The sequence below is a fragment of the Dipodomys spectabilis genome, unplaced genomic scaffold (assembly GCF_019054845.1).
Source record: "Dipodomys spectabilis isolate Male_0828 unplaced genomic scaffold, ASM1905484v1 ptg000067l, whole genome shotgun sequence".
Lineage (NCBI taxonomy): Eukaryota > Metazoa > Chordata > Mammalia > Rodentia > Heteromyidae > Dipodomys > Dipodomys spectabilis.
Window position 1 is genome coordinate 7,847,242 of NW_024870744.1, and position 129,840 is coordinate 7,977,081.

The following is a 129,840-nucleotide window of genomic DNA, read 5'->3' on the forward strand; positions in this document are numbered from 1 at the left end:
AAAAAAGCTAGAAGTGGTGCTGTGGCTCAAGTGGTAGAGCCCTAGCCTTGAGCTGAAGAGCTGAGGGACAGCGCCCAGGCCCAGAGTTCAGGCCCTACGACTGGACCCCCCCCCCAAAAAAAAGAGGAGCAGAGGAGGAGGCTGGCCTCCCGGGAGCAGGTGTGACATCAGAGATGGAGGAGGCAGACAGGCAGATGGGCCTGGCCTACCATTAGGATGGGACCCCTAGGGAATCCCCAGGAACTGGAGGGCCGAGGGGCCTGGAGAGCCGTGGGTGGACTGCAGGGCTGACCCCCCACACACACACAGACGCAGCGGCCCTGTGAGCCTGGACAAGTCAGCAGGGCACATTGTGGTCTCAGATCTAAGATGGGCACTGCAGCATCTGCCAGCAGCTGTGCACTGGGCTGGCCGCGGCGGTCCAGGCCACTGCAGCCCGTGCCCACTGGCATCTGTGCATCCAGCTGCTGTTCCTTCCGGCCATTCTGAGGGTCCACCTATGGAGGACTCGGGGGAGAGACCGTATGTCCTTAGCGGGTGTGGCCTGGGGCTGGCCTCCCGTGGCCTCCCAGCCTTTGCACGTGTGGAAGGCATGCTGGCCTGTGACAGCATGGCTCAGAGGTCTCAGGATGCGCGGGCTAACCTCTCTCCAAGGGGCACCTGGAAGCCTGTGGCATCTTGAGCCGCTGTGCAAGAAGGTGCAGCACTGGGCATGGGGGCAAGGTTGGGGCCTTCTGGTGGCCTTACTGGGCACCAGCTGCTGGGACCACAGGGCCCGTGCAGCCTTGGGACGCGGGAGAGGGTTCTCGCTTCACACTCAGGCACAGACACCCCTGAGCTGCCCTGGTACCCCTAACTCTTAAAGGACACGGTCAGGCCTGGAAAGGGTCCCTCCTGCTGAGGGGACACCCCATTTCCCCAAAACTGTCACTTGGAGAGAGCCCCAACCAAGCTCTGGTGGCCTCTGGAGTGTCTTATGCCCAGGCTGGCATGGCCCAGGGTCCTAAAAGGAGCCCTTGTGGGGCCACTGAGGGGTCACCACCACGACCCCTCCCACCCTGGAGGTCATAACCTTGGGGACTCAGTGCTCACAGAAGCAGAGGCACTGACCTTGAGACAGATCAATGCCCAGGCTCCGACAGAGCCACTTAGCCCCGCCCTCAGGACAGGGATCCCATTTAAGCCTGCAAAGAGCTGCAGACTCTGGAGCCACTGGGGGGGGGGGGCAGAGGGTGCTGCCAGACCTAGAGGGAGCACTGGCGCGAGGAGCAGCTGTGAGATGTGCGGGCAGGCGAGTGGGCACCGAGGCTCCTGCTTTTGGAGCTGAGAGTCTGGGGGACCTGGAGGGGCCTCGGCCGCTGGTGTGTGGTAGGACAGGTGATCAGTGAGTGCAGCCCAGGGTTGAGCTGCGGGGCAGAGGGTGGGGGGCAGGGGGGACTGCTCTGTGGATGCAGGGTTGAGAGATCAGGGTGGGTGAAGGAGGTCCCCAGGGATCTCCAGAGCCAGGAATCTGCTGGGGTAGATGCAGTTCAGAGGTGGACAGGAGTAGAGCCCCAGCTTGAGGGGTGGACCCTCTTCTTGGTCACCTGAACGGAGCCAGGTCCCTGGTATTGCATCTCAAGGATGGACCAGAGCTGGGGGAGGGTGCAGGATGAAGCAGCGGGGTCACTGCTGGACACACCCAGGCGCCCAGCTCCAGGAGCCCTCAGGAGAGCCAGAGAGAGGGCCCAAGAGCAGCAGCATGGGGTCCGGTGGGTCCCGGGGAGGGGAGCTGCCCATCTCCTCAGGAAGAGGGGCACCACACGGGCTGTCCGCCTGCCCAGCGGCCCAGCAGCTGCGGCGGCTCTGGCTTCACAGCTGTTGTGTGCAGAATGCAGCTAGTCTGTGCTGCGGTCAGCACACAACACCCCTCAGCACTTCCCACTCACTGGGCTCCAAGCCCAGTGCTCAGCTGTCCCCACCGCAGGGAGGCTGGGGGTGTCTTGAGCAATGGACATCTGTCTTTGTGTTTTTGCAGGTCATCTTTCTACATGAGACTGTGACTTTAATGATATGCCCAGCCTCCTAGGGCACTGGGCAAGGTGTCCTGGGGTGGGGGGGGCTCCAGGGTGGAAGGGACCACTGCTGTATCCTAATTAAAGCAACCCTCTTGGCTGTCTAAAAGGACAGATCTTTCCTGCCAGCACAGGCAACTCCTCTACCCTGTCCCAGGAACCTGTCCTACAAGTTTATTCTTTCCTTGTCTCCACCCGGCACCCATCTAGCCTGTGTGGTGCAGGATGCTTTCTCATCCTGGTGGATTTGGAGGCTGGCTGCTGGGTCCTGGTGGTTATCATGTCACAGAAGAGCTCCAGCGCCCCCTGTGGGCTCCCTGCTCTTTCTCTCCCCACCCTCTCCCTACTTGCTTCCCCCCAGTGGGTGGCATCTCTCTCGGTGGACGGTGGACAGTGGACGGCAGTTTGTTCACCTGTAGAAGCATTTAGGATCCTTTCCTCAACATCCTTGGAGATTTTGCCTCGTTCTTGGCTGAAGACTGCAAGATAAGGTCCTTTCTCTTTTATGCAGACTCCAGAGTGCCAGCCCACCAAGGGTGGGGGACAGGTGGCTGGGCTGGGTGGGTAACGAGGCTCAAGAAGGAGAGAGAACACATAAGTTCCCTCACTGCTCCCCTTCCCACCAGCCAGGAGACCGCCGTCCCGCCAAGATGCTGTGGTCAGCACTACATTGCCCTGGGTTAGTTCCAGCAGTTTCTATCATAGACAGACTCTTTGCACCCCTGTTCCATCCTCGGGCCCAGCCAAGGGCTTTGCAGTGTGGTGCGTGCTGCAGTTCCTTTCCTGTGGCCGCAACATGGTTACACATCTGGGCTGACCACTGGTAAGATGAGCCGCTTCTCCCCGTCGACCCTCCTGCCCATTCCTGATCATCTGTTCTTCAGTATGAATTGATGAAACAGACTCTGAGAAAATAAAGCTATGCCGTGTCACTTCCCCACCCTCCCTCAGTACTGGAGACAGAGCCAGGGCCTTGTGTATGTAGGTCCGTGCTCTTCCACTCAAGCACACAGCTGGCCTGGTGTGCTCTTGCCTGCAGGTGATTGGCTGTGCCTGATGGTTGTGCTCTTGCCTGCAGCTGATTGGCTGTGCCTGATGGTTGTGCTCTTGCCTGCAGCTGATTGGCTGTGCCTGTTGGTTGTGCTCTTGCCTGCAGCTGATTGGCTGTGCCTGTTGGTTGTGCTCTTCCTGCAGCTGATTGGCTGTGCCTGTTGGTTGTGCTCTTGCCTGCAGTTGACTGTGCCTGCTGGTTGGAGGATGGGCTGCTGGGCCTTCAGGAACCCGGCCACAGGGAAACCCCACGATCCCCAGACCTGGGGGCTGTAGCCAACCCTAGGGGTGCTTTTCCCCCCAACTGCCCTGGCTCCTTGTACCCCTTGCTCTTGGTTTGTGGGTGCCCCAGGCTTGGCCACTGTATCTGGCCTAATAATTCTTCATTTGATTCCTCCTGGGATTCCACATAAACGATTAAGCCAACCTCGAACCCAGCCCCCACTTCTTCCTTTCCGGTTCTGCCACTCTTTCTTCCGCTGTGGTGCCTGCCCCTGGGGGGGTCAGAGGATGAGGACCAGGGGGACGGTCTGGTCCCCACGAGAGCTCTCCTCTGCAGTGACCATGGGGCGGACTCAGGGGGGTGTCTGGGAAGCTCCTGCTTCGGTGCTGGTGGCCTCCTGGCTGGGTGCTCCAGGATTCTGTGCCACCATGAGGCAGGTCAGGGTGCCCAGGGAGGGAATCACCCAACTGGAACCCATGTACCAGGACTGGGCCATGCCCAGCCATGGGGCCCTGGGCTGTCCTATCCCTGTCCCTGCTGCCTCAGACATGCCGGCTGGCCGGGGCAGGAGGGAAGAGTGCCCTGTCCTCTTGGCCCTGCCTGCAAGGGACAGCGGATCCCACACACTGAACTCCACACCTTGTTCTGAAGGTGCCAGGCAGGTAGGTACCTTCCTTAAGCCACAAAAGTGTTGAACTCTTGTGGAAATGGCTGTTTCTCAGAAGTCAGAACCATAGCAGGTGCGATCTCGGGGTCCCGGGCTTCCCCTTGGGTCACATGGGGAGGAGCAAGAAGGGGACTGGGAGATGTAGCCCTAGGGCCTGGTTGCAGGGCCAGAGCCATGTGTTACTCTACTTGGTCACCTCCCTGGGGATGCCTCCCCCTCACGTGCCTGGACGTGCTCTGCGACCTGCCCCTGGCCCAGCACGCCTCACCAAGCCTCACTACGCAGGAAGCAGCAATTCCATCACGTCCCTCCCCCAGTGGGCACCTTTCCAAGAGGCCCTGGCGCCCCTGGCCTCTGTCCCATACAATAAACAGTCCTGGGGGGGGGGGGGATCTGCTGAGGGAACGAGGCCGATGCCAGAGGGGAGAAAACCCGACCTACACAGAAGACGGGGCAGCACAAGAAAGGGGCAAAACCAAGAAAACACAGCCCCAGCCCGCAACCCCATGGCTTCCCACCTGCCGCTACCTCCCGTGGCCCTGCCAGCTTGTGGCCAAGGAAAACATCAGCCACTCTGATGCAATCAGGAAAATATTGTTTTTCAAATGCTGCCAGATTCCCAAGGTTGGATGTGTGACCTGATAGACAAGGGGCAGGGGCGCCTGCCACTGGCAGCCACAGCTTAGGCACCCAGGACAGGCGCCCATACCTGCCCACCTGCTGCTCACCTGCAGTTAGGGGCTCGGGACAGTTTGTGGGCTCAAGGAAGGTGTACCCTTCCTGAGTGGAGTGGGGTGAGGAGGGTCCTGGGTCTGGTGCCCAGATGAGTGGCCTTGCAGCCTAGACAGCAGCACCTTCCAGGAAGGGTCTGGTCAGCACATCTGTGCACCTGCCACTCACCCTCCCTGCCCTTCTCTGCCCTGCTGCCTGTCACACAGGAACGGGCCTGGACAGGACAGAGAACTCCCTGCCCCTCCATTCTCCCTTGGAGGGAGGGCCCAGTAAGCGGACCCTGAGTCCATCCAGGGGAAGAAAAACAAGCTTCCCTTCCCGGCTTTTTGTTTTCAGAAGAGCCTGACGGGCATTGCTCAGGCGGGGTGTAAGGCTGTGGCCTCAGGGGATTGTACCCTGGGCTGTTGGAAGGAAGCAATGAGGGAGGCCGAGGCGGGGGCCAGAGGCACAAGGAAGGGGCCGCAGCCTCCCTCCCAGGGCCATGCTGGGGCCCCAGAGGCCCATCAGGCCACTGCATTCTTGGATGGAAAGTGCTGTCGGGGCCTCTGCCGGGCTGGAGCTCTGCCGTCCGCTGGTGTGGAAGGCTAAGAGGATATAGTGGTGGCCAGGGGCTGTTCCCGCCCCCACTGGAGGCTGAGGATGGGGAGCTGACCTGGATGCTGCATGTGGTGACACACAGGTGGAGATGGAGACAGGAAAGGTGAAAGACCGGAAGACCAATTGTTGGCCACAAAGGGCTGCGAGGTGCCCGGGCTGCCCCCAACCCTGCTCTGACACTGCCAGTGTCTGTGATCCAGTGACGCCCACAGCAAGCTCTGGGTGAGCCCAGAGTCCTGATGCATGGCCGGCAGCGTGAGTGCCAGACGCCAGGCAGCACCCGCCCCCACACAGGACCTGAGTCCCAGGGGCTGCATACAAGGCCCACCTCCCCTGGGCAGCAGTGGAGGGTCTGAGAGGAAGGCCTGGGGGCTGGCGTGCTTGCTCTGGATCCTAAAGGGAGGCTGGGCCACAGGAGGACTGGCAGGGCCTGCCCCAGGGCCTGTGGCTGAGCTGGGGAGCAGCTCGGACAAGACCCGCCCCCTGTCCCTTCCCCACATACCTGCTCAGGTGTCCTGCCCCACCAGGCTCCGCCCCCAGAACAGACGCCCCGCCCCGCGCCGCCAGGCCCCGCCCACGATCCGATGCCCTACAGCCGCGAGTGAGTCCCCGCCCCCGCGCAGATGTCCCACCCCGCCCCGCCAGGCACCGCCCCCAGAACAGAAGCCCCGCCCCGGGCCGCCAGACCCCGCCCCCATCCCGTGCCCTACAGCCGCGAGGCCCCGCCCCGCGCACGTGTCCCGCCTCGGGCCGCCAGGCGCCGCCTCGGGACCCGCCCCCTCCGGTGTCCCGCCCCCCGGGGTCGCGGAGGCCGGGCTCCGCGCGTCCGGCGGGGCGAGGGGCTGCGCGCGTCCGGCGGGGACGCGGCGGCTGAGCGGGCGCCGCGTGTACCCGCAGGCGGCCCTGCGCCGGAGACGGCGGCCGCGGGTTCGCGCTCCCGGACACCGTCGCCCCAAGATGAGCGACCTGGACACCGAGGTGCTGCCGCTGCCGCCGCGGTACCGCTTCCGGGACCTGCTTCTGGGCGACCAGCCCTTCCCGAACGACGACAGGTAGGCGGGCGGGGGCCGGGGCCGGGGGCGCGCGCCGCGAGCGCGGGAGGGGGTAGCCGGGGACGGCGGGCCGGGGCGCGGGCGGGGGCCGGGGCCGGGGGCCGGGGCCGGGGGCGCGGGCGGGGGCGCGGGCGGGGGCCGGGGCCGGGGGCGCGGGCGGGGGCGCGGGCGGGGGCCGGGGCCGGGGGCGCGGTGGGGGGTCCCGGGGACGACGGGCCGGGGCGCGGGCGGGGGCCGGGGCCGGGGGCGCGGGCGGGGGCGCGGGCGGGGGCCGGGGCCGGGGGCGCGGTGGAGGGTCCCGGGGACGACGGGCCGGGGCGCGGGCGCGGGCGGGGGCCGGGGCCGGGGGCGCGGTGGGGGGTCCCGGGGACGACGGGCCGGGGCGCGGGCGCGGGCGGGGGCCGGGGCCGGGGGCGCGGTGGGGGGTCCCGGGGACGACGGGCCGGGGCGCGGGCGCGGGCGGGGGCCGGGGCCGGGGGCGCGGTGGGGGGTCCCGGGGACGACGGGCCGGGGCCGGGGCCGGCGGCCGCCGGGGCTGCGCTGTCCGCGGTGCTGAGCTCCGCGCGCCGCCGCCGCGCCCTTCAACTTTCCCCGCTGCCCGGCGCCCGGAGTTTCGGGGCGCCGCCGACAGGGGCGCGCGGCTGGGCCTCCCGGAGGCCGGCGGGGGTCCCCGCCTCCCGGCGCGCAGCCGCGGCTCCGCTGGCCTGGGGCGAAGCCGGGCCGGGCGCGGGCGGCCGGGCCTTGCGGCGGGGCCGGCCGAGCCCTCGGGACCCCGGACAGCCGGCGGCGGGCCCGGGGCAGGGGGGGGGGGTCGCTCTGCCTCCTCCCCAAATAGCTGTCCTGGGTAAACACCCCGCCGGGGCCGGGAGGGGGCGGCCCTGCCCGCGCCAGGGCTCGCGCCAGAGCTGGGGCGCTGGACCCGCGTGCCCTTCAAGTGTCTGCCACTCTCTCGGGACACGCGCACGCGTGCGCACGCACCCCGCACAGGCACGCGCACACACCTGGGCCTGGGCTGCACGTTCCTGCCGAGGTGCCCTATTCAAGTGGACGCCTACATCACCGGCGGCTCCGGGAGCGGCTGCTGGCCGGAAACCGTGCGTGCGAGTGGGGCCGTGTGCAGGCCTGCGTGTGCCCAGCCCGCGTGCTGAGCAGCGGGGCCGAGGGGGCGGATTCCCAAGCCTCCATCCAATGAGAGCCCAGGAGCCAGAGTCCTGCAGAGACTCTTAAACTTGGTGATCTCTGTCTGTTGAACTAAGTGCTGTCACAATAAATAAAGCCACCTGTGGAGGAGATTCGTGCAGAGAGGTGGCCCCGGGGTCTGTGGCTGGGTGGGGACTCTCTCACCCTCCCTGACCCACAGAAGCAAGCGCTGGGCACCAGAAACCCCAGAACCAGCTCCCCGTGGGCCAGCTCAGCCAGGACTTAGTTCTAGAAAGCAGCAACTTTACAAGGTTATTCCAGTGAAGGTAGAAAACAGTGTCTGTCTCCCCAGTGGTGCTGGGGTCTTCGGGTAACAGGCAAACGCCAGCCACCGTAGTGATGAGATTGTAATGCCCCAAGCTTTCATTTCCAGAAGTAGATGGCAGGGGCTCTCTGCCAGCCATAGGGGGCCCCGCAGCTCGGTGCTGCAAAGTGCCCAGGCTCAGGAAGTGGGTAGGAAGCTACCATTGATTAAATTCATCAGAGTCCTGGAGCTGCCATCGAATTAGAGTCCTAGAGCTGCCATTGAATTCACCGCAGAGTCCTAGAGCTGCCACTGAATTCATTGGAGTCCTAGAGTTGTGTGTGGTTTACTTTGAGTAAAAGTACCACTGGTGACACTGTATATCACCAACAGCTCTGCCAGGTCCTTCCTCTCCACTGTCTCATACCACAGCATAGGTGTCACCCTGAAAGGAAGCCCCTACACTTTGGGAACGAATTTTCTAGTTTTCTCAAATAGCCTCTCTCTCTGGTGGTTGCTGGGCTATGAGCTGCAGGATAGCTGAGTCTGAGTCTGTCCGTGTCTCTTTCAAGACCATACACTCTAGAATGTCTCCTTCAGCCCCCCCCCCCCCCAATCCTGTCAAGGGCAAGTGGAACCAGGGAATAAGACCCCGCCCTGCAGGAGCCTGAGGTTCCAAGCTTTGTCTGTAATGACCTGGGACTCAGAGCCTGGACCCCCAGCTGAGGGTCAGGAGGGTAATGACCTGGGACTCAGGGCCTGGACCCCCAGCTGAGGGTCAGGAGGGTAATGACCTGGGACTCAGGGCCTGGACCCCCAGCTGAGGGTCAGGAGGGTAATGACCTGGGACTCAGGGCCTGGGCCCCTGCTCACAGTCCCTCCTCTGCTCCTGGCCCTGGCCTGAGGCCCTCTGCCACTGCACTCGAGGGGCCTCATCTGTTCTCTCCTCAGCCTCCTCCTCCACCCCCCTCAGCATCGCTGATTCCCAGAGTGAAGGATGAGGCGGGGGCACTTCCGTCTGGCCTGCCAGGGCCTCTCCCAAGTGTGCCAGTGGCCCGGGCAGCAATGCCAAGAGGGGCTGGGGATCTAGGCCCGTGCCGCTCCGGGCCTGAGAGGGTCTAGAAGAGCCGGGCCCCACCTGCAGCTGTGGCAGGTTGGCTCCTGTAAGCCATCCAGGGCCTCCATGGAGTGGTGGCAGCAGGGGGTAGGCTGGTGTTCTGGGACAGAGTAGCACAGATCCCCCCAGGACTTGCTAGTCTCTCAGCCAAGGGGCCATCGGAGGGAGGTGTGAGCCTGCTTGCTGTCTCCTCCCCTGGAGGAGGGCCCCAGCACCCAGTCCAGGGCAGGGCATTGTAAACTCAGCACAGAGCTGCCCTCCCCCCCCCCCTCCCCCCGCTTCAAGGCAGGCTCCATGGGACAGTTGGGGGAGCTGCATCCCGCTTCTGGCGGGCTGTGGGCGGGTGGAGGGCTGTACTTCCTGTTTTCCAGGAGAATGAAGCCACTTGAAGTGAGTCAACAGGCCTCAGTGGCCTTGGGGGAGAGGAGCTCACCTCCCACGAGGGCAGCCGGGGCCAGGCTGCCAAGGCTGGCCTCTCCTGGGGGACCCAGCATACCACGGAGCCCATGGGAGTCAAGAAGAGAGCCTGCCCCTTCAGGGGGCTCATGCAGCCCTGGGTAGATAGACCCTCACGAGTCAGGCCCTGTCCTGGGGTCTCCCCCAGGCAGCAGCCAGGCAAGCCACTTGGGGCCCCTACCCTTCTCAGACATGCCACTGCCCCGTGCCCCAGAGCCCTCGGAGCAGCTTCAAGGGGCCCTGGCCTCTCTCGCAGGAGCTGCCCCTCCTTGCCTCCTGAGAACCTCCAGCAGCACAGTGCTGGGAGCTTCAGACTTGGGGGTCAGCAGCCGCCCAAAGGGCCATATTGATGAGGCAGCAGAGCTGGACCAAGGCAGCACCTGGGTCATGGCTGCTTCTTAGAACCCTGTTCCTGGTCTGCAGTATGGAGCTAAGGCTCCGCCCCGCCCCCGGTGCTGAGGCTCAAGAAAGAGGGAGAGCTGAGCGCTGGTGGCTCACACCTGTCATCCCAGCTACTCAGGATGCTGAGATCTGAGGATCTCGGTTCAAAGCTAGCCTGGACAGGAAAGTCTGTGAGACTCTTAGCTCCAATAAACCACTAGAAAACTAGAAGTGGTGCTGTGGCTCAGGTGGTAGACCGCTCACCTTGAGTTGAAGAGCTGAGGGACAGCACCCAGGCCCAGAGTTCAGGCCCACAACTGACCAAAAAAAAAAAAAAAGGAAGTAGAGGCCTGTGTGTGTTGGGGTGGGAGGGATGGGGGGAGATGGGGTGGGGGAGGATGGGGTCTGCCACAGGTTCATCCTCCACAAGGGGCAGGACCAAGCCAAACCAGGCTTAGAAGAGCTGCTGGTGGGGAGATGGCCCTAGCAGATGGCCACCTCCTGGCCTATTGTCCAAGGCTAAGGCCCCAGGCACTGGCGCCATGGGCAGAGTGGGGAACCCTTCTGCACAGAGGCCAGGAAAGTGTCGGAAGTGCTGGGCTGTATTGCTGGGCTCTAGGCAGGTGAGAGGTCTACCCCAGCAACCCCATGTGCTGTCCAGGCTGTGGGAGCCCCGGAGGCTGGGGGGAGGTGTCTCCATAGGTGGGGAAGGCCCCAGGAGCCCTGAGTGGAGGCACCAGAGCCGGTGTTTGGATGTGAACAGGGCCCCAAGGACCCCATCCCAGCGGCCCGAGCTCCTCTGAGAGGAAATGGAACCCACTCACTTCCCCAGAGCCATCCCAGCCAGTGAGATGTGGGAGACAGAGCCAGGAGGGCCAGGGCCAGGGCCAGCAGCCCCACCTTGGGGACGATGCTGTGGGCGCGAGGAGGAGCAGGCCATCCCCAAGAGGCCCCAGGACCCGGCACATGGCACCGCTGGCCTCCTGCCCACTGTCCAGCTGGGGGAACGGAAGTAGGTCAGGCCGTCCCAGGAGGGCCAATCCCGGCCCCTCTGGAGAAGGAAGGAGCGCCAGGCTCCACACTGTAGAAGCGGTGGGGCGTCTCGAGGGTCAGTCCACTCTCAGAGCCACTCACTTACAAGTGTTAATAACTGAACAGTAGCAGCACTGGGCTGGGAGCACGACTCAGCAGGCCATAGTTGGGTGTGGAGAGAAACTTCTTTAGAATCATCCCTGGCTGACTGCCAAGTGCCTGGATGGCCAGGAGCTCATTACTGCCCTTCCCACCCACCCACACGCCTGCCCGCACGCCATGCTCACCACCCTGGCCTCTCCCCAGCCCGCACCAGAATGGGGAGCCTGTGGCCTTCGTTAGGGGAGCTCTGCCTGGGCTCCGCCTCCGCCGATGGGCCTGTCTGTTAGACACAGTCTGGGCTCAGAACCAGCCCCAGGTGCCCAAAGGCTGTCCGAGCAGCAGGTGTTATGAAGGAACACCACGGACGCTCCTGCAGGGGGCCCACAGGCACAGTGGGCATGGGATAGGCCACACCTGCCACACTCCCCTGCCTTGGACTCTGGTGGGGCCCCACATGGCCCCTGGCTCCCCGTAGGAGACACGGCCATCCCTCATGGCCAAGGCTTTGACATGGGAGACTGGCAGCAGGGAAGATCTGTGCAGCCGGCCGGGTCCAGGGCTGGGGGTAGGGTGTGGGGTGTTGCTCACAGCTGGCAGGAGGGCCCGGGTGAGCAGTGATAGTTTTAGGGGGCAGTGGGGGCGCAAGATGGAGGCAGGGGCTGCTGGGGTGCAGGCGGAGGCAGGTGAGGAAGGGTGGGAGGATGGGGTCTGAGAAGCGTGCCCTCCCGGACTGGGGAGGAGGGCAGGAGAAGCCCTGTTGCACTGGAGGCCTGGGTTGGCTGGCTGGCTGGAGCCTCACACGGGCAGGCTTTGCGTGGACCCATGGGGTGTGAGCTGAAGCTGTCCCAGCAGAGGGGAGCGCGGTGGGTGACGACGTGTGCCACCCGTGCCCACCAGGCTCCAGGGTGGGAGTGGAAGCCGAGCAGGCTGGGCTGGCGCTGGAGTGGGCTGTTTGTCCCTGCCCCTGGCCTTTGTCATGCCGGAGCCACTCAGCTCCCAGAAGTGTCAGGCGGCGCAGCCTTCCCAGGATGTTATATTTAAAGCTTTGCCTGGGGCCTGTCCTGGACTCCGTGCTAGCCTGACAGGCGGAGCTGGACTGGCAGTTCTGTGTGGTCACCCCAGGGAGACTGGGGCTGGGTGAGCCACAGCGCTGCCCCTGCCTTTCTCCTCATCCACAGGGGCCGGAACCTGCCTAGCACCACATCCTCTTGCTTCAGAGGCTGCAGATGGCCGAGAAAGTAGATTTGGTCCAGGCTGGGAGGTGCTCTGGTTGGGGCAGGCCCAGCTGCAAGGACCAGGGAGCTCAGCCTGCTGTCCCTCTCTGACACCGTCTTTGTGCCCCTGGCATGGGGAAGCGGGGATTTGAGGGGGAGGCCAGGGCTGTGTCTGAAGGTTCTGTCCTGGCCTACGTGTCCACAGGTGTCCGGAGAGTGTGATATGGGTCACTGTCCAGTCCAGAGCTGATTCAAGGCTGGGCTGTCCTCCAGCATCCTGGGGTGCCTGGGAGCCGGGCCTGAGAAGTCCCCGAGTCAGGGTGGGGGACGGAGAGGCTGTGTGACCCTCTGGTGGATGTGTAGCCCCAGGGCACGCCCCACTTCTGCTGTCTGGCGGCCTGCGTGTGGGCTTGGCCATCTCTCCGCCCCAGGAGGTCTGCGTCGGCAGGACCCACACTGGAGGGTAAAGGGCAAATGGATGAAACACAGTCAGTGAGAAGTGTGGGTAGGGGTGGGCGTCAGCGGGGGAGGGCAGGTCGTTGTTTGCTGGGGCTGTGAGCACTACACGGTGCCTGGGGACTCAAATCCCAGCCTCTCAGCGGGGCAGCTGCCTCCACCTGGCTCTGCATGGTGAGCCATCAGCGATGCATGCTTCTGCCATGAGAAGTGGCTCTGACTCTCCAACGCCCACACTAAGGACACTTGGAAATGCCCTGAGAAAACCAAACCCAGCATCCTGAGGAGCTGTGTCCCTCATCCTGTCCCCTGAGTTCACATGGCGGGGCACAGTGCTTTGTCCCCTAAGCCCACACCCCAGGGACTCTCACGCAGGACTCCAAAGCGGATTCCTTCTGGATTACCATAGAATGGAGCCCTGGCGTCCAGTGAGACAGTGAGGGGCAGCCGCTGCTGAGCCTCGAGGCTGGGTATGGGGCAGTACCTTGCCCAGGTGCCCGCAGCGTATGCATGCAGCACCCCGGGCTCCTCCATTGGAACACGAAGACGTCATGCTCACGATCGGCCTGCGCGGGCTCCACCGCAGACCGCCTCAGAGGACGGCCCCCGCGGCTCTCACCAGCTGGGGCTGAGGCCCAGAGCAAGAGCTGGCAGCCGGGGGTCCTGGCGCCTGCGGCCACACCCACAGGGAAAGACTGCGCTCGGGATTCTTCCCATCCCGACTTCCCACACACGCCCACTGGGAGTCAGGGCTTCCGTGTGTGGGTGTGGGGAGGACGCAGGTGAGCCCACAGCAACCCAGGGACGGCTGGGGAGCCCGCAGGCGCCTCCCCGCGGCTGTGCACACTTTGGTCTAACTTCCTCGACCTTCACCTGTTCCATCCAGTTCCGCACCTCCGCCTGCTGCGCACCACAGCAGTCATCAGAAGCCCCAGCACTCGGGGACCGAGGCCATCGCCAGCAAGGTACCAGGCTCTGCGGCGGGCCTCGCCCAGACCACGGGGCTGGGGCCTGCAGGCTGGACAGCAGCGGTCCCGCTGGCCCCATTGTGGACCTCTGGATTCCAGAAGTGGAGGAAATCAGAGCCCTGTTGTTCCAAGGCACCAGTTGGTCATGGTGTTCCCAGAGTCTCAGAGGAAGGCCGGCCGGGGAGCCGCAAACGCTGTTTCCAACATAGGGTTTCCAGCGCCGGGCGCTCAGGCCGCCGCCGCCACCCTTGTTGGGAGCCAGCTCAGGAGCCAGCGGCCGCTGATGGACCCCGTCCTGGGGCTGCGCTGCCCTCCTGAATGGCAGGTGGAAATGCTGGAAGAAAGGCCCCCCCCATGTCCATGGCGGCCAAGTGGGGAGGAGAAGCCACTGTCCTGCTGGACAAGGTCAGTAAGAACAGCCTCCCACCGCCGCCGGCCACCAGCGGGAGCAGTGGGGGAGCGCCCCCTCAGGCAGGCCGAGGGGCTGCACCTTCCACCATCACCTCCAGGAGGGCACTGGAAGGAGGCCATTCTGCAGCCAAGGGGAGCCCTGCTCCTTGAGTCCCCAGGGCCTACCAGAGAGTGGGAGCTGACTTGGGATGGAGGGGGGGGACAGGAAGAGCCAGGAAGGTGTCCAGGCCTGGGGGGCAGGCTGAGGACAAGCCTGGGACTCTTTACAGTTCTGTGCTCAGCTGGGAAGCCATGTGCCAGCCAGTCCAGGACAGACCGAAGCTTTTCACTGGGCCTCCACCCCAGGGAAGAGCACCACGTCCAGGGAGGCCCTCAGGAAAAAGCTGCCGGGGAAGGCTACAGGGTAAAGGTCCGGGGCCAGAAGCTGCTCTCTAGCCTCTGTCGCCCAGGGCACGGGGCACAGCCTGGGCCCTAGGCAAATCCTGGCTCTACCTCTTCCCCTCCTCCATTCTGAGCCCCAGTGGCTCCTCCAGCCCATATGTGCCAGCTCACTGCACAGCAAGGAGAAGCTTCCTGGCGTTCCCAAGGGGAGACTGGACACCAGGAGGAAGCCCAGCCCTGCCTCTCACCCAGGGGCCTCACTAATTGCTCTCCTCTCTCCTTATTGTGCCACGGCCTCTTCTAGAGCGACTGGCCAGGCAGAGCCTGTGTCCCCTTCTGGAGGCCAGGGGACCCTGGCAGTGGCTGTGATGCACTCAGAGAGCAGTGTGTCATCAGGCAGGCAGCACCCCAACCCCCACACCCACACCAAAGACAGCTCCACCTTCGCAGCGTCCCTCCCTACTCCCAAGGCCCCTGCGTGGACACCCCCAGGGAGCTGTGGGGCCTGCCTGGATCCTTCCCGGGTCACTGAGCAGTCGCTCTCAGGCACTAGCCGTGTCCCAGTCGCTGGGGCGTGGGACTGTGTGGACCCGTGGACTCAGTGAGGAGTCCTGGATGGTAAGAGTCTCTGCAGGCCCAGCACGCAGTCACCAGTGTCTGTGTTTGGCAGAGGGCCCAGGATGCCACAGGCAGTAGAGCAAATCTGTGACCGACTGGCAGAACACCCTTGGCAGGTGGGATGAATTGTGGGTTTGTTGCTGTTGTTGTTTGCCGGTCCTGGGGCTTGAACTCAGGGCCTGGGCACTGTCCTTTTGTCTATTGCTCAGGGCTAGCACTCTACTACTTCAGACACAGCGCCTCTTCTCGCTTTTTCTGTGTATGGGATAATGAGGAATGGAACCCAGGGCTTCATGCATGCTAGGCAGGCACTCTGCCACTGAGCCACCTTCCCAGCCCAAGTGGAATGAGTTTTGACCTTAGATTTTTTGGGTGTTACAGGGCCCTCTAACAGGGAGGCAGGGAGACAGAAGAGCTAGAGTGGAGATGTGATACAGGAAGCAGAAGCACCAAGCTAAGGAAGGAGTAGGTGCTGGCAGCCAACCAGGACAGCCCCTGTGCTCCCTGGAGCCCGGGGAAGAAGCACCTCAGGACGGTGCTATGCCTATGCTTTGTCTCCGTCACTGAACTGGTGGTAATTGGTCACAGCCCGAGGAGCACAGGAGCCATGTTTGAGCGCTGTCCTCTCCCATGCTGTCGTCCTCACCTTGGCCAATAGGGGCCCTTCCAGCTGACCCCTGGGCCCTTCGACGTGACTCCATTTCTCTTTGCTGCTTCCTTGATCTCTGGGAAACTGGATTGCCTGTGCCCTGGGTCTTCTCTGCCGGGTATCTGCCTTCCAGGAACTCCTTCCGCTGGGGATGGAGTGAGGTTCACAATACTGGCTCAGAGTCTTTATTTTGGATCTCAGTACCTTGCACACCCCCTGTGTTTGCTAATTATATTGTTCTTTTTACTTCACCAAGGTTTAAAATGGTTGCAATCTGTTCCATAACCAGACTTTGCATAATTATCTAACACTTGCTGCAAAGCCGAGTACTCTGGCTTCCCGCTGACCACACACGCATTCACCGAGCCGTCTCTGTCCCCGAGCCTTGTCCATCCCCGAGCTCCCTCCTGTTTGAGTGGGCTACATTCACCATTGAGGCGTTTCCCCCAAGAAGAGCATCTGTGCACTTGAGACGTCTCCCCGTGTCTATGTGCGTGGACGATACCTGGGCTGGGTATAATAGTCCCGTCACACTTTCTGTTTCTCAGTGTTGGATCTGACTGGGACAGTCATCCACGGGTGCTCGCTCAAGCCCATCCAGAGCCAGCCAGCTCTGCTCCTGACAGTGATGCCGCCTTCATCTGCTGTCCCCAGAAAGTTCTTTCTTTGGCTCAAGTTCACTGGACTAGGAAGGGCCAGTATCTGAGCAGAGTCGATCCTGCCATTATTTTCCCAAAACCCAGCACACAGTTCTTCCTTTGCTTTGGCAGTATATTCCTAAATGCTTTCGGAAGCATTTAAGTATTTAAAGTATTGAAGTATCCGTATTTAAAATACTTAGAGACCTCGAGGCCATTACCCAGGGGCCCAGAGGGCCCATCAGGAAGCGCATCCACCCTTTCTCCATGCTGGGATTAGAGTCTGCCTCCATGCTGTGGTCAGAGTTGTGTCTAGGTCAGCAATTTGATTTTCAGGGTGTCTTCTGATTGGATTCACTTAGTCATAAAGGGGATGATTTCTGGGCTCCCGGGAGGGTTAGCCTGTCTCCCAGTGTACCTGGTCTGAGATGAACACACTTATCTAGGTTCTGAGCACTGCTTTTATTGAACATCCTGCTCATTAGGGGAAGTTCCTTCTGCCCTGGGGTTGTTTGCTGACAGCTTGGTTCTCTGTCTTTGGAGTCCATATTCCCGCCCCCCCCTCATCTTGCTTCCCTTCCTCCTTTTCTTTAACTACTTATTTCATCCATAATAGAATGCAGAGAACAGCATGTGTACCTTTTAACTGTCTTCAAATGTACATTCAGTGCATCAGACACATCCAGTGTTGTGCACCATCTTCCTTCCCAACCTGACACTGTCCCTGTTAAATGCTGCCCTCCTCTCTCCCCACCCCGCCACCCTCTGCCCCCAGCACAGACCCCTGACTTCCTGCCTTGGTAGATTTGGTGTCTCTGGAGACCGAAGTAGAATCCCGCAGGACTTCTCCTTCTGGCTCAGTTCTCAGCCTCTAGGCCCACTGCTGCTGGAGCAGGTGTCAGACTTTTCCTCCTGCCTGCGGCTGAGCCCCACTCCCCGCTGTGGGGGACGTTGCCCGTGCCCCCACCCAGCCTGGACACTGCGGGTCTTCTGCCCTTGGCCACTGTGCCGCGTGTCCCAGGCTTTCCTGGCACACCTGCCCTTGCACCTGTGGCCATTGCACCACCCAGCCCCGCGGTTCTCAACCCACCTCAGCTGGGGCTGGGGGAGCTACCTCACCTCACCTGGGGGAGGGGCCCTCAACACCCCACCTGGGGGGAGGGGGACTCAACACCCCACCTGGGGGGAGGGGCCCTCAACACCCCACCTGAGGGGAGGGGCCCTCAACACCCCAGCTGGGGGGAGGGGCCCTCAACACCCCAGCTGGGGGGAGGGGCCCTCAACACCCCAGCTGGGGGGAGGGGCCCTCAACACCCCAGCTGGGGGGAGGGGCCCTCAACACCCTACCTGGGGGGAGGGGGCCCTCAACACCCCACCTGAGGGGCAGGGGGCCCTCAACACCCCACCTGAGGGGCAGGGGGCCCTCAACACCCCACCTGGGGGGAGGGGCCCTCAACACCCCACCTGGGGGGAGGGGGCCCTCAACACCCCACCTGGGGGGAGGGGGCCTCAACACCCCACCTGAGGGGAGGGTGCCTCAACACCCCACCTGAGGGGAGGGGGCCCTCAACACCCCACCTGGGGGGAGGGGGCCCTCAACACCCCAGCTGGGGGGCAGGGGGCCCTCAACACCCCACCTGGGGGGAGGGGCCCTCAACACCCCACCTGGGGGGAGGGGGCCCTCAACACCCCACCTGAGGGGAGGGGGCCCTCAACACCCCACCTGAGGGGAGGGGCCCTCAACACCCCACCTGAGGGGAGGGGGCCCTCAACACCCCAGCTGGGGGGGAGGGGCCCTCAACACCCCAGCTGGGGGGGAGGGTGCCTCAACACCCCAGCTGGGGGGAGGGGCCCTCAACACCCCAGCTGGGGGGAGGGGCCCTCAACACCCCAGCTGGGGGGGAGGGGCCCTCAACACCCCACCTGGGGGGAGGGGCCCTCAACACCCCAGCTGGGGGGGAGGGGCCCTGGGGCGGGCCTGGGCTGGCAGGTGAGCAGAGCCGCCCCGCCGGGCTGCCCTCCCCTCCCTCGCTTGGCCCGCCCGGTCCGCGGGCGCCCTCCCCGTCCCGACCGTACCACTGCGGCGGCGCGGCGGTGGTTGCGCCCGGCGCCGCCCCCGCCCGGCTCCCGCAGGATGGCGCGGGCCAAGCTGCCGCGCTCGCCGTCCGAGGGCAAGGCGGGCCCGGGGGGCGCCCCGGCCGGCGCGTCGGCCCCCGAGGAGCCGCACGGCCTCAGCCCCCTGCTGCCGGCCCGCGGCGGGGGCTCGGTGGGCAGCGACGTGGGCCAGAGGTAGGGGCGCGGGGCCGCGGCGGGGGGCTGCGCGGGGCCGCGGCGGGGGGCTGCGCGGGGCCGCGGCGGGGGGCTGCGCGGGCGCTCCGCCCGCCCCGGGGCCGGGCCTCCTCCTGGCCCCGCCGGCCCCGCCGGCCCCGGGCGCCGGGCCGCTGCCCGCCCAGCGCCGGCCCCGGGGCCTGGGAGCCGCGGGCGGCGCGCTCCGCTCGGGCCGCGGGGAGGCGGGCGCGGCCCAGGCATGGGGGCTTGCACGGCAAACTCTGGCTGAGGGGCAGTCAGGGCTCAGGCTCCAGCGGGGAGGCCCTGGGGGGAGCCCCGGGGCCCAGGGCTGACCCCGGAGGGAGCCCAGGGCGCATGGCCCTGGCACAGCACGGGTGTCACGGTGAGCGGGCGGCAGAGTTCCCGGCGCTCCTGCCTGTGCCTGAGTGGGGGTGGGGGTGTGAATCACTCCTGGACGGTCGGCTCCGCTCGAGGCTTGCGCTTGGGAGAGAAGAGGCCCACCAGGGCGGAGAGCAGGGCGCAGGGCCGGGCAGGAGGCGTTGGTGGAGCATTCCAGGCAGGGGTAGCCAGGGCCAGAGCTGGGGTGTGGGGGTGAAGGGCCAGGGTCAAGGTGCTGAGGGTTGGCAGGGACAGGGCTGACAGATGGTTAGACCAAGGGCCTGGGGTGCCTCTCCCTCCCCGACTCCTTGGCCACTCCCCGCACCTGCCCACCGGCTCCTGCTTGTCGCTGTCCCTGTGCGGAAGGCTGCTGCCAGCATGCTCCCATTTGCCGGAAGAGACTGTTGAGGGCCTGCTCACAGCTGGTGGACAGCTCGGGACAGGAGGGCCCTGGAGGACTGTTCCTCGTCCTCCCTCTTCCTGGGTACGGTGCGGCCAGGGGTCCTGGAAGCTCTGCTGGGGGCCAGCCTGGCTCCTGAGGCCTGGCTGTGCTTCCTAGGTGGCATGGGCGCCTGCAGTGCAGCCTGAGAGCCCCGGCCACTTCCCCCAGGAAGTCCACCATGCTCACCCTGCTCCTGCCCCCGCCCCATGGGCCACAAGCTGTATTGCTGGTTCTCTCCATCCCCAGCGGAGTCCTGGCCAGCCCCCCGTCCCCTATTTGAGGGCACAGAAGGGAGCTGCTGCAGAGCTAGACTCAGGCAGCACCTGCCTACAGCCGCAGCACCAGCTGTTGCTCTGAAGATGAGCCCCAGGAGCCCTGCCCGCCCAGCAGGAGAGCATTTGGTGGGTTTGTGCCTGAGGAACTCAGGTGTGGTGGAATTTCTGGGTGAGGCCCAGGTAGGGAGGCGAGTGTCTGCGGAGGGACGGACGGCTAGTCCTGCTACTTGCATCTTGAATCCCTGGCTGCCCACCATGCCCTGGACCAGGAGGCCCGGCCCTCCTTCCTGACCCCAGGAGCGGAGCCTCGAGTGAGCAGTTTGCCTGCCCCATGCATATCCTTGGTGGGGACGTGCCCTGGCCCGCATGCCCCCCCCCCACCTCATTAACACAGCCCCATCCAGCCTGGGCAACCTGAGCACCTTCCCCAGGGTGCTTCTCCTGCTTCCCTGAGGTCAGGGCTTAGAAAGGATGGGAGGGACCCATTCCAGGCAGCTTTCGAGCTCAGGAGTACAGTAGGGGAGAGGTTGGGCCACTTAGTGAATTTTTGTCCAGGTTGGACACTGGGACTCCTTCTGGCTGCCCCAATACCTTTGGGCTTAGATGGGGCCTCCAGGCCCATCCTGGACCAGCCGTGCAGTGAGGGGCAGGAAACGGAGGGAACCACAGCACTGCACTGGCAGCCGAGAGGGACAGCAGGGGGAGGGGAGCACGGAGGACAGTGTCCCCCCAGGCAAATGGTGGGAGACTCCAGAAGTCCCAGTGACGGTCACTTGTGTGCTGTGGAGAGCAGGTAGAGGGCGCTCGGGCAGAGGCGTCTGCTGCATTGTCCTCCCTGCCCTGCCCCTCAGGTCAGGCCTGAGGGTTTTGGCCTGGGAATGTAGGGGTCTTCCTGTCCATGCCAAGGAACCCGAGTCCTAATTGGATGGTGTGAGAGTTGACCAGGGCTGTGTGGCTGCGAGTCTTAGTTTTCCTGTGGCTTTGGAGACTGGATGAACCAGGCTAGGGAGTGGACAGGGGCCTCCTTGGCTGGCAGTGTCTCCGTGCGGTGTCCTGAGCGGTCCCTGCGAGCGCACACGTCACCCTGAGTTGAACCTTGTAAGGAACCTCTCTCCCAAGTGTCACAGCCTGGGTCCTGGTGGAACGGTCCAGTCTCTCCCAAATGCACGCTTCCCCTCACTGCGCTGAGGGGACCCCCGGAGACCTGGAGCAAGCAAGCTCCCTCTCCTGAGTGGAGAATGCGTCCAGCTTGCGGGACGGTGGGTGTGGGGACTGCAGAAAGAAGGGGACATAGGTCTGTCAGCCCAGAGGGGTTCCCAGAGGAGCTGCCTCCCCGCGCTCTGGGACAGAGTCTGCGCTTTCCCAGCACAGTTTTGCCCGCCCCCACCGGGACGCCTGTCTAGCTGCAGCTCTGCTAGCTGCAGAGGAACACCGGCTGTGTCCTGAGCCTTCCGCTGGCCGCTGCCTCCAGACTGCTAGGTGGAGCTGAGACTCCCCCACAGACCCAGTCTGCTCGGGTGCTGCCTCAGCTGTAGGCAGAGAACCCAGGCTGGGGCCTCATCTCACATCCCAGTCATGAGAGGCTGTGTGACTGGGGGAGGAGCCGCACGGCTCCTGGGTAGGATGCTCTGGTGGGAGCAGGCTTCCCTCTCCTCCCCGACCCTCTCCTTGCTCTGCTGCTTACCTGGCAGGGCGAGTCCCGGTGGGCTGCCTCCCCTTCACCGAGGCCTGCACAGGCTGCAAAGCTCCAGAGGCTGTGGGCCTTCCCAGGAGCACACCCTTGTCTGTTTGCCCGACAGGCCTGTGCCAACCTGAGCAGGGGGGTGGGAGGGAACCAGGTGGCCTTTCCTGGACATTCCAGAGGTGGTCTTGGGCAGAACACAGAGAGGCTTCACGGGCTGGTGAGGCCTCCACTCCCACCAGTGCTTGGAGGGTCTGTTGCATGCCGTCCTGCTGAGACCAAGGGGAGACCCTGGGCTTCTGTCCCAGGAAGCAAGGCTGCTGTATTCCCAGGCTGGAAGCCCCCTCCCTGGTCCAACTGCAGTGAGCCCCAGCCCTGCCAGGCTCCTGTAGACCCAGGGCCAAGTGTGGGCAGCGCTGATAGTCCTGAGAGCAATGTCAGTCAGAACACACAGGACCTGGCCGCTGCCACCCCCACCAGCACACTGCCCTCCAGGGCCTGTTGGAGCTGGGGTGGAGGGCTTGGTCTCCCAGAGTGCGCGGCTGAGCACGCAGACCTGCACCTCCTCCCTGCCAGCAGGCCTGGGGAAGACAGTGCTCGGCTCTGCCCCTTTGCTCAGTCTTCTGGAAAGTGTCTGCTTTGAGCCTTAAGAGAAGTTCTCTGAAGTGGAGCACAGACCCCCCCCCCCATCCCCACGCTGCCCGCCCTCCACATGGGCTGAGCCCCACGCTTTCCACATGGACTGGGCTTTGAGCCCATGCTGTCCACACGGGCCGGACCTCGAGCCCCACGCTGCTCCTACTCCACACGGACCAGGCCTCACGCTACCCACATGGGCTGGGCCTCAAGCCCCACGCTGCTCATCCTCCACACGGACCAGGCCTCACGCTGCCCACACGGGCTGGGCCTCAAGCCCCACACTGCCCGTCCTCCACATGGACCAGGCCTCACGCTGCCCACACGGGCTGGGCCTCAAGCCCCATGCTGCCTGTCCTCCACACAGGCCGGGCCTCTGGCTCCCACTAGTACAGGCCACACCAGTCTTGGTGTTAACTGCCCTCTGGCCAGCCTGGGAAAATGTGCAGCCCTGCTGATCAGGACTAGGCCGGTACAGGGTGCTCCTTGGCCCATAGGAAGTGGAGGGGTGGTCCCAAGCCCCTGGCCTGTGGGCCAGGCAGCGGCCTTGTAGAGGAGCAAGCCCAAGGCTGAGCTGCCCTGGCAGTTGCCCGGCTGCACGGCCCTGTGCAGGTGTAGTTTCTGCAGCCCTGCGAGCCTCGGTGACGAGAGCCGATGGGTGTTCCCGGGGGAGCATTGGGCATAGTGCTGGGTGGGGCGGGGCAGAGACTCCTGGGGCACCGCATCCTGCCCTCTTGGCCTGCATTTGTCACCCCACCTGACCAAGGTGTGGGGATGCATGTCAGACGGCTGTGCTGCTTCCATGAGCACCGAAGGACCGGCCTGCCTCCTGCGGCCCTGCATGCTGGGCTGCCTGCCCTGGCCCCGCCGCGGCACCCAGGGCCCCCGCGTCAGAGCGTGGGACTCTGCTGCCCTTGGATGCTGCCCCAAATCCTACCTGGTCTCAGGACCTAGCTGCTTGGCCTGCCCCTCGCCTTCTGTGATGTGTGGCTCTGTCCCCAGGCCTCAGGTGGAAGATTTCAGCCTGGACTCCTCTCTCTCTCAGTAAGTGCCTCTGGGGAGGGACTGTGTCTGCACACCTCCGGGGCCTGAGTCCCTCTGGAACAGTCCTTGCGGCCCAGCGCCACTGCCCTGCAGCTGGACAGGGCACGGCTCGCCTGGCGGCCTCCAGGGCTGCAATCAAACAGGGTGTGAGGGGCCCTGGAGCAGGAGCCCAGGCAGGACACGGCCCGCAGTGGAGCAACAGGATGGAAGCTACCTGAATGGGTGCCAGCATGCCGGGCCCCGGACCCCAGCCTCAGCCCTGCTTGGGGCCTTGGGAGGGCGGCCTGCCCCACTGTGAGCTCTGCACACTCTTCCACTAAGATTTAGGTCAAGTGGCAGGAGGTAGCCGGTGTCCCTGGGTGCTCACCCCACCACACTCCGGGGCTCGGCACGTGGTGTGTGCCGTGATCTCCAAGTGAGGCTCTCCTTTGTGCGTTATTAATTACCATCGCCAGCAGCGGCAACCACCATTCACAGGGCCTCTCTGGCTGCAGAGAGCTTCAGGCACCTGTCTGTCACTGTGGTTGGCCTTGTTAGTCTTCGAGAGCCGTGGGCTGTGGCTGGGGCCATGGTGGGGCCTTTCTTCTCATCTAGCACCCCACGACAGAGTGGGTGATGGTTAGAGCCAGCCACGTTGGCAGGGCTCTGCCCCACCCCAGGCAATTGGGGACATAGATCTTTGTGTGGCCTCCAGAGGCTCAGGGCCAGAGTGAGAAGGGCCTGAGGGGCTGTCTTTTGGGGGGACGGCCAGGCCAGGGCTATCTGCTAATCTGAGGAGTCAGTACCTTCCTCCTGGGCCACTCTGCACCCCCCCTCCCTGGTTCCTAGGCCCCATTCCCCTGCCTGCCCTGGCAGTGAGCTCCCTGGACAGAGCAGTCCGTCCTGGGTGCTAGCCGAGGGCAAGTGTGAGGAGCTAGGAGGGCCTGGGGCCCACCGCCCTTCCTGCTGGAGCCTCAGCATCCTGGGCAGGAGTCTGTTGAGGCCCATAGGTGAGGGGCTGGGGGCCGGGGGCCCACAGGTGAGGGGCCAGGGTCCACCCCAGCCAGCTCCCAGCAGTCAGTGCCTCGGGCCCAGTGTCTGGCCTCTAGGCCTCTGGGCTGGCCACAGGCTCTGCCAGGGCGCAGGACCACCCAGTCAGGGACCTGGCGGGGCTCTTAGCCTGGCTGGGCACTTGCTGCACAGAGCCCTGAGAAGCCTGGGCTCGGCCGCTGGAGGATGGCGGCCAGCACCCTGTGCCCTGCGCCCGCCCTCCAGGCACTCACAGAAGAGCCCCAAGCTGGGAAGCTCATTGTTAACTCCACTGTGGACGAAGCACCTGGCCTGCCCTTGGGAGGCCATTCTGTCATTGTTCCTGTTCCCCAGGGAGGGGGCCAGGTGGGGGCAGGACCTGCGTCTGGCCGCAGTCCCAGGACTCTGCTGCCTGCCAGGCCAACACAGGTCCAGGACCTCAGGAATTCAGGCCAGCCTGAGGGCGCCCAGAGTCTGGAAGGGGGGGCTGCCCGAGGGGGAGGGGGTGGTAGCTCAGAGCCCTTCCCCCCCCCCCCCCCCCCCCCCCCCGCTGCAGCCAACCGGCCTGACTCAACCTGGCGGGAGCCCCCCCCCCCCCCCCGCCCGCCCCTTTCCAATTCATTAAGGCAAGTCACACCTGCCCCCTTCCACACACTCCAGGGCCAAGTGGATAGTTTTCATGGACTTCTTGTGGCGGGGCTGGAGGAAGTGGCCGCCGCGGTTCATTAAACATTTAAGGTGAAGGAGTTTCATGAATTTCTCTGGCACTGCAGGGTTCCAACCTCGGGGAGGCAGAGCTGCGGCCTGTGGCTCCCCGCTGGCTGGTGGGAGGGTGCCTGGCCACCCCGCCTTCGGGGCTGGCCAGCCCGCTGTGAGCATCAGGCCAGGCAGGGCTAGTCCAGGTCGGCTGGCCTGACCCCACACTGGCTTGGCAGGGTCCTGTGGCTCTGTCCCCATCTGTGAAGCACAGTGGCTCACTGTGGCCGGGTCTCTGGCCATGGGGAGGGCACCAGGCAGAGGGAGAGGGTCGCTGCACAGAGCCAGACGTGGGTGTAGACGTGGGCTGGCGAGGTCTCAAGAGGGAAGCCAGGCACCAGCTCGAGAAGAAGGGCCTGGGAGGCGGCTGAGGCGGTGGTGAGCCGCTGGGGAGGGGTGGGCAGGAATACCCCAGGACATGATATCCAGCCCAACCTGCCCAGCGGGGAAGGAGAAGGGAGGCAGGGGATGTCTGGATCCCCAGTGTGTCCAGAACGCAGAGCTGGCTCTGACCTGGGGGAGGGGCAGCCATGGGTCCCGAACTGGAAGGGCAAGAGGGGCAGGGCAGGCCCCAGACCACAGACTGGGTGGGTTAAAAGACAAGGTTTGTTCCAGCTCAGTTATGCACCAAGCCCGTGATGGAGGAGTACAGGGCAGCTCCTGGCACCATACGGCAGAGGGAAATGCGTGCACACTCGTGCGTGAGCACACACGTGTACAACCCCACGCCGGCGCTGGCCGGGGTGGCAGGGCCAGTGTGGGGAGTCAAGGGGGGGCCTTGGTCAGTGGCAGTGGGCTGAGGCCTGGCTGGGGGAGGAGCCCCCTCCTCCCTGCCCCCCCTCCCCCCGGGTCTGCACTGTGGAGGAGGCCAACAAATAGGGAGGAGCTGTTCTTGGGCTCCAGTGTGCCTTAGGACCTGTGCTGGGAGGACTGCAGAGGAACTGACCCAGGCCTGGCCCTCACCTCCCCACCGAAGCCCCTGCCCTGCCTGTCCTTGACCTCTGCCCTGTCCCACCCGGCCTCCAACTCCTTCAGAGACTTCCTGGGGTCTCTCCCAGCTGGGGCTCCCTGCCCTGGGAGAGAAAGAGGGTGTGTGTGGCGCAGTGGGTATGAGAAGGGGGAGGAGGGGATGGGATGGAGTGGGGGTGGTGAGTGTGTGGTTGGGGTACACCAGCCCTAGCACTGAGCTGCCCTCCGGTCTAGGAGAGCCTCCCAGGATCGAGGGCTGCCCCGGGGATGGCCTGCACCAGGTCTGGTGCCCGTCCTCAGCGGGGAGGGCCTGGGCCCCGCACTCTTCCTGAGCTCTGTGACCCACGGAGCGGGTCTCCACCCCACAGCGGCGCACACAGAAAGGCCGCTAGGCACACAGTGGGCCCGCACCCTGTGCGTGCGTGCGTGCGTCACGCTCGGGAATGAAGACCGAACACCTTTGGGGACATTGGGCTGGCCAGACCCAGCTGGCAGTGACAGCTCATACAACTCACAGCCTGGGGCTCAGAGACCCCTGTCCCAGTGGACAGTGACAGGGGGGGAAAGAGGAAAACAGGACCTACCTCCACCTGCAGGGACCGAGGTGAGGCAGCCTGGGGAGGGGCCTCCGCTGCGGCCTCCAGAGGCTCCACGTCCACGTCCCGCACATCTGTCCTTGAGGCTGCAGGGCGTGGCGGGCTCAGAACACAGCTACTGGGGCCGCAGCCGCACAGTCCTCCGTTCACCATGGCCCACAGCCCCGCGGGAGGCACAGTCCTGTGTCTCCGGGGCTGGGGGGCCCTGGCTGCCGAGAAGGTGGGGGCCGGCAGCCTCAGGCATCCCGAGGCCAGGTTCAGAGGGCTGCGGGCAGGGCTGCCATGGCCAGGGCCCAAGGCTGTTGTGGACACAGACCGCTTAGATGCCAGTTGTGGGCAGCGCCTCTCGGGTCCCTCTGTCCTCTCCCTCCCTCCCACAGTTTGGGAGAAGGTGGACACCGGGGCCAGGGCGCCGCCAGCCCAGCACCGTGGCTCTCTCCTGCCCGCAGGGTCCAGGTGGAGTTCTATGTCAATGAGAACACCTTCAAGGAGAGGCTCAAGCTGTTCTTCATCAAAAACCAAAGATCCAGTGAGTGAGGGTCGGGGTGCTGCTGGGAAGGGCGGGTAGGGCAGGCACGAATGAGCCAGGGGCGTACTAGCCGTGTGACTGGAGCTGTGCTGCCCAGTGGTGGACACAGGGCAGGTCAGCTGGCTTCACGCTGCCCGAGAACAGTACATCTCCAGGAAGGCCACGTGGGGCCCACAGGTCCCTGCCCCAGCGCCGGACCCCGAGCTGGGCTGGCCTGAGCCATCCACCCTGCCTCTGCCGCTCCCCGCCCTTCCTGGCTTCAGCTCTGGCTGCCCTGTGCTCTCGGGGAGCTGGGAAGAGGGCGCTGAGCCTGAACCCTGGGTGTCAGCTCCCTAACCTGCTTCTGAGCACAGGAGCCGCCTCAGGAGTCCTGAGCCCCAGTTCTGTGGGGGGAAGTAAGTCCTGCTGAGGACCACCCGGGTTGTCCCTGGAGCACCTGTCCCCTCCCTCTCAGGGGTGGGGCCTCTGCTCGGACGCTCCTTCCCACTTCTACTCACAGGCCTGAGGATCCGGCTCTTCAACTTCTCCCTGAAGCTCCTCACCTGCCTGCTCTACATCGTCCGAGTCCTGCTGGACAACCCGGACCTGGGCATCGGATGGTGAGTGACCTAGGGTCAGGATGATGGGTGACCTGGGGTCAGTGTGGTGGGTGACCTTGTGTGACCAGGTCAGGGTGGTGAGTGACCTTGTGTGACCCGGGTCAGGGTGGTGGGTGATCTGGGGTCAGGATGATGGGTGACCTGGGGTCAGGGTGGTGGGTGACCTTGTGTGACCCGGGTCAGGGTGGTGGGTGACCCGGGGGGCAGCAGCCTGGGGGCGGAGCCCAGGGTCCATGGGCTGTCTGCTTATCTGTGTCCCACTGGTATTTACTGGGGGTCTGCGTACAAGACTGTGCTGGGCCCCAGGCAGGCCTTCAGGAGAGAGAGCTTTGGAGAGTCCTTCCTTCCTCAGTGTGACCCCACCCCATAGCTAGAGGTGCTCCCGGCACATGGCTCCCAGGTTCCTGCTGACTGCTCAGCCTGGGGAGGAGGAGGCCCGTCGTGGAGCTGTGAACATGGCTGCTCACAGGCCCAGAAGTCCCCACCCCGCTGGAGAGTCAGGTGCTGGCTCCTCCGAGTGGGGTCCTGTTCCCACAGTGAAGGCAAGGGAGGCCCCAGCGGCGGGAAGCAGGCCGCCCTGGCTCCGCGCCAGCTTCTGGAGGCTCTGCCCGCCCCTCTGGGGCCTGCGGCGTCCTCGTCCTGGGCTGATCTTCCACCGTGTGGGTGCGGTGCTGGGGCCGCTTTGTGGAGAGGGACCTGTTTCTGAGGCGTCCTGTGGGAGCCACCCAGGGAGGACTGGAACTAGTTCTTGGAAGTCTTCCCTGGTGCTCCGCTGCCCTTGTGCTGTGAGAGGTCAGCGTGTTTCCCAGCCCTGACCCTGTGCCACGCCCCTTCTCTCCACCGGAAGCCGCTGGCTTCCCTGTGCCCAAGATGCCTTCTGTGGCTCTGGCTCATCTCTGGGTGGACCACCTGCTCGGAGATACCTGCTCTGTGTCTCCCGTCTCCTGCTCGGCCTCTGTCCTGAGTTCTAGCTTCCGGTGAGCCTGGCCTCCCTGTGTCTCTGAGGACACCATCCCTGCCCCTCCCTTTCTTGTATTACCTCCTCTGGGGGACTGCTTTCTCCCAAGTACATGCTGGCCCAGTTCACACCAGTGGATTTCCACTTAGAGTGGGCTTAGATGCCATATAGGCCTGTCGTCCGGTCACCGTGTGGAGGGCTCCAAGTGCAGGTGTGCACTCTTGGAGCAAGGACCGCTGGGGTCCTGGGCACAGAGCCGGGAAGGAGGCCAGACCCTCGCACCTGGGCACAGACTTTGCTATTTCCTCCTTTTGTTTGCTACCCATTTTAGGGGGAGGTCTGGTGTCCCCTGTCTAGAGACCCTCACCACTGTTGAGAACAAACTTCCTACCTTTATCCCGCTCAGAGGAGAGCAGAATCTCAGGGTGGTCTGAGAAGGAGAAATGGGGGCTGGCTCTCAACCACCTCTTGGGTCCTTCTCAGCTCTGCACATCCCTGAGGAGTCTGGGCTTCCGCGTCCTCCTCCCCAGAGCCCACGTCCACTGTGTTCATTATCCCAAACTTAGCTCGGTGCCTGGATCAGGGGTGGTAGTGAGAAGGTGGGCGGGTGGGTAGGAAGATGATGGATGAATGGAGGGAGGGAAGGAGGGAGGGAGGTGTAGATGAGATGGTGAATGGATTCTGGATAAGAGGATGGGTCCATGGGTCTCAGATGAGATGAAGATGGACATGTGATTGGACAATGGATAGACAAGAAAGAGATAGGAATGGGTGAATATTGGGTAAGAAAACGGGAAGTGGGTACACAGAGGGGTGGAAGGATGGGAAACAACTCCAGTAAGGCTCAGGAGGGAAGTCAGCAGGAGAGAAGGGGAGAGGAGGGGAGGAGAGGAGAGGGAGGGGAAAGGAGAGGGAGGGGAGGGGCGGGGCGGGCTGCCCATCTCAGCTCTCAGGCTGGACTGGAGGTGGCTGTGGCCTAGGGCGAGCCATGGGGTCAGCCCTGACTTGCTGCCTGTCTCCCAGCTCTAGGCACTGGGCGGGTGCTTGCCCTCCTGGCTGTCCTTGGGGACGATTGTTGCTGTAGGACTTTAGGGCAAAGGCTTCCAGACTGTCTCGAGCGTCCTCCCCCCTTGCCCGAGGCAGCTCCGGCCTCCAGGAGGCCCTGACTGTCCAAGATTCTCTGTGGCTGAGCAGGGGCAGCCCTTCCCCCCGGGGGCTTGTCAGCACCACAGAACCCAACCCCCGCTAAGCTGAACATGCTGTCCAGCCAAGTGCTCCTGGCGTCTTCCTGCCCGGCCCCCCCCAGGCTAAGACCTCCCTGCAGGTCACTAGGGGGTGTGGGGGACGTGGGCTGAGTGCCCCTCCCATGTGCCCTGGGTTGGCACCGGAGGCGCTGTGGCCAGGCTGGCTCCATCTCTCCACAGCTGGGGCTGCACCAAGTACAACTACACCTACAATGGCTCTTCTTCTGAGTTCCATTGGTGAGTTCACACCTCGGCTCCCATCTGCCAGGCCATGTGGGGCCGGGCCAGGGCTGGGATAGGCAGACAGGAGACAGAAGGGGCACCCAGAGGCTTATACTGCCCAGCCTCCACCGGAGAGACACCAAGTTCGCTGTGGGCATGTTCAAGGGCACCGGACCAGGGCTGGGGTCAACGCTGGGACCCGGCCCTTCAGAGAATGATCAAGAACTATAGCAAATGTTGGTCCACTGGTCTCCACAGCTGCCCATGGGCCTCTGCTCCTTCCCACCCTGTGCAGCTGGGCTTGGGTAGAGGAATGCTGGTCGCCGCTGCTGTGCCCGCGGCTGACCCCTCTCTCCCCGCCAGGGCCCCCATCCTGTGGGTGGAGAGGAAGATGACCCTCTGGGTGATCCAGGTATGTGCCCAGCTGCCCCTCCTCCCCAGAGGCGGAGGCCCAGGGAGCAGACACGCTGACCCAGCTTGGTAAAGTGGGGGTCCAGGCTCAGAAACGTTTCCTAGAAAGTTCCCAGAGCCTGCACGGGTCTCTCAGGTCTCAGCCTTTCCTCCCTGCCTGCCCGCCCTGGCCGGCCCCTGCCCTGCCGCCTGCTAGCAAATCTTGGGACTGAACGCCACAGCTCCCCCGCACTAGAGGGGCCTCCGAGCCGCCCTGCAGCAGCCACAGACCTTGTGCAGCCTGGGAGTGCTGTGACCCCCCCCCCCCCCGCCCGCCCTCTCAAGTCCCCCCACGGCGCACCGCATCCTGCCTGCTTCTCTGGGGTCCACACTGGCGCTCTGCCGGGTCCTGGGACGGCAGCCGCTCTCACAGGCCGACACGAGGCAGCCGAAGGCCCGTCCCTCCCTCAGCACGCTCATCTTGGCTGTGGACCTGCTGACCCTTCCCGGGCAGGCCCTGTCCTCAGCCGCACCTCTACTCCAAGCCTGTCTCCACACAGGTGATTGTGGCCACCATTAGCTTTCTGGAGACCATGCTCCTCATTTACCTCAGCTACAAAGTAAGTCCTGTGGGAGGGGCCTGACCACCCGCCTCCCTGCCCACCCCCCTCCCCACCCTGCTCCCCCACCTCCCCTGGCCCCCACCTCCCCTCCCTCCCTGCTCCCTGGCCTCATAGGTGGGTCTTCTGCCCCTCCTGCCCTGCAGCCCCAGCCTCCCCCAGTCCTCCCCTCCCCTCTGCCACACCCTCCCCACACCTCCCTCCCTCCTCCTGTGCCTCCACTACACCCTCCCCACACCTTGCCCCGTCCTCCTCACCCCACTCTGAAGCCCCTTTGGCCTCCAGGGCAACATCTGGGAGCAGATCTTCCGTGTGTCCTTCATCCTGGAGATGATCAACACGCTGCCCTTCATCATCACGGTGGGTGAGCCCTGCGCCGGGGGGAGGGGTGTGGGGGGGAGGGGACCTGCCACCGCCAGCCAGGCCCTGACCCGCTCCCCTCACAGGTCTTCTGGCCGCCACTGCGGAACATGTTCATCCCCGTGTTTCTCAACTGCTGGCTGGCCAAGCATGCGCTGGAGAACATGATCGTAAGCCAGAGCCCACAGAGGCAGCGCGCCCGGCCCGGCCTGGGACCCGCACGGCATCTGCCAGTGCCGGTCCAGCCTTGAAGTTCTTTCCAGGAAGAGATTTTTTTGACCTGGAATAGAAATGGCTGGGGAGGGGAGGGGGGAGTACAGGCGTGATGGAGGATACAGATCATGCAGATCACAGGTCTGGGGCCACAAGAACCCAGGCCCCAGCAAGATCCCTCCGTGGTATGGCCAGACCCTCAGTTGCATGTGTAAGTGAGGTCCATCCCCCGAGTGAATGTCAGCAGCTGCCCCTCCCAGCCAGGACCTTGGCTTACCCCCTTCCTGACTCTGGCGTGACGCCCACCCCCAGGGAGGGGCCGGGCGAGGGGCCCCCCAGAGAGGAAGCTGAGACGGGTGAGCTGCCAGGCTGAGGCTGCCTGCGGCCTTACCTGAGGCCGGGAGCGGCCAGGCCGCTTGCTCTCCACCATGGCAGTCTGTTACCTGTTGACTCGGGGCGGGGTCCACAGCCCTGACCACTGACCACTGAGGCCGGGAGCGGCCAGGCCGCTTGCTCTCCACCATGGCAGTCTGTTGCCTGTGCCCGGGGCGGGGTCCACAGCCCTGACCACTGACCACTGCGTCCCCCCCGCAGAATGACTTCCACCGTGCCATCCTGCGGACACAGTCAGCCATGTTCAACCAGGTCCTCATCCTCTTCTGCACCCTGCTGTGCCTCGTCTTCACGGGGTGAGTGCTCTGCATGCCGAGCAGCCTCCGGGCAGGCTGGGGTGCCGAGCCGGCTGCCGCACCTCACTCCGGACTCTCATCCGGGAAGTCACGTGGGCCAAGCCCCTGGCTACAGGCCTCTGAGAGACTGAGTCCGGAACACCCTTAACACACCAGGAAGCCCTGAGCTTGTGTCTTGCTCCAGTGTGGGGACCAGCCCCTCCGGGGTGAGGTCCAGCGGGAGCGGAGGGGAAACAGCCAGGCTGAGGGAGAAATCACCGGAGCTGCCAGCGCCCTGCCCTGTGGGGGCCCTGGAGAGGCCTGGCTACCACCTCCCATTGCCCACAAAGCCGCGGGCAGGGAGGCGTGTGGAGGTCTCTTGCCTTCTTCCCCCCCAACACACAGACCTCAGGGAGATAGACAGGCTGTCAATGGTTAATGTGCTCTGTGACTCAGGGTGACTGTGCCCAGCTCCTTCCTGACAGCCCATGTGACCCTTGTCTGTTCACCCTGGGGGTGGGATGGGGTGAGCAACTGCTAGGCAGGTGTTGTGGGACCAGGGAGTGACCCCAGCCCAGTCCATCAGAGTCGGGCCTGGGAGGAGGCTGTATTGGATGGGGCGGGGTGGAGGAAAGGGCTCCTTGGCAGGGGAGGCTAAGTGCCATGAGGTTGGGGACACTCAGCATCCCACCCTGAGTCTGCATGTGGCTGAGCTGCTCTGCGCCTCATTTCTGTGGGTTTCCCAGGGTCTATGTACAGCTGCTGGGAAGTGGAGAAAGTTCAGAGGGCGAAGGAGGTGAACAGAATCCAAGGGTCTCGTGGGCCTGGCTCCAGGGTGGGCCTGGCCCAGGGCCTCTAGGACCATGGGGACGAGGGGTAGCACAACATCAGGCTGGAAATGGCTAGCAGGACCAGGAGCAGATGGACAGCCCCCACTCCTGGAGCCAGAGGCAGCTGAATGATGGCTCCTGACTCCAACTCCCAACCAGACCCAGTGTTGGGTCAAGCGTTCACCTGTGGGGAGATCATTGGCTTCAGCCCCAGACTTTCAGGCAGCCCCGCCCCTTCACCATACAGCTGCACCCTTACTGTGCAGCCCCACCCACCACCATGAAGCCCCACCCCTTGCCACACCCACCACCATGAAGCTCCACCCACCACGAAGCCATGCTGCAAGGCCACACCCACCCCCCCTCACCATGCCTACCACCGCGAAGCCACGCCCCTCACACACAGCCCCAACCCTGGACTTGCAGGACCTGTGGCATCCAGCACCTGGAGCGCGCAGGCGGGAATCTGAACCTGCTGACGTCCTTCTACTTTTGCATCGTCACCTTCTCCACGGTGGGCTATGGTGACGTGACCCCCAAGATATGGCCGTCCCAGCTCCTGGTGGTCATCATGATCTGCGTGGCCCTTGTGGTGCTTCCGCTGCAGGTGCGTCTTTGTCCACCCAGAGGCCTCTGAGCAGCGGGGCGGGGAGCTGTGAGGGCTGGCGGGGCGGCCACGCCCAGGGGCAGTGGGTCCCGCAGAGTGCTGAGTGGTGACAGGTGCTCACAGCCGGGGCGGTGCGCCTGGAGGGGGCATAGGCTTTCCCTCCGAGGAAGCAGAGGGCTCCTGGAGGCCCTCCTCCTGGACATGCACGGTGCCGAGGATGGGGTGGACAGCCCGTGCTTCCTGACCACAGCTGAGTACAGCAGCCGTTGCCAGGCCACAGGGCGCCCAGAGGGACCACTGCTGACCAAGCTCAGTGCCGGCCCCTTCCAACATCTCCATCTCCAGCCCCAGCCGCCAGCCCTCTTACTCTCCCCAGAGGAGCTGCCCGCTCCCCTGCCCCGTCCGGAGTTCAAGAGTAGTAGGCCTACCATGTGCCATGGCCTGTCAGTGCAGCTGGGCCGGCCTGCGTGGCCATGCCCTGGGCCTGGGCCTGTGCCCTGGGCCCCTGCCCTGTGCCTGTGCCTGTGCCCTGGGCCTCTGCCTCATCCTTAGGGGCCCAAGGCCCTCCCCTCCTGGTGTCCTTGGCAGAGGTGCAAGATGGCTGTTTCTCCCTCCACCTGATCCCAGGCAGCCGCGGAAAAGAAATGCAGAGTAGATTCCCTATACATAGCTGCAGGTGAGGCCTGCGGCTTCAGTTTGGGTGGGGAGAGTCTTGGGTTGCTTTTAATGATTATAGTGTGAGGCCAGCAGGCCCCAGGGTATTTGTGTGTGTGTGTGTGTGTGTGTGTGTGTGTGCCCGTGATAGTGGGTGTCAGGCCTGAGGTGAAGCCTTAGGACTGGGATGGTGGCTGATGTCTGTCAAGCACCTCTTTCTGGTTCAGGGCTGAGTACTGAGGCATTCACATGAGAGGCTAGATACAGAACACACCACCGACAGCAGCAGTGCTGAGGGCCACGGGACCCACGGCGGGCAGGGCGTCGTGTTCTGAGGATGGGGACACACGGCGGGCAGGGCGTCGTGTTCTGAGGATGGGGACCCACGGCGGGCAGGGCGTCGTGTTCTGAGGATGGGGACCCACGGCGGGCAGGGCGTCATGTTCTGAGGGCCAGGGACCCATATTCCTGAGCTGTCTCTTGTCCATGCTGCGGGTGCAGCACCATGGACAGCTCCCGGGTCCACGGCCCGCCCAGGACACCAGGCACCTCGCACCATGAAGGTGATACATAGTCAGGAATGGCTGTGTCTGAGAATTTCCTAACACGTCGTCAGTTGGCTGCAGTCAGTGTGGGGTGCTGTCACAGTGGCTGGCCGGTCCGCAGGCCAGGCTCCGGGCCCTCCTGAGGTGGGCAGGACCTGGACTCCCCACAGCTCCTGCTGTCCGACACACTGCCCGGCGGTCACTCACGTCAGACCGGTAGCCTGCACACCCTCTCTGGTCCCCGCACAGGTGGTCCTCCAGCCTCGGCTCAGGCCTCCAGTCCCGCCCCCTCACTCCCTTCCTGCTGGTGGCCTGCCCTGCTCTGCACGGGTCTGGTTCTCAAAGCCCTGCATTTCCATGGGACAGGGGCCTCCCTCCTGTCACTGCCATCTCAGGAGGTGCTCTGCCCCTGGCCTGGCCCCTGTGCTCACCTCTCTTTCTGCAGTTTGAGGAGCTCGTGTACCTCTGGATGGAGCGGCAGAAGTCTGGGGGCAACTACAGCCGCCACCGGGCGCAGACAGAGAAGCACGTGGTTCTGTGTGTGAGCTCCCTCAAGGTGGACCTCCTCATGGATTTCCTGAACGAGTTCTACGCCCATCCCCGGCTCCAGGTGAGGCCAGCGCGGACCCACCCGGGCCTCAGGTTCCCCCTGGCCCTGGGGTAGTCCGCCCCTCCCAGGACCGCCCCATGGCTGGCAGACTTCCGAAGTGCCACAGACCATAGGGTGGCAGTCCACACGCCAGGCATGATGGCAGGCCGCTTGGAGGCTCTGACCCCCATCCATCTGGCAGGACTACTACGTGGTCATCCTGTGCCCCACGGAGATGGACGTCCAGGTGCGCAGGGTCCTCCAGATCCCCCTGTGGTCTCAGCGGGTCATCTACCTCCAGGGCTCTGCTCTCAAGGACCAGGACCTCATGCGAGCCAAGTGAGTGCTGTCCAGAGCCGGCACCACCCAGCATGGGGCTGAGCAGGGCAGGCAGGGCCAGCAGGAAGGGACGGGGCGGGCTGGGCCTGGGCCCCCCTCGAGCCCCCACGCAGTTCCCCACACCCGGGTTCTGTCTCCCTCCCACATGGGGTCCACCCTTGGGGAGTTCCCCTCCCCTGCTCAGAATCTGGGAATGTTCCTTGTCAAGTTGAAGATGCTCAGAATAGACCAGGGGCGGAAGGGCTGGCTGCCGTGAGCTTGTGGGGAAAGTCACGAGGGCTGAGGGTGGATCTGTGAAGACAAGATGACAGAGTTACTTCAGGTGACAACAGTGCTGCTCCATGGAACTTTCCAGAATGTGCTAGTGCTCTCTTAGGGACTCTCACAAAACCCCTCCCCAGCACCCTTTCACTCTAGGAGCGTCCAGTGCCCTCAGCCAAGTGGCCTTGGCCACTCGGGGCCAAGGGCAGGCAGGACAGTGTGATCTCTGAGCCCACGCTGGGCTCAGATGGACACCGTGTCTCCTGTGGCTCTGTGCACAGCTGACACCTGCTGTGGGCAGCCCCAGACTGGGGGGTCCTAGCGGCATGCCGGCCTGAGGGGAGCTCCTCACACTCCGCAGGGCTGCTGCTGCTGCTGCCAGGCTCCTGGGAACCCAGGAGGGAGCTGGGTGTGCTTGCTCACTTCACCCCTGGCCGAGTGCACAGGGGTGGGGGAGGTGGGGCTGGAGGGTGGCGAGGTGGAGGGGTAGGCTTCGACCCTCCTAGCCTCCAATCGGGGCGGCAACAGAGTGCGGAAAAAAAACTATGGCTCAGAGCTTCTGCATACCATCCGCCCATGGCCTGGACCGGCCTGGCAGCCAGGGTGCCCTGCCCAAGGGGATGCTGGGATACCTGTTGGGGGCAGGCCGGACCAGGGCGCCCTGCCTGGCCCCTGCTCCCCTCTCCTGTCCTCCCCGGGAACCCTCCCCACCCACCACACACCCAGCAGTTGGTGCTTTGCAGGATGGACAATGGAGAGGCCTGCTTTATCCTGAGCAGTAGGAACGAGGTGGACCGCACCGCGGCGGTGAGTCCGGGGGGCGGGTGGCTGGACGGAGCTCCGCCCAGCCTGCAGATGCTCGCTCCTCGCGCAGGTGGAGCTGCAACACTGACCACCCTCCGCAGGACCACCAGACCATCCTGCGAGCCTGGGCCGTGAAGGACTTCGCCCCCAACTGCCCTCTCTATGTCCAGATCCTCAAGCCCGAGAACAAGTTTCACGTCAAGTTTGCTGGTGTGTCTGGGGGCCGTGGGGTATGGGGGTACAGTACAGGCTGGTGCGTCTGGGGATCATGGTGTATGGGGGTACAGTGCAGGCTGGTGTGTCTGGGGATTGTGGGGTATGGGGGTACAGTGCAGGCTGGTGTGTCTGGGGATTGTGGGGTATGGGGGTACAGTGCAGGCTGGTGTGTCTGGGGATTGTGGGGTATGGGGGTACAGTGCAGGCTGGTGTGTCTGGGGATTGTGGGGTATGGGGGTACAGTGCAGGCTGGTGTGTCTGGGGTTGTGGGGTATGGGGTTACAGTGCAGGCTGGTGTGTCTGGGGGTCATGGGGTATGGGGGTACAGTGCAGGCTGGTGTGTCTGGGGGTCATGGGGTATGGGGGTACAGTGTGCAGGCTGGTGTGTCTGGGGTTGTGGGGTATAGGGGTACAGTGCAGGCTACTGAGTCTGGGCATTGTAGGGTATGAAGTACAGTGTGCAGGCTGGTGTGTCTGGGGTTGTGGGGTGTAGGCTGTGGGGTAGCTGGGGCGCAGGGTGCAAGCTGGGGGTACTGTACAGCCATCCACACAAACACAGGTTCCCATGGGACAGCAGACCCTCCCTGCCACCACAGGGCCTCCCTGGGTCTACACCTGATACCAGGGCCCACAAGGGCTGGGGAGGGGGAGCAGGAGCACTGTCTGAGGAGCACCTCTATGGGCAGGACCCTACTGAGCACCTGAGGTGGGGCGGTCGGGGTAGGGGGCCCATGATGCCTACCTGGGGTCAAGTAAACAGGCCTCACGGCAGCCACGCGGGGAGCAGGGGAGCAGGCCCTCCCGGAAGCTCTTGGCTGAGCTTGAAGGTGGGGGCAGATGCTTCGTAGAGGCCCTTCGTGCTGGGAGTGAGTCCACAGGTGCTGAACTAGGTGGGTGAAGCGGAGTCTGCCGTGCAGAGCGGGCCAGGCACCGGGGGACAGTGCTGCGGGGGGAGGGGAGTGCCCTGACTCCGTGTCCTCAGACCATGTGACCCCTTGTCCCTCAAGACCATGTGGTCTGTGGGGCCCCGTGGGGGACCCTGACTCTGTGTCTCCTCAGACCACGTGGTGTGCGAGGAGGAGTGCAAGTACGCCATGCTGGCCCTTAACTGCATCTGCCCGGCCACGTCCACCCTCATCACCTTGCTGGTGCACACGTCCCGTGGCCAGTGAGTGTCCTGCCCGACCGCGTCACGCCCAGCCACACCCGGGAGACAAGCGGGGCCCGTGGGGCGGGGCGTCCACACAGCAGGCGGCGTCCGGCCCTGGGAGGGGCCGCGGGGGTCCCGGGGCCAGGCGGGAGGCGGCCCTGGCCGAGGGTGACGGGCCGCTCCCTTGCCCCACTGGCAGGGAAGGCCAGGAGTCGCCGGAGCAGTGGCAGCGGATGTACGGGCGCTGCTCGGGCAACGAGGTCTACCACATCCGCATGGGCGACAGCAAGTTCTTCCGGGAGTACCAGGGAAAGAGCTTCACCTATGCAGCCTTCCACGCCCACAAGAAGTAGGCGGAGGCCTAGGGGCCCCCACGCTTGCCCACCCCCTCACCTGGGTCCGGAGAGGGGGAGCTGGGGCTGGGGCTGGGGACCACGAGGACCATGGGGAGACAAGGGTCAGGAGCCTCTCTCGAGACCCTCTCCAGAGCTCCGAGGCCGGCCACGGGGTTCCGCGGGGTTCCCAGGGCCCTGCCCCCAGGTTGGGGTGGGGGAGCCTACTCAGGTGAGATCAGTGAGGAGTTAGGAGCGTGGGCTCCAGGAGGTACCTGGGCACGGGGGCCGCAAGTCGGGGAGGCGGCCGAGGCGCAAGGGGCCGGCCTGGACTCCTGTGGCCGTGTCTGCCAGGTACGGCGTGTGCCTCATTGGGCTGAAGCGAGAGGAAAACAAGAGCATCCTGCTGAACCCTGGGCCCAGGCACACCCTGGCCACCTCCGACACCTGCTTCTACATCAACATCACCAAGGAGGAGAACTCCGCCTTCATTTTCAAGCAGGAGGAGAAGCAGAAGAGGCGGGGCCTGGCGGGGCAGGCGCCCTATGAGGGACCGTCCCGCCTGCCCGTGCACAGCATTATCGCCTCCATGGGTGAGCCCCGGGCGGGCGGCTCCCGAGGGCGGTGGTCCGTCCTCAGTGCCACTGAGTGCCCAGGACTCCTGGGGTCTACTCAGCATCGCCACCCCTCTGCTTCTCGTCCTGGTGGGGAAACGGAGGCGCTGCAACGTACTGACATCCACCGCCACGCCTCTGGGGAACGGGAGCCCGGCCTCCGAGGCTGCCAGAGCTGCTGGCCCTGGACGCTGGGTACGGCAGGGTGGTCAGCCAGGCTCAACTGCTCTCTCCAGGGACGGTGGCTATGGACCTGCAGAACGCAGAGTGCCGGCCCTCGCAGGGCGGCGGCGGCGGCAGCAAGCTCGCGCTGCCCACGGAGAATGGCTCCGGCAGCAGGCGCCCCAGCATCGCTCCGGTCCTGGAGCTGGCAGACAGCTCGGCCTTGCTGCCCTGCGACCTGCTGAGCGACCAGTCGGAGGACGAGGTGACACCCTCGGAGGACGAGGGGCTCTCCGTGGTGGAGTGAGTGCTGGTGACCGGGGGGGGGAGGCTCTCGGTGGGGTGTCTGAGGGCCCTGACACGCGGATGCCAGAGCTGGCGCCTCCCGCCCCCTCGCACGGGTGTTGGGGCCAGGCATCTCCCCCACAACACATGCAGATGGAGCCGGGCACGCCCCAGCCCCCTGAAAGCCACCCAAGCAGCGCGCTGGCCAGGCCTGGCCTTGGGGTTGGCACCGCAGGGCTCTGACGGCAGCTGAAGCAGCAGCACGGGCACTGAGGCTGGGCCTTGTCCGCCTCAGCCCATGAGCGCCTGGCCAGCCGGGGTCGCAGCCCCCTCCACTTCACCATCACGGTGGAGCTGAGAAGAGACCCACAGCCATCCCGGGTCCACCTCGCAGCCAGTCAGCCCCTCTGCTTTCCACCACGTGTGGCCCACCAGGCTGGGGTGGGCACCCGGGGGGCCCTCTGAGATAGGCCTGCCACCCCGTCAGCCGGGCCTGCGGGCCATCCTAGTCTAGATCTGGGGCCAAATCTTACCAGGGCTGCGGCTCCAGGACACCCAGGCAGAGCACAGCCCGGCCCCAAAGCGGGGTCCCCGAAGGGGCCTAGAGGCAGAGCTAGGGCTGTGGCCTGTGCCGAGTGCTGTTGGGAGGGGGAGGCGACCGGTCTGTCTTCCCAGGGGAAGCACAGGGAAGGCCGGGGGGCCAGGGCACCCGCCCTCCCCAAGGCGAGGTCTTGAATGGTGTCCACACCCATGTACTTGCACGCATGTGTGCACGTGTGTGCTCACGGTGTTAATGTACTGTGCGGTGTCTTCCCTGGGGATGTGTGGGCCCAGGGCACAGGCCACGTTCCTGTGGCCAAAGGCTGACTGGGTGGTTCTGGGGCTTCCCAGCGAGGGGGCTCCTCTGCCCGCCTTCGGCATGCCTTGGCTGGGAAGCCGCAGCGAAAGACCCCTGGCCTTGGCCTTGGTGGGGGCCAAGTCCACTGCTACCCAGCGCCGGCTGTGCAGTCCCCTGCCCGGCCATGCTGAGAACCCCCTCTCCATCCAGGTACGTGAAGGGATACCCCCCAAACTCGCCCTACATTGGCAGCTCCCCCACTCTGTGCCACCTCCTGCCTGTCAAGGCTCCGTTCTGCTGCCTGCGGCTGGACAAGGTAAGTCCCTGTCACCCGCCATGCTCCGAGGCTTAGACACCAGCCCTGGGGCCCGCCACCACCACCACCTCCACCACCACCACCACCTCCACCACCTCCACCATCTCTACCATAACCACCACCTCTACCACCTCCACCACCACCTCCACCATCTCTACCATAACCACCACCTCTACCACCTCCACCACCACCTCCAACACAACCTTCACCTCCACCACCACCTCCACCTCCACCACAACCTCCACCACCTCCAACACAACCTTCACCTCCACCACCTCCACCACCACCTCCACCACCTCCACCTCCACCATCTCCACCACCTCCACCACCACCACCTCCACCACCTCTACCACCACCTCCACCATCTCTACCACCTCCACCACCACCTCCAACACAACCTTCACCTCCACCACCACCTCCACCATCTCTACCATAACCACCACCTCTACCACCTCTACCACCACCTCCACCATCTCTACCATAACCACCACCTCTACCACCTCCACCACCACCTCCAACACAACCTTCACCTCCACCACCACCTCCACCTCCACCACAACCTCCACCACCTCCAACACAACCTTCACCTCCACCACCTCCACCACTTCCACCACAACCTCCACCACCTCCACCTCCACCATCTCCACCACCTCCACCACCACCACCTCCACCACCTCTACCACCACCTCCACCATCTCTACCACCTCCACCACCACCTCCAACACAACCTTCACCTCCACCACCACCTCCACCTCCACCTCCACCACAACCTCCACCACCTCCACCACAACCTCCACCACCTCCACCACAACCTCCACCACCTCCACCTCCACCTCCACCACCTCCACCTCCACCTCCACCACCTCCACCATCTCTACCACCTCCACCATCTCTACCATAACCACCACCTCTACCACCTCCACCACCTCCACCACAACCTCCACCCCTACCACCTCCACCTCCACCACCTCCACCACCTCCACCTCCACCATCTCCACCACCTCCACCACCACCACCTCCACCATCTCTACCACCTCCACCACCTCCACCATCTCTACCACCTCCACCATCTCTACCATAACCACCACCTCTACCACCTCCACCACCACCTCCAACACAACTTCACCTCCACCACCACCTCTACTTCCACCTCCACCACAACCTCCACCTCCACCACCACCTCCACCTCCACCATCTCTACCATAACCACCACCTCTACCACCTCCACCACAACCAACACAACCTCCACCTCCACCACCTCCACCTCCACCACCTCCAACACCTCCACCTCCACCACCACCACCTCCACCATCTCTACCACCTCCACCACCTCCACCATCTCTACCACCTCCACCATCTCTACCATAACTACCACCTCTACCACCTCCACCACCTCTACCACCTCCACCACCTCTACCACCTCCACCACCACCTCCAACACAACCTTCACCTCCACCACCACCTCCACCACCTCCACCTCCACCACCTGCCTCTCTGCCCCGCTGCCCTCCCCACCCTGTGGCCCAGCCCCACCGCCCTGTCCCTCCCCAGGGTCAACTCACAGTCTTGTCTCCTCTGGATGTTTGTTTTATTTTTTCTGGACCTGATGCTTGAAATCTGGGCCTGGCATGGTCCGCAAGCTTCTTTTTGCTCAAGGCTAGTGCTCTACCTCTTGAGCCACAGCTCAGCATCCAGCTTTTTCTGTGATCAATTGGAGATTAGAGTCTCAGGGACTTTCCTACCCAGGCTGGCTTCAAAGCAGGATCCTGGATCTCAGCCTCCTGAGCAGTGAGGATGAAGGCGTGGCCGCTGTGTCAGGCCTTCCGTTTCCACAGCTTCTTGCCGTGCGAAGCCACACGTGCACGCAGCTCCCTGCATGGTGCACGCAGCTCCCTGCATGGCGCAGGCCTGCGCAGCCCTGCCGCTGCCACCGCCGGCGCCGCCCTGGCCTCTGTGGGGCCCGTGGCCGCCGGTCGTCCAGCCCCGCTGCCGCCGCCACCCTGGCCTCTGCGGGGCCCGTGGCCGCCGGTCGTCAGCCCCGCCCGCTCCTCGTGTGGGCAGGACGGCGGCCAGCATGGGCCCTGTGTCTCCTCAGGGCTGCAAACACAACAGCTACGAAGACGCCAAGGCCTACGGGTTCAAGAACAAGCTCATCATCGTCTCTGCGGAGACGGCCGGCAACGGGCTGTACAACTTCATCGTGCCGCTGCGGGCCTACTACCGCTCCCGCAAGGAGCTCAACCCCATCGTGCTGCTGCTGGACAACAAGTGAGGGCGGGCCGGTCCCCGCGCAGCCCGCCGGTGCAGCCCTCTGGCTGGCCTCCTCCTCCCCTGCGTCCTGCCCCTCCAGCGCTGCTGCTGCCAGCGCACCGTCTCCCTCCTCTCCTCCCACCTCGCCTCCCGCCCCGTTTGCCTCCCGCCCCTGCCACGCTGAGTCCCAGGGTGGGCCCAAGGAGCACTTCCCTCCCCAAGATCCCCCAGCTGCACAGCCGCTGGCTGGACTGAGCCAGGCCTGCCCCAGGACCAGACAAACCCCGGCCCCTCGGCCCCAGGGGCCCCCGGTCCCCTGGTCCTGGGGTCCCCTACTCTGCCCAGCCCCATCCCCCACCAAGGGCTTGGAGGTACAACCAGGGAACAGGCGGCCCTTCCAGGCCCGCTGTCCCCGCAGGCCTGACCACCACTTCCTGGAGGCCATCTGCTGCTTCCCCATGGTCTACTACATGGAGGGCTCCGTGGACAAGTAAGATGCTGGCTCCACGGCCACTGTGGCCGGGCTCCTCCAGGGACACTGCCTGGCCACATGGGGTGGGGGGAGGGGGGCAGGCAGGAGAGTCCTGCAGCCCCTCTCCGCCCCCATGCAGCCTGGACAGCCTGCTGCAGTGTGGCATCATCTACGCCGACAACCTGGTGGTGGTGGACAAGGAGAGCACCATGAGCGCCGAGGAGGACTACATGGCTGACGCCAAGACCATCGTCAACGTGCAGACCATGTTCCGGTGAGCACCCGGCCACCGCGCGGACCCGCACCGCACAGGCCCACCGCACTGCCACAGGGGTTCCCGAGGGCTCATGGCCGGGCCACAACCACAGGGCTCTCCTCAGGCCCCACCCTGGCCGCCTGGCCCCAGCCTCTTCTGTGGGTCCAGCCCCGGCCACTGCCCCACTCAGGCCCCCTCTCCCCCAGGCTCTTCCCCAGCCTTAGCATCACCACAGAGCTCACTCACCCTTCCAACATGAGGTTCATGCAGTTCCGCGCCAAGGATAGCTACTCTCTGGCCCTTTCCAAACTGGAAAAGGTGAGTTCCCCGCCCGGTGGCTGAGCCTTCACACAGAGCCTGGAGAGAACAGGAGGTGGGTGGGGTGGTGGCTGTGGATGCCAGAAGGCAGACCCGACCCGAGGCGAGCCTCCGTCGAGAGGCTAGGAGACGCCAGCAGGCCCGTTTTCCTGGGTGCCTGGGGTGTTAGCCGGTTGCAGGGCCACACCTGCGCTATCAAGAGGCCAGGGCATCTGGCGGCTCCGTGGTCAGTGCAGAGTAGGCATCTTGGTGGCATTGGCTTGTGGCCGCAGCCACTGGGTCCAAACACGGGACCCCAGCATGACACACGGTCACTCTACGATCAGCTGCTCACAGGTGGGGGCAGAGGGCGGGAGGAGAGGGGGTCCCGCCTGGAGTCACGGACAGATGGAGCAGCAGTGCGGGGCCGGCTCCTCCCCTTCCTGGAGCCTCCTGAGGGCTCCATGGAGGGCGAGGCTGGGTCGATGACTCTCGGGGCTCAGGGCCGTGATGGCGCTGGTCCTGGGTCGTGGTCCCTGCTGACCGTGGCCTCACCCAGTGCCTCCGTCAGGCCACTGAGCAGCTCTGCCCCTTCGAGTGCATGACCGGTGACTGGCGCGGCCGGGGCCGGGGGACAAGCTGGCGGTGGAGGAAAGCAAGCCCGTGGCCACTCCACGCGAATCTGGCCCACTCACTGTGCTTGAGCACTGCAAGCTCATCAGCCAGGGCGGAGAGAGGCTGGTTATCTGTGGGGCCGCCCAGAGAACACCAAGGGCCAGCGTCCGCGGGGGCACCTGGCACCGTGGTCCCCGGGACCAGTGCCCGGCCCCTTGCTGCGTGCGGGTGAGGCTCTGCCTGCCCGAGCCGGGTGCACAATGGGAGGGGCCCCCAGCCGCAGCCCTAGAGACTCCGAGACCAGGGTCCAAAGCCTGGCAGCAGCGCCGTGCCCGGGCCGCTGTGTGTGCACCTGTGATGGTGGGAGCCACGAGGACAGCTAGGGAAGCCAAGGCACACACACGTGTGACCTCAGGAAGCAGCCCTCCACCCGGGTCTGCGCCGCACGGCAGAGTTGAGGGCCCCAGGCCGGCCCATCCCCGGTGGAGACAGAGAGAGCGCAAAGCAGACTGCTGATGGCCTCTGCTCCCAGACAGGATGGGTCTGCAGTCACAGCCCCCCTCCCTCCACCCCCTTCCCCCCGTGGGTGCCAGGCCAGACAGGATGGGTCTGCAGTCACAGCCACCCTCCATGGGTGCCAGGCTGGACAGGATGGGTCTGCAGTCACAGCCCCCCCTCCCCCCCGCCCCCCGTGGTGCCAGGCCCGACAGGATGGGTCTGCAGTCACAGCCACCCCTGTGGGTGCCAGGTTGGCAGAGGTGCCTGGCTGAGGTGCCCAGGCCCCCCCCCCAGTTTCCCAACTGAACATACGTGGCCGTGGATCCCCCCTGGACCCTGCTCTCCCCAGCACGTCAGCCTCCCCGCGCTTTAAACAGAGAACAGGCAGCATGAAACTTTAAAGCAGAAATGCACGGGGGCCTGCTTTTACCAGAAATGCCCATCATCAGACATGTTCCACATCGAGAGAACCCTGAAAGGTACAGAGAAGGAAGTAAAAGCAAAGCCGTTGCCCCAAGTCCCCGAGGCCAGCGCTTCCCCACCCTCGGGAGCCTGGAAGGCTGAAGCGGCTCCGGGCCGGTGAGGGGCCGGGCCCACTCGTGCGGCACCTTCTGGGAGTGCCTTGGGGTTAACAGTAGAAACTGAAAGCTCCTTCTGGTGCCCAGACAAATGCCCTGAGAAGAGATACTAATGGCAAAACAACACATTGCATTTGTTAAAAATGCCAGGGAGCCGGCCATCGCTGGCCCCCACGCCAGCCCTACCCGTCAGCCTGAGGACGTCACCTGGGGTCGGCCTGGCCTGCACTGGGCCGGCTCTGCCCTCCTGGCCACCCCAGCCCTGCTGCCCCCTGGCCGTGGCTCCGGCTCAGGGCAGCCTGGGGTCCTTGGTCTCATCTCAGGGATAAGTTTGAAGCCCCCTTCCTCCCCGGACCCCTCCAACCCGTACTCTGAAGACGTCTCCCAAGAGAAAAGCTGTGGCCCTGTTCAAAGCCCAGGGGGAGTTCTGGAAACGGACTCACAAGCCAGCCCTTCCTCTCCTCCGGCTCTTGGACTGTTCTGGGTTCTGGTGTCCTGCCTGGCATTGCTCTGACGGTAGAGAAAGCACAGCCATTACCACGAGGCCTGCATGCGCAGCTGCGCTACGGCAAGTGTGATTCACCATTTGGACCGTCCGCACCTGCAGCTCAGACACGCTGTCCACGGAGCAGGGAAGCGCCACACACCCCCGGAGGACACAGTCAGAGCATCGTTTGCTGATTATGCTGCGTTCTCCTCCCTGAGCCCCGTGGAGGGGAGCGGCCGGGCCAGTCAGCGGCGCACTTTCAGAAGGCTCCTGATGGCTCGGTGCTGCCGGCCGCACTGCTGTGGCAGGGTGGCCTCAGGACCAGCTCCTGTGGGATGTGGCCCGTGGGAGGATGGCCCGGAAGACACCCGTGTCTGAATCCCAAGCTGCAGGTCTTTCCTCCCGGGTAGAAGGGTCCGCCGAGGGGATACGCTGAGGATCTTGAGGTGTGAGGGGGTCCCGCACTGCCCGCAGGGCCCTCATGAGGGAGAGGCAGGAGGGCCAGACATAGCAAGAGGCTGTGCTGCTGACTTTGAACATGGAGGAAGAGGCCACAGCTCAAGAACGGGGCACCCTGGGTGAGGGGACAGGCAGGAAAAACAGCGCCCAGAGCCTCCTGCGGGAGCAGGGCCTTGCTGGCCTGGACTTCAGCTCTGTAGCACATCAGGCTCCCAGCTTCCAGAGCCTTAGGAGACAAGATGCATCAGGGCGCAGGGCGGGCTGTCCACAGGAAGCCCAGGGCGGACCTGCGGTGTCTGGGTCCAAGGCTCTGGCGGGAAGAACAGGACAAGCAGTGTGACACAGCCCCACATCCCATAATATCCCTCACATCCCACTCTGTCCCTCACAACACAGGTCTAGGGAGGAGGAAGGGCTGAGGGCAGGACTCGCTGGTCAGGTGCTCCCTAGCACGGACCGTGCCCTGGGCCGTCCTCAGAGCTGACTGACAGAACAAGGACCAAGTGCCAGCTGTGGGGCTGGCGGTGGCCGAAGGTCAGTGTGTCACACGCTTGGAGCCTCTTCCCCTCCCAGTCTGGTCCAGGTGTGTGTGGGAGGCACCGCAGGGCAGCTGGTGCTCGCCCGTGTGTAGATGCTCACATACCATGTCCACGCGTGTGTCGGCCCGTTCCGCTGTGGCCCTCGGCTGCAGTCTCTGAGCAGTCCTCTCTTGCAGCGGGAGCGGGAGAACGGGTCCAACCTGGCGTTCATGTTCCGCCTGCCTTTCGCCGCCGGCCGCGTGTTCAGCATCAGCATGCTGGACACGCTGCTCTACCAGGTCAGTGGGGCTGGGAAGGAAGGCGGGCCCTGCCTGCGGTGCTCCTGCAGAGCCCCGCTTTCGCTGTGTGAGCACCATGCTCTGAAGGGCCCTCTCTGGTCCCAGTGCCCGGCCCTGGCTGTCCCAGGAGTCGCTGGCCCCACCGGCCTGGCAGCCATGAGCTCCACTTTGGACCTTTCTGTTCCGGCCCTTTGGCCTAATGCACTTGGCTGTGTGGATCCCGGACGCAGAGCCGGCGGCCCAGCCCGTCTGGCTGCTGGCATGACAGAGGCTGGGCCCAGAGGCTTTCTGGGCCGGGCAGAGACTGTGGGGCACACCCACCTCACCCTGGCTTTGCCCCCAGTCCTTCGTGAAGGACTACATGATCACCATCACCAGGCTGCTGCTGGGCCTCGACACCACCCCGGGCTCGGGCTACCTCTGCGCTGTAAGTGCCGTCGGGGGGGGGGGGGGACTGTGGGGCCTGGCACGGCCCTGCCAGGGGAACACAGCCTGGGGGGCACCGAGCAGCGTCCAGCAGCCTCCACCTGGCTCCCGACATTGCAGATGAAGATCACCGAGGATGACCTGTGGATCCGCACCTATGGCCGCCTCTTCCAGAAGCTCTGCTCCTCCAGCGCCGAGATCCCCATCGGCATCTACAGGACCCAGTGCCACGTCTTCTCCGAGGTGCGGGAGCCGGAGGGCACCGCCCTGTGCTCTGCCACCCTGCCTGGGGAAAGGGAGGGCACGGTGGCTCAGCCTTTGCTGGTCCCTCCCAGTCGCTGCGGGGCCCCATGCGAGTCCCTCCGGCTGGGGCAGTCACTTCCCAAGGGGACAGGCACGGGGCATCTGAGGGTGGCAGGAGGGTGCGGGCAAGCCCACACTGCCCCCTGCCCGCCCTGGGCTGAGGGGCCACGGCTTGTGGAGAGAGCCAGGTGGCCCCGGGACCCAGACGGCCTCGGTTTCCTTTGCAGCCCCATGAGCTCAGAGCCCAGGTGAGCACTGGGGAGCCCGCGTGGACTCTGCCTTACAGCACCTGCGCTTCCCGGACAGCTCCCGCCAGCCGCTGTCCGGGGGATGTGGGCAGGGGGCAGCTCAGAGGGCAGGCTGCGGAGGTGGAGAAACGGAGGATGGCATGACCACAGGGCCCGGCCTACCCCGGCCCGGCCTGGCCTGGCCCCAGCCCACAGCCCCACCACGCTCCATGCTGAAGGGTAACCCTGCAGCTGCCTGTCCTGTGGCCCCCACCACCCCGGGCCCCCTAGGTGCCCTGATGGGTCCTCACATGTTCCCAGCACCCCACGTGAGAGGCTCACTGAGCCGCGCTCGGCCAGCCGTGCCCCCTGCTCGCCCTGACCCTCATGGATGTAACTTGAAAGATCCCTGTGACCCATCCACAGATTGGGAAACTGAGGCACAGAGAGGCGGCCACCATCCTGAGATAAAGCCAGGGTATGCTGGGCTCAGAGGCCCAGCCAGCCCCACAAAAGGGAGGGCGCAGCCTCAGGCACAGCGCCCGGGGCAAGTCATAGGTCAGGCCGCCCGGGGCCCCAACATCTCCCACCCAGGCCACGGCCCACAGCACTGCCCCCCTGCCCAGTCCCAGATCTCGGTGAACATGGAGGACTGTGAGGACACGCAGGACACCAAGGGCCCCTGGGGCGTGCGGACCGGCGCGGGCGGTGGCAGCGTGCACGGCCGCCAGGCGGGCAGCGCCGACCCCGCCGAGCATCCGCTGCTGCGGCGCAAGAGCCTGCAGTGGGCGCGGAAGCTGAGCCGCCGGGGCAGCAGGCAGGCCGGGCCCGCGCCGGCCGCCGAGTGGACCAACCAGCAGCGGCTCAGCCTCTACCGGCGCTCGGAGCGCCAGGAGCTCTCGGAGCTGGTGAAGAACCGCATGAAGCACCTGGGGCTGCCCACCACGGGCTATGGTAAGGGCAGCGGCCACACGGGGCAGCGAGGGGCACGGCCTCCCGGCCCACTGTTGGTCTACCCTTCCCACACTACCTGGCCTCCATTGCAGGGCCAGGGCCGGGCAGCTGGGGCCTGGGGCTAGGGATGAGTAACTGCTGGCCAGGCCCGGGAGGGGCTGGGCAAACGGCTCACACCCCACGCCGGCGGCCTCGCCCGCACCTGTGACATGAGGGCAGGGCTGGGCCGGGCAGTGGGGAGGGGTACACAGGTCAACTCCACCCACCCTGTGGATGGGGCACAGGAGGGGCAGGGAGGCCCCACCCTGCCCAGCAGCCAGTGCGGGGCATCCTTTAGGGGGACGGTGAATGGCCTCACCACGACATTCCCCTCCCCTCCCCCGCATCCCTCTTGGCTGCCGTGTCCAGCCGTGTCTGCTGCCTCATGGATTCCTGCACTCCTCTCTCTCTCTCTCTCCCTCTCTCTCTCCTCCCCTTCCTCCTCCCCCCGTGCCTGTGTTGGGATGGTATGCATGTGACTTTGACCATGAGCACCCCAGCTGATGGAGGAGACGAGCTGCCCCCTCTCCCCTCTGGATGGGCTGCCTCGGCTGACCGGGCAGAGTGGCCTGAGCGCCCCGCTCCGGCTGCTGACCCCGCTTACCCTCGGGCATCTCAGCACCGCTGTGGCCCGGGCCTGCCGCTGCTGCCTGCTTCTCCTGGCCACCTGGCCCAGGCTCCCGGGCTGTGCCAGGTGCCAGCCGTGCGCACGTGTGTGGATGCTGGCCACGCACAGCAGTCCTCTGCTGAGGGGGAGCAAGGGGCTGGGGAGTGGAGCAGAGCGGCCACACCAGCCTGTCTACGCGTGGTCTGTGGGCGCGGCTGGGGTGGCAGGCCACTCTCCACATTCGGTGACCCCCAAGCACCCTGCCTGGGTGCCCTGCTGCCGCCTGTCCTCGGAGCTGACCACCCAGGCTCAGGCCCGCAGCAGCTGCGGGCAGGTGGAGAGTCCTGCCCGGCTCCGCCGTCAGTCCCGCTTCCCCACACAGCTTGGCGGGAAGAGGCGGCTTCCTCCTGGCAGTTCACTTGCTTTTGAGGCGGCCGGTGCTGGTCCCACAGTCCGGTGTGGACGGCGCCGGGCGCAGCCGGCCCACGCCCCCGCGCAGCACCACCGCCGGCCGCGGCCCGCTGACCTCTCTCTCTCTGTCTCTGTCTGTCTGTGCCTCTCCTGTGTGTTCTGTAGAGGACGTAGCAAATCTAACAGCCTATGATGTCATGAATCGGGTAAACCTGGGATATTTGCAAGGTAATTCTGCTCTGGTGGACTCCCAAGGCCACACGGGACAAGCTGACCCCTTGCAGGGCGAGGCAGGGACCAGAAGAGGTGGAAGCGGGGTTCCGGCTCCCTGCCAGGCAGGGCCCTGAAGCCACAGGCTGTCCCCCGGGAACCTTCCACGCTCCTCGTGCAGGTCCCCCCCCTTCCCCCCCCCCCCGTCCTGCAGCCGCAGCGGACCCCCCACCGGTGGCCCGTGACGCACCCAGAGCTCGGGGCCCTGCGGGGCCTGCCTGGAGCCGGGATGGGCGTCTGCCGGTGAGGGAGGGCGAGGCCATGGGGCAGGCGGGCGCTGCCCTCCTGTGCTGGGGGGGACAGTGACACCGTCCCCGGCAGTGCTGAGGCATGCTTCCGCTTCCCATTGGGGGATGTAGGGGCTACGGGCACCCCACTTCCTCCAGGAAGACACCTCAGCCCCTCCCCCGCCGCGGCCTCGGGTGGAGTCCAGGCTGGAGGCTCTCAGTGCTGCCTCTGCTCCCAGGCTTCCGTAGCCTCCGAGAACAGGGCCGGGACGCAGGAAGCGGTCAGGAGCCTGGCCTGCAGGACGCCCCGGCGGCATCCTGCCCGGTGGCTCTGCAGCGGCCCCGCCCGGCCCCGCCCGGCCTGGCCTCAGCCTTCCACCCTGCCTCAGACTCACCACCAGTTCAGAGATTAGGAGCCCGGCCCCAAAGGGAGTCAGGGGGGAGTGGGCGGAAGCCTGAGGCCCGGTCTGGGAGTTCTGGCCAGCAGAAGCAGAAGCATCAAGCAGGAAGCAGGCCATGGTGGGGGGGGGGGGGGGGGGGGAGGTGGAGGCCTGAGGTGCTGGGAAGAGTCCATGGGGTGCCCGCACCAAGTGGCCATTCCCGGGAGCCAACACCCTGCCCTGCCCTGCCCTGCCCGCACCTGCAGCTACTGCCGCCTCCAGCCGTGAGGCACAGGGGCACCCGAGGCCGCCTGGGGCCAGCGGGCCTCCAGGCCCGGAGCAGTGAAGTCCATGGCACGTGACCGGCCACGTCCCCATCCCTGGCACTACAGTTGAGGCCTGGCTTTCCTCCACCTCCTCCTAGCAGCTCAAAGAACACAGTCAGGGCTGGCCACGTGCTGCTGGGAGCTTTGTTCGTGTCAGATCTCCCTGTGTGACAGCAGAGCTGGCCGCACGGGCCATGGGGGTGGGGGGATGCCCACGGGCCTCGCTTTCATCTCAATGGAGTGCGTGCCACAGCGCGGCTCTCTGCTGGTTGTTGTGGCCTGGAGCCTGGGGCTCAGGGCTCGGGGCTCAGGGCACCGGCCCGCGGCCTGTCCCGAGCTCACGGGGGGCTTGTCGGGGAGGCCGCACCTCCTGCTCAGCTTCTGTCATGAGCAGAATGGAAGCCTGCGGTGTGGCAGGCAGGTGCGTGCCACGGGGCCAGTGCAGCGGGACTCCGGCTCGGGCTGCCACCGGCGCCCAACTCCAGCAGGTGCCCTGGCCCTCCGCAGCAGGCGGTGCCCACGGCTCATGGGGCTGTGTGAGCTGGTCCCAGTGCCCACACAGCCGCTCAGAGAGAGGTGTGCCCTGGCCCCGCCCGCGCAGCCTCCTCAGCTTCAGAGCGAGCGCGGCCCTTCTTGGTGGCTGCGGCCAGCATGCTTCCCAGGAGAGGAGAGGAGAGGACGGGAGCAGCAGAGGCTGCTCTGTCCTGGCTCGCCATCATTCTGTCTGTTCTTGGAGTCTGGGGGGAGGGTCCCCCATGGATATCACCTGATGGGTAAACTGAGGCTAGTGAATGCAAGGGCCCTGCCAGCATTTCACGGGGACGGCCCGCTGGCTGTGATGCTTGGGGTGTAGGAACTGGTGGTGGGTCCAAAGCAAAGGCTGAGCCTGGGGAGTGCGGGTGCGTGGCCGGCCCACTTCCTGGGGAGGATAGCACCTTCCGGGCTCTCCAGGGAGGGTGTGTGCTGGGTGTGTGTGCCGCGTGCACGGTTCGCGGGTCTGCAGGACACAGGCTGTGTTGCTGTGTGTGGGCGTGTGAGGGACGGCTGTGCAGTGTGCACACGGGGGTAGAGTGCGGCGGGCGGGCGCTGGCCAGCACGGAGGAGGGGCGTCCGGTGTCAGCGTCACAGCTCTCACACTGCCGGTGTCACCTAAGCGGCGCTAAGCAGGGAGCAGCCGCGGAGCTGAGCCCGGGCGGGGCGGGGTCTCCGCTGCCTGGCTCTCTGGCCCTGTAGTGCTATGGTGACACACCATGTCCTTTCCAGACGAGATGAACGACCAGCAAAACACGCTGTCCTATGTCCTCATCAACCCCCCGCCCGACACCAGGCTGGAGCCCAATGACATTGTGTAAGTCCATGCCCACTCTGTGTGGCCCTGTCCATGCCTACTCTGCGGGCCCCCAGGCCTGGCTGACACTCACTGGGCAGGGCTAGGCCTAGGGTCTTAGATACCCCAACCCACAGGAGTCCACACCCCAGGCCCCTCCCCTGATGTCTTCTGCAGGTACCTCATCCGCTCAGACCCCCTGGCCCACATGGCCAGCAGCTCCCAGAGCCGGAAGAGCAGCTGCAGCCACAAGCTGTCATCCTGCAACCCGGAGACCCGCGATGAGACGCAGCTGTGAGCGGAGCAGCCAAGCCCCTGCGGGGAGGGCCCGGCACAGGGCCGTGCTGCCCGCCAGGGCTGCACAAGCCTCCCAGGCCGGAGCGAGACGCGGAGGCCGGCACAGCGTGTTTTTCACCTCTTTTTACAAATGTGTAGGATCCAAGTTGCTACACAGATGCACCACAACTCGTGACCGGGGCCAGGCCAGGTGTCCACACAGAACTGTGGGCCTGGGCACCGCCACTGCATGCCAGGCTGGGGCTGCCGAGAGGGGCTGCAAGAGCTCGGGGGAGGCTCAGGCCTGCAGCCTGGCGGGGGGCCTCTGTGCACCCCGCGCCCGCCGGGGGCCAGCGGTGTTCTCACGGCCACCTGCCAGCGCTTCCTTCTGATCACAGCTTCTGCATGGCGGGGGCCACGCTGGGCTCTGTGGGGTGAGGCCCCCACCTGTGCAAGGGGCCGGCGAACGGTGCCGCACTTCCAGGCTACAGAAACTCGGAGGGGCGAGCGCAGGTCTGGGCCGCTGGCCGTGGAGCCCCAGGTGGAGGGGCCGGGCAGATCCACGGGGCGCCATGGCCATGGGAGGCGGAAAGGCCGTTTTGCTACCATGCTGGCTTCCCCAGCCACGGCGTCGGGGCCGTGGGGCGGGCGGAGGGCTCCACGGACCGATTCACTCTTTCAAAGCAACGCCTCGTTTCTAACACCTGATCCGAGAAGCACAATCCGCGCGGGCGCCGCGGCGTCGCAGGGGCTCCAGACTCTTCCGGGTGATTCTGGGCAGCCTGTGGTTTGTACTGTCAGAGCTGGAACTTTCTATTAAATGATACGCCATGCAGCCATGCGTGAGAGCTGCCTGCCCAAGGCGCCACCGCTCAGGGCCTGGGGGACGGAGCCACCCTGCGTGAAGGGTTAGCGCCTCTGCTGTGGTGACCGCCTCCAGCACAGCAGCACAGCCCTGCAGACGTGTGGCCACGGGCACTGCAGGGGACGCGCGTGGGCAGGTGGCTCACGGCAAGCTGCCCGTCAGCCTCGCAAGCCGGCGTGCCCCTGGGGAGCGCGGGGACCCTGGGCTCATGTGAGCCCAGCCCAGCCGCGGGGGACTTCTGCCTCTGGGGGCAGGTGTCATGGGTGGCCCTGTGCACCTCACCTGTGTCCATCAGGGTGAGGCAGAAGACCGCAGGAGCCTGGCACAGGCCTCCTGCCAGCAGGGCGCACAGACCCCTGCCGGGTTGGTGGCTGGGGAGGAAGGTGGCTCCCAGGCACCTTCCGCCACGCAGGACACGATGTGGGTCCTGAGCTGCTGTCCCCATCCGGGGCGGGACCTGTCCCAGCAGGTGCTATGGAGACAGAGCGGGCCATGGGAGGGCAGGAAGGCCCAAGCCCGGGTAGAGTGCCAGGCTGGGCCTTGGGCCCTTGCCAGCTGGCTCAGTCCGTGCATGGCTTACCACCCCCGTGGGAGCCAGCCCCGTCTCTGCAGTAGGAAGCCCAGGCGGGCCTCACAGTGTCCGTGGCCACCTCTTGCCAGGTGTCAGGCTGCCAGGCACCGGGGGCCAGGAGAGGCACCGGGGCTCAGGCTGGACACAGGGCAGCCCGAAGACCCCCTGCTGACAAGCACTGGCCCCTGGGAGTCATCTGAAGAGCAGCACCTCCCTCGGGGTCAGTCTGTCCCCTAGGGCACACCAGCAGCTCACGGCCTGGGCCTCTGGCTGCCAGGGAGGAGGGAGGGTGGCTGCCACTGAGGAGCCAGGCCTGGACCGGGGCACCTGCTCTGCGCAGTGCTCACACAGGCCAGAGACCGGAGGACAGCAGGATCTGCTTGCTATGAACTCAAATCAACAAAAGCCACCCAAACCCCACGCCCTTCTGGCTGGGGGACACGTGGGCCTCTCTAGTTGTCCTGGGCTCATTTATCAGCGCCTGAGAAGCCCCTGCCTGCCGGCCTCCGTCAGTCCTCACGGCTCTCCCCGGCCATCCCGAGGCGGGTAGGGCGACCACAGAGCTGGGCAGTGGACTGGGAGACTTGATACACTGCCACGGCTTCCAGAACACACACCAGCATGGAATCTTCCATGGTTTTTACTTCTAATTCACCTAGGAGAAAAGCAGCTCGAAATACTGCCACTGAGTCTCAGGTGCTGTGGCTTGCGTCACCTTGCTATGTGGGTAGAACACGTTACGCTACCGAGGCGGAACGTGCTGCGTTATGTAGGTGGAACACACCAGGTGCGTAGGTGGACATGCTATGTGTGTGGGAGGACCGTGCGGGGCGGGAGCAGTGTCTCTGCCCCCCCCCCCCCCGCCCGATGCCCCGGCCTCCACCAGTTCCCCCCCTTCACCTCCTCCGACGTCATCTTAACCCAGGCCTTGGGCACAGATGGCCACAGGAGCACTTTTCCTTCCACAGCTCAAGTTCAAGTCCAGATCCTCACAAGCACAGACTCAGTGCTTTTTAGTGAATTAGTGAGGTAAGAGTTGGGTGTGGTAGCGTATTCCAGTAATCTCAGCACTCAGGAGACTGAGGCAAGAGGACCCCAAGCTCTAAAGCCAGCCTGGACAGCAAATAAGACCCCGCCTCAAAGAAAACACACTGGTGCAAAACCCAGGCCAGGGGGCCGCGGGGGCAGGGCGGGCCTGGGCCACGTCCTGGGGAAGAGCCGCCTTGGGTCTGGGCAGGAAACGGGGTGCAGGTTGGCCACCATGCTGAGATACCGTCTTGGTCATACACTGCCCCAGTCCAGGGCCACAGCCCCACCCTGCCCGCCGCCAGGACCTGGGGACTGAGGACTCAAGAGCCTGGGGCCAGGTTTTGGGGAATGATCGCATCCTAGACCCAAGCCCCAGGCCCACACCAGGCATTCAGGGACCTCATAGTGGGACAGTGGTGGGAGCCTGGGGGCTGTCGGGGGTGGGGTGGGGCTCAGGCATTGTCTGGAACAGAGCCTCCCGCCTGGGGCTGTTGCAGAGGGGACCAGACCAGGGCCACGGCGGCCTCCACCGCAGCCGCCATGCTCCTCCCTGGGCTACGAAGGACACCGTCCTGTCCTGTCCAGACCAGGAGCCCCAGCCCTGGTCCAGAGCCCAGGGCCTTCATCCACGCCCATGGGGCTGGCGGGGGGGGGGGGGGGGGAGGGGGGGAGGGGACAGTTTGCCGTTCCCTGGTCCCCGGGTCTCCTGGCTACTAGGAAATGGCAAGCAAGCCTCCCACGCACCTGCACCCTTTCGCAGCCTGGCATATCCCAGGCTCCTCCTCAACACAAGACACGGGAACGCCATTGTCACCAGCCACAGTTCCGCAGGGGTGGCAGGCTGTGCCACCACCGCACTTCCTCTGGGCCTTGGCTCAGCACATTCGCTCACCAACCTGCCCCTAACCTGGACACAAAGCGGAGCGCCGTCCTCCCCACGGTGACGGTGACAGCGCCTCTGCATCCTGTGAGCACTCCACTCATCAGGGAAACTGAGGCACCTCTCACTGGGCCTGCTCAGGCCTATGTCCTCACTTCCAAACTGAGCTCCTCGGGCAGGCGCCAGCTTCCCAGCAGGTCAGCCAGTGAGCCACCTCACGCCCCGGGGCCCGAGGGAGCCTCTGCCAGCAGGCCTCAGGATGCAGTCGCCATGCTGGGCTCTGAGGAACACCTGCCTCGTGGCCAGCGTGTGCTGCCATTCCCCTGGAGCCTCAGAGTCCACAATGCAAACGTGGGAGGCATTGCCCGAGGTCAGCCCGCCCGGGCAAACGTCAGCTGCCCACACGGGGGCGCACCGTGAAAGTCTTCGGCCCTAACCCTACGTGTCCACTGCCTGCTAAGAAAGGACTAAGACGCAGACACGGAGGGAACACAAGACACTGGAGCAGATGGCGCCTGCAGGGAGGCCAGGGCTGTGTGGGGTGGGTGCCCCTTGCGCAGGTGCAGGCTGCCCCTGCGCTGCCCTCAGCCACAGCAGACGAGACAGCGCCACCGCCAGGCGCGTGCAGGACACGCCGGGCACCACTCAGCCAGCACAACGCGACCTCGAACCGGAAAGAGCCACAAGAGCCACGCTGACCCCGGGCACACAAATGCGTAAACTGAAAGCACACTCGACCAGCAGTGCACACGGAGGGTTATTCGCAGGCCGAGCCCATCCAGCCGTGCACCGGAGGCCATCCAGGCCAGGCTGGGCTTATCTGAGGAACACAAGGCCATCTACATGCTGGGAACAGTCAATAAATTTAGCTTCTTAACAGGATAAAGACCATTTCAACTCATGAAAACCATCTGATAAACTCCAACCTAGCCTCAGCGCCCTGAGGAGCCAGTTTCCCGGTGAGAGCAGAGGCTGCCAGGATGTCGGGGGGGGGGGGGGGGAGTGGACACCGCCATTGCTGCCGCGTGGGCTTCGGGGCGGGCTGGGGGGCCTCGCCACACGTGGAGGCTTAATGGCTAAGGGAGAGAGGCCCAGGACCAACCACATTAACACAGAAAAGGCCAGAAGTGGCGCTGTGGCCCAAGTGGTAGAGCGCTCGCCTTGAGCTGAAGAGCTGAGGGACAGCGCCCAGGCCCAGAGTTCAAGCCCCACGACTGACAAAAAATAAAAATAAAAATAAAAGAAGTACCTTCATGACCTGTGGCAGAGAGGTCATTAAACACAAGAAACAAGCACTGGCTAGACAGCCCTATAAATCTTAAGAGTGTCTGTTTATCATAAGACAATGTAAAGAGAATGAAAAGCCAAATTAGTTAGAAAAAGCAGAAAAATAGCCAACCAAACAGCTATTTCACAGAATGAGAAAACACCAAGGACCAGCAAAGAGATGCTGGCATCAATGCTCATCCAGTACTAAGAGATGGCGATGTGTGTCAGTCCAGCAGCAACCGCTTCTCCAAGCCACAGCCCCGCAGGTCTGCTGTCCACACCGGGGCTGTGGACGTGATTTCAGGAATTCCTGTGAGTCAGGAGAAAGGACCCCTGCCCCATCAGCCCGGCTGAGAATGGCACGGAAGAAGACAGGAACCTCCAGGAGCAGAAGCCCAGAATATTGGAGGAGCCGCTGCTTCCTTCCTGACTTAGGAAATAGAAAAACCACCAACAACCACATCACACCAGATTGGGCAAGTTCCAGGCCAGGGTCTGGGCTTTCCAAAGGAGTCCACGGTGCCCAGCCCCCGCCGCCTGGGCAGGAGACGAGCTGGAAGAGCAGAGGTGGGAAGTGGGCCCAGGCATACCGGGGGCTCCTCACAGGGAGGACATGCGGGCCCCGGGTCCTGGATGCCACCTGTGTAGGAGGTGGCTACTCTAACGACCCCCTGGGCTTCACTGTCCGAGGTACGCTTGCCCCTTTGGAACCAGCATGGCTTTTCCACGTTTCAGCCCAGCAGGTAGAGGTGGTCTCCTGGCCCACTGGCTGAGTGCCAGGTGCCCATGGGTGGCTCGGGCGGCCTCTGCGTGGACATCAGGACGGCCTGGGCTCGGGGCCCAGAGGGAGGCGGTGTCCTGCTCACCTGTCTACACGGTGACCGGCATCTATCGTCTGTCTGGTGGATCCTGCCATAGTTCCCCCCCCCCCTGCCACCCTGCTGCGGGGGGGGGGGGGGGGGAGACACGTGTCCTGGCTGTTTTCAGAGCAGGCGCAGTGTGTGCTCAAGTACGGGGCTTGTGTACAGCCTCAGGGGCGTGTGCCACCCCAAACCATCAGTGCTCATGACCCCACTGCTGGAGGTCCACTGGCCACGCTGACCCCGCTCCCACGACTGCACGGTCCCCAGCATGGTCGTTAGGAGACACGCCAAGCATGCCCTGCCCGGCCTCGCCAGCCCACCTGCTCAGGGAGCCCCCGGCCAGCCTCGCGTCCTGACACAGGCTTAGCCTCCACCACCTGTTCGGAAATCACAGACTGCACGGTCTTACTGGCATGCCCACCCAGGGCTGGCAATCCCCGCCAGAACGCCTTGCTTATTTTACTAGACCCTCCTGGCACAGCCTCCCTGCCCGTTTCCCTACAGCTGGCTCTGTGTCAGAGACAAACTGATTTGCACTGAAGAAACCGTGGTGAGGGCTGGGAAGGTGGCTCAGTGGTAGAGCGCTTGCTTTGCATGCCTGAGGCCCTGGGTTCGATTCCTCAGCACCACATATGCAAAAAGAAAAAAGCCGGAAATGGCACTGTAGCTCAAGTGGTAGAGCGCTAGCCTTGAACTGAAGAGCTGAGGGACAGCGCCCAGGCCCAGAGTTCAGGCCCCACGACCGGACCCAAAAAAAAAAAACCAAAACCATGGTGAACTCTGAAGCAGCAGCGGAGACCCCGGCCTGGCCTTGCCCGCAGGCTGCTGGGCCGTGAACTCCACCGTCCCTACTCACCCAGCCCCACCACTATTGGCTTTGGCAAAATACAAGACATCCTTTGCTACTCAGAGGACAGACACTGCGGAGAGGTTAATCTTAATCTGCTCCTTCGGGAGAGGAAGGAGACCGAGGCGCTCTCCCCATCGCTGGAGGCCACCAGTGACGGTGGCACTGGCACAGCTAGACAAGCAGGAACTTGGCACCCAGGCACTGGGTTCTCGGTCAGAGCAGCTTCTGCCCCTGAACCCTTACCCCCCCACCCCCCCGGACAATCACAACCAGCGAGGGTGAGAATCCTCTGCAGTGTGCAGTGACCCAGGCCCCAAACCTCCTCTCAAACCACAGCTCCTCCATGGACCCAGGGGCTTCCACCGGTGGCGTGGCCCCTGCCAATTCCTCTAGGAGAGGCGGGTGGGGGGGGGGCACAGACTCAGCCCAGACACTGCCCCTTCCCTGCTGACCCCTGCAGCAATGACTTCAAAACTCCCACCTCCAAACAAGCCTTCCTGTAAGAGGTTCGCCATGTTCATCACTGCTCAGGAGAAACTGTTCTTTCAACAGGTTCTTCCAAGTAACCACCATGGGTTCAGGGAAGGGAAGGACAATCAAGAAGGAATCCGTGTGCTATTCCACCTGCCGTCAGCGCCCAGGTGAAGAGTGTGCCTTGGGCCTTAAAGCTGGCGCGAGGCCCGGCCGCAGCAGCACCCCTGCACTCCTCGTGGGTCAATGCCCCACCCCTGCATGCACCCTAGGAGGCCACGTCTGCACCAGCGCTTGCGAAAAACTGCTTCCATCCCGAGCCCCACTCCTGGCTCCTCAGCCTCCATGCAGCTCCCCTCCCCCGTGTCCTAAGCCATTAGCGGATGCTTTCTGTATAAAGTCGCACCTGGGGTGGGTGGCACAGCTAGTCTTAACACTGTTTATGTGGATGGGCTGGGTGGCTTATGCCTACAAGTCTAGCTATCTGGGAGGTGGAGATAAGGAGGACTGGGGGTTGAGGCAAGCCCAGGAACACAGTTTAGTGAGATTCTATCTCAAGCATCTGCCTTCCCAGGTATGTGGAAGGCCCTCGGTCCAGACCAGCCCAGAAAAGACACGAAACCATGTTTAAAAAATAAGTCCAGCAAGATGGTTAGAGACTCGGCCCAAGTGACAGAGCACCTGCCTACAGAGGGTGAGGATGGAAAAAAACCAACCACCTGCCTGAAACCTGAGGGGACACGAGAAAGGTCCTTCCTACCTTCCCGGCGCTGGAAATCTGCAGCTCAGCACCCACACCTAGGAGCTTGGAAATCACAGGACGCATAAACAACGCACAACTCAGCAACAGACCCGAAATGCCAGCGTTACCACCACCAGCCGGAAGGGCCTAAAATCACCAGCACCACAAGTCTGAAACTCACTAACAATACACTTGGCTATTCTGCCAATGCAAAAGGCAGGGAATGGCTCTCAGCCACCCAGCCAAGCAGCCTGGACAGCAGCCACCCCAGCCACGCGCTGGGGCATACTTCCAAATCCCACACGCCAGGCTCGCCAGGCTACGGGAGCATCGCATCCCAAGCCGGGTGGGAACGCAATCTCCTATCTCCAAGCCAGAAGGTGTTTTAACTCTTCATCAGAAACCATCAATTCCAGACTTCGATGGGGTGAGGTGAGGTTACAGACTGTGCGGAGCCAGGCCGGGGACGCAAGCCTGCAATCCCAACACTTGGGAAGCTCAGGCTGAAGCCCCCCCCCCCCCCCCCCCCCCCGGGCCAGAGGGAGACCCTGTCTCAAAGCGGAATGAATTGTGACAACGGCACACAGGACTGACATGAAGCGAGGCAGGTCATTACTTTATTATGAGTCAGTGCTTCGTCAAAATAAATAGGTGACATACATCAAGCACACAGTGAGAAATGAAGCGCACGTATGGAGAGCGTGGTGACGTCACCGACTTTAATGCTCAGCACGGGAGAGGCGCACCCGCGGCGGCACAGCGTCACTCCTGACAGGAAATACGCAGTGTGCACGGGGGGCCTGGCTCCCGGCAGCGCTCTGCACTGTGCTCCCTGTCTGTCTACCCAACATCAACAGTGACACTTGTTTAACTTTTTCTATTATCATCCATTTTTCTGCAGTTCGAGAGAGATTCAAGTAACATTCCCAAAAAGGCGTGTGCAAAACTAGGCTCAGTGGCTCTGGGCCCTCAGCGGCTGGTCCATCGCTGGTGGCTTGGCCATGGCGGGGCGTCCAGTTCCCTGTGAATGTCTGTGCTGGGGTGCCAGCCAACTGTGGGAACCCACGTGGCGTTCCCGTGGAGTTTTGGGGATAGCTGCGGGCAGCCACGCAACGGCTCCTAAAGCGGCAGCAGAACAAAATGACCAAGCTCACCTGAGGCTGCGTGCTCAGCAGCACTTTGCACACACTTGCACCACCAAGGGACCCGCTCCCATGACAGCGACTCTCGAGAGCCCGCCCAGCGAAATGCACTGTGGAACCCAAACCTGCCTTTATTAACGCCGGCAACCGCCACCTGTGGTAGCCATGGCTGGCCGCCGCTGGCACAGAAGGAAGTCAGTGCCTGCTTGCCACCCCCCGCCGCCCCACGACCGCGTGCCACAAAAATCATCTCCACATCTGTAAACGTTATTTTAACAGAAGACAGACTTTTCAGATTTCAGTGCCTTTAGTGAACTCATATTTTCGGTAAACTTTTTCTGAGCAGCAAGGAACAAGGATTTTTTTCAGAAATCTTAGGAGTGTTTATAAAGGTTGGCAGTAGACACAGTCAATAAATATCATACAATTTCAAATGAAAAAGGTTTTCCATAAGAACTCCTTTTACGAAGACATTCAAACACTCTGACCCAAGAGGAGGCCCTGGCCCTGCAATCACCAATGACGCAGCTGGCCAATGAGGAGCCAACGTGGGGCGCCGGGCAATGTGCAAACAGGGTGCGCGGGGCGGGGGAGGGAAGGGGGGGTGCGCAGAGAGCAGATCACATTATCTTATCCTGAAGAATTCAAGTAGGGGAGAGGAGGCCCAGGACCATGCTGCCCTGCGGCCCTCAGCCGAGGCCTCCCAGCAGCAGGGCACGCATGGCCACCCACTGGAGCCCGTGTCTGCCCCCCCATTCCCTGCCCCACAGCCCTGCCAGGGAGGGCGGGGAGAGGAAGGAAGGGCTTCTGGTCAAACAGGTCTGTGACTCTGCACACTTCGTACCCAAGGATGAGAATAATAAATACGATGCCATCGGCATGTCCCCACAGGCGCCTGTAGCTGCGTCACTTTCGAGTCTGGGTCTTCTTTGGCACTGCGGGCCGCTTGGGCTGCCACAGGTGGTTATGGATCGTGAGTGCGTCCACACTGACAGACATGGTCTTGGCTGGGATTAGGTTAAACTGTTTTCGGTCTGAGCTATATTTGTATAGCTTGTCAATCATCTTTTTGGTGATGCTCTTTGGCCCCGTGCCGGTGAGTTTGTAGATGTCCTCGGTGTCGGGGTAATAGCAATAAAGCGCCCTGAACTGGCAGCCGGCGTCGCGGAACAGGATGATGTAGTGGTTGGCATCACACTTCTCCAGCTCCTGCATCAGGAGAGACAGAAACACATGGCCATCACCCCCGTGCAGGGGTTGCTGAACCAGGTCAGGCGAGCATCCAGGCAGGTACCTCCTTATAAGGAAAGCCATTAACACATTAACTATGGTCTCCTATGTTGGGCAATCAGGGTTTATCCATTTAATGGAGACCTTACCTAAGTTCAGGTGAGAAAGGAAAAAAGCACCTCTAATATGAAGTGGTCAGGGAAACAGAGGCATGAGCCACCAGCCCAGGCCCCGCGGGTGGCAGGAATGCGAGGCTGTGCTGGGCTGCGGAGGTGGGAGAAGGCAGCATCCCACACGTCACACGGAAGCTGCCACGCGCCAGCACTGCACTCTCCCCACGTCCAAGAGAAGGGAAAATGGCACAGCGGCCCCCCGCGGCCCCTGGCACTGTCCTACACACTCGCAGGGTTGGCCCGGAGGAGTCAGCTGTCAGCACCCTAACTAGATGATGAAGCCTCCTTTCTCCTCATCGCTGACGTAAGGCTTCCAACTGCGAAAGGCATAGCAAATCCTAACCACCTTCCAGATCTTTCCATTGGTAAGTCCACCATCTTCTCCTTATGGTGACAAAAGCAAGCCAGGCACTGGTGGCTCTAGGCCTGTAATTCTACCTACTCAGGAGGTTATATTCTGAGAATCATGGTTCAAAACCACTCCAAGCAGCAGGGCGCTGGTGGCTCACACCTATAATCCTAGCTACTAAGGAGGCCGAGATCTGAGGATTGTGGTTCAAAGCCAGCCTGGGCAGCAAAGTCCGTGAGACTCTTATCTCCAATTAATCACCAGAAAACTAAAGTGGCTCTGTGGCCCAAATGGTAGAGTGCTGGCCTTGAGTTGAAGAGCTGAGGGACAGCGCCTAGGCCCGGAGTTCAAGGCCCACAACCAACAAAACACCCCAAGTAACAAGGTCTAAGACTCCATCTTCAATTAACCAGTGTAAAAGCTGGACTAGAGGGCTGGGAAGGTGGCTCAGTGGTAGAGCACTTGTCTTGCATGCATGAGGCCCTGGGTTTGATTCTCCAGCACCACACAGCAGAAAAAAAAACCGGAAGTGGCACTGTGGCTCAAGTGGTACAGTGCTAGCCTTGAGCTGAAGGGCTGAGGGACAGCGCCCAGGCCCAGAGTTCAGGCCCCACGACCAGACCAAAAAAAAAAAAAAAAGCTGGACTAGAGGCATGCTCAAGTGGTACAGTGCTAGCCCTGAGCAAAAAAGCTGAGTGAAGACAAGTTCAAGCCTTAGTACTGGCACAAAAAAATAAAGCAAACAGACAAAAAACCCAAAGGGACAAAAGCCAGACACCACTCCAGCAGCAGATACACTGGGAAGGTGAGAGAATACACCAAAGACAACCAGCATGTCACCTGCCCCACGCCTAGAGCTGCGCCAAGTGCCTCCGGCCACCGGGCCCTTCCCTCGGTGGCTTCCATCTCCAGCCACACTGTATGGATTGTCCAACTACCTCCCCGTGTTCTGCACTTGCACAGACCTTCCGTGCAGCACTCACACCGTCACAAGGCCCTGCATTCATCTTCCAGCCTTGCAAAATCTGCACTCCCCACCCCGACCTCAGCTGGGGGATGTCACCTCCTGTCACCTTCGCCCCACATGGGCCCACACCCTTGGGCAGGAAGGAACTGCCTCGAGGACCTGGCTCTATCCCAAGCGCAGAGACCCTGAGCAGCAGCGCGGGCGGCCACAGCGCACCTGCCTGTGAAGCACCGCTCTTCTTTGGGTCATCCAGCCCCCATGCCCAGTGAACACTGCCCATAATTAGAATAAGGTCCTCTTCTCCTCCACATCCAGTAGCTACTGAACAGGACAACTTAAAATAAGAGAAAGAGAACACTCCAACGGAACTCATCATCTATGGACACCTTTCATTTCACACAAAAATGTTATGATGAAATTTGGTACTTGCCTCCAATATGGAGTTCTTGTGAGGTTCATTCACTTTTCCAGCTAGACAGCAGTGGGATATAGCATTATGAATAATTGGCTTGTTTGATTTGCTACTGGGTTCCTTAAAGAGCTTAGGACCTAAAGAAACCAGGCCAAGATTTGTAATATTAGTTATAAAACATAAACACACACAAAAGCAATGATTTCTCAGAACCAAGAAATGGAAAGGCTCAATCACAGATAATCATGCTTTTTTGAAATGAGCAATACAAACCACTTCAAAGCTAGCTGAGAAAGTTCCCAGTTATAAATGTTAAACAATAAAGGACTAAGATAACTGAATGTGTGTCCACTTTCTTGGTTCATGACTATAAAAATGACAGGCCCAGCAAATACTTCTAAAAGCCTAAGGAGGCGCAGCTGTCCTGCCACGAGCGCGGCTCGGAGGTCAGTGGGGGCAGTGGCGGGGAGAGGCTCTCCAGTGCCCCACGGTGGCCACCAGCAGTCACACACAGCTTTCCACTCAAAGAACTAGAAAAACACCTTTAGCCCCAGTTAAGGACGTTCCAAGGTAGTTGGCTGCTGCAGATAACCTCCTCTAGAAGCGCGTGCACAGTCACCCACGTGAGAAGAGTGTGCTTTGTGTGCCATCACCTGTGCAAGGAGCACGTGTATGTACCTGCCATCACCTGTGTAAGAAGCATGCGTATGTGCGTGCTGTCACCCGTGTAAGGAGCATGTGTGTGCGTCACCTGTGTACTCAGCCACGGAGGCCAGGGAGGAAGCTGCAGACGCCGTCTCCCAGTCTCGGTCTGTGCTCCTGCTCGGGTTGCGGCTCAGGATGGGCAGGGCTTCCAAGGACTCCACTCTGTGAGCAGAGAAGGACAGTAGAGACACAAGCCACACTTCCCACCACGCCAGCCCCTGGCTGCTGCTGGGACGAGCGCTCAGGCTGGCGGCTCGTGGCGCTCCGCGGAGCAAGGCTGCCGTGATGCGAGGCGGAGGGGTCCGCACCTCCACAGCACTCTGCCCCACCAGCCTTCACCGAGGGCACAGGCGCCACAGCCACTGGAGGTCCACCAGACCGCAGACCAGGGGGCGAGGGCACGGTGGCCTCGCCTCAGGCGCTCGCTGGCGCCTGTCCCCTCAGGGAGCCTCCGCCATGCACACAGATGCCAGGGCTAAAAGCCCAACACAAGCGCTGACTTTAAGCTGACCCCACTTTCAGGGCAGACAGGAATGGGGGACCCAGGTGGGTAACTGGTCAGACAGGCCCAGGTTCCAGTGGGAGTCCTTGAAAAACCCAGAGGACAAGAAACCAGGGGACAAGAGGCAGGAAACACGGTGGTGACAGGATGGCCTGGCCCAAGAGAGAACCCAGGGCAAGGGTGAGGGCCAGGGCCAGGCCCTATTAGGACAAAAGGCCAACAATTCACAGGAGTGGGCCAGGCCTCAGGGCTGGACAGGGCCTCTTAAAGCCCAGAGTAAAAAAGGTGACTGCAAGCACAGTGGTGCACACCTGCAATCCTAACTACTCAAGAGACTGAGATCTGAGGATCTCAGTTCAAAGCCAGCTCAAGCAGCAAAGTCCGTGAAACTCTCATCTCCAATTAACCACCAAAGGGCTGGAACCAGAACTGTGGCTCGAGTAGCAGACCACTACTAGCCTTGAGCAAAAAAGCTCAGGGACAGCAGCCAGGCCCTGAGCTAAACAGCCCCAAGTCTGGCACAATAAACAACAGTCTTTTATTTTTCTTAAAGGAAAATCAGTAAGTACCTTTGCTATCTGACAAAAAATGAGTAGGCCAAGGAAGAAACCAGAAAAAAAAAATTCACAATAGCCTGAAAAATGATCAGCTATCTAGGTCTGATGATAGCTCGGGAAAAGCAGCGAGATACTCCTCCATCCCCACTCGGAACTGGGTGCCCCGAGGGGCCGCCGGGCACTCACCGATGCGAAGGGGCGCCCCCCGAGTGAACGCTCTCAGGCTCCGTAGTAGCTGCAGAGGCCAGGGACAGGCTGGAGCCGGAATGAGTCTGGCTCAAGTTATCGGCTGCAGGGACAAGGGTCAGGCAAAGCTTTCAACAGATCCACCCGGTCCCTCCCTGCACCCCAGATGCATGCGCACCCCAGCACCCCCTTCCCGCCTCGCTCAGATAAAGTGCCCCTTACGGGTGGAGGGGCACTTGGTTCCTGAGTCACTGCAGGATTCTTCTCGATGCACAGACTTCGGCCTTGGCTTTTTGGGCTTGGACTTGGCCGGTTTGCCAAGTCCTTGCTCCTCTAAGATCTGCTGCTGCTTCCTCCTCAGGTACTCCTGCTTGATGAGCTCCCGCCGGGCCTTCTCCTCCTCCTTCCGTATTCGGTCTTCTTCTGCCTTACGCCTGAGAACAAAATGGGTTCATGAGAGGCAGTGCTGGAAGGGCTCTTCCAGAGATCAAACCACCAGCCCCACTCCCATGCCCCGATGCCCCAGCTCCAGCCCCAGCCCTGTTCCTAGAGTCTCCTGGCAGATCCAGGGGGGCAGGTGTGACTGTGGTCATAATATCTTGTTCCCAGCATTATAATGGGGACAAAGTATAGCTGGGAACTGGAAACCTTTGGGGGGGGGGAGGGGAGGACTCAAGAGAGAGCCTCACAGACTTTACTCGTGGTTAGCAGGTGGCGAAAGGAGACTGCAGGCCTGAGAAGCAGAAGGAGGTGACCAGGAGAGACTGCTGTGACGGGGACATGCCCGCCTGGCCCCAGCCACCCTGCTCCTTCTGCAGCCAGCCTGCTCCCCTGGGCACTGGGGGAGGGCTGTGCGGGAGGAGAGGACAGGGCTACCTGGCCTCGTCACGCTTCAGCTCCACTTCAGCCTCCAGCTGCTGCTTGCGAGCGCGGGCCTCCTCGGCCTTCCGCTGCTGCTTCAGGAGGAAGGCCGCCCGCTTCTTGGCCAGCTCATCCTCTGCTTTCTGCTCGTCCTACAAAGTAGGGTCCCCTCACTGTGAGAGTGAAGCAATGGAATGACACCCCCAGCCGGCCAGCCCCGATGTCAGCACACTCTGAAGGTCCTAACGTGTGGCTGGTCCACAGCTTTTCTTTATTTTCTGTTGGTCACGGGCTTGAACTCAGGGCCTGGGTGCTGTCCCAGAGCTTTTTTTTTTTTTCCTCTCAAAGCCAGCGCTCTACCACTCGTTTTGGGGTGGCTCATTGGAGCTAAGAGTCTCACAGACTTTCCTGCCCGGGCTGGCTTTGAACCACGGTCCTCAGACCTCAGCTTCTGGAGTAGCTAGGATGACAGGCGGGAGCCACAGCACCCGGCTTTTCTTCTTTTCCAACCATGAATGCAAAATACCTTTCTTGAACGCAAAACAATAGAAAAAGAAGCCATGCTAATCTAAAAGGCACTAAATTGTCCACGTTTCCAAACACCTCATCTCAAGTGCAGTTTATCTGAAGCACTATGCATCTTTCCACAGTACGGGCCACAGCCAGCACTGTGTTCATAGGAGCGCACAGTCTGTGTGAGCCGAAGCCCGTGTGTAGGGCGTCCGGAGACCAAACCCTGCCAGCCACAAGCTAAGAGCAGCTCACGCCGCCTTCATCTCTACAGAAGAATGGAATGTGCATGACACAGCAAAGACACCCCTAAAGCTTCTGTCTGCCGGGACTGATGCCAGACACCTGACAGCAAACTTCTGCCCTGGCCAGATCTCAGCCAGGTATTTTTTGCACCATTTTTGGGAACTAGACCACAGCACCATGTCTGGCTTTTTCTATATATGTGGTACTAAGGAATCGAGCTCAGGGCTTCATGCATGCTAGGCAAGCAGTCTACCACTGACTGAGCCATATTCCCCGCTCCAATTTTTATGTATGTATGTATGTATGTATGTATGTTGGTCATGGGGCTTGAACTCGGGGCATGGGCGCTATCTCTCAGCTCTTCAGCTCAAGGTGAGCAGGGTTAGGGTTAGGGTTAGGGTTCAACAACCACTTGAGCCACAGCACCACTTATGGTTTTCTGAGTGGTTTATTGGACACAAGAGTTTCATGGCCTTTCCTGCCCAAACTGGCTTTGAACTGTGATCCTCAGATCTCAGCCTCCTGAGTAGCTAGGATGACAGGCGTGAGCCATCGGCACCCGGCATACCAATTTTTGTATTTTTTAATGGCTGAAACCCCATTAAAGAAAAACATTAGGCAAAACAAGAAAACTACATGAAACTCAAACTTCAGGTCTAAGAGAAAAGCTGTATTGGTCAAGTCATGCCACGGTTTTCTACCCACAACTGTGGCTATTCTTGGCAAGGTGAGGCCTTGTGGTAGGCATGCCCACAGCCACAGACTGGCTTGTTCTGGAAGTATCTTGTGGAGTGGGGGCAGGGCAAGTGCTGTGCCAGCACGGTAGCACTGAGCGATGCCAGCCCTGGTGTTCTGAGGCAAGGTCTTCCCCCTGCCCGGGCACGGCCTGAGCTACCACCCACCTACTCGGCTTCCTGCATCGCTACATCACGGGCGCAGGACCACACAGCTTCCTTCTGTGGAAGTGGAGTCTCACAGAGTTTCCTCCCAATCTTAGCCCGTGATGACAGGTGCACCCCGCTGTACCCAACTGTGGGTTAAGAAAAGGGTCTCATGAACTTTCCTGCCCCAGCTGGCCTCCAACTGCAATTCTCCTGTTCTTGGCCTCCCAGGCCCCTAGACAGATGCACTCCGGACTTGCTTACCTTGAAGAAGAAGCCAACCACAGGCTTCTGGTCGCCGTCGCCGATGAGCACCACAGAGCTCTCGTGGCCCGTCAGCTCACCATCCTCATCGGGGGCCTTCAGGTCCGAAAGGTCCACTTCGATGAGGCTGGCCTTGCTCTTCAGGGGCTCTTCCACAAGGACATTCTCTTTGCCCGAGATGGCCGAGACACTGAGCCCCGCCTCTTTCACGCTTGGGTCCAAGCTCTCCTGGCAGGTCCCCTGCTCCGAGAGCACATTAGCATCTCTCGAGGAGGGCAGAACCAATGCCCGCTGGTTGCTTTCATCGTGGAGCCTGTAACTGTCAAAGAGATGCTTCTCAGAGGGGTTCCCACCAGAGTCTGTGACACTGTCCACACCTGGGTCAGAGGGCGTCCGTGGGTGGTTGCTTGGAGGAAAAGATCGCAGGTGTGGGAGCGTCTCCACACTGGGTGTTGGGGTTTTGCTCCGGGAGGAGCCCGGCTGCCTGTCTTTTGGAACCTTCAGCTCAGCTGGCCTTCCCGAACGTGAGTTCCGGCCCTGGCCGAGCCGGGGTGGTTTGCGGTGGCCAGTCACTCCGGTGGGGGACAGGGGCTCAACGAAGTGGACAGGGGCCTTTACTTTTTGGTCCTGGGAGTGATTTTTGGAGCCTGGCATGGGCACCGCCGGGGACTTCAGGAGGAGCTGCTGCTGCTGCTGGGAGATCTTCAGTATGGCCTGCTGCAGCGTGCTGATGGTCTCGCTCAGCTTCTCGATGGACAGGTCACCCTCGCTCACGTCCACCACCATCTCCTCCTCCACACTGTCCTCGAGGAGAGCAGCAGAGAGCGCCCTGTGCATCTCTACATCAGGCAGAGCCGAGGGGTCTTTGGGCTTATGAAGCTGGGCCAAGGTCAAGCTTTCTCTGTCCACATCTGGGCCCTCACTGGCATCTCTCTGCTCTTCCTTGAGAAAGCCTTCCGCGTTAGCCACCGTGTCACCCACGTCCTCGCCATTGTGCTGCGTGTACTCCTTGGTGAAGTGCTCGGGCCGCAGGGGCTGCGGGGTGCCGTCGGCCTTGCCCTTCTTCACCACGTGCAGAAAGGCAGCCTTGCCCAGCTTCAGGCGCTGTCGTGCCGACAGCGCCTCCATCTTCTTCTTCTGGGTTTCGATGGCTCTGCGCTTCTCCTCCAGCTGCATGTGCAGCTGGACCAGCTCGGATGCCAGCAGGCTGGCAGGGTCCTTGTTGTGCCGAGTGGGGCTCTGCTCCCTCTTCTGCCTCCAGGTCGTCAGAGGCGCCGGGCAGCTCTCCGACGCGTCCGGCGTGGTCTTCTGGGAGCTGCTGGTGCTGGACTTGGTCTCGCTGCTGTTGAGGCGCTGGAGCTTGCGCTCCGCGAAGCTGGTCATCTTCACGCTGCCGCTTGCCACAGACATGCTGCTGAGCTGAGAGGTCGTGCTCAGACACGGGCTCGAGCGGCCGCTGGCGTCGTCCTTATCTTCGTGTTCCTTTACCTTCATATCCTCTTGCAGCTTGGCCGATTCTTCCTCACCAGTGTATCTGGGAAGCAGAACAGCGCGGTCCTCCCCCAGGAACTCCTGCTCAGCATCATCCACATCCACCACATCAGAGTCCGAGTCCTGCCTCAAGATCGTCCACGGCTCTGAGTCGTGGGAGCTGGGGCTCTGGGAGCTCACGTATAACCTCCCCTCTGTGTCCTCGTCAGTCCTGCCTACATGAAGGAAGAAGCCATCAGCCTGCCTCTGAGGGAAAGGATCGAATCCACCAGCAGTCACAGGCCCCCCATGCACTTCTCCTGTGGCTTCTGATAACCGTGATCCCTCCTCAGTGGGGTCGACGCTCGCAGTAAGTTCTGAACAAGGAATCGGGGTGAAAGTCCTGTTCAAGTCACGACCGCCGTGGCTGCTGGCCGCTTTCTTCCGCACCAGAGGCTGGGTGCCCTCGACAGCCCTCTTGGCTGGGGCCCCCCGGGGCCTCCCTTCCCCACGTTCGTCCTCTTTCGTAGTCACCTGCTTCTCTTTCGCTGGCCTCAGCACTGCTGGCATCAGAGGCTCTAGGAAGAAACTATCGGACTTACTCTCCAAGGTGTCTGCCGGCCTCGGGGGAGACCTGGCAGTGGCCATCAGGCCTAGCGCCCGAGGCGAGGCCCGCGGGGCCTCCGGGTCACCACCTTGGGGAGACACATCCGTCCTGATGATGGCCACCAGCTCCTCCTCCTCATCGTCCATGTTGACATTGCTCAGGAGACTCCTTCCATCGCTCTTGCCAGCAGCAGGGTCAGGCTGGTTGTGTGGGGTCAGGTGGATGATGTTGGATGCCAGGCTGTCTTTGCTGATGGAACGGGCCAAGCTGATGCTGTCACCGGAGCTGGGGTCCACGTCACAGCTTGTAGCATGGTGGAGAGCAAAAGGTGTTGGCTGGGACACAGGCCTGAAACAGGGAGAAAAAAGCCACAGGATATACTATGTATCCATGAGCCAGCCTCAACACGGCCTGAGGAGGGGAGGAAATTCCAGTTCGGAAGAGCGAACACAAATGCCCGACACGTGACACGTAAGAAAACCACAGGTGATTTCAGTTCAGTGATTTTCAAGCATTCTGGTCCCAGGACCTCTTTGAACACCCCCTTACAAGTGACTGGGGACACCGGAGCCATTGTTCACCATGCGAAATGCAACATCTGACTCCCCGTGCTGCCACCCAAGTAACGTGGTCTCTGGGAAAACCCAGCTGTCCCCACGAGAGAACTCAGGTGTCAGGGCATCGTGTGCTGGCCGCGTGGGGCAGGGAGAGGACTCAGGTGTCAGGGCATCGTGTGCTGGCCGCGTGGGGCAGGGAGAGGACTCAGGTGTCAGGGCATCGTGTGCTGGCCGCGTGGGGCAGGGAGAGGACTCAGGTGGCAGGGCATCGTGTGCTGGCCGCGTGGGGCAGGGAGAGGACTCAGGTGGCAGGGCATCGTGTGCTGGCCGCGTGGGGCAGGGAGAGGACTCAGGTGGCAGGGCATCGGGTGCTGGCCGCGTGGGGCAGGCAGAGGGCCTCTGACCCTGCGGGCTCCCCGGGGCTCCTCTAGAGAATCACCTGTTTTTCTTGTCTGGCCATGCTATCGCTGTGCCTCGAGGCTGACCATCGACTCGGGTTAAAGAGTTAGACCGATGCCGCTGATCTGCAGAAGAAGAAAGAACATTCAGTGCTAAGTAACCAAGTGTGAGCCTGAAAGCCTTTCCGCAATAACCGTTTCCCCAGCAGATGAATCCTGACTCTGTCCACGAAACTGCAGATCATCAAGACAACACAGCTCCGAGTAATTCAAGTGGAAAGTAATGCATGGTATAATAGCCATCATTTGCACTAACAGTAAAGAACTTCACGTCACCATTTCACTGCGTAAGTTCTCACTCGGGCACACCCCAGCATTTCCGTGTGTACTACGCAAGGCTTCTTAGATTTTGTTAACATTCTCACATTCTAAAGCCACAGCAATATAGATTAAAATTGATTCTGCTATTGATAACTGAAAAGACTATGTCAGAATAAAAACTGAACTGGGGCGTACTATTTTAGTAAACCCTAGGAAGGATGTAACGAAAGGGGAAGAAGAGGGTGCCACACTCACCCGGGGTGTCCTCTGCCTGTGCCGCTTTTTGCTGCTTCTGCCTCAGTGGCAATAGAGGGTGGGAAGAGCTAAAGGCGGAAGTTCCTTTCCCACTAAATGGAGAGAGAATTGGAAAGGAAAGCATGAAACAACAGAGCCTGGCGTGGCCTCCTCCTGAGCCGGAGCGACTCGCAAGGCTCTAAGAATTCATTTCTATAAAGCTGATACAAACACAAAGGCTGCAAGCAGGGGAACATGCTGGCTTCTGGTGATAGTGTGGGACACAAACCGGTTTCCAATTTCCAAACAAAATTCAAGACTATAACAAAGACTACCTTCTGAGCAATAAAAATGAAAGTAGGAAAACCAATTGTTCTTAAAGTTTTCAAGACTATGTATTACTGGTTCAGTGGAAAACAAGTGAACTTTAGTGACAAAGAAGACCACAACCAATGTGGTAGTGCACACCTGTAATTCTAGCAATGGAGAGGACCGGAAGTTCAAGGTCAGCCCAGCCTGGGTTACAAGAGCAAGACCCTATCTCAAAACAAACTAAAAAAAGACCCCAAAGATGATGCTACTGTGCTGAACCAACTCAGCAAATGCTGATTAGTGACCTAAAGGTGGCCGACCCATCACTCCTACACTGCTAGCAGGAGTGCAACTCCGAGCATGTTTTGGAGCAGTGTGGCAACACCCACGGAGACCTCCAGAAAGCATGGGCAGCCACACTACTTCTTGGGTGAGGCCTAGGAAGAAGGGCCAGTGGTGCACGTGTGCATGGCCGCACGGCCACCGTGAGGCCCGGGGCAAGGCACGCCAGGCGCAGAGGCAGCACCGATGGGCTCAGCAGTGTGGCCACTGAGCACCGCCACCACAGCGTGCAAGCCCCAGGCACCCCCAGGAAGCCCGCGCACAAGTGGGGTGGCCACTGAGGCCGGGACAAGGAGCAAGGTGAGGGCAGGCTGGAGAGGCTCACACTCGGCATCCTGAGCCACAGCTAGCACGCCTGCCTCTAAGGAGAGCAAAGAAGGGGGAGGTGCGGGGAGCCCAGGGGGCCGGGCAGAGCAGGGGAACCCCGCACATTTGTCTATAGACAAACGTTACAAACCACGGCATGGCGTCCCTGTGGTACATGCCACATTCACTAAAACCAGAGCAGAAGAGAAGCGGCAATGGGAAGTCCTCACAACTCAGTGACAAGAAAACCAGTCACAGAGGTCAGCCTGGTCACACCGATTCTGCTTAACGTCAACCTCTGCTCCCACGTGTGCTCTGCAAGTGCCAGTGTGATCACGGAGCTGCCCGCACGGGCCCCGGCCCCATAGCTCTGCCCTCAAACACCAGCACTGCCCAACAACCCACTTTGGTCCAGGGCTGAGCCACCGTAGCCACTGCCGCTCTAGGGAAGTGCCACTGGTTCTTGCCCACACAGAAGACACCAAGCCTCTCCACAGCACTGCCCCAGCAGCTTCTCAGGCCTCTGCCTAGTCTTTCCTCCTGCAGCCCAACACTGCCGGTGCCCCCCTCCTCCACCCAGACATCCATAGTTCCTTAGCCTCGGGTCTCAGGCAGTCACTCAGCTGCAGGCACGACTTAAAATGGCTTTTGAGTGCCATTCTCACCTTCCATTCTAACCAACCCCAGTCTGGGGATATGGCTCAGTGGTGGGGTGCATGCCTAGCATGTACAAGGCCCTGGGTTCTATCCTCAGCACAGTAAAATCTCATAAATGTATTTGTGTGAGTGTGTGTAAATAACCGCCATGTGAGTGGGTGTGTTAATCTGCTCCAGACCGAGTCACAGACAAGCTCCTACCCCACCCTCACTCAGCATGTGTTCATGTTTATCCCAAGCGAGACTTCTCTATCTCCATCCCAAGTTTCCACTGATCTTCTCGTCCACTCAGTGCCAATCTAGCCCACACATCCGTGAACACTAGCTCTTAATGATGACAATCACTTCTTTAAAAATACCCTGAAGCTTACCCCTGTAATCCTCGGGAGGCCCGAGAGAGGATCTTGGTTCAAAGCCAGCTCAGGCAGTAAAGTCCATGAGACTCTTATCTCTAATCAATCACCAGAAAACGACTGTAGCTCAAGTGGTAGAGCACTTGCCTTGAGCTGAAGAGCTGAGGGACAGCCGTCAGGCCCAGAGTTCAAGCCCCATGACCGACAAAAAAAAAAAGTTACCAAGAAAAAGGAACTAGGATAGTACATATAAGCAACTCACAGGTACTCGGGCTCTTCAGGGTGGAGGAGGTACCGGTGCCCACCTTCCACCACAGGCTGGCTGGGTGCCGGCAGGTCAGCGGGGCTCATGACGGCGGGGCTGCCCAGAAAGCTGCGTTTGGTCGCGTTGGAGATAGGGACAGGAGGCCGGGTGCACTTCTGCTGTAACACTGTTTTAGCTGCAGAAACAGCAGTTTTTACAGACTCAGTCACAATACTGATAGTTACCCATAACTCCAAGAAACAAACCCAGGAGCATCAATAAGCACAGAACAACTCAACTTTTACAAACTTGGCCCACAATTGGTTTCAAGTTAAATGTTAGTGTCAGTGCTACAAGTATTAGGCCAAATTAAAAAGCAAAGCCCGGACTATAAGAGCAGACAAAAATGCAAGCCCAGCTGGTGATCTGCCCTAGGCGCCAGAATGCAGCTCTTCCAAGGCCCCATGAGTGCACAGCTGCTGCAGTTAGGAAACTACAGCGGAGGCCCCAGGAGGCCACTCACCATCCTTCAGCTCCTGGACATCCCTGGGCTGAACAAAATCCGGCTTGACATTCTCGAACCACCAGAAGAGCTCGGCAATAAAAACCATGACATTTGGCTAAAACAGAAAAGCAAAAGCAAGAGGCCATCATAAACACACATTGCTCTGCTGTTCCACACCCGGGCTTCGCGGCTGGTGTGTGCCCTACCTTCAGCACGGGAGGCGCGTACAGCATGTCCTCCAGGGTGAGATAGAAGCACTTGTTCAGATGCTCACTGGAAAATTCGCGCAGGAGCCGGATGTTATACAGGCTGTCGGCCATAGAGGGCACCTCCTTTAGGCAGATATCTAATGGATGGACGCAGACAGTCAGAACCCAGTGTGCTTGCACTCCGCTTCCTAAGGCCGTGTGTAAATACAGAATTCTGATCGGAACCATTTTATACGGAGGGAGTGGAGGCACTGAGGAGGAGTATGATGCTAGATTTAAAAAAATAGAGTAAAGCTTTACAAGGGACACACGTTCAAGGAAAAAGCAGAAAAATCTCTAAGTTGGGAATTTTAATTTTCCACTAAGCATCAGTAACAGAAATCACATGAGATTTTTAAGACTGGGTTCAGGTTTCCAAGGGCCCAGCTGCCACGGCCTTCAACAAAAGAAAACACTCTGCATGGGGTATTTCTGTATTTGCAAAGGACGGGGCAGGGACAAGTGCACAAGCACCAAGGCCAGAGGTCAGGAACGCTCGGCCTCCCCTGCAGGTGGTGAGTGCCTTGCCACACTCTGGGACAGGGCAGTTTAGGACTTGAGAGCACAGGCAGCAGCCCCCGGGCCTCCCGCGTCCCAGCTTGCAGCAGGAGCCGCTCACACCAGGGAGGCAACTGCACTGAGGACACACGCTTGCTGCTCTGCCCAGTGAACAGGGAGGGCCAGGCTTGGTACAGGACAATGTTTGCTGGACCATGCCCTGGCTTCCATCCCTGGCAATAAAGGGAAGAAGGGGCTGGTTCTTCGTTCAGGGATTTAGAAGTCTGCGCTTTCCTGCCTCACATGGGGGTGTGGAGGTCGCATGCTGCTTTAGTCCCCGAAGCCCCTCACCAGCAAGCTGGGCAGCGTCTCTCCTGGGTGGAAGGTAGAGTCTCTGCTTCCATGTGACTCTCCCACACCAAAGCCCACCCACCATTTTAGCAAGTGTCAAATTTAGAGCAAAGCCTCCAAGTTCCTATTGTCCAAAAGTAACTTGGCTGACATCTGGAATAACATCAGCAATGCAACAAATGGTGAAAGAAAAGGGTTATAACTCACTGAATAAGTCTACGAGGTTGTAACCCCACACTTCCACCTACGAATAAAACCACCACTGATGGAGGAGAAGTCTTTTCGGGCAGCAGAGTGCTTTAGTAAACAAGAGAAGGAGGATGGAACCAGAGTGGTGACAACTGTGGTGGGTGAGTAACAAATGGGGGGGGGGGGGGCAAGGAATTCGCAGCCCAAAGCCTTTTCCCACGAAGAAGCAAACTAACGTCTTCCAGAGGAGAGAGCGGCCATACCCTCATACCGCCTGGTGCATGGCAGGCACCACACAGGCCTCTTGCAACACCAGACTGACTCAATGCCCAATGCCACCACCTCAACACCAACACAGGCCATGACCAGGAAAAAGCTTGGAGACCCAGAACCTATGAGAGTAGACGCTAAGGGCCCTCTCCTGAAGGAAAAATGAGGCCAGAAATGGTGGCAAGTGAAAGCTAGTAGGAAGTCTGAGGGAGTCAATCTGTGGAGAAGCCTCTACCCTCTTCAGATGCAATACGACAAGCCACTACCCTGGGGGAGTCTGGTAAGACACGAGCAGGCATTAAGCCTCCATCAGAATAACGTGTTCACTTTGCTCCTTGACCCCTGCTACTCCACACAAGTTTTGGGTTGACTGGTCAATTTCTTATTTTTCCTTTTTTGACCAGTTTGGCTTTTTCTGTGTATGTGGTACTGAGGAATAGAACCCGGGGCTTCATGTATGCTAGGCAAGTACTCTACCACTAAGCCACCTTCGCAGCCCTTGACTGGTCAATTTCTGTGAAAACAAAGTATTTACTGGACTGGCAATAAATTTACAGAACAATCTCGAGAAATTGTAATTTTTAGGATTCTGATTCTCCATGATGAAGGATGTTTAAGTCTCTTCCTCCCATGCACTGTCAGGAAGTTTCCTACTTTATTCTGACAGCTGTCCTGAGTTTGAACCCAGGGCCTCGTGCTTACTAGACACGTGCTTACCACTTGGGCCACACTTTGGTTTCATTGTCAGACCAGGTGGACTTCAGACTAGGGTCCTCCATTAGGTCTCCTGCAGAGCCGCGATCACCAGTGTGCACTGTGTCAGGCCTAACTGCTGAGACAGAGTCCTGATTCCCTTTTTGCTCAGTCTAGCTTCAAACTGTGATCTTTCCCAATCTCTGCTTCCTAGGTAGCTGGGATTACAAGCGTAAGTCAAGACAGTTGCTCTTAACAGCTTTTTAACATATTTTCGCTTTTATATTTTAATTTTTTTTCTTGCATCCCTTTTGCTGACTTCATTCTCAGGTTCTTTCCAACCTCCCTGTTTTGCAATAGACATTTACACTGAGTTGATGCTGCTGTATATGAAGCAGGGAACCCAGCAGCCCTGGGGCCAGGAGCCAGGCTGGGGGAGGCCCCTCTGTCTGGCCTCCTAAACCACTCTACTGTCTGTCAGGGGCACATGTGCAGCAGCCTAGGGTCTCTACCACTGTCACGTTAAATCAAGTCACTAACTCACATTCAGACAGCCATTACAGTATGTTCCATTTTTATTCTTGTCTTCTAATACTTCACATAGTATTTCTGGAAAGCCAGCCTGTCACTGCCCTCTTGTGATCTATTCATAGTGCCAGGGAATGGCCCTCTCTCACAAAGAGCGAGGGCGCCTTCCATCTCTTCCTATTCTCTGGGAGTTCACACAACAGAAGCAGTCAATCTCTTCAGAGCCAGAGAAAACAGCCAGCGACATGCCAGCCCACAGGGCTGTCCTGGACTCCTGAGTCCATTTCCTTTGTGGTTAGACAACTGCACGTGTCACACCTACCACGCCACATGTTCATGACACACTAATAATCTCAGTCACCTTTCTTGAATTATCTACTAGATTAGTGCTTATATCTCATTTGTTATATCCTTCAAGTTTTCCTGTTTTTAGGATCTTTGCCAAAGATTGTCGGATTAATCCTTTAAAAGAATTTTAGTTTTATATATTCTCTTTAAAACATGAAATTTTTTTATTTTTCCTTAATCTAATACTTTAATTCTTATCTTAATAAGGTACACAAAGTCATTAAAATGCCACATAAGAGGGGAAAGCTGGGAGGGAGTGAGGGCAGGGGTGACTGTCCAACAAGAAATGTTCTCTTCACCTGACTTATGTAACTCTAACCCTCTGTACATATTCTTTATAATAACAAGTTAAAAAACTAAATTTTAAAAATGCCATATAAGATTTTTTAAACTAGCCAGGTGCTGGTGGCTCACGCCTGTAATCCTAGCTACTCAGGAGGCTGAGATCTGAGGATTGCGGTTCAAAGCCAGCCCGGGCAGGAAAGACCGTGAGACTCCTATCTCCAATAAACCACCAGAAAACCGGAAGTGGCGCTGTAGCTCAAGTGGTAGAGCGCTCGGCTAGAGCTGAAAAGCTGAGGGACAGCGCCCAGGCCCAGAGTTCAAGCCCCACGACCGACAAAAAAAAAAAAAGATTTTTTAAACTGTAATAAAAAGTCCTCTGCCAACCCTACCCTCTCCTGAGGCCCTACATTCTCCTGAGAATATTCTACCCGATTCCACCTGCACTGAGGAGCTGACTGCATGCACCTGTTATTCCAGTCGAGCCCTGTTCTCCCTCCCTCCCTCACACTGGCCTCCCTACAGCCACACTGCAGATCTGCGCTTCCAGCCAGTAACCACGTGACTGTCTCCATAGTGGAGGTACACAAAACCTCTCCTGTGCTCCTTCAGAAACTTTTGTGTCTCCTGGATGGAACAGCTGCCTCTGTCTAGCTGGGAGCTCCGAGGCGCACCTTCCTTATCTTCACCTTGGTCCTGAGCGCTGGTGTGCTTCCCAGAGGACTTAATACACAGCCGGCTGGCGTCCCCTGGAGCCGACAGCACTCTGCTCAGTCTCTCACAGGAGGAGGGGCTCCGCCACTGTCCTGCTCTCAGGACTGTGTGTGGGGTGTGTGGCATCATACAGATTCATAACGTGTCCTATGTGACCTGCTTCATCTCCTTTAACAATCACACTGGCCGCAGGGCAGGTGGCAATATCTAGGTCTTCCTTAGGACATTCCCCTATTTTTTTTTCTTTCTTGACTGCATCCTCCTGCTTTTTCTAACTTCCTATAACTATCCTCTGTATTTTCTACCCTTTCCCATGTCTTTTTTGGGGGAGAGGGGGTCTATTTTCTGAGCAATTTCTCCAATTGTCTTCTAGCTCTTCAGTGAATTCTTACATTTTGGCACAACCAAATACACCCCTCTCTGGACCTCTTTAAGAAGTAATTCCAGACACAGCGGTTCAATGTGTTCTAGGCCTTCTTTTCCAGTCCCTCTCATCCCTGCATCTTATTTGGCGCTGTCTGTGTGGCGGGGGTGCTGATTCTGGTCAGGGCTTTCCTCAGACGGCGGGATCTGTGGACACCTGCGCGTCCTCTGTGGTCAGGAGAGAAGCATCAGGAAGCGGGCTGTGCTGCAGGGGACTGGTTGGGAGGAAGGCTGGCGGCGCAGGTGAGCCGGCATCGCTCCCCCCTCCTGCCCTGGTGGCTGGCCACCAAACGGCGTACCCTACCCCAACCTCATGCTAGTTAGGAGCAGAGGAGACCTGGATTCTTCCTACTCTTCAGAGCAACTTTCAAAGATACTCCCAGGCACCAGTGTGCCACAGCTTTTACTTTACAGCTCCAGGAGTCTAGCAGTGAGCCATCTTGCCCTTCCGTTCTGCTTTCTGATCAGTTGGGTCTGCTGTTCAGAGTGAAGAGATGTCTAAGTTTTATCCACCATGGGACTTGCAACACAGCTGTTTGCCTGCTTTGTTTTGAAGTGATTTTTACTAGAGAAATAAGCATTTTTTCCTCTTTCAAATTTTTGGTCTGGGGCAGTACTAGGGACTGAGCCTAGGGGTTCATGCATGCTACATGCCCTCTCTAACACTTGGGCTACACCACCAGCCTTTTTTGCTTTTAGATAGTAACTTTGCTGCAGCTGGCTTTAAATTCAAGCTCTTCCTGCCTCTCCCATGTGGCTGGGATCACAGGCACGCACCACCATGCCCAGCCATTCCTTCAGCTTTCTTTGAGAATACTTCTTTTCTAATGCATTGCAATAAACATAATTCATTAATTCCAAAGTATGGACTTGAGGCAACATACCCCGACTACATCCCCTTCAACCGTCCTGCAAGTTCTGGTAAGCTAACATTTGTCCCTTGTTTAACAAATGTGCCCAGGTGTTACTTCCGATGGCTGGGCTATGTCAGGAACAGCAGAGGTAAGAGCGGCTGCCCTGGCAGCACGCAAGGAGCAACTCCACTCACATCCTCTGTGGCCCACGACACATCTGTAAACAGCGTCTCTGGTCCCAGCTCCACTCTTGCTTCAGAGGAGTGTAGACAAAGGTCACACCTATGTACCAACTTCTAACCTGCACAGGAAGATGTACTAATGCTTTGGGATCTGTCAGGGTTTCCTTAGCGGCCTAGAATAAGTTCACTTTTTATAAATGCTTTCATATGTACTTATTTATTTTCCTTTTTTTGCCAGTCCTGGAGTTTGAACTCAGGACCTGGGTGCTATTCCCACTTGAGCCATGGCTCAAACTTTAGTTTTTTATGGGGGAGGGGGGCGGGGAGGTGGTTAACTGGAGGTAAGAGTCTCATGAACTTTCCCTCCCCCTACTGCTTCAAACCACTTCACCTTCCTGAACAGCTAGGTTACGGTGTGAGCAGCCAGGGCCAGCCCTTGTTTATTTTTTTAGGAAGGCATGTGCCACAATGGTTGGTACGCTGACTGGTACAAGCTTCATTTTGTGTTCAAGTCTTTTATGGTCTTCCTTAAACACTTTCCCCCGTCAGTTTCTGTGAAGTGATGTGTAGCTCTGTCAGCTTCTCCTTGCAGTTCTGTCCGTGTATGGAGTCTGTCCCCAGTGGCCGGGCTGCGAGGCGGCTACGCTGAATAGGCCCTGGCGAGCTACACGGTGGGCCCGACAGTGCCCCCGCGGCGGGACAGCGAGAGGTGGGAAGCCAAGGATGCAGCAGCAGTGGAGGAGGAGCTGCGTCGCCGCCCTTTTTCCTTGCAGCCTCTTCCCCTCCAGGACCTCCATCACGGTGCACACTGCGTTCTTGTCCACCCACCTGGGTATGAGGCCTGACGTGGCGCTGTCAGTCAGTGAAAGGCTGTTTCCTTAGAAAGCATGGTTTCTAGAATGTTCCCAGCAGCAGTGCTGTGAGAGAATCCCTACAGCGCCACAGTGTCATTAGTCCTAGACCTTCCCTTTCAGAAGGGCTGTGTGCATGCTGGGCAAGTGCTGTGTCAGTGAAACTCTACCCCAAACTCAGACCCTACCCTTCTCCCCTGGCATTTCTATGCCATGTGGGGGAGCTGCCTCTCAGCCTCCCTTCCACCCACTCCCTTCCTGGCCCCTAGACATCGCACCTGGGGAGCTGGCTTGGACGGGAGAGCCTTCGTAACCCTTTCGCCAAAAGGCTTAGGGATAACCTCTGACATACACCATCCCCAAGGTGAACATAAAGACTCAAGCCCACAGACAGGCCCAGGTGCCCATATACTCATTGTGGGTACCCCTCCTGGAGCCTTGAGCTCCCCACCCGCCCTTGTCTTTCAAGAGCAGCTCTGGATCTATAAGACGATTTTGTGTGAACCATCTGTGAGACCTGGCACTCCTGTTCTTGAAGTGGGAACTCTACCGCAGCCACCAGGGTGGGCGTGTGAGACAACGCTTGGTGTGAACCCTCATCAGGGACACACCGCTGGCCTTCCACCTGCCCACTCCAGATGCACCGACATGGTTGTAGTCCCCAGCACCCTGGGAGCCTCGGGTCCTGTGCCCCTGTGGCCCTTTACTCCACCCAGAAGCACCCAAGGGCAGGGCTGTCACAGGAGTGGCACTGGGCTGTCACACGGCAGGCATTCAGAAATGCTCTACGAACAGACTGAACTCAGCACTGACTTCCACATCCACGACTTAAGTTCTAGGTGTTGGAATCAATCGGAGGCATGGCCAGGCCACGCCACTCATGAGGAGACACAGGTAAAGTACAAACACATTCACGGGCAATATCTGCATTAGATAAAATGCAGGTTTGCGGGCATACACCAAGCAAGTCCCTCAACAGCTGCACCTGTGCTAGAGCTCCCATGGACACAGTGCTCAGGGGCTCCTCGCTCCCTCTCATATGGGGACATTCAGCACACACTGAAGCTTTTCACTGGCCTTCCAGGGCTGTTGAGGGGTGCATTCTCCACTCACCATCCAGTTTCATCTGCTCTGGGCAGTAATAGTGAACCACCGCTAAGAGAGCAGCGCCATCACTGCCGTCTCTCATCAAGTCCTCCAACAACGGGAAGTAGGGTGACTGCCTAGCAGAAGGGTGCTCTCGCCGATAGCGGACCTGCAGTTGATAAAAGGAAAATGGTCTCTGCGTGTGAGGTCGCTTCACCCCCATGTACATTACAGGCACACTGCTGTAGCAAGAATTCACACAGAGCCTAGAGACACATGAACAGTTATGATCACCTGGAAAAGTTCCGAGTGCCTACGTGACATTCACTGCCAAGAACACATAGGCCGGTCAAGTCCAGGGACTGACTGTGTGCCTCCACCGTACTGCCCGGCAGCAGCTCGCTGCCAGCACCACCAGGGACAGTCTAACGCCACACTGGCACTAGTGGTGGTAGGCACACACAGGAGGAGGCAGACGTACAGCTATACTACCAAAAGCCAACACACTAAAAACTAATGAGAAACAAGTTAAGTGGTGAAAATCCAATGCTTGGAATACCAGGCTAAGTACCATGAGTGGTAACCTTGGCCATTAAAAAACTACAAGACAGTGTTAGTATGTAGTTTGAAAAAGTTCAGAAACTTGGTTAGACAAATTGTTTCCTTCTGTAACCAGGAACGGCTCTAAGAACTGCAACAAAGCATGTGGGAAGGAAGGCCACTGAACTGAGTGTGCATGGATCCGTCTGAAGCCTCCGGAGCGCTGCGCTTAGAGGAAGCCCTGTGTCTGGACACTGTCTCTGCCAGCCCCCAGCTCCACTCCTGCAGCCCCAGGGTGCTCAGCAGAGACGTCTCGAGGTCATACTGCACTGCTGCTTATGGCGTTGGCACCCCATACTGCTTTAACGTACTGCGTGTCCTCCGAAGGGAGCATGCATGGTGCAACCAGAGAACGAAAACCAGCCACTTACAGTGACTCAGGAGTCCTGAGCGTTCTGCAGATGAGACCAACTTGAAGAAGTATCTCAACAACCTAGGACTTCAAGTTGCTATCTCAGTAAGTATGCTTACCAGAAAACATTTCTTACGAATCTCCTGTTGTTGTTGTTTTGTAGTGTGGGAATCAAACCCAGAGTCTGACATGTGGCTTGGCAAGTAATCTACCACTGTAACTCCACACCAGCCCAAAAATTCTTTCAAATTTAAAGATAAGGCTTGTTATATGCTTTTTAAAAAGTTCTAACACACTTTAACTTGTTTCTCAGACTCCACGGCACGCACTACAACAGAGAACCCGCCTCATACTGTACCACACGTGCAAAGTCCACGGGTTCCAGCATGCAGTGCACCACAGCATGCGCCAGGCCAGGCTTCCACAGAGATGGCAGACACAGGAGCAAGCAGTCATGCAGTAAAGCAAATGGTTTCTTGAGTAAAGATGGATGGCGTGGGGTAAAATCAGGCTGACACTGAGCTGCAGGACCCAAGGGTCTCACGTGACTGCCTTGCTCATCCGTGTTTCCAAACCTCTAGCTATAAGGCGTTCAGGTACAACCTGTCAATCTTGACCCCACTCTGTCTCCGTGCCCTATGTACCGAACACCATGGGAAGACAATCATGGGCACGCTCATAAAAGGGCACTGTGGTTGGTCACATTTTTTTCTGTTTTCACCAAAGTCATCTGAAACCACACTTCCTTTATATAAGACAGCCGAGTTTGTTGGGAGCCTCTACCCCGATCATGTTCAGGGCTCAAGATGTTAACAGATGTCATTACTCATTAAACATGTTTTCCTCCTTGTTCTCACTAAAGTAGGCGAAGAGAAGCAAGGTGGCCTTCAACAGGAAGCATGGTCAGGTTCGGATGGGCCATAGGCAGCCATGCCACAGGAGCCCCTCAGGAAGGAGCCCAAAGTAAACGCTACCAGAGCCAAGTCGTGGAGATCCATCAATATCCAGCAAACAAAGGGGCACATCAACACAGTCTAAAAAAGACTGGTGTCCAAAAACTCCTATGAAAACGTGTTTTCTACAGTGCTGTGCAACTGCTCCACTTCCAAAATGGGCCACCAGGTGGCGCACAAGGGGAAACTGCTGAACCAAATCCATTTTTAACTTCCTTTCCTATCTATGTGGAAATTCGCCTTTAACTCCAGAAACCCTTGACAAACTCAGATCCCGGCCTAGAAGCGCAGACACTCTTCCCCACTTTGGACAAACCTAGGGAGGGAGGCCACAGGAGGAGGACCAGGGAACTGGAAAAGCCAGCAAAAGCCCTCTCTGAAATCTACTTGAACCCACACCAGGGGTACCAGGGAAGGTCATGTTAAGTACCATTCTTAGAAGAACAAAGCATAAAGAGTCCTTGCAATGTCTACCAGAAAGAAGAGAATGTCCCGTCATTACACTACACTGATCACTTAAGAGAAGTCAGTAAGAGCTTGGGCAAAATCCATCTAAGGATTCTAAAGTGCCACATTACAGCGCCCACTCAGCCCAGCCAGGTCATAGCTCACACTGGAGAAGGTGGACATTTAAACAAAAACAAACAAACAAAACAAACAAAATAAATGAAAACTAGTTTGGGTGCGAGCGATCTGAATGGAAGCGTATGACGGCAACAGGATGTCTCTGCAGACGGCGGCTGGCGGCTGGGTCACTTACGGGCACTAACTTCCAATACCACTTGGAGGGAGACTGCTCGGGAAGCGGGAAGGAAGGTGAGAGGAAGGTCAGCAGAGCTGGTCAAGGGACGCCGGGGCCATGTGCTCACACCGCAGAGGCAGGACAGCCTCTGGGAAGCAGAGGCTTTCCAGAGCACACGCCCTCCGGACACTGCGGCGACAGGGAGCCCATCCCTCCACACACTCTCCTTCGCAGAACCAAGAGTAACTCAGAACATGGGCAAGGCCGGGGGCCAAGGAAGACTTCCATCTGACTCAGGAGTTTGGCCTGTGCCCATGTGTGTGCTGTGTGCACGCCAGGCAGTCGCTTGCCAAGGCCTGACCTAAGCAGGCCGGCGGAGGAAGTGAGGCGGCACCTCACTTCCCAGTGCAAGCCCATGTAGACAGTCCTGCTGCGCCTGTCTGCACTTACTACGGCCACTTAACTGAGGGAAACTAAGTCCCGAGGCAAAGGAAAAATGATGCCGGGGAAGAGACCAATGCCCCAAACAGGGAACATACCATGTGCACCTTCCCAAGACACAGGCAATCTGCACTGACACCCACAGCCACTGCACCTCAAGGGCCATTTCAGGATCCGCACAGGCACCATGAGCACCAGGCAATTCCTCCTTGCTCGCTGCCTTTCCACTCTGCCAGGTATCCGACCCCCTACTCACAAGCCACCCCGCTCTTCCCAGAAGCCCATGCCCTCCTACCGCTGAACAACCACAGCCCCTCTGCCGGGGAAGACGGGAGACTGTCTGTGACCACTCGCTCCTCATGGAGGCAGCAAAACTCAGCCCACCCAGAGGCTCGAAGAATACAAGTAAATCACACAGTAGTTACACACGAAACTCTAAAACTAGGAACATTAACTTAGTGTAATCCGGAGAAATTACATTTACTCTTTACCTTTTGATGAGCTGGACTTTCCAGTAACTGCTGTTTCAATTTAACTTCTTTCTCTGTTATCTCTCTCATTTTAAGGTTTACCTAAAGAGAAGACAATGTATTATGAACACGAATGCTCTCCCACATCAGTGCCCAAACCTCCACTTCACCACCAGACCCACTTCCCCTGCTGTAACTCAGCTGAGTCACTGGTAGCCTGGGCCAGTTACAGTCAGAAACAATGGGTCTCTGTGGCTGAGACTTGCCACGAGCGACTGGGCCAGCCTCCCCTGCCAGGAGATGAGTGTGCCTCCCAAATGCAGGAGGTGAGTCCCGCATCACATGGCAGAATCGCCAAGTCCAGCAGCCGTCCCTGGCCACACAAGCACCATGTGCACAGAACCTGCTCGCCAACGCTACTAACAAATGTGCTCACAGAGCGGTGGCTGAGACACCCCATCAAAGAATCTAACCCACACAAGCCCACTTTCCTTGACCACAGTAAACAGAATTCAATTGTAAAACTTAAGCTGAACATCCCTTTACCAAGTCACTACTCAGGAGACTGAGACCTAAGGGTTATGGTTCAAAACCAACAGGGGCAGACAAATCTGGGAGTACTGGCACAAAATAAAGGAGGAGGAAGAGGAGAAAGAAGAAAAAGAGGAAGCAGAAGAGGAGGAGGAGGAATAAGAAGACGAAAAGTACAAAGTATGTAATTCCATATTTACCAAAACCTGGGAGAGGCAAAACTAACCCCAAAAAGCAGCAGCGTGGTAGAACCGGGGCAGTGGGCGGCACTATTATAGGAACACAATGCAGCCAGCGTGCTGCAGGTGACAGGAGAGTGACAGAGGGAATTAGGTTGACTGGGACATGCTGTGTAAGTGTGTACAGATGTCACACAGAAACCCCCTCTTATAAAATAAGTATGCTTTAAAAAAAAAAAAACAACAGAAAAGAAAAATTTCAAAACAGAAAGTGGCTAGGAATCAATAAAAAAACTTCCGAGAGCCCCAGGAAGGCAGCTCACCATGCAACAACTTCAGAGAGCCCGGAAAAGAAAAGAACCTAAACCAGAGACAATCTAGGACACAGAGGACCAGGAACTAGCATGCTTGCTGGTGCAGTCCTGGAAGCAGGAAGCTGGGCAGTGCCCCCAAACACAAGGGTGAATCTAAGTTGCACAACAACACAGAAGAAGGGAGCTCTGCAGAAATTCTGTGTCTCAGAGTGCAGAAGACGAAGGCTCAGGCCAGGAGGAGGCAAAGGGAGTCCAGGATGCAGGCAAGCAGGCAGCCTTAGTCGCTGCAATCTAGGGTAGGTCAGGACAGGATTCCAGAGTGGTGCTACAAAGAGAGAAACTCAGCCAACTGACAGCTCAGGTGCTGAAGATGAAGAGGCTGCTGCAAATCCACTTGGGAGACTGAACCAGGGGCATGGGGGTAGAGCCTACAACCGCAAGGACGGAACGCAGGGACCAGGGGGAGGAGCCTATGAATGCAGGGATGTGGGGGCGGAACCTAGGGACGTGGGAGTGGAGCCTATGGACGCAGGGACACAGGGGCGGAGCCCAGCAAAGTGGGGGAAAGCTGCTAGGAAGCTCAAGCTTTCAGGACCCGGGGAAGCCCAGCAGGCTGCGTCCAAGGGCCCGACTCAGAAGAAAGCCTATGAATGTAGATGGGGAGGGCTCCAGGGCCCATTCCACTATCACCAAACTAGACACCCTAGGGAAAGCTAGCTTCTGTGGAAACGCTATGGACACAGCAAAACATGGAACCTAACAAAAAAAACTGAGTGAGGAAAAAGAAAAGGTCATGAGAACGGAAGCACAGGAGAGTGAGGTATAAGAACAGCCACACTGGTTATGAAAACTGGTGCCTTCTGGAACTGGTGCTGTGGCTCAAGTGGTAGAGGTGCTGAGGGACAGCACCCAGGCTCAGAGTTCAGGCCCCACGACCGAGAAAGGAAAGGAAGGAAGGAAGGGAGGGAGGGAGGGAGGGAGGGAAGGAGGGAGGGAGGGAGGCAGGCAAGCAAAACAGTTGCTGACTGTCGAGTGTCAAGTCCTTGTGTGACCCAAGCAGAATCAGGGACAGGGATGGAGGGTCACATGAGTTGTGACCTAAGGCAGTATATGATGACCACTGTCAAGTTCAGAGCCCAATTATGTTCTATTTATTTAGAATACAGAGGTAGCTGGGTGTGGTGATGTGTGTCTATAGACCCAGGTACTTGGGAGGCTGATGCAGAAGATGGTTTGACCTGGAGTTCAAGGACAACATAGACAATACAAGGAGTTCTCACTTGAAATAAAAAACAACAACAACAACAGAAAACTATAGCCGGGTGCTGGTGGTTCACACCTATAATTCTAGCTACTCAGGAGGTTGAGAGCTGAGGATCACAGTTCAAAGCCAGTCTGGGCAGGAAAGACCTTGAGACTCTTATCTCCAATAAACCACTAGAAAACCGGAAGTGGTGCTGTGGCTCAAGTGGTGGAGCTGAGGGATACTGTCCAGGCCCAGAGTTCAAGTCCCGTGGCCAACAAAAAAAAAAAGAGGAGGAGAGGGGAGGGGAGCGCATGTAGGCTTTCAGAAGGAGGCCTGGGAAGTACATGAACATCATGGCCATGTCCACAGGCAAAATGGTAACAGGGGAAGACACAAGAACCTGATCAAGTAAGAAGGGAGCATGCAACCATATTCAAAGGGTATAAATCAATATACAACGAAGATACCTGCATACCTATGTTTATTACAGCAATCTTAACGGGAATGAGCAAGGTACCCAACAGCAGATAAGTGGATAAAGATGTGGCCTATGTTACACAGCCACAAAGAAAAATGAAATCACACCATCTGCAGGAAACGGGATGAAATTGAAGACAAAATATTGAATAAGACAGCTAAACTCCACATCAGATACTGTTATACTTTCACCCATAAGTAGAAACTAGACCTAAAACAGGTAGATAGATATTCATAGACATAGTTATACACATTCTTTTATTTATAGATGAATGCATAGAGATATAGAGAAATAGATAGGCACAGAATATAAATCTAACTATGGGGCTACTTAGGAGGAAAAGAGGAAAGGGAAAAAGATAGAAGGTGAATAGTTTTGAAATACACCACAATGATATATGAAAAACACATGAAGAGTCTTAATGAAGTGAGTGTCTATCTATAATCCTGGTACACAGGAAGCTGATATTTGAGGAGTATGGTTTGAGGCAGGAAAATCAAACTCTCACCTTCAGTTAACCACCAAAAAGCCAAAAATGGAGCTGGGGCTCAAGTGGTCAAGTGCCAGCCATAAGAAAAACAAAAGCCAGGGAGGAACCCAAAAATGTCATTAAAAATATTAGCCAGGCACCGGTGGCTCACGCCAGTAATCCTAGCTACTCAGGAGACTGAGATCTGAGGACTGAGGTTCAAAGACAGCCCGGGGAAGGAAAGTCTGTGAGACTCCAATAAACCACTAGAAAACCGGAAGTGGCGCTGTGGCTCAAGTGGTAGAGGGCTCACCTTGAGCTGAAGAGCTGAGGGATAGTGCCCAAGCCCAGAGTTCAAGCCCCATGATAGACAAAAAACAAACAAAAACAAACAAACAAACAAAAATACCAAAAAGATTAGTTATCCAAACAAATTCCAGTAAATTGGAAACACGGGATTTTGTGTGTATGTGTGTGTTGTTGTTGTTTTGCTTTGGGGTTTTTGGTGTGTCTTTTTTTTGGGGAGGGGGAGGAGGGGCACAAAAATGGAGGGAGGAACAAATGCAGTTATGGTATTCAGTATACACTACGTAGAAAAGCAATTGTGCAACTGGTGGGCAGGGATGGGAAGGGGAAACTGGGGAAAAGTGAAGGAATGGGTGATACTGTACTCATTACCTGATTTATGAAATGGTAAGCTCTCTGTACAATACCTTAATAACAAAAAAATTATATTTATTGGCTGGGTATGTGGCTTAGTGGTAGAGTGCTTGCCTAGCATGCATGAAGCCCTGGTTCAATTCCTCAGTACCACACATACAGAGAAAGCCAGAAGTGGTGCTGTGGCTTAAGTGGTAAAGTTATAGTCTTGAGCAAAATAAGCTCAGAGACAGTGCTCAGGCCCTGAGGTCAAGCCCCAGAACTGGCAAAAAAAATAAATAAAATTATATTTATACTTAAAATTATGTCTAAAAAAAGGAATCTCAATGAAAGTTGTTGATCAGAGAGAGAAGTGGGGCAGCGAAAGAAAAAAGACTCGTGGAAGAAGTGAGTACTAACAGGAAGGGGTTAGGTTAATAAGAAAGGTGTATGAGAATTAATATGGTCAAGGAGCTGGGAAGGTGGCTCAGTGGTACAGTGCCTGCCTCACATGCATGAAGGCTTGGGTTCCATTCCTTAGCACTACATAAACAGAAAAAGCTGGAAGTGGTGCTGTGGCTCAAGTGGTAGCCTTGAGCTGAAGAAGTGAGGGACAGTGCCCAGGCCCAGAGTTCAGGCCCCATGACCGACCAAAGGAGAACAAAAAAAGAATATGCTCAAAATAGATTGTCAGTATGTATAAAAGTGGAACAATGAAACCTGCTGAAATTGTTTAGAAAAGGATAGGAACAGAGAGGCTGGGATTGACAGTCAGGAACTGGGAAAGGCCTGTTCCAGATTTGTGCTCCCGCTCTTCATTTACTTTCCAATTAGTTTGGAGAATGAGCAAACCCCTTATACCCACAATCCTGTCCGTCCCAGTGGTGGTGACACCCTTCAAAGGGGAGCTGCTGGCCTGGCTTTACACATGCAAACTGTATGACCAACAGTTTACAGTGTCTCGGCACGCCTCTTCTCCACACACTGGTTTTTTTGTTGTTGTTGTTGTTGATCGTGGGGCTTGAACTCTGGGCTTGGGCGCTGTCCCTGTGCTCTTCAGCTCAAGGTTCTCCACTCACTCTGGTCACCTCCATCAAGGGCTACACAATCTCATCATCTCTGCCTATTGATATCCCCATTTGAACACAAGTAAGTTGGCTTAATATTCAAATACTTCATAAGCCTACAAATATACTGCTACTAAAGGCACACAGACACACAAATACACCTATAAACTTCACTAACACAAACATGCCTACAAACTACACTAGGCTTTTAAGTGTAAACGGAGAAGATGGCGTATGTCTTATGAGGCGCACTGAGTGCTCCCTCACTGTACACAGGGACTAAGGATGAAGATTCATCCGTCCTAATGGCACAAATGTACTGCACTTCCAGATACAGATCCATCTTGCTCCTCCCTTTGTCATCAGGAGTAAAACCTGTCTGCTCTGTGCCTGACTACTGAGGACACCCGCCTGACACAGAGTGTGCAGTCCTGAATGACAGGACCCAGGGCCAGGCCCTCATGTGTGGACTTGAAGGGTCCTGCTGGAGGACTGGGCAGGCACTCACCTTGTTGATCCAGAACACCATGGCATCCTCAAGGTCGTACGGAAGTTCCTTCGAGGCGCTGAATGTAGAGAAGCGTTTAACACTGGCCACCACCTTCTCAATGCTGATCATCTCCACTGTGTAGGCCATCATCAGGGCATCCACCATCGCCATGTGGGCACTCTGAGAGCAGAGGCAGCAAGCAGCTAGCACCCTGAAAACTCTGTACCCCCCGGTCCTAATACAGGCAACCTCTTTCCTTCTTCCTTCCCTTCCTCAACCCTTCTTCTCCCCCTCTCTCTCCCTGCACACAGAGACATTAACACTTAAGATGGCCCTGAGCCTGGAGTTCGGCTACTGAGCCCCAGGACTGTTAGGTGTGGCTGCCCAGGTTCCTCACGCCCTGGCGCCCAGCAGGCCCGTGAGCCTCCTCCATAGATGAGGCACTGATGCTCACAGATGTAGAAAGAGGTTGCCTGACATCGCCAACCTGGGCCTTATCCAGTGCCTTGGGTATCTCTCCTCAGAGCACAGGGAACTTTATTTTATACACAACCTGTAATCCACACTTCTGTGCAAAATACTAGTGAATAGCCTAATGAAGGAAATGCTGGGTACCAATAGGTTCAGCACCAGGCTGGTCTAGAGAGGTGTGCAATGAACAGCACAGCCTTGGAGAGGGATAGGGTGAAGACCTGCCTGGAGAGAACGATGTGCCAACTGACTCTGGCACAAAAACACCCACAAGACCTAAGCACAGCCGCCCAGTAGGATGGGCTCAATGGCTGACGTTAGAGCAGCTGCCAGGGCCAGCCTTGCCGCTTCATGTATGAGCCTCTCTGTGATCTCAGCTGTTCATGAAAAAAGAAACGAGAACAAGCTGCTCTTTCCTCGCTTTCTAGAACAATTACACATTTAAAGAGAGGTGAATCAGGATCGGCAGTACGCATGTCCAGACAACTCTGTCTCACACACCCTTTCCCTTCATCTATCTGCCATCTGAGAGTAGGGACGGCACGGAACCTGCACAGCCAGGCTACGGGGACAGCTGGCCCAGTTTGACACTCACCATCTTTATTGGCGCGTGGCCCAGGTCCTCATCTGTCACAGGGGTGTCGTCGCTCTCTATCACATATAGGCCCTTTCGGGACAGGGCCTGGATGACGGACTGGTGTCCTTGTAAGGTGGCTGCCTGGTCCCCTTTCAGGATGAGACTGCATACCCGGCAGTACAGCTCGCTGGACAGGAGAAGCTTGATAACAGGCGGCTTAATGTGCTCCTGCTCATACTGGTCGATGTAAAAAGGGTCTCTGAGATCCTCAGGGATGTTGTCTGAGACAAGGAAGAAAGCAGAGTGAGACCTACGTTCCAGACTCTCCATGCCCCACAACCGGACAAGGACACACCATCCTGGCAGAGATGCAGCAGGCACACGAGGGTCCTGGGGCACAGCCTTATATCCGTTGTGTGCATGGACAAAGGCACATGGCGGCTCATACTCATGGTGAACACAGCAATACCATCACCACACCACCCCCACCATAGCCTTCAACGTGGACTTGTGAAAATCCTGAGACATGGCCCCAGGGGAAACCAGGGCACAGGCGGGCAGCACCTGGGGACCCCAGGGGAGAAGGCATGCTGGTTTAGCTACATCCACTCAGGGGAGAGGCTCAGTGTGCCCTCCCTCTGACACAGATCAGAGGTGAGAAGAGAGGCTGAACAGCAACATCTTTACTGAAGAGAGAGCCGGGTCCAGTGCTGCTAGAACCACACAGAACAGCAGCAACCAGCCTTCACTCGTGTTTGGACCATGCAGCATTTAATTCTTTACGTGAACTTTATCAGCACTACAAATCAAATCAAGACCACCGTCCCCACATCAGAGACAAGAGAAAACTGAGGGAAAGGGAACGCCCAAGGTCATAGGCAGAAACAACCAGCTCTGAATCCTCACCAGCTGGGCCTGAGTGCAGCACTGCCGGCCTCACACCACCACCCCGGAGCCACTTGCACACGTGCACCAGGCAAACGCGCCACCATTCCTTCCAGCCCTTCTCTGCACTGCCCAACCAAGGAAGAAATCGACAGCTGTCCCATGTGCGTGAGGGAATTATAGTCAAATCTGGGAAATAAAACTCCCAGGGAAAGCTCATTCCTCTCTGTAGAACCACCAGCCCAGAACCGCCCCTAGCCTGAGAAGCATTTAGGAAGGGTCACTATCGTCAAGAAGAGCTTCTGAGCCAGCTGTTGCCGGATCAGACCTCTAGTCCTAGCTATTCAAGGGTCTGACACTTGGACAATTGAGGTTCAAAGCCAGCTGAAGCAGAAAGTCTATGGGTCTCCATCTCTAATTAAAGCAGTAAGCTAGGTGAAGGTATATCAATAGCAAAAGGCTATCCAAAGCTACATATCAGATGGTAAAGTGTCATCCATGAGCAAGAAAGCAAAGTGAATGTGAAGCCTGAGTTGAAGCCCTGGCACTTACAAGAAAAAAAAAAGTGCTGAAGAAGATCCACCAAGTAAGGTACAGTAGCTCACACTTACAACCTAGCCAACAGGAGACAGGGAAGATGGCAGTTCAAAGGCAATCCAGGCAAAAAGGTCACAAGACCTCATATCTCAACCAATAAAACCTTGGCGCTATGATATGTCTGTCACCCCAGTTTTTCGAAAAGCCTAAGTAGGAAAATCATGGTCCAGGCCAGACTGAGCAAAAAGTGAAGCCCTACTTGAAAGCAAAAAGGGCTGGGAGTGCGAGTCAAGTGGAAGAACACCCACCAAGCCCAAGCAAGTGCAAAGCCCCAAGTGTGAACCCTAGTACACCAAAAAAGAATGAACAGAACAGAATCCTACCAACACCCAGCATTTGAAACAGACGGAAACACAGGAAAGGGACCCTGCCAGCAGTGGACAGCCAGATCTCCCTGTGTCAGGGTGGGTCTTCTGATGCCAATCCCAAGGGTGAACACTAATTTCAGAAACCCCAGGAGCACCTCCTCAATTCCCTTGTTTCTTTTTCTTTCTTTCTTTTTTTCTTCTTCTTCTTCTTTTTTTTTTTTTTTGGTCAGTCGTGGGGCTTGGACTCTGGGCTTGGGCACTGTCACTCAGCTCTTCAGCTAAAGGCAAGCGCTCTACCACTTGAGCCACAGCCACTTCCAGTTTTCTGATGGTTTATTGGAGATAAGAGTCTCACCGACTTTCCTGCCTGGGCTGGCTTAGAACTGTGATTCTCAGATCTCAGACTCCTGAGTAGCTAGGATAACAGGTGTGAGCCACCAGCGCCCAGCTCCTTGTTTGTTTCCTACAGCTAGGATTCCTGAGAACTGGTCTAACAGCAGGGCTGTGAACCGAGTCACTGCCCTACAATTGTAACGTTTCCTTCCCAGCCCCTTCCTTCTCCACAGCATGTGCAGCACTGACACAGCCCTGCATAGTGTTGAGGCGCTGCAGAGCACACACAACTTGGTCACAGTTGCCACAACAAAGCTGCGTGGCATCAGCTCCTGCTCGGGCAGGTTGGGGCCCCGCCCAGGCTCAGACCTCAAGGCTCAAATCCCATACTAGCCGAGAACCCAAGGAACCTTGGCACAGCGGCCAGGGCTGGCAAGAGTGCACTCTCAGAGGTGCAAGACCTGGTTCTGAACAGGGACATGCTGGGGAAGGGCTGAACAGCGTCTCATAATCCAGTGATGCTTTAGATACTCGCATCACTGTCGGAAAAAGGATGTAATGGCCTCTAGCCCTTTCTTTACTCAAGTGACCACCAGAAGCAGCCGATGGCCAGGGCTTCAGTAAGAGCCACCCTCCACCTCATTTCCAAGACACTTCAAGCACCCTCTACTCTTTTCCACTTCAGTCTCTGTCCACTTCTAGCTTGCTTGTCCAATAGCCTACAAATGGCACATTCTACCATGCCCTCAGGTGACCTCATTCAGCCTCGGTTGACCGATCCTTGACACACGGCTATCCACAAATGTATACTCCAATCCCAGCCACTTCCCTAAGCTATCTATGTGACGGCTCCACGGTGGCATGCCTCCTCACAGGCCGGCTCAACCTCTCTCCCTGTCACCTGGATATCTGTGGGAAGGCAGGAACTGCCAAAACCCATAGGAGATCCCACAGGGCCCAGGCTCTGTGTGGGGGTGATGCGTAATAGGTGCAAGCCAGTGCTAGCCTTTGATAGAAGCCGGGAGGATCCAGGAAGGATGCTGAAGCCCACAGTGTCTTTGTGCCATGGTACAAACACACCTCTGAACTGAATGTAGAAGCTGGCAAGACTGAAGGAAACAGCCAGGAAGGCCATGTCTCTCTGGAGGATACACACTGGGTGACAGTGTTTTCCAGGGCACCTTTCAAGCATCAGGCACAAAGTGGTTCACACCGTCAGCTCTTGGAATCACGTATGAACAGGAGTCAGAGAAGCAACTGTGCACGCACCAAGTTCACAGTGGAGGAGCAGAGAGACTGCATTGCTAGAACAGCCGCCCCTGGCAGGCTCCTTCACTCCAGCCCAGCCTGCTGTGTCCAGCACAGCCCTGCTCCTCTGGCCCACCTGAGCAGCAACTGTCTACAGCCAGAGCTCAGTGAACATCAGGGGCTTTGTGTACCCTCACCCAGGCTTCTGTTCCATTGTTAAAACATAACTTTATAAATACTCCAGATCTATTTCTGGTGACATCTTTCATTTCTTCTATAAGCCATGAAGACAGGTAGTTAGAACCATGTGTATTCACTCGGCAATAATGAGCCACCAGGGAGGTGAGCATCACTGCCCAGACTGAGGCTCTCAAGAGAACAGAAAAGCCAGCAGGCAAATTCCACATGGCATGGAATGTGTGGGAGGTATACAAGGAACTCTGGGTGCAGGAAACAGCCCAGAACTTGGAGTGGGGTGCAGTATGGGGCCTGGAGTTCCAGACAAGATAGAAACATACAAATGACCCTTGAACAATTTTAGTAAGCCACATAGTTTGCAAGTATATAGGAGAGACAAATTGGACCTTTAACGTATCCAACCAGGCCTTAATTGAGCACCTATTAATGCCTGCCCTTGTTCTAGGGTTGTTGGGACGCAGGCAGGCTGACCTGCCCTCAGGACACAAAACAAGGGAATGAACTAAGCCAAGTAGGCTTAGAGAGAAAGCGGGGGGGGGGGGGGGGGGGGGGGGGGGGGGGGGAGGGGCGCCTAGCTTCCGGCGCTGCTACAGGACAGGGCACAGGAAGCTTCTAGAGAACTGAGGCTGTGAAGCAGGGCCACAAGGGTAGGAGAGCCCCACTCAGGACAGGTGTGGAAGTCCTGTGGGGTGCCATGGAGGCTTTCCAACAGAGGTACAGTATGTAGAGATCATAAGCACAAGAAAATGAAATATGAAAATCAATACCCATGTGACCCAAGTCAAACAGCAAGAGGGCACAGTGAAAACCAAGGACAGGCAGGGCAGACTGGCAACACCAAGTGACAGGCATGGGAGAGAAGCCAACTGGAGAGGCAGCGGAGGAGAGGTGGGCAAGTACAAGCCCACACCTGTCCTCTGCCTCCCACCAGAGGGCGCTATCACCAACACTAGGCCACGGCAGCAACTCAGGTCTGGCACCCTGCTCCGCTCTCCTGGGGGGCTGTGTCCAGACTGGGCTTCTGGTCAGAGCAGAGGAGGGATAAGGAGATCTCAGGACCTCTGGGGGACATCCTGGAGACCCCAGTGGTCCACATCCACCAGCATGACAACACTGGGAGGGCCACACCTTGGCATTTCACCACGACCTAGTTTCATGCTGGCACTCAACGCCCAGAAGGATGAGGGCTGTGCAGACTCAGCCCACTGGGAGCAGGCCAAGACTTGCCATCTCCACTCAACCAACCGGGGGGAGGGGAGGACCAGTTGCTAAACAAACAACACTGGCATCTCCTGGATTTCTAACAGGCCCGGATGTAGCAAACTGTAATAGTCCAAATGTCCAATATACTACTCCGAATTACACAACAAAAGGAGAGGCTGGGGAACCTGTAACCCCCTCCCCAAATGACAAGACATACAAGCACAATGTTGGAATAGTCCACAAACAGCCTGGAGAAGTTCTTACAACTATGCTCCCAGAAATAAGAACAAACACTTGAAATGAATGGAAAAACTACCAGAAAACGCTTGGAAAACAAACAAATAAACAAACACAACCCAGAAGATAGCAGGTGTGAGGAACAACTACACCTCCTACCCTCCTTAGCTGGCACCTTCAAAGACCAGCCTCACCTTCAAAGACCTGGGCCAGGGGTCGCAGACACTGGGACTGCCTCAATGCAGAGGACCCACCCTGGGAATGCCATGATCTGCCACCTTCGACAGCCCCCCAGCTCTCTTTCAAGTTCAAACTGGAAGGACAGAGAGATGCTACAAGGAACAGAGGGACAAATGGAAGTAGTGGTTTGCAAGGTCATGCCTGAGTCTCTCCACCCTGGTCAAGGCAAGGGCTTCCTCATGCACAAATCACACTTCATCAGGAAAACATGAGTGCACCAGTTACCAATGCTAGCACACAGAACAGCAGCAAGATACCTGAGGAGCCAGCCCACGACTAAGCCAGACTGAATAACCAGTATCAGCACAACAGAGGAAGAACCAGCAGCGAGTAGACAAAGACAAAGAAAGGCTTCCAGGAACTAGGAGAAGCAGACAGGTCTACCCTCCCCTCCAGAAAACCTGAGGACAATACAGAGACCATCCCTGCATACTGTGGGAGTAAAGACCCCACCAGGGTCCATTTCCCCTGGGGCCCTCACCCCGCTCCTGAAGGACATGGCTACTCCAGATAAGGTGCAGTTCTGGTATTTAAGAACAAAATCTGGACTCCAGGGCACGCCGGGTGGGACAGCCCCCACTGTGGTTGGAGCCAACCTGGAGGCCTCTATGCGAGGCGGGGCAGGCAGTGTGAGGGGAAGCGGGCATCAATCTCCCCCAGAATGTGTGAGCAGGATGTGGCGGTACACTTCTACAGTCACAGCTATTGTCCGAAGATCACTTAAGCACAGGAGGTCAAGACCAGCCTGGACAACATACTGAAACAACATCCATAGTATTAATAATGATGATGATGATGATAATGATGACAGTGTTCTTCAAAAAGAAAGATATTATCTTGAGCTTCTTGAGTAGCCTACTAACCTTGGAGAAACAGTGCTCTGGGCCTGAAGAAACACATGTAGGCAGGCAAAAATGACAAAACAGTGTGAACAGTGTCAGTAATTGTTTTTTACAGTAAGTCTTATATCTGAGATATACACAAGTAGATGAGTAGATGGATAGACAGGAGACAGATGGGTACCTCCATATGAAGTCAGGAGGTCAGGTCTGGCTGGTGCCATATTGACCACATGGTGGATGGCAGGGTCTGGCATCTTGTCTTCATGCTGGGGGAAGAAAGCCCTGCCCATCACCTGCCTCCTAGGTAATGGGTATGCCCGGATCCCTGGAGGCAGGGGTGAGCACTTGGCTGATAAGTTACTGAATCTGTCAGTCCAGGGCCTGGGACTGGGAATTTCCTGTGATCTGCCCCCTACGCCAACTTATTCAGGCTGGACCAGCCTAGCGGGGGATGCTATGCCACGTGTGTCTCCATGATCAGCTCCCGTCTCCTGTCTCGTCTCCAGTCATCATGGAGTCCCAATTCAGCTCTCCGTCAGAGTTGAATGGGATTGTTGGTATTCTTCTCTCTTTAGCATGTTTCCTAGCTGTGTTATGAGTATTTGAGGGCTGCAGGGCTTTGAAACAACGAGCTGCCTGCAGCCTGTTAACTACTGTATGATAAAGACTCCAATATTTCATATTTCAACATGTGGCTCCTGGGATGATTCACCTTATAACATATAGACACAAATATTTTTAAGGAGTATATTCTCTTTAAATATTTTTCTTTTTTTTTTTTCTTTTCTTTTTTTTGTCAGTTGTGAGGCTGGGCCTGGGCACTGTCCCTCAGCTCTTCAGCTCAAGGCTAGCGCTCTACCACTTGAGCTACAGTGCCATTTCCAGCTTTTTCTGCTTATGTGATGCTAAGGAATGGAACCCAGGGCCTCATGCATGCAAGGCAGCACTCTACCACTGAGCCACCTTCCCAGCCTCTTTAAATATTTTTCTAAAAAATAAATTCTGGTAAAGTCCAAGAAAACAGAAGAAAAAGTAGAAACACATGTCACATCTAGAGATATGGGAGCCACAAGCCCAGTGTGGTTATGCCAAAACCAAGGCATACTCAAAGTGCCAACCACTGTAAATGCATGATGGATTTCACAGACATAGGACAAAAAGTTAAATGTCAATAATTTACTAGGTTGATTAGATTTATTGGGTTGAAGTATATCATTAAAATTAGTTTCATTTGTTTTACTTTTGTTGTTGTTGTTGGTCACGGGTCTTGAACTCTGGGTCTGGGCACTATCCATGAGCTCTTCAACTCAAGGCTAGCACTCTCCACTTGAGCCACAGTGTCACTTCTGGTTTTCTGGTGGTTCATTGGAGATAAGAGTCTCACAGACTTTCCTGCCTGGGCTGGCTTTGAACCGTGATCCTCAGATCTCAGCCTTCTGAGTAACTAGGGTTACAGGTGTGAGCCACTGGCACCCAGCTGGTTTGCTTTTTAATGTGACTAACAGAAAATTTTAAATTGCTTGGTGCGGGGGGGGGGGGGGGGGGTAGGGGGGGAGAGGATTGGGTGGGAGGGCGGGGGGAGGCTGGGAAGGGATGGGAAGGGGAAACAAAGGAGGCTACAATGCTTGATAAATGTACTCATTATCTTGCCCATGTAATTGTAACCCCTCTGTACAGTATTTTCACAATAAAAAAAGAAAGAAAATTTTAAATTGCTGTGTGGCTTGCATTGTATTTGTAACAGCACTGGCTTAAGGGACACATAGGTACTAATACTTTCTATTGGAGAAGGAAGCCCACACACTGAGGTGCGTCACAGTAATATTGAGGAAATCCGTATTTCCAAGTGGCTACAAGAGGTTCCTGGGCAGGCCAGGCTGGCAGCCGAGCCTCCACTGTTCCTCTAGGTGTCAACTACAAACCCTGAACTTGAGGCCAAGAAAAGGAAAATGGAAGAGAAGAGCAAAGGAACACTAGGTGCAGGACCGCAGCAGCACACACCCCGACCTACTGCCCTGTGCCCCAGGCCAGGCCTGGTGCTCACTGACTCAGGACAGCAAATGAAGCATGCAGGCAGCTAATCCCCACCCTGGCCACAGATTCCAGCAAGGGATCCTACAACAAAGCACCAGCTGGAACTCACTCACTCGCCTTCCCCACCAGGCCGATGACAGTCCTTCCTGAAAGCAGAGGCTCCTTGTGCCAAGGAGCCAGCAAGGAGGGCCTCAGCAGGAGCACCGACATGGAGACAGAGGTTCTCTCCCTTTGCTGCTAGTCGCAAGGCTCCTCTCCCCACGCGGACGGGGGGAGGGGGGAGCTCCAGACAAACACGTCACTCTAAAACACCAGGTGGGACCCACGTTTCATCTGCTGGAGGAAGGGTGTCCAACCACAACCAATACTTTTTCACGCTGCCTGGGATGCTTTCTGACTGGGAGGCAGACCCTACCTGCGCCAGAGCCCTGCTGCCCAGGGTGGGAAGCTTGTCCTGCCCTCAGCCATTACCCACAGACTCACAGAGATCAGATGAAACAGCATCACAGGCTGGGGCATGGGACAACACTGGAATCACAGCTCACAGGGGAAGCCACGACAAGTAAATGTCCATGGGACTGTTGGTTGAAATTTTTTTAATCTGAGAGGTTGGAAGTGTGGCTCCGTTGGTAGAGGACTAGCCAATGAGCAAAAGCATCAGGTAGCAGGCTCAAGTCCCAGGCCTAGACCTAAAAAATAAAATAACATCCAACTGTTCAGTGTCCTAACATACTGACTGGCCCAAGTGATTGCGCCAGGTGCCAGTGGCTCATGCCTATAATCCTAACTACTCAGGAGGCTGAGATCTGAGGATTGTGGTTCAAAGCCAGCTCAGGCAGGAAAGTCCATGAGACTCTTTTCTCCAGTTAACCACCCGAAAACCAGAAGTGGCACTGTGGCTCAAGTGGTAGAGTGCTAGGTAGCCTTGAGCTGTAGAGCTGAGGGACAGCACCCAGGCCCAGAGTTCAAGCCTGACAACTGAAAAAGAAAAAAAAAAAATTGCAAATCATCTCTTTAATAAGATGGGTTGGGAATGTGGCTCAATGGCAGAGTGCTTGCCTAGCATGCATGAAGCCCTGGGTTCGACTCCTCAGTACCACAAACACAGAAAAAGCTGGAAGTGGTGCTGTGGCTCAATCAGAAGTGGTGCTGTGGCTCAAGTGGCTGAGTGCTAGCCCTAAGCAAAAATAAGCTCAGGGACAGTGTGCCCAGGCCCTGCATTCAAACCCCAGGACTGGCAAAATAAATAAAAGATGAAGCTGGGCGCTGCTAGCTCACACCTGTAATTCTAGCTCCTCAGGAGGCTGAGATCTGAGGATTGTAGTTCAAAGCCAGGGCTGGCTGAGATTCTTATCTCCAATTAACCACCAGAAAACCCAAAATGGCACTGTGGCTCAAAATGGTAGAGCACTAGCCTTGAGCACAAAAGCTCAACAATAGCACTCAGGCCTTGAGTTCAAGCCCCTTGACTGACCAAAATAAAAATGAAAGAGCTGGGTGCCAGTGGCTCACACCTATAATCCTAGCTACTCAGGAGGCTGAGATCTGAGGATCACGACTCAAAGCCTAGGCAGGAAAGTCCATGAGACTCTTATCTCCAATAAATCACTCAGAAAACCAAAAGTGGCACTGTGGCTCAAGTGGTAGAACACTAGCTGAGGGAGAGCGCCCAGGCCCAGAGTTCAAGCCCCACAACCCACAAAAAAAAAAGAAAGAAAAAGATGAACAACTAACACAATTTCCAAGATGAAAGTGCTGAAATTATCTGACAAGGATTTTAAAGCAGCATTCATAAAATGATTCTAGAAGCAATTATAAATTATAAATAAAACTGGAAAGTTTCAGCAAAGAAAGGTATATGTGTGTACATGTATATGTCTGTGTACTTATGTGTGTCTGTGTGTGTAGGTACAGAGGTTTGAACTCAGGGCCAGTCTGCTTACTTGCTTAGTGTGTTTGCTCAGCTAATACGCTATCATTTGAGCCACACCCCTTTTTGTTGTTATTGTTGTTGGTTATGGGGCTTCGTCAGGGCACTGTTCCTGAGCCTCTTTGTGCTCAAGGCTAGCGCTCTACCACTTTGAGCTACAGCACCACTTCCGATAGTTGAGTAGTTAGTTGGGGATAAGAGTCTCCTGGGGGAAATGGTGCTATGGTTCAAGTGGTAGAGCGCTTGCCTTCAACTGAAGAGGGACAGTGCCCAGACCCAGGGTTCAAGCCCCACGACTGACCAAAAAAAAAAAAAAAAAGAGTCTCCTGGGAAGGACATACAAAGCAACAAAGAAATAATCTTATAAATATGTTAGAAACAACAGGAAGAAAGAAAAACCATTTGAGTCCTTATCTTGGGGTTCATTTTGCCTAACATGAACGTATCTGACCTTTTCTGCTTGTCTCAGACATACTAGTTATTGCAAATAAGGGAAACCATGGGACTTATGTTTCTTTGGGCCTGGCTTACTTCACTTAATATAATTTTTCCAAGTCTTTCCATTACCTAACATTTGGGGCAATGTCATTCTTTCTGATGGAGGCATACAATTCCAATGTGTATATATACCACATTTTCTTGATCCATTCATCGACTGAGGGGCATCGTTGTTGGTTCCATATCATTTTCACTGTATTTGATATTGGTGTAATTTGGGGAAGGGAAGGGAAAAAACAAATTGTTTAAATAGGGATACAGGTGGACCCATTGCAACAATGAGATATACAAGATGTTATGTCGAAAAACGAACTTTACAACTTTGGTGTGGGTGGAGCGAGATGGGAGGGCAGGGGTGGGAAGGGGAAACAAAGGAGGAGGCTTGTTAAGAAATATGCTCATTACTTTGCTCATGTAATTGTAACCCCTCAGTACAGTATTTTCACAATAAAAAAATATTAATAAAGTATTAATAGCCAGGAATACAGGCGTGAGCCACTGGCGCCTGGCCACACCCCTACTTTTTTTTTTTTTGGTCAGTCTTTGGGCCTGAACTCTGGGTCTGTATGCTTTCCCTCAGCTCTTCAGTTCAAGGTTAGCACTCTGGGACTTGAGCCACAGCACCACTTCTGGGCTTTTTCTGCTTATGTGGTGCTGAGGAATCGAACCCTGGGCTTCACGCATGCAAGGCAAGCGCTTGACCACTGAGCCACCTTCCCAGCCCCACCCCTGCTTTTTGATGGCTATTTTCCCATCCGGGCTAGCTTCCAACTGTGTTCCTCCAGAGCTCAGCCTCCTGAGTAGCAAGGATTACAAGTACGAGTCAGCAGCACCCAGCTAATAAAATTTTTTTAACGTAAGAACCAAATATAGAAATAAAAAATATAGTAAGACATTTAAAAACTAACTGAACATTGGCTGGGAAGGTGGCTCAGTGGTAGAGCGCTTGCCTTGCATGCATGAGGCCCTGGGTTTGATTCCTCAGCACCACCTAAGCAAAAAGAAAAAAGCCAGAAGTGGCGCTGTGGCTCAAGTGGTAGAGCACTAGCCTTGAGCTGAAGAGCTGAGGGACAGCGACCAGGTCCAGAGTTCAGGCCCTACGACCGGATCCAAAAAAAAAACTAACTGAACAGGCAGTGACAGAGGACAGAATCAGTCAAGTTGTGAACAATCTGAACAAGAGGCAGAGAGAATGGAACCTAGCACTGGGGAGAAGAAAGGACAGAGTCTGTGGAAGCGGTGGAAAAGTTATAGAAGACCTACTACTGGACATGCCTGCTGCCTCAGGAAGAGAAAAGAACGCTGCCCACAGGGCATTTGGTCAAGTAATGACTGAATCAATTACAGCCAAAGATAGAAATCCACACATCTCAGAACCCTGAGTAAACACCCAAGAGCAGAAATACAAAGAAATGTAGGCCAAAATACATCATTTCAAAGATCTAAAATTAAAGACAAAAGGCCTTGAAGCAGTCTAGAGAAAAGGCACAATGCCTAGTCCAACAACAGTGAATTCCCCATGGGCAACTTGGGGTCACCTCCAGGAAGTAGCGCCCATTTTCAAATGCTCAGGGAAAACTGCTGTCAGCCACCAGCAAGTCGTGCCCACTTGCACAGGAAAAACCACTGACAGCCACCAGGAAGTAGCACCCACTTCCACAGGGAAAACTGCTGTCAGCTACCGGGAAGTAGTGTCTATATCTAAACACTCAGGAAATAGCACTGTCAGCTACAAATCCCACATGCAGTAAAACTACCCTTAAGCAATAAAAGGGAAATAAAGATACTCTCATGTGAGAAAATTAAAGAATTTGTCCCCAACATATCTAGAAGACAGCCAAAAGAGTTCCTTCTCCAAAGGGGGGAAATGATTAAAAAAAAAAAAAAATCCTGCACATCAAGAAAAAAATACTGGAGAGAGACAAGTAATGTGATAAATACTACAGGCTGTCCTTTAGTTTCTAAAGTGGTATATGATGACAAGCAAAAACTCTAATACCATACACAATAATGGCATTTAGAAGTAGATAGAAGCCAGGCACTGGTAGCTCACGCCTGTGATCCTAGCTACTCAGAAGGCTAAGATCTGAAGCCAGCTGAGAGAGGAAAGTCCACAAAGTGACTGGGCACCAGTGGTTCACACCAACAATCCTAGCTACTCAGGAGGCTGTGATCTGAGGATCTAAGTTCGAAGCCAGGTGAGGCAGAGAAGTCTGTGAGACACTTACCTCCAATTAACCAGCTAAAAGCTGGAAGTGGAGCTATGGTTCCAGTTGTAGAGCACCAGGCTTGAGCAAAACAAGTTTGGGGACAGTGCCCGGGCCCTGAATTCAAGCCCCAGGAATAGTAACCAACCCCTCCACAAAAAAAAAAAAAAAAAAAAAGCCAGAAGTGATAGATATCAGCCAGGTGAGAGCACAAAGTCCTGAGTTCAAGTTCTAGAACTAGCAAGCGTGCACAAATACACACACACAGAGCAGTGGAAGGAGACACGTAAATAGAAATAGGGTTCTGCCCCTCAGACAGTAAAACAACAGCACAGCAACATATGAAAGTCACGTAAGTGTACCGTCACCCACCCGCTGGCCGGGCTCTTTTTCTCTACCCAGACTGGAACCATGCACAGACAAGAAGCTCTCCCAGTGCTGGCAATCCTGAGCTCTCAAGCACCACGGCCTAGGGGCTGGACTCACAGCTCTAGCCCTAAGAGTTAGAGGTCCACTGCTCTCACTTCAGAAGCCAGGCTTGGGGCTCGGGCACTCAGGTTGCGGCTTACTGCTCCAGGCTTTCACAACCAGCAGTCTCAGCACTTGGCAGCTTTTGTGACCCTGAGCTCCCAAAGATACCAAATGGTGGCTGGCCTTAGACTGCAGCAGACAGCATCTCCTGGAGTTCACAGCTCTTGCATGAACCTCAGGCCTGGGGTGTCAGGATTCCCCCTGGCTGGTCACTAGTATTCTAGCTCTGGGGCTAGACTGGCTGAGAACTTGTCCTTAGACTTGGCAGCTTTCTAGAAGTCTTCCAGAGACCAGGGCCCGCGGTTTCTGCTATCAGCCTCTTGACAGCCTCTGATCTTTCTTTGTACATACATACACTACCACCCTCTCTGTTTCCACCCTCTGATACTGTCCGCTCTGTCATTTTTGCCCTGGCCACTCTGAAGCTCTGTGGCTACCTCTCATCACCACTGCCGCTGATGCCCCTCAGACTGCGGCCACCGCCTTCATCACAAGATGGCTCAAGCGCCACTACCACCCTCTCTAATGAAACAGAGGAGAAAGGAGGCAGGAGCCCTTCTACTGGGCCAAATGCCGCCACACTGGGAGCAGCGCAGGAAGGTGACTCAGCTGACTTTCACAGTGAGCCAAACAGCCTGCTTCTAGAGAAAGGAGTGTGGCGAGAATGTCCACACAAATCCTGTGTGTTGTCCAGATCATAGCAGCCCTAGAAAATGGACAGTGGCATTTGTACTAGTCACAGGCCTTCTGCTGGCCACCAGGAGAAGCGCTCCCCTCTGGCCAAGGTGAAAATGGGGTGTTTGTGATGAGGTCTGTGATGGAAAAGGTCCAGCACAGGCTGGGGCGGATCCTTCTGCAACTGAAGCCATGCTTGGGCGGCAAGCAGCAGACACTGGTGGCTCACACCTGTCACCCTAGTTTCCCGGAGGCTGCGGGCTGAGCATCATAGTTCAAGCCAGACCCAGCATAAAGTCCATGAGACTTCTCTCCATTTAACTATAGAAGGCCAGAAGTAGAGCTGGGCTCAGTGCGAGTACACTAGCCTTGAACACACAAGCTCAAGGACAGCTCCCAGGCCCTGAGTTTAAGCCAAAAGCAGCCACTGCCTAAGGGCAGGCAGGCTAGCAGCTTAGCTGACAGTCCAGAGCCAAGGCAGGGAAGAAAGTGCCAAAAAGCATCAATTAGGGAGTTTATTTAAAGGAACAGTAAACATTAGAGGGGTGCTTACAATAAAGGCTTATCACTACAGTAACAACAAAGGCTTATCACTACAGTAATGAGGCTTAACTCCTCCCCTTCTCCCTCTAATTGCTCTGAAGACAAAGACAATGGGCAGGAAACCTGTTGCAGGATCTTTCTCTTCAGCAAAGCCCCCTGTTCTTCCAAAACCAATTAGACCTCCTGTGATTAGATTCTCAGGTGGCCAGCCAATGCATATGAGAAATCATAAAGAGAGGTTACAAAGAATATTGTGAAAAAAATAGACCATTAAAAGATTAGGATAGGTGGCTCAGGCCTGTAATCCTAGCTACTCTGGAGGCTGAGACCTGAGGATCATGGTTCAAAGCCAGCCTGAGTAAGAAAGTCCACGAGACTCTTTTTTTTTTTTGGTCCGGTTGTGGGGCCTGAACTCTGGGCCTGGGCGCTGTCCCAGTCCACGAGACTTTTATCTCCAATTAACCACTAAAAACTAGAAGTGGAGCTGTGGCTTAAAGCAATAAGAGTGTTAGCCCTCACCGGGCGCTGGTATCTCATGCCTGTAATCCTAGCTACTCAGGAGGCTGAGATCTGAGGATCATAGTTCAAAGCCAGCCTGGGCAGGAAAGTCTATGAGATGCTCATCTCCAATAAACCACCAGAAAACCAGAAGTAGCACTGTGGCTCAAGAGGTAGAGCACTAGCCTTGAGCTGAAGAGCTGAGGGACAGTGCCCAGGCCCAGAGTTCAAGCCCCACAACTGACCCCCCCCCAAAAAAAAAGAGTTAGCATTGAGCGAAAGAGCTCAGGAACAGTGCTCAAGCCCTAAGTTCATGCCCCACAATCATCATCAACAACAACAACAAGATTAGGGAAGCCTGGGAGAGGTGGCAAAAAGTCCACAGCAACCTCTAAAGTAACAGTTTGTTGTTCTGCACATTTGTTTTATTTTGGGGGAGGGGGTACTAAAATTGGGTTTAACTCAGGGTCTTATGTCTGCAAAGCAGGTGGGGCTACACCTCCAACTGAACACTCTGAGTATTCCCACATTTACAGCATAAGAATGGTATCCCCCTGTTACTTTCCCACTGTCAACCATCCATCCCTTTCCACGTGAGGCGGGTGCCAAGGTTCTGGTAGGGTCAGAGCAGGGGTTTTAGAGTGGAAGGTTTGACATGATGAGATCTGTGGCGGTCCAGACTGCATCACAAGGGACCACTGCTTCCCCAGGCTGTGCTGACACCTACGGCAGGCCTCTCCTCAGCACGAGGGATGAGGAAAAGAAAGGGGAACAGAGGAGTCTCAGATGAACCTTGCTACACACCAGAGCATTCCACCAAAACAGACCCGATGATAGGTCCTAAAGCACACTTTACTAAAGACATTTAGAAGAGCAGAAATCAAAACACTATCTCACCGTAATAAACTCACACTAAAAATAGCAACAAAAGGAAAATCTAAACACTTGGAATGATAATACTAATTAATAGCTGCTACATTCTGACTATGTGTATTCCCATTATTAATGAGGTACTGAGAGTGCTCCCTCAGGACAGACACTACTATCCTTATAAAGAGGCTGAGAGAGTTCCTCTGCCCTTCTACCACATGAGAACACACAAAAGGCACCATTTATGAGCCAGGAAACTGGCCGCACAAGACACTCAACCGGCCAGGTCCCTGACCTTGGACTTCCCAACCAGCAGAACTGTGATCTATAAATCTGTGTCCACTCTAAGGTATTTCTGTAAGAGCAACCCAAATGAAATAAGACATTGGGCCAAACAGGAAGCATCAAAATAAATGTGTATAAATACACCGAACCAGAAGAAAATGAAAATATAACCTACTGCAACATACGGGGCAGCTAAGGCAACCCGGATGGCACAAAAAAGAGGGAAGGTCTGAGCCACACCTGCAGAGCTCAGCTCAAGAAACTAGGAAAAGTGCCATTTAGTTAATTGCACATGTTAACATGGTAAATTTTACGTATTTTCTGCCACAATAAAAAAGACCTAACCTTATTAATTATTCAGTTTTGGCTTTTAATTTCGAGTTATCAAGACAATAGGTACTTTTACCTCTGGTAAAGATCCCTTCCTCAATGCCTGCTTAGTTGACAATAGTACAGTGACACTAGTTTTCAGTTAATGTTTTCAGGCATTAGCTGCTCAAGCCTTATTTCTGTCAAAACTTAAGCTTTTTTTTTTTTTTTTTTTTTTTTGGGGGGGGGGGGTCCGGTCGTGGGGCCTGAACTCTGGCCTGGACACTGTCCCTCAGCTCTTCAGCTCAAGGCTAGCACTCTACCACTTGAGCCACAGCGCCACTTCCGGCTTTTTTCTTTTTGCTTATGTGGTGCTGAGGAATCAAACCCAGGGCCTCGAGCATGCAAGGCAAGCGCTCTACCACTGAGCCACCTTCCCAGCCCCAAAACTTAAGCTTTTTAAGAAAAAAAGAAACTAGGCTGGCAATGTGGCTTAGTGGTAGAGTCCTTGCCTAGCATGTGTGAAGTCCTGGATTTGATGATTTGATTTCTCAGTACCACATAAACAGAAAAAGTCAGAAGTGGGCTGGGAAGGTGGCTCAGTGGTAGAGTGCTTGCCTTGCATGCCTGAGGCCCTGGGTTCGATTCCTCAGCACCACATAAACAGAAAAAGCCGGAAGTGACACTGTGGCTCAAGCGGTAGAGTGCTAACCTTGAGAAAAAAAAAAAAAAAAAAAAGCAGCTCAGGGGCAGTGCCCAGGCCCTGAGTTCAAGCCCCAGGATAGGGGGTATAGAGAGGGGGACTAGAAAAGAGTAAAATATGCCCAAAGCAGAAGTAAGGCAGGTATGCCTATAAATAGCAACAGAAGAGTGTTGAAGGTGGGAATGTTCTACAATAAATTATTCCAAGGCCAAATTTCCTGGTTGTAATATTCTAGTTTTTACAAAGGTTATTACTGTTAGGAATTTGGGTAAAGATACTCAAGTCTTCTGTAGTATTTTTCACAACTTCAAATATCTGAAGGTTAAAACTTTATTTTTCAGTTAGCTAAGTTTTTTGTTTTGTTTGTTTTTTGTTTGTCATGGGGCTTGACCCGGGCACTGTCCCTCAGCTCTTCATTCAACTCACGGCGAGCACTCTACCACTTGAGCCACATACCATTTCTGGTTTTCTGAGTGGTTAACTGGAGATAAGAGTCTCATGGACTTTCCTGCCTCAGCTGGATTTGAACCGTGATCCTCAGATCTCAGCCTCCTGAGTAGCTAGGATTACAGGCATGAGCCACCGGTGCCCGGCTAGCCAAGATTTTAAAAGATATGTCACAAAAAAATTCACATGGAAAGCCCATTATCAATAACCCGGGATTTGAATACCAAAAGCAAAGGGAGATGCACAATCCATCCACTTAAATGGCTAAAACTAAAGACTGACAACACCAAGTGCTGACAGAACACACTGTCACACTTACACATGGCTGCTGGGAAACAATGATGAAACCACTCTGGAAAACAACTGGGTCTTGCCTTGTCAAGCTCCCTATACCCCTGTAATCTACAGAGGGACCCAGGAGCTCCAAACCCAGCCACTGAAGATACAACATCTGTCCACACAAATGAAAACCTGGAGTAACTTTAGGGGTAATAGCCAAAAACTGGAAATCACCCCAAAAATCACCAGCAGGCAAATGGGTAAGTACATACGACTAGACACACGATGAAGTCCTGTCACAGCATTCACAGACGAATCTCAGAAAAGCCGTGCTGAGTGAGGAAACTGGATGCAGCCCCTGTGCTCAGGTAACAGGAGACACCAGAAAGACAGGTCTGGTCTGAAGAACAGGAAGCAGGTCAGGGAAGCCCTGGACCGGAGACACAGGGACTCAGAGGGAACACAACACATTCTTTCTCTTGATTGTGGCCATGGCTGTAGCTGTGGACCTCAGGTTAAACTTGCCCAGCTATGCGCTTATGTTTTATTGTAAATAAATAATACTTCAAAATAATGGTTTGGGAAGGGGTAACAATGTTCAACAAAAATGTACCCATTACCTATGTGTGTAACTGTAATGTATGTAACTCCTCTGTATATTTAAAAAAAAAAAAAGAACCGGGGCTGGGAAGGTGGCTCAGTGGTAGAGCGCTCCCTGGGTTCGATTCCTCAGCACCACATAAGCAAAAAGAAAAAAGCTGGAAGTGGTGCTGTGGCTCAAGTGGTAGAGCACTAGCCTTGAGCTGAGGGACAGTGCCCAGGCCCAGAGTTCAGGCCCCATGACTGGACCACCCCCCCAAAAAAAAGAATTATTTACTAAAAGAAAAAAAAATGGTTTTCCCAAAGGTCCAATATAAATCTAATAGAAGAGCCAGAATCCCTATATTTCTTCCCTCCTCAGAGAAATCCAATGGCTCTCCAACTAATTCAGAGCAAAATTCTTGCAAGGATTTATCAATTTATTGGTCAGTCATTCATGGCATTCCAAGATCTTTGGTCTATGTCCAAGCATCTCAGTGTTTAACTGCCCTCCCCTCTGCCTCCATAGTGGACTTTGTTTCCCCCATAGGCCTCCGTCGATTCTCACCAAGCTAGGCTATGCACTGTGTCACTTGGTTTAACGGAACATTCTGGTTTCTGTGAAGGGAGCACCACTCCCTCCTTTCCTCTGCCCTGCCGGTGGCACCTCCTCCTAAGTAAGCTACCACACCAGACTCTACCGATGCAGCCTTGATTATAGAAGCTCCACGTGGGACAAGCTGTAACGCAATGTTCCAATAAACCGATAACTAGCTTAAGTTTTGATTGGTTAAATTTTCAGTGATGAAGGGTATTTAAACAAACTAGCAGCACTATCACCAACACAGGATTTTTCAACTTTCCCATGTACAAAAGAAAAATACACATAGAGGCTGAGACAGGAGATTCATAAGTTCAAAACTATGAGTCCATAGCCAGCCTGAGCTACACAGTATGTTTGAGGACTCTGCATAAGTAAACAAATACAACAAAAATAAAATAGTATGCACTCAAACAAATACAACAAAAATAAATAGTATGCACTCAAAACAAGTCAAACTTTTGAGTTCTGAGCTCTTCCCAGGCTATGAGTGCGCCAATGCTGGGATCGCAACCAAGGCACTAAAGGGAGCAATAGGGGGGTGTGCGTGCGCACGCACATACACGTGTATGTGGTGGAATCAGGGCTTAAACTCAGGGCCTTGAGCTCTCACTCAGCTTTCTTACTCTGGGCTGGCACTCTGCCACCTAAACCATGCCCACAGTCCAGAATTTTGCTGCCTAACTGGAGATAGAGTATACCAGACTTTTCTGCCCAAGATGGCCTCAACTCATGATCATTTGATCTCAGCCTCCTGAATAGCTAGACTTACAGATGAGAGCTACTGGCATCCAGTTTAAACTATGTTTCTGATTTACAATATTTTCAGTCTATGCAAGGCTTTGTTTGAACATAACTCTCATTAACAGTTAAGGGCTACCAATATGAGAAAAAGCAGCTTAGCTTGCGCAAGTTCAGTCTCAGGGAGGAGAAAGAAAAGGCTAGGCAGCTCAGTAAAGAAGTCAGAAATAGAATAAAAAGTCAAAAATCATCTTTCTATACATGAAAAACAAAAGCCGTGAAAGAAGAAAAACCGTGAAACAACAAAGCCTTCCTACCCTGTTTAGGATACCAAGTCGGCACTGAAGGCCCGCCTCCTCCACTGCCGCCAATCAATACAGCCTCCTGGAATCTGCCTTGAGAATGTCCCGGAGTCCACCCTCCCTTCTCATTTCCATTGCCAACAAAAAAGACAGGCTGCAGGTTCAGCTGCAACCACATCTCCCCAGATGTTCTATCCCTCTACGCCTCCTCCCACTCCCGCCTGCTAAATGCATCTTCCCAGGCTTACTCTCTCAGCACGCCACCCCCTATTGACAAGCCTTACCAGGCGCCTACCAAAGAAACCCCAGACAGAGGGACACTCTTAACCTGGGCCCAAACTGTTTCCAAACTAATCCCCTACCATTTTGATCCACCGTGCGTCTGCTTCAATAAATCCTGTCTACCAGTGCCTGAAAACACCTGGCTGCTGCAAAGTGGCATGGGAAGATGTCCTCCCCTCTTCTTTGGGGTGACCCAAGCTTTCTCCATCTGTCAAGGCCTGTCAACCCATGAGGCCCCCCAGCACCTCATTCTGTGCGGAGGCTCCCCTCTGCGGCCCCAGGTGCTCCTTCCTCCTCAGCACCGTGGGGACACCACACCGCCTCCTGCCCTAGCCCTGTTTCCTTTGGGTGGCCCTAATTCATGGGATTTCTTCATCAACAGGAGAGAAGGCACCACGCACTATGTAATCACCTCTTCGTATTCCCTTTAAAACAAAACTATGGCTGCGCCAGTGGCTCAATCCTATAACCCTAGCTACTCAGGAGGCTGAGATGTGAGGACTCTGGTTCAAAGCCAGCTCAGGCAGGAAAGTCCATGAGTCTTTTTTTTTTTAATACATTATTTTCTTTTTTTTTTTTTTTGTCTTTTCTTTTTTGGTACTGAGGATTGAACCCAGGACGTCGTACTTGCTAGGCAAGCACTTTGCCACTGAGCTACATCCCAGCCCCCCCATGAGACTCTTATCTTCAATGAACCACCAGAAAACCAGAATGTGGTAGAGAGCTAGCCTTGAGCAAAAGAGCTCAGGGACAATGCCCAGGCTCTGAGTTCAAGCCCCACGACTGAAAAATTGTGTGTGTGTGGGTACCATTCAATTATCATCAGTCATTAATGTAATATTGGCTCTATACAGACCAGGCAAGATTAAAATTTACAGCAAGCAGAGTCTTTCCATAGTACAACTAGGAAGTGAGGAAAGGGCACTGGTGCACAAGACACTATCAGGCTACTAAAAAAGCCAGTCGCTGGAAGTGGCGCTGTGGCTCAAGTGGTACAGCACTAGTCTTGAGCAGAAGAGCTCAGGGACAGTGCCCAGCCCAGAGTACAAGCCCCGTGACTGCAAAAAAAAAAAAAAAAGCCAGTAATTTCTCCAGAATAAATACAATGGAAAGAAAATATTAACGGCTATTTGGAGATTATTTGCCCAAAGTTAAGCACCTTGAAGAACAACAGTAGCTGACACTTTTGAGAGTCAGTCTTAAAGAACTGGTTTACAGATCAAACTTAAAGATGAATTTATATATTACTCCTGATATTTAATTGTTCTGTTAATACTTGTGGCATCAGGGCAGAAAGAAAAATAAGCTGACACTCTAGAAATATGAATTCCCCCACTTCTGGCCACCAGGACTGAGCCATAAAACACATCTTCCTAATCCTCTGTTCAACAAATACTTGAGCACTCTGCACAGGGGAAACAGTACTAAATGTGACAACCAGGACCCTACCCCCTTACCCCCCCCCCACATACTGCAAGCTCAACCAGCCAGAAGACAGGCTGTTCTCAAGACACCCCAGTGAAGGGAAGGTCACACTGCTGACCAGACAGCAGCCCACAGCATCACTTCCAATGTTCATAAACACTCAAAGCTGCCCTGACCCTTCATGCCAGACCTTGCCAAGAACAACATGGCTATTTAAAACATAATCCAAACTCATAAACCAATAATCCGACCAAACCTACAACAACCTGGCCACTGCCTCTGCTCTGCAAAGGATGGCAGGCACACTGCTGTCTGGGGCGGGCTGCCCTGGAAGTGGCCCCAAGTGGGGAAAGGGTTGGCAAGCCAAAAGGAGTCCATGGAGAGATTCTTTTTGACCAGATATCACTACGACAAAACAACCTAGAGACCCCTGCATCTGGTTACTAAGGGGTCTCCCTCTAATCTCAACTAAGCAAACCAGAGCCTACGCCATGTTTGCCAACACCAAGTTATTGAACCCAGCTTCACAGGTCCTCTGGGAACCTCTTACTCTACCACATGCCTTTCAAGTCAATAGGCTGAATAAGTCCATTGAGAGGAGAACGGGAGAACAAGAGAGAAGAGGGGGGTAGCATTCCTGCCAGCAGCCGTGGCAGGCCCTGGTCAGGCCAGGTGTGCTGGAAGGAGAAGGCTGAAGGCTCACCTGGGGGCCAAGGTTCAGGGCAGCCCAGGGCAGAGGGACAAGTCAGCCAGCTTCCATTGAGCACACAACTCCCTCACAAAGCCGGGAGCCTTCTCATACTTCCCTGGCTTTTTCACTGTCCTGGAGAGAGAAAAGCACCACTGACCCCTGAAACCAAGGCCAGATGCCTGAGTTTGCTAAAGACACACATGAAATACACAGAGGGAAAAACCAAGACTGCCTAGGCCCAGCACTCTAGCCTATAAAATGTATTCCAAGTACTCCTTTCCTTTTCTGTCAGTTTACTGCAATTCTCATCCAAATTGTTACCACTTGGGCTGGGAAGGTGGCTCAGTGGTAGAGCGCTTGCATTGCATGCATGAAGCCTTGGGTTCGATTCCTCAGCACCACATAATCAGAAAAAGTCGGAAGTGGTGCTGTGGCTCAAGTGGTAGAGCTCTGGCCTTGAGCTGAGGAGCAGAGGGACAGCGCCCAGGCCTAGAGTTCAGGCCCATGACTGACAAAAAAAAAAAAAAGTAAATTGTTACCACTTGTTCTTGCAGCCTAAACAAACTCCCTCCTGCTTATCTGTTTTTGTTGTGGTTTGGTGGCACTGTGGCTTGAGCTCAGGGCACTTGTAAGGCAGGCGCTCCACCACTGTGCCACATCTCCAGCCTGCTACAGACATGTACGATTGTTTCCATATAACCATACGCCCAAGGTCACCCAGGTGAGCTCCTGGGGCCTGCCACCTGCTACAGACGGGACAGTCCCTGAAACAAGCAGAGGAAGCTGCCAGCCCCCAGAGGCCAGCCCTATGCTTTCACCAGCTTCCAATTTATACAGGAAGGAAAACTGGTCTCACTTCAGGACCTAATGAACAATTATAGAACACATGAAGCATCCAAGCCACTTTCCCAGCAAGCACACCTAAAGCTGACTTACCAATGAAAGCGCCATGTCTAGTGAACATTAACCTACACTCAAGAGCATGAGGAGTTCCAAACAAGAAACAAAGGTTCCCCCCACTTGGGTAAAGTGTTTTAAGGGGAAAAAAATCTACCATCCTGCCATCTGCCCCCCCTACTCCTTTCCTGCAAGTTACACTCCATGCTAGATAACAAGTTCTTATCCAGCTTGTGACCTCCATACCACAAATAAATGAAGTCTCTCCAGCCAAGCTTAGCTCGGTCTTTCTGGTCATCTGAGTTGGAAGCTCCCAAACTGGTAAAGTTAAATAATCCCAATTTAAAAAAGTTAAGCGCAGGATGCTTACATCTGTAATCCTAGCCTACTCAGGAGGCTGAGATCTGAGGATCATGGTTCAAAGCCAGCCCAGGCAGGAAAATCTATGAGACTCTTATCTCCAATGAACCACCAGAAAATCAGAAGTGGCAGTGTTAGAGCGTTAGCTTTGAGCTAAAGAGCTCAGGGACAGTGCCCAGGCCCTGAAGTTCAAGCCCCATGACCAAGCAAAAGATAAACAAAATAGTAATTACACCTGCCTCCTTCCTAGGGCTAGGAATCGAACAGAAATGCCCTCATTTAGCAAAACAGAACAGAAATCAGACTCTTAAAACTGGCAGCACGGGCTTTCTTTTAGCAAAGGACTCATCCCAAATCAACAAGGCACCTCAGACTTCTGTCCCAGGACGGTACCTGCTCTTCAATTCCTGCTCTCATGTGAAATCTTTAAAGGCCCAACTTTTCAATAATTTCACATTTTCAAAGCCTGTATCATTTATCAGGTTTTTGCCTCACTATTGAGAAGCTAACAAGTACTGAAGAGCAATCTGATCCTAGGGAATAAAGGTCTGCTTACCTGATCCAGACCCTGAGAGACCAGCACTGATCTGTACCTAACTGGCAAATGCCAAGGCTAAACACAACAAAATACACACAGACTCACTTGCTAAGGACTCTGAAGAACTAATCATGGAAGTGTTTATACGTTTCTGAGTCTATCTGCCACTCGCTGGTATAATCTAAGCCATTTGTAAATGGGCAATTTTCAATACGCACAAAGAGCTCTGGGTGTAGCTCAGCGGTATCTGCCATGCACAAGCCACCCATCACCAAAAACAAAACCACCACACAGGAATGAAACCTTGAACTTAGGCCAAAGAATACACCATTTTTAAGAGGAAAAATAAAAATCAGACCTGAGCCAGTGCCTAGGAACAGCGGCTGGTGCACAACGATAGGCCTCAGTGAAATATTGCACAACACAGAGAACACATGTAGAGAATCAAGACAACGCAGGAGAAAACCAACAATACAATGTAGGGTAAAGAAAGCAAACCTCAAAAGAAAGTGTGAAAATCACATAAAACTCGGCAGTGCAATTGACATAAAACAACATCCAACCCAGGCTGGCAGTGGCCAGGAGGACAGGGTGAGGTGTGGGGCCCACAAAGGTGGGTGGCCACCGAAGGCCTGGCTCCCAGTGTCCACTCCAGCATTATTTCTAAGGTGTTTTTTAGTTTTTGTTTGTTTTAACAACAGTTCTACTCTTAGGGTTATCCAACACATCATCTGACTGAAGTCCAACGGGACCAGTGAGTGAGGACTACAAGACTTAAAACTGGAAAAGAACTATTTCCTAACTTGCAAGCCACTAAGGCAAGTTTAAAACAAAGCAGTGTATTTAATCCCTGAGACTCACAAAACATGTTTGTCCTTCTGACTAACTGGAGGCCAGCTAAGGCCCAAGCCGCTGTGGCACAAGAATGCCTGCCCAGCGAGTTTTCAGAATTGGTCTGCTCACACGTCCCCCCAACGTTCTTTATTAGAACCAATCGGTTATACGAGGGGCTGCATTTTCACATGACCACATAAGCATTCAAGGTGCCTTCCTCAGCACCACTTCCGCACTCTCTTAGCTCGCCCTTTTTTAAACTTCGGTCTCAGGCGACGATGTCATCAGACAAAAAGGTGACTTAAGCTTCAGATTGAAGGGGACTCCTAAGTATCTGAACATTGCACTAAACACAGGACACGCGGGACCATCCCACTTGCGACGGCACCCGGCCTGGCACGGTCAGGGCGCAGAGGCGCGAGCACCCCGACCCACTCCGCATGAGGCCTTGCCCGGGATGCACGCAGGGTCACCGGTCCCCCGCCGGGCACCGGCGCAGGGGCTCGCTGGGCTGCACAGGAGTGGGACGGACAGTCTAGAGGCGTCCACCGCCCCCGTTTCCTAGGTACCAATCTTCAGACGCGGGAGGACGGCTAAGAATCGAGGCTGTCCCCTAGGACGCGGCCTCGGCCCACCCGGCCTCGCGAGGCCGGAGACAGGGCTCGGGGCGGCGGCTACCAGGCCCGGGGACGAGCGGGAGCCGCGGGGCGGGCCGACACTCCACTCGGGAGCCCGCAGCCCCCTCCGCCCCCCGGGACTCGGAGCAAGGACGGCGCGGGCGCACTCCGGGCGCGGCCCGACCGCAAGGGCCTGCAGCGCGGGGCTGGCGGGGCCCCCGGGACGGCAGGGGGGCGGCCGACACCGCGCCCGGCCCCGGCGGGCCCACCGCCCGATCCCCAGCCCCGTCTCCCCACGCCCCGTGTCCCCGCCCGGCCCCCGGCCCGGCCTGCCGCCCCCAGGCTCCGCGGCCCCGCTCAGCCCGACCAACCCCGGCCCCCGCACGGACCCCGTCCGTCCCCGCGCGGCCCCGGCCCCGCGTCCCCGCTCAGCCCGACCAACCCCGGCCCCCGCACGGGCCCGTCCTCCCGCCGGCCGGGCCCGCGTCCCCGCTCAGCCCGACCAACCCCGGCCCCCGCAAGGGCCCAATCCTCCCGCCGCCCCGGCCCCGCACGGCCCCGGCCCCGCACGGCCCCGGCCCCGCACGGCCCCGTCCTCCCGCCGGCCCGGCCCCGCACGGCCCCCGCACGGCCCCGTCCTCCCGCCGGCCCGGCCCCGCACGGCCCCCGCACGGGCCCGTCCTCCCGCCGCCCCCGCCCACCTAGGCCGTAGGCCTTCGCGCAGATCCACTGCAGGTTGGCGGCGATCTTGGCCCGCGCCGCGTCGTAGCGGTCCAGCGGCACCAGGTCGGTGCCGTCCGGCGGGGCTTCCATCCTCCTCCAGCCGTCCGCGGCGGCGCGGCCGCCGGCGTCCACCATCTGCAGACAAAGGCCGCGGCGGCCCGGCCTCAACAAAGGCGCCGCCGCCCTCCCGGGCCGGCCGGCCGGGGCGCGCGGCCCTCGCCTCACGGCCGCCGCCGCCGCCCGGGCTGCTGCTGCATGCTGCGGGCGCCGAGCCGAGGCCGAGGAGGCGCCGAGCGGGCCAGGGAGGCGGCGGCGGGCGGGCGCGGGCCGGGGCGGGCGCGGGCCGGGGGAGGCGGCGGCGGCAGCGGCGGCGGTGGCGGGGCTGAGTCGGCGGCGCGTGCGCGGCTCCTGGGAGGCGGCGGCTGAGGCGGCGGCCAACGGGCGGAGCGAGCGCCCAGCAGCCACCGCACGCAGGCGCAGCTAACGCCTCTCGCAGCCCCGCCCCTTTCCCGCAGGCGCGGTAAGCAACGCCTGCGACCCGGCCCACGGGCAGGTGCCATCGAAACGCCCGCCCCGCCCCGCCCCGCCCCCTTCCGCAGGCGCAGAAGGCTCACCAGAGGCCTTGCCTCGGGCCCTCGTCCGCTTGTCGCCGCCCCTTTTCCTTCCGCAGGCGCAGTAGTGGCGTCTCGCTCCCGCGCCCCGCCCCCTTCCGCAGGCGCAGTAGGCCGGAGACTGGGGCTGCCGCCTCCAGAGCCTGCCGCGGGGGTCCGGGCCTCCGTCTCTAGGTCCTCGGAACGGGGCCGGGCCGGGCCCGGTCCCCCCGCTATTCCCTTGAGAGCCTCGGGCCCGCGGACGCCCCTGAGTGAGGCTCGCACGGGCCCCGCGCCGGCCGTCGGCGACCCCAGGGCCGCCCAGCCCGAGCGGGGCTCACGGGGTCCCCGGCCACCCGGGCGGCGCGGCCCCGCAGAGCCGGGACCTGCGGGTGGGCTGCGAGCGGGCGCCGGCCTGCCCTCGCGGGCCGGGAGCCTTGTTGGCCGGGGCGCTCCGGGGCCCTCGCGGGCCCGGCCCGGCCCAGCGCCCGGAAGCGCGGCGGGGGTGGCGAGGACGCGCCGCTCCGCGCCGGGCCGGGCGTGCGGGCGAGGCCGCCCGGGGCCGGGGGCCGGAAGGGAGGCCCGGCGTGCGCGGGCTGTGCGCGGGGAGGCGCCTGCACCCCGCCACCCCGCCGGCGTTTGCCTGTTTCTGCGGCGCCGGGCTCATCTCGGGACCGCCTGGCTATGCAGGCGCTCCGCCACTTGAGTCCTGCATCCAGGCCTTTGGTTTACCAGGTAAGGTCGCCCTGCTGCGCCCACCGTCCGTGGGGCCTTTGGCTTATGCCCTCCGGTGGGCCGGGGTCACCGAGACGCCTCGCAGCCAGCCGGCTTGTTGGTTGAGATGGGGGGGTCTCACCTTTTGCCTGGGTTGACCCTAAACCTGGATCTTCATGGTGTGTGCCTTCTTATTAGCTGGGATTACAGGCAGGAGCCACAGCTCCCGTCCATCAGAGGGAGGAAAGGGCAAGACAGGGGGGCAGTCCCGCTGACCGCTGCGGGGGCTGGGGGGGAAATGGGTCACCGAGGAGGAAAGTGTCTCTCTGCTCCCTTGAAGCCACTCATTAGTTCCAGGAGCTTCTCAGTGGATTCCGGAGTTTTCCCGATGTAAGATCCGTTTGACTGAATAGAGAGGGCCTGCCGTCTTCCTTTCAAACACGGCTACCTTTGGCTGCTTCCTAGCCTGATGCCCTGGCCATACAGGAGGAGCAGGAGAGCAGCTAGCTCTCTTTGTCCCTGCAGGGGAACCATCCAGTCTGCTTCTGAGCCGTGCAGGCTGTGCTTTTCTCTCAGATGCTTTTTATCAGGCCGAGGAGGTCTTCACCAGCAAACAGCTTTAGATGTGGTCCAGTGCTGCTTCTGCCTCTATTGATCACGTGGGCTTGTTTTTTCATTCTGTGAATGTGGTGTGTGATGCTGACTGATTTTTAGATATTGATCTACCATGGGATGAACTCCACTTGGTCATGGTGCATAGTTCTTTTTGCATATGCCCGGATTCACTTTACAATTTTGCTGAGGATTTTTGTGTCCATGTTAATAATCGGTATTGGCCTGTGACATTTGTGTCTGGTTTTGGCATCAAGTTGCTACTAGCATCATGGAATGAGGTGGAACTATTTCTGGCTCTTCTGCTGTCCATGGGAATCTGCAGTGATTGGTGTTAACTCCTGTGTTTGGCAGAACGCAGCAGTGAAGCCATTGCCTCTGGGCTTAGAGGGCACCCTCTGCTCACTAACAGCATCTCTTCAGTTGCAGTAGGTCTGTTTGGATTGTCTGCTTCTGCCTAACTCAGGTTTAATGGTTTGTGTCTTTTTAGGAATTTGTTGATTTTATCTGAGTCCAGGAGTGTAGGCCTAAGCAATTGTAAGAACCACATTGTCCTTAACCAAAAGGGAAAAGCCCTGGCAGGACCAGGAGTGTGGGATGGGGCCTGGATTTGATGATGTCCTGACATCCAACACACAGTTCTGTAGAACAGCAGGGGCAGGAGGCAAGAAGCCACCTTGACTATTCTATTCTGTTAGGAGAGCAGAGAGATAGAGCTGTAACCAAGAGAAAGCCTCACAGAGAAGAGTGTGTTTTCAAGACTGGCAAGATTCTAACATGTCTGAGGCCCACTGGAATGCTACAGTAGCTCAAGGGCCTGATGACATAGAGAAGGGAGGGCTGCTGGCTGGCAGCATAACTGGGCAGGAGTCTAGTGGAGACATCCTTTCCTTTTCCTCCCATGGGTGGGAGAGAAGTCAGGGAAGGGGGGTGGGGCTGATTATGCCCTGATTACCTGAGACTGACTTGGGGTAGGGCAAGACAGGGCAGAGGTTCACTACTCCTGACCTGTGGGGAATTGACACTGCTCTAGGTGCTGGCTTGGGTTTGTTGAGTAAAAGGCCAGTCAGTGGTAGAGCCACTTGCCCCCATGCCAGACACCAGTGAGAACTGGCATTGCTTATTGTTACTGGTGAACCCAAAGGCAACTGTTAAAGGTAGGATGGTTGGGTTGGGGGTGTGGGATGCTTTCACCCCAAAAACCTCACCTAAAAGGTACAGAGGGACAATGTGGCCTTTGCTTCTAGGAGGTGAGGGCACCTGGGTAAGGAACAGCGGGGCTGGGTAGCAGGCTCACCTCTGGGTATCTTTGATGTTTTCATAAAAAGATTTTTTAGCTGGGCACCAGTGGCTCACACCTGTAATCCTAGCATCTCAAGAGGCTGAGATCTGAGGATCATGGTTGGAAACCTGGCCAGGTAGCCAAGTCCACAAGACTCTTATCTCCAACCATCAGAATACCAGAAGTGAGCTGTGGCTCAAAGTGGTAGATTACTAGCCTTGAACAAAAGAGCTTAAGGACAATGCCCAGCTCTGAGTTCAAGCCCAATGGCTGACTCTGTGTGTGTGTGTGTGTGTGTGTGTGTGTGTGTTATATTTTCATTAATAAAAAAAAAAGATTCAGAAGGGAGAAAATGGCCTTGACTTTGTTGGTTTGCATGGTAGAAAAGCAGAGGGACAGGACCCTCCTCTGCTGACCCAGAGTGACCAGAGGCTCTTCATGCCAGGATGTGGCTGCTGCCTGTGAGAGCCAGCAGCCAAGCAGTGCATGCTGAGGGCAGGAGCCACGTGTGAGTATGGAGATTTGAATGTGCATCTACACAGCCGTGTGTACATACGTGTACGCACACTCATCTACTGGTTTTCCGGAGAGGTTTCAGGGTTGTCTGGCATGCTTATAGGACTGCATGTAGGTTAAAACAAAGGCGCCGTGGAGCATGTTCGGTCTGGTATCTTCCCGTTGGCTGTGAGAGCCAGGACGTGGCTTCCATGTCTCTCACCTATAAGGGAGCCACTTCAACCCACCCAAATGGGGACATTTTGCCCAAGAGGCCTGGAAAAGCGGAGCGGCCAGCAAAAAGGCACCATTGGGCCTTATGTCACTTATGTACGGTGAAGAACAAGTAAGATGAAGCAGCCTGCACTCGGCTTCCAGGACAACCAAGACAACACGGCCAGCTTCATTTCCCCCACTCCTCCCAGTGATGAGTGAGGCCACACTGGAGCACTTGGGCATGGCAGCCTTAGGTGATGGGGCGTGGTGGCGTGGTGCTGCGGGCAGTGTGCTGTAGCCATGGATGGCTTGGTGTGTGTGCGCTGAGGTGCTGTGGCCGTGGGTGATGCCACAGGTAGAGGCGCGGTACAGTGGCCGTGGTGATGCAGGAAGCTGCGTTCCCGCTGTGGACACAGCTCACTGTGGACATCTCAGCAGAAAGCAGCGCTGTTGAAGGGACACGGTGCAGCAGTGAGGGCTGCACCCCTCCGTGGAGTCACGACGCCAGGTCCCATGGGCACCTCCCGCCTGAATGCAGCATTCACCCCTGTGAAATGCCTGAGGCTGAGGCGCCTCTGGTCTGGTGTCTGGACTCACAGTTGGTGTCTCTACAGAGTGGGTGCCACTGAGGCTGCTCAGCCAGACACGAGGAAGTCAGAGGTCCCTGGGAGTGGCCAACAGGAAGTTCCAAAAAGAAGGCTCCACAGAGGCTCAGATTGGGATGGAGCTCCTGGGTAGATGGTTTGGCACAGCATGCTCTTGAGAGCACTGGGCCATGGCACCAACCCAGCTCTTAGTCCCTGCCCCCATAGTGGCAGCTGAGCACGGTGTGTGCTCAGGTCCTTCACCTTTGTGACACTAGCAGGAACTCTGGCTGCTAGGACCAGTGTCCAGCTCCATGGCCCACTGAGGACAGCAAGGGGCAGGGAGGAGGGAGCCCCACAACCCTCTGAGCTCCTCACCTAAAGCATCATCTTTCCAAACTAGCCCACAAAACCCGCCCCAGCAGGAGATAGTGGTGCATACCTGCCGTCCAGCACTCAGGAGGCAGCACAGAGACAGTTGGTCAAAAGTTCTAAGCCAAGTGCTGTGGCTCACATCTACGATTCTAGCTACTCATGAGGCTGAGATAACAAGGATTGTGAGCCAGCCCTGGTAGGAAATTAAGTCCCTAGGACTCTTATCTCCAGCTAACCATCAAAAATGCAGAAGTGGAGCTTTGGCTCAAGAGGAAGAGCACTAGTCTTAAGTGATAAGGTAAGCCCCTGGACCAACATACACAAATCACAAATGCATACACACACAGAAGTTCCAGGCTAGGCTAGCCTGGTCTTTATCACTAGACCCAGTCTCTGGCCAGAATCACACCAGCACACAAGCAGAGCCCCAAGCTTCTCCATACCAGCTCTCCTGTCAAGGACAGGTAGGATGGGTGCCAGGCCCAGCTTCCAGGCAGACAGATGTCCCTGGGATCCGAGAGCCTAGCACACATCCAGGCAGCCCTGACTGCACAGCAGCTACTTCCCATGAAGCACTGGGGCTTAGGGGAACTGTGAACTGGTTCTCTTGCAGCATGCCAACCTGTGAGCCACTTGCCCAGTCCTGCCCTGGGCTCAGCTGTGAAATGACCTCACCTGGCAGAGCTGTGTGTGGCTCCCGAAGATCAGGCATGCTGGTACATGGGCTGTGCACTCAGCCTGGGAACCAGAGACCTCAGTGGACAGACATGGTGAGGGCTGCACGCGCACATGCACACACACACACACACACACACACACACACACACACACACACACACACACACACACACACACACACACACACACACACACACACACACACACACACACTCTGAACTGTGCAGTGTAAAGTGCTACAACAATCCGTGAGGTGGGACCCGCCTGTCATCCCAGCTCTCGGGAGGCTGAGGTAGGAGGATCACTTGAGCCTGGGAGTTCAAAGCCAGCCTGAGCAACAGTGAGATACATCTCAAAAATGAAAAGGGTTACATTAATGTATATTTACTATAACTTTAAAAATGCATGTGCTGGGGAGGGTGGGTGGGAGGAGGAAGGAATGATGGGAGGTGGGTGATACTGAACTACAATATGTCTGTGAAGACGGGGCCTGGTGGAGCCTGCTAAGATCGCTAAAAGCAGGGGGACAGTACAACACACACGTATGTGGAAATAATATGATAAATCCCTTTGCATAATAATAGTCACTAATTTGAAAACCTAATCCTCCAAACTTGGTAAGACAATGTTTGGACAATAAATAACACTTTTCTCAAAAGGAAAAAACACACACAAAGGAGCTGTGTACTAGTAACTCACACCTGTAATCCTGGCTACTCGGGAGGCTGAGATCTATCTGAAGATCAAGGTTCAAAGCCAGTCTAGGCAGACAAATCTGAGATATTCCAATTAACCAGCAAAAAAGCTAAGCAAGAAGTATGAGGCCCTGAGCTCAAGCCCTAGTACCAGCACAAACAAAGAACGATGTATACTGAACTTAAAATTTTAGGAAGGAAGAACTAAGATTTTTTTTTCTTTTGATTTGAAGAACCAGGTTTAAATGTATCCGCATTTGGTACATCCTGGGATCCCTCGAGTCCACAGCCTGTCCAGGGTCATGGGTTATAGAGGGTCCCAGTCCTCATCCTGAACTTGTTCCCAGGTGCGGGAAGAGGGCTGTTGCACGCCAGAGCCCCGAACCGGCACAAGGCCAATGGGCTGCGGAAGCAGCTTCTGAAGAAGCCATGATAGCAGTGTTCAAGTCCGCCCGCAGTGAGCCGGCTTTCCAAGCACAAGTTGAAGAACCTATTAAAAGTGCGACTGAGCTCCTGCCCACCATGCTCAAGGCCAGAGCATAGTCCCCAGCGCCAAAAGAAAAGGGAAGCGGGAATACCTACCTGCGGTCCAGCCACTCAGGTGGTCTACGCAGCAGCATGAGACCCTATGTGAAAAGTTAATAGCAAAAAGGCTGGGGTTTGGAATATAACACTTGCCCTGAGCTTAATACCTAGTAAAATAAGAATAGGGAGCACAGGGGAGAGGCACTCTTGAAAAAGGAATCCAGTGATGCCGAGGGACCTGAGTAGAAAGGGTAGAGAACTTCTAACTGGCTCTCAGCATCCCCAGCATCATCTCCCAGGGCACCATGAGCCCCAAGGGCCAAACAACCTTCCATAGCCACGTGCACCCTGAAGCGGGCAGCATGTGTCCATCAGTAGGGGAGGGGCCCACACTGGCTCCACCCACACAGTGGAATTCAAAGAATATACTGAATTCTTCGTTTTTATTGGGGGAAAGGAGGGGTTGGTCGTGGGGCCTGAACTTGGCCTAGGCGCTGTCCCTCAGCTCTTCAGCTCAAGGCTAGTGCTCTACCTCTTGAGCCACAGAGTCACTTCTGCTTTTTCTGCTTAGGTGGTACTGAGGAATCAAACACAGGGGCTCATGCATACAAGGATGCACTCTACCACGGAGCCACCTTCCCAGCCCCTGTACTGAATTCTTGAGAAGGAGAGCAGCGCTGGTGCCTGTGACAGCCCTCAAAGCTGATGCTGAGTTAAAGAAGCCAGAGGCGCTGGCACCGCAGCTCACGCCTGACATCCTAGCTACTCAGGAGGTTGAGAGCTGAGGATCATGGTTCAAAACCGGCTTGGGGCTGTGTACCTTGGCTCACGCCTGTCATCCTAGGTGCTCAGGAGGCTGAGAGCTGAGGATCACGGTTCAAAACCGGCTTGGGGCTGTGTACCTTGGCTCACGCCTGTCATCCTAGCTGCTCAGGAGGCTGAAAGCTGAGGATCACAGTTCAAAGCCAGCTGGGACATGGAAGTCTGTGAGACTCCTATCTCCAATAAGCCATCAGAAACCCGGAAGTGGCGCTGTGGCCCAGGTGGTAGCGCACTAGCCTTGAGCTGAAGGGCTGAGGGACAGCACTCAGGCCCACAGTTCAAGCTCCACAGTTGACCAAAAAAAAAAAAAAAGCCAGAGGCAAAACAGGAACTGCTTGACTGCTCTCCACAAAAAGTCACTTGAGGAAACCCAGAGATGGAAGCAGACAGGGGGCTGAGAGCAAGAAGGGGACCGCCTGTTACACAGGTGCCTGTGGGCGCTAGAAACGGAAAGGGTTAAAGTGTGCCGCTGGGAATCATACCAATGCGGTTTTTGTTGCTTTTGCCAGTCCTAGGGCTTGAACTCTGGGCCTGAGCACTGTCCCTCAGCTTTTGTGCTCGAGGCTAGCGCTTTCCAGTTGAGCCACAGCTCTACTTCCAGCCTTTTATTTGGTTAATTGGAGATAAGAGTCTCACAGATTTTCATGCCCTGGCTGGGTTCAAACTGTAATCCTCAGATCTCAGCCTCCTGAATAGTTAGGATTATAGGTGTGAGCCACTGGTACCCAGCTACAAATGAAGTTTTGAGTTTTTTGGTTTTTGTTTGTTTTGCGGGTCCTGGGGCTTGAACTCTGGGCTTGGGCACTGTTCCTAAGCTTTTTGCTAAATGCTAGCTCTCTATCACTTGAGCCACACTGCCACTTCTGGATTTTTCTGTAGTTAATTGGAGATAAGAGTCTCACAGGCGCTGGGAAGTTGGCTCAGTGGTAGAGCGCTTGCCTTGCATGCATGAGGCCCTGGGTTCGATTCCTCAGCACCACATAAGCAAAAAGAAAAAAGCTGGAAGTGGCACTGTGGCTCAAGTGGTAGGGCGCTAGCCTTGAGCTGAAGAGCTGAGGGACAGTGCTCAGGCCCAGAGTTCAGGCCCCATGGCCGGACCCAAAAAAAAAAAAAAAAAGAGTCTTACAGGCTTTCCTGCCCAAGCTGGCTCTAAACTGTGATCCTGATCTCAGCCTCGTGAATAGCTAGGATTACAGGCGTGAGCCACTGGCACCTGGCTTACCAATGAAGTTTTTAAACATGGACGTAGTTGATCTTGGTAAGAGTTGGGGCAGAAGGGGCTGGGTCTGCGCCCAGGTGCACGGCAGTGTCCCTGGGGCAGGAACCTCGGAAGAGCTGGTCAGTCTTACACTTAGGCACTTGCCTACACGTGAGTGAACTCTACTAGTAAATAACACAAGGCTGAGGCATAGAGCAAGGGGTAGGGCTTGCCTGACATACAGAAGGCCTCGGTTCAAACCCACAAAATAAGATGAAAAAACAAAAAGGTGACTATGGAGCCTACTGCAGATTGTTTTAATTGTACAGATGAGATTAAAAGCTTTCACTTCTTTGCTGATCCTCCATCTTGACTTTCAGAGCAAGCAGATTCTGAAGCATTTGGCTTTCGTTATCATGACACAAATTTCACCTACAATCACTATTTAGGAGAGGTAGAGTCTGTCCAGCTGACAGCTATGTGCACCTCCCCTCTGCCTACAGTGAAATCCACAAGAAAGTCATTTCTATGAGAATGTCATTTCTCAGCAGAAAATGGCATGTCAGGGGACAAGTACACACACCGTTGTACCTGCTTGCCTAAAACTTAAGCCATCTTGGGTGTACTTAAGTTTTATTTAAGAAAGAAAAAGAGGAACCAAATATTCCATACTTTTTTTTTCCAGTCATGGGTCTTGAATTCTGGGCCTGGGCGCTGTCCCTCAGCTCTTCAGCTCAAGGCGAGCATTCTACCACTTGAGCCATAGCACTACTTCCAGTTTTCTGGTTTACTGGAGATGAGTCTCACACTTTCCTGCTCCAGGCTGGCTCAGCTTCCTGAGTAGCTAGGATTACAGTTGTGAGCCATGGGTGCCTGGTATAGTTCATATTCTTTTTTTTTTTGGGGGGGGGGTCCAGTCGTGGGGCCTGAACTCTGGGCCTGGGCGCTGTCCCACAGCAATTCAGCTCAAGGCTAGCGCTCTACCACTTGAGCCACAGTGCCACTTCCGGCTTTTTTCTTTTTTGCTTATGTGG

The 129,840-nt window shown here is 57.5% G+C and overlaps 2 protein-coding genes across 8 annotated transcripts; one reads left to right on the forward strand and one right to left on the reverse strand.

The window, feature by feature from the left end:
* The first annotated feature begins 6,265 nt into the window (after positions 1-6,265).
* Positions 6,266-67,508, forward strand: Kcnt1 (potassium sodium-activated channel subfamily T member 1). 3 transcript variants are annotated; one of them, XR_006147647.1, is made up of 32 exons: positions 6,281-6,375; positions 26,766-26,845; positions 27,345-27,444; positions 29,827-29,883; positions 30,232-30,280; positions 30,819-30,878; positions 31,164-31,238; positions 31,325-31,408; positions 32,046-32,140; positions 33,376-33,556; positions 35,201-35,365; positions 35,547-35,683; positions 36,688-36,751; positions 36,850-36,958; positions 38,024-38,132; positions 38,314-38,463; positions 38,801-39,039; positions 39,297-39,525; positions 40,556-40,661; positions 42,757-42,929; positions 43,330-43,401; positions 43,523-43,657; positions 43,846-43,957; positions 47,289-47,390; positions 47,734-47,817; positions 47,937-48,059; positions 48,347-48,367; positions 48,973-49,300; positions 50,523-50,585; positions 52,824-52,908; positions 53,065-53,376; positions 67,496-67,508. XR_006147647.1 is itself a non-coding variant. In XM_042681020.1 (31 exons), the coding sequence occupies exons 1-31, from the start codon at positions 6,281-6,283 to the stop codon at positions 53,183-53,185; spliced, it is 3,603 nt and encodes a 1,200-aa protein (XP_042536954.1). In that variant the 3' UTR covers positions 53,186-53,979. The 3 variants fall into 3 exon arrangements, 2 of the variants coding, with proteins under 2 accessions (XP_042536956.1, XP_042536954.1); XM_042681020.1 differs by lacking the exon at positions 67,496-67,508 and having other exon boundaries at positions 53,065-53,979; XM_042681022.1 differs by lacking the exons at positions 50,523-50,585; positions 67,496-67,508 and having other exon boundaries at positions 6,266-6,375; positions 53,065-53,979.
* On the reverse strand, positions 61,294-120,233 carry Camsap1 (calmodulin regulated spectrin associated protein 1). 5 transcript variants are annotated; one of them, XM_042681019.1, is made up of 18 exons: positions 119,999-120,233; positions 93,549-93,811; positions 92,501-92,662; positions 87,091-87,171; positions 84,822-84,881; positions 83,539-83,680; positions 76,201-76,340; positions 76,013-76,109; positions 75,508-75,685; positions 73,297-73,388; positions 72,762-72,846; positions 69,689-72,113; positions 67,803-67,939; positions 67,149-67,360; positions 66,927-67,029; positions 65,728-65,843; positions 64,995-65,113; positions 61,294-63,054 (listed from the first exon to the last, which is right to left on the reverse strand). In XM_042681019.1, exons 1-18 carry the CDS (start codon positions 120,153-120,155, stop codon positions 62,752-62,754), a joined length of 4,872 nt encoding a protein of 1,623 aa, XP_042536953.1. In that variant the 5' UTR covers positions 120,156-120,233; the 3' UTR covers positions 61,294-62,751. The 5 variants fall into 5 exon arrangements, with proteins under 5 accessions (XP_042536953.1, XP_042536949.1, XP_042536950.1 ...); XM_042681015.1 differs by lacking the exon at positions 84,822-84,881; XM_042681016.1 differs by lacking the exons at positions 72,762-72,846; positions 73,297-73,388; positions 84,822-84,881.
* Positions 120,234-129,840: the final 9,607 nt, after the last annotated feature.

Coding starts and splice junctions, on each gene's coding strand:
- Kcnt1 (XM_042681020.1), top strand. CDS start 6,281: ATGAGCGACCTGGACACCGAGGTGCTGCCGCTGCCGCCGCGGTACCGC. Junction 35,684..36,687: donor CAGGACCTCATGCGAGCCAA/GTGAGTGCTGTC, acceptor GGTGCTTTGCAG/GATGGACAATGGAGAGGCCT. Junction 48,060..48,346: donor AGTGCCACGTCTTCTCCGAG/GTGCGGGAGCCG, acceptor TTTCCTTTGCAG/CCCCATGAGCTCAGAGCCCA.
- Camsap1 (XM_042681019.1), bottom strand. CDS start 120,155: ATGGTGGACGCCGGCGGCCGCGCCGCCGCGGACGGCTGGAGGAGGATG. Junction 75,686..76,012: donor TGTCCAGGAGCTGAAGGATG/GTGAGTGGCCTC, acceptor CTGTTTCTGCAG/CTAAAACAGTGTTACAGCAG. Junction 73,389..75,507: donor CCTGAAGAGCCCGAGTACCT/GTGAGTTGCTTA, acceptor CTCTCCATTTAG/TGGGAAAGGAACTTCCGCCT.